The 135,746-nt window shown below is 52.1% G+C and overlaps 9 protein-coding genes and 1 non-coding gene across 14 annotated transcripts in view; 6 read left to right on the top strand and 4 right to left on the bottom strand.

Moving 5' to 3' along the window:
* Positions 1–12,013, top strand: part of VPS51 (VPS51 subunit of GARP complex) — a 13,265-nt gene extending 1,252 nt beyond the window's left edge. For both annotated transcript variants that reach the window (XM_047775323.1, XM_047775324.1), the window contains exons 3-10: positions 8,053–8,199; positions 8,280–8,499; positions 8,581–9,298; positions 9,688–9,903; positions 10,090–10,308; positions 10,766–10,887; positions 10,975–11,062; positions 11,631–12,013. In XM_047775323.1, the coding sequence (XP_047631279.1) occupies positions 8,053–8,199; positions 8,280–8,499; positions 8,581–9,298; positions 9,688–9,903; positions 10,090–10,308; positions 10,766–10,887; positions 10,975–11,062; positions 11,631–11,891 (1,991 nt within the window). In that variant the 3' untranslated portion in view covers positions 11,892–12,013. The remainder of the gene's footprint in view (positions 1–8,052; positions 8,200–8,279; positions 8,500–8,580; positions 9,299–9,687; positions 9,904–10,089; positions 10,309–10,765; positions 10,888–10,974; positions 11,063–11,630) is intronic.
* Positions 12,014–12,145: 132 nt separating this feature from the next.
* On the top strand, positions 12,146–16,893 carry TM7SF2 (transmembrane 7 superfamily member 2). The gene is made up of 10 exons (XM_047775325.1): positions 12,146–12,362; positions 12,784–12,980; positions 13,088–13,142; positions 13,549–13,743; positions 13,823–13,926; positions 15,340–15,459; positions 15,553–15,721; positions 15,924–16,004; positions 16,089–16,211; positions 16,495–16,893. Exons 1-10 carry the CDS (start codon positions 12,311–12,313, stop codon positions 16,653–16,655), a joined length of 1,257 nt encoding a protein of 418 aa, XP_047631281.1. The 5' UTR covers positions 12,146–12,310; the 3' UTR covers positions 16,656–16,893.
* A 130-nt stretch (positions 16,894–17,023) lies between these two features.
* Positions 17,024–18,396, bottom strand: ZNHIT2 (zinc finger HIT-type containing 2). The gene has a single exon (XM_047775326.1). It carries the CDS (start codon positions 18,270–18,272, stop codon positions 17,073–17,075), a length of 1,200 nt encoding a protein of 399 aa, XP_047631282.1. The 5' UTR covers positions 18,273–18,396; the 3' UTR covers positions 17,024–17,072.
* A 2,470-nt stretch (positions 18,397–20,866) lies between these two features.
* FAU (FAU ubiquitin like and ribosomal protein S30 fusion) lies at positions 20,867–22,690 on the bottom strand. Its single transcript, XM_047775322.1, has 5 exons — positions 22,428–22,690; positions 22,072–22,154; positions 21,841–21,985; positions 21,200–21,255; positions 20,867–21,040 (listed from the first exon to the last, which is right to left on the bottom strand). The coding sequence occupies exons 2-5, from the start codon at positions 22,144–22,146 to the stop codon at positions 20,915–20,917; spliced, it is 402 nt and encodes a 133-aa protein (XP_047631278.1). The 5' UTR covers positions 22,147–22,154; positions 22,428–22,690; the 3' UTR covers positions 20,867–20,914.
* MRPL49 (mitochondrial ribosomal protein L49) lies at positions 22,684–27,152 on the top strand. Its single transcript, XM_047775320.1, has 4 exons — positions 22,684–22,775; positions 23,915–24,065; positions 25,571–25,695; positions 25,811–27,152. Exons 1-4 carry the CDS (start codon positions 22,698–22,700, stop codon positions 25,955–25,957), a joined length of 501 nt encoding a protein of 166 aa, XP_047631276.1. The 5' UTR covers positions 22,684–22,697; the 3' UTR covers positions 25,958–27,152.
* Positions 27,062–34,224, bottom strand: SYVN1 (synoviolin 1). The gene is made up of 16 exons (XM_047775319.1): positions 34,131–34,224; positions 33,146–33,294; positions 32,819–32,911; positions 32,578–32,730; positions 32,404–32,452; positions 31,884–31,987; positions 31,104–31,230; positions 30,908–31,007; positions 30,755–30,820; positions 30,542–30,658; positions 30,285–30,448; positions 29,871–29,999; positions 29,625–29,777; positions 29,366–29,552; positions 28,383–28,534; positions 27,062–28,296 (listed from the first exon to the last, which is right to left on the bottom strand). The coding sequence occupies exons 2-16, from the start codon at positions 33,275–33,277 to the stop codon at positions 28,190–28,192; spliced, it is 1,833 nt and encodes a 610-aa protein (XP_047631275.1). The 5' UTR covers positions 33,278–33,294; positions 34,131–34,224; the 3' UTR covers positions 27,062–28,189.
* Positions 34,225–42,605: 8,381 nt separating this feature from the next.
* LOC125126568 (U6 spliceosomal RNA) lies at positions 42,606–42,707 on the bottom strand. The gene has a single exon (XR_007134677.1). It is a non-coding gene; the product is annotated as a U6 spliceosomal RNA (small nuclear RNA).
* A 20,428-nt stretch (positions 42,708–63,135) lies between these two features.
* Positions 63,136–65,397, top strand: SPDYC (speedy/RINGO cell cycle regulator family member C). 2 transcript variants are annotated; one of them, XM_047774096.1, is made up of 6 exons: positions 63,160–63,307; positions 63,523–63,581; positions 64,231–64,316; positions 64,411–64,582; positions 64,666–65,008; positions 65,177–65,397. In XM_047774096.1, exons 1-6 carry the CDS (start codon positions 63,160–63,162, stop codon positions 65,209–65,211), a joined length of 843 nt encoding a protein of 280 aa, XP_047630052.1. In that variant the 3' UTR covers positions 65,212–65,397. The 2 variants fall into 2 exon arrangements, with proteins under 2 accessions (XP_047630054.1, XP_047630052.1); XM_047774098.1 differs by having other exon boundaries at positions 63,136–63,307; positions 64,666–65,397.
* A 7,257-nt stretch (positions 65,398–72,654) lies between these two features.
* Positions 72,655–99,168, top strand: CAPN1 (calpain 1). 3 transcript variants are annotated; one of them, XM_047775318.1, is made up of 22 exons: positions 72,655–72,788; positions 74,109–74,376; positions 74,521–74,590; positions 74,858–74,976; positions 76,429–76,562; positions 76,649–76,817; positions 77,597–77,680; positions 78,017–78,102; positions 78,460–78,534; positions 78,665–78,825; positions 91,895–92,073; positions 92,922–92,933; positions 93,947–94,155; positions 94,248–94,287; positions 94,878–94,943; positions 95,029–95,086; positions 96,169–96,233; positions 96,622–96,690; positions 96,941–97,019; positions 97,598–97,714; positions 98,040–98,098; positions 98,412–99,168. In XM_047775318.1, exons 2-22 carry the CDS (start codon positions 74,110–74,112, stop codon positions 98,436–98,438), a joined length of 2,145 nt encoding a protein of 714 aa, XP_047631274.1. In that variant the 5' UTR covers positions 72,655–72,788; position 74,109; the 3' UTR covers positions 98,439–99,168. The 3 variants fall into 3 exon arrangements, with proteins under 3 accessions (XP_047631274.1, XP_047631273.1, XP_047631272.1); XM_047775317.1 differs by lacking the exon at positions 72,655–72,788 and adding an exon at positions 73,033–73,176; XM_047775316.1 differs by lacking the exon at positions 72,655–72,788 and adding an exon at positions 73,263–73,405.
* Positions 99,169–100,933: 1,765 nt separating this feature from the next.
* Positions 100,934–127,459, top strand: LOC125123924 (solute carrier family 22 member 20). Its single transcript, XM_047774095.1, has 10 exons — positions 100,934–101,379; positions 101,473–101,576; positions 103,465–103,619; positions 107,034–107,202; positions 108,162–108,285; positions 109,684–109,799; positions 118,447–118,661; positions 121,412–121,520; positions 121,686–121,889; positions 126,923–127,459. The coding sequence occupies exons 1-10, from the start codon at positions 101,005–101,007 to the stop codon at positions 127,017–127,019; spliced, it is 1,668 nt and encodes a 555-aa protein (XP_047630051.1). The 5' UTR covers positions 100,934–101,004; the 3' UTR covers positions 127,020–127,459.
* Positions 127,460–135,746: the final 8,287 nt, after the last annotated feature.

Genomic DNA, 135,746 nt, shown 5'->3' with positions numbered 1-135,746 from the left:
TCTTTCTCTCTCACTTTTTTTTCCCCTTTTCTTCCTTTTTCTCTCTATTTCATTCCTTCCTTGCCCTTTCCCTCTTTCCCCTTGCTTTCTCTTTTTTCAATGAAGCGAAGAGACAGAAAGTGTATGACAGTAACACACAAAGATCATGTAAAGGGGTTTTGCCCCTTCTTCCCCCTTTATTCTCTACTCAAGACAGTGCTAGACAATGTTCAGCTGTCATCCACACCAGCTTCTGTCCTGTGTTGATGAAACGCACTCTTCAGTTCTCTGTAATAATTTTGGACCCGCATGTCCTTGGTCCTGGGATCTGCTTGCAGTTTATAGGAATGTTCCAGGAACCTCTGGCACTCGTTCTAACAATTCTTATTCTGCTACTGTCACAGTAGTGGGTGTAGTAACACATAATCGCTGTTCTTTGATCTGATTTGAAGCAGGTTCAATGAGCAGGTGCCCCTCTATATGTTAATACCAGCATCAAACAGCAAGAAATCATGATTTCTATGCTGAGAAATTTCTCCCAGGAATTCTGAATAAGTGAACGCACAAATAAAAGTAGTAGTAAGTGCTATGAGCAAATGTAGAGCAAGAGGAAAAGATAATGTGTCGGGGGGGGGGGTCTGTCTTTAGATAGGGTAAGTATGAGAAGGCCCCTCTGAGGTGGTGACGTTTGAGCAAGGCTTTGATGAGGAGGAGCCAGCCATGAGGAGGAGGATTTGGGGGAGGAAACAGCAGGGGTAAAAGTTCTCAAGAGAGAGCATGTCTGGTGTATCGAGAGTGCAGCAGGGAGTTGAGGGAGGAGGCGGGTGGTGGTGACTGGGGTGGAGGGGCCGGCTTCTGGAGGGACTTGGAGGTGGGGGTGAGGATCCTGCTCTTTTTTTTTTGTCTTTTTTTTTTGTTGTTGTTGTTGTTGCTATTTCTTGGGCCGCTCCCGTGGCATATGGAGGTTCCCAGGCTAGGGGTTGAATCGGAGCTGTAGCCACCGGCCTACACCAGAGCCACAGCAACGCAGGATCCGAGCCGAGTCTGCAACCTACACCACTGCTCACAGCAACGCCGGATCCTTAACCCACTGAGCAAGGGCAGGGACCGAACCCGCAACCTCATGGTTCCTAGTCAGATTCGTTAACCACTGCGCCACGATGGGAACTCCAGGATCCTGCTCTTTACTCTGAGTGAGATCATCACTGAGGGAGGATGAAACGCCTCGTGAACTTCCAAGCCTTTTTATGATCATCATCTTGGGAGCCTTCTGGTACCTTAGCTTCTGTCTTTTGCCTTAGCTCTGCTCTTTTTTTTCCAGGGAGGTCTTTTTTTTTTTTTAGGGCTGCACCCATGGCATATGGAGGTTCCCAGGCTAGGGGTTGAATGGGAGCTGTAGCCGCTGACCTACACCATAGCCACAGCAACGCCGGATCCGAGGCGCATCTGAGGCCTACACCACAGCTCACGGCAACACCAGATCCTTAACCCACTGAGTGAGGCCAAGGATCAAACCTGTGTCCTCATGGATACTAATCAGATTCATTTCCGCTGAGCCACTTTGAGAACTCCCCTTTGCTCCGCTCTTACTCAGTTTTTAACTGCCTGGCACTGTCCGTGCTAGGTGCATTAATTCATTGTGAACTGACAACACAGTCATCATTTATCCAAAAAAAAAAAAAATACAAGCAACTCCAGCCAGTAGCCCCAAAGAGTAGTGTAGATGTTTCATCTTATGTGACTTTATTTTTTAGTAACCTTCCTCTCTGTGGATTCTGAGAGAGGTGAATGGTCTTGTCCCATAGCCTGTGTTGCTAACATAAAATGTTCATTTTGTGATTCATGGTCTATCTCTTCATGTAACTTTAAAAAAAACCAAACACCTTTTATTCGCCCCGGAGGCATTAGCTTTGAGAGTTCTTCTTGTGCATTTTTTTCCTTTGATTTTCTCTGCTATTTTTTTCTTTGGAACTTTTGTATCTGTTCCTCTTTATTTTCCTTGTCATTGTCATTGATGCTTTTCTCCTCACTTTGTCCTTCCTGCTGTTTCCCCAAGTTGGGTTGCTACCCCAATCCCGCTCAGAGAACATTCCCCCAGTCCAGGAGCTCACACAGGCCAAGTGTGGGTGTGCAAAAGCTCATAAGTGACTGTTCTTAGCTATTGCCAGATTCTTTGCCACACACAAAAATGACCTGTTTTTGCACAGCCATCAGCAAATAGGAAAGTAACTCTTTCCATATTCCCTGGCTGATACTAAGTTACCAAAATTTTCAATCTTTGGCAGTCTGAGAGGTAAAAAGTAGTATCTGCATAGTTTGTTTGTTTCTTTTTTTTTTTTTTGGTCTTTTTTTGTCTCTTTAGGGCCACACCCATGGCATACATAGGTTCCCAAGCCAGGGATCCAATTGGAGCTGCAGCCATCGGCCTACACCACAGACACAGCAACGCCAGATCCAAGCCTTGTCTGTGACCTACACCAAAGCTCATGGCAATGCCAGATCCTTAAGCCACTGAGCAAAGCCAGGGATCAAACTCATGTCCTCATGGATGCTAGTCAGGTTCACTAACTGCTGAGCCGTGACAGGATCTCTGTATCTGTGTAGTTTTAATTGAATTTCTCTTGTGAGTGAGATTGAACATTTTTTGTATGCTGAAGAGCTGTTTCAAGAGTTCCTTGGTGACCCGGTGGGTTAAGGATCCAGTGTTGTCACTGCCGTGGCTTGGGTTGCTGCTGTGGTGGAGGTTCCCTAGTCCAGGAGCTTCCGCATGCCACGGGTGTGGCCAAAAAAGAACTGGTTGATAATCCTTGTCTGCGACATCCTTTTCTTTTTTCTTTCTTTCTTTTTTTTTGTCTTTTTAGGGCCGCACTCGCGGCATATGGAGGTTCCCAGGCTAGGGGTCTAGTCGGAGCTGTAGCTGTTGGCCCATTCCACAGCCACAGCAATGCCAGATCTGAGCCATGTCTGCGACCTATACCACAGCTCACAGCAACACTGGATCCTTAACCCACTGAGAAAGGCCAGGAATTGAACCTGCAGCCTCATGGTTCCTAGTCAGATTTGTTTCCACTGCGCCATGACGGGAACTCTTGCGACATCCTTTTCATGTCTGTTCATGTACTTTTCCCATTTTTCTATAGAGCTGTTCTTTTTCATAATTATTTATGAGTTCTTCACATACTAAGGAGAGTACCCCTGTATGTTAGGACTTGCAATTCATAAGTTTGTTTTGATTTAGCTCATGGTGGTTTTTGTTGTTCAAACAAATTTATTAATCTCTTCTTTGATAGCTTCTGAGTTTGCGATGTTTCTTTTTTTTATTTTATTATTTTATTTTTTTTTGTCTTTTGTAGGGCCATACCCACAGCATATGGAGGTTCCCAGGCTAGGGGTCTAATTGGAGCCGTAGCCGCCGGCCTACGCCAGAGCCACAGCAATGCAGGATCCAAGCCAACTCTGCAACCTACACCACAGCTCACAACAACGCCAGATCCTTAGCCCACTGAGCAAGGCCAGGCATCAAACCCGCAACTTCATGGTTCCTAGTCGGATTCACTAATCACTGAGCCATGACGGGAACTCTGCGATGTTTCTAAGCAAGACCTTTTCCATCCCTAATGTTAATTTAAAATTCTCCCCAGGAGTTCCCGTCGTGGTGCAGTGGTTAACGAATCCGACTGGGAACCATGAGGTTGCAGGTTTGATGCCTGGCCTTGCTCAGTGGGTTAAGGATCCGGCGCTGCCATGAGCTGTGGTGTAGGTTGCAGACGTGGCTTGGATCCCATGTTGCTGTGGCTCTGGCGTAGGCCGGCAGCTACAGCTCCAATTCGACCTCTAGCTTGGGAACCTCCATATGCCGAGGGAGCAGCCCAGTAAAAAGCAAAAAGACCAAAAAAAAAAAAAAGAGAGAAAAAAAGAAAAAAATTCTCCCCGATTTTCTTCAGGTACTTTTGTGATCTCCTTTTGTTTTATTTTTTTGGCTGCACGTGTGGCATGTAGATGTTCCCAGGCCAGGGCCTGAACCTGCACCACAGCGGCAGCCTGGGCCACAGCAGTGACAATGCTGGATCCTTAACCTGCTGAGGCATCAGGGAACTCCTGTGATTGCATTTTAAAATCGCATTTAAACTTTGATCCGTCTGCTTTGTATATGTTATAAAGTATGAGGTCTGCTTTCAACTGTATTTTTATTTCAAATGGCTTTCTAGTTGTCCCAGCACTATTGAATAATTCATCTTTTCCCCAATGACTTGAAATGTTACTTGATTTTAATGGGAATGCTTCTAGCATTGCCTCAGTAAATAAAATGCTGGTGTCCAGAGGTTAGGGAAATACTCAGTTGTTCATATTTTATTGAGAGTTTTTTTTAAAATGAGGAATAGATGTTGAATTGTCTTTCTTCTATTAATGTGGTGAATTATTATCAAGGTCCTTTAATATTGAACCATCCTTGCATTTCTGAAATAAAAACCGCTTGGACATATTTGTCAATTATTCTTTTAATACATCACTGGATTCTGTTTGCTTATTTATCTGTGTATCTCCATGTAGTTATTTAATTAATGTATCTGTGCACCTCAGTTCATAAGATATGAATGTATCATTTTCATTTTTGAGCTATTTTTGTCATGTTTTCATGTTACTGTTATGTTTCTTCCACAAAGTTAATGTGAAAGGTTTTCCAGTTTTCTCTGCTTGCATACTGCTTACACAGAGCTTTGGAATGAGCTGTCCTTCAGAGCCATGGCAGTGTGCCATGACAACCACTGGCCTGGCACCTTTATGAAGGAGAACAAAATTTTCCTTTGACAGCATTCTCAATTCTGTTTGTGTTTTCTTGTTCTTCTGGAATCTATTTAGGTAAATTCTATTTTTGTGGCTGATTATCTACTTGATCTAGGTTTTCAATTTATTTTCTTTTTCTTTCTTTCTTCCTTCCTTTTTTTTTTTTTTTTTCCCACCCCTCAGTATATGGAAGTTCCCAGGCCAGGGATGGAATCTGATCTGCAGCTGCAACTTATGCCACAGCTGCAGCAGTGGTGGCTCCTTAACTCACTGTGCCACAGTGGGAACTCTGCTTTTCAATTTCTTTACATGGAATTGAGCTAAGTTGTATCCTGTTGAGTTTTTTATTTCTATATACTTGTGATTATTTCTTCCCTTATTTCTTATTTTGTGTGTTTTCCCCCATTTAAAAATTAGGGTAGGGAGTTCTCTGATGACCTAGCAGGTTGAGGCTCCTGTGTTCTCACCACTGTAGTTCTGGTTGCTGCTGTGCGGTGTAAGTTCAGTCCCTGGCCCAGGAATTCCCACATACTGCCTGTGTGGCAAAAAAGAAAAAAAAAATACAAAAAAACCCAAGAGAGAACCCAAAATAAACATTGCAATTCTCATTAAAAAAAAAAAAAAAAATTAGGGTAGTGTTCCCATCATCACTTGCAGTGTTCCCATCATCACGCAGTGGAAACAAATTTGACTAGTATCTATGAGGACTTGGGTTTGATCCCTGGCCTTGCTCAGTGGGTTAAGGATCTGGCATTGCCATGAGCTGTGGTTTAGGTCGAAGACGTGGCTAGGATCTGGCATTGCTGTGGCTGTGGCATAGGCCAGAGGCTACAGTTCCCGATCGACCCCTATCCTGGGAACCTCCATATGCTGCAGGTACAGCCCTAAAAAACAAAAAGCAAAAACAAACAAACAAACAAAAGGACACACACATACACACTGGCACCAACCTACACCACAGCTCAGAGCAATGCTGGATCCTTAACCCACTGAGTGAGGCCAGGGATTGAAGCAGCAACCTCATGGTTCCTAGTCAGGTTCATTTCCACTACGCCGCGATGGGAACTCCCATTCTTTGCTTTCTTTTGATTTTTTTTGTAGTGCTTTTTCTGAGTTATTGATTTGAATGTTTAATTTATTACTACTATAAGAATTTAAGACTGATTTCCTCCGAACATTATTTTAGTAATATCCTATAGATTCTTACAGTGTTTTCATTGTTGTTATCTTTACAATATACTGAAATTTCAGGGGTTTTTTTTTCCTTTTCGCTTTCTAGGGCTGCACCTGCAACACATGGAAGTTCCCAAGCTAGGGTTTGAATCGGCTGTAGCTACCAGCCTACACCACAGCCACAGCAACATGGGACCTGAGCCACGTCTGCGACCTACACAGCTCAGGGTTTTTTGTGTATGTGTGTGTGTGTGTGTGTGTTTGGTTATCCCAGGCTCATGGAGTTCCCATGCCAGGGATCAGATCCAAACTGCAGTTTCGACCTATGCCACAGCTGCAGCAATGCCCAGGATCAAGCCTGTGTCCCCACACTCGAGAGATGTTGCTGATCCTGTTGCACCACAGTAACTCGGAAATTTCAGTTTTGATTTCCTTTCTGATCCAATAGTTGGTAAGAATGAGGGTTTTCTCTAAATAATGGGATCTCTTTATTTCCTAGGTTTGGGAATCTCCAGGTTCATTGCCTTGTGATCAGAGAATGCTTTTGGACCGTTTCAGTTTCTTTTCTTTTTTTCTTTCTTTCTTCTTTTTTTTTTTTTTTTTGTCTTTTTGGCTTTTGTAGGGCCGCTCCCGTGGCATATGGATGTTCCCAGGCTAGGGGTCTAATCGGAGCTGTAGCTGCCGACCACAGCCACAGCCACAGCCACGCAGGATCTGAGCCGCATATGCGATCTACACCACAGCTCACAGCAACGCCGGATCCTTAACCCGCTGAGCAAGGCCAGGGATCGAACCCGCCTGGCCTTGCTCATGGTTCCTAGTCGGATTCGTTAACCACTGAGCCACGACGGGAACGCCTCAGTTTCTTTCCTTCCATAAATTTATTGAGATTTCCTCTGTGACCTGATACACAGTAAGGTTTGGGTGATTTTAGGGAATCCCGAGAAGACTAAATCAGGTAGGTCTGCCATATTCATTATGTGATTTAGGTCTTCTGTAGCTTCATTTCGTTTTCGTCCGTTTGCTCTGTCATGGGTCGGTAGGAGTGGGTTAGTCTCCTACCGTAGGTATGTTTCTGCTTTGTCCTCATGACTCTCCTTATTGATGGTGAGTTCAGGGGAGGCGTGAGGGAAAGCAGTTGGGAAATGTTAGTAGTAGTTGGACAAGAGATGACGGTGGCTTGGCAAGAAAATGCTGGCGGTAGACCTTACACAGGCTGCTGGACGGAACAGAGGGGTAAAGGGGAGATGAGAGTCAAAGATGACTCCTCAGAAATGGCCACGAGCCAAAATGGGAAAAATCACCAGAGGAGCAGGTTTGGGGAAAGTCAAGAGTGTTTGTTTTTTGCTTTTTAGGGCCGCAGCCACAGCATACAGAGGTTCCCAGGCTAGGGGTCGAATGGGAGCTACAGCTGCCGGCCTACACCACAGCTCACGGCAATGCCAGATCCTTAAACTCTGAGTGAGGCCAGGGATCAAACCCGCAACCCCATGGTTCCTAGTTGGATTTGTTTCTGCTGCACCACAACGGGAACTCATCAGCTATAATTTTTTAGAAAGTATTAACAAAAAAATAAAATAGAAGCGTTAGGGGGCCAGGCCCTGAGGCTCCTGAGTTGGAAGGAAGAACAGCCTCGTGAGGCAGGTTTCTGTCAGGACAAAAGGGAAAAGACCCTTCGGATTAGGTCACCATGTTCCAGAAGGCAGAGTGAAAGGGGTTGGGGGGGGATGGGATAGAGATAAGGGTGGACAAGTATTTATTGTCTGCCCCCTGTCAAGCAGGGTTCTGGGCATGGAGAATGCCACTGGGAAGGAGCAGACAGGTCCCTGCCAAGTGCTCTCTGCCCTCCTTTGGATCTGGGCTTCCTGGGCCGTCTCCCCCTGCCCTGGGGCTAGGGGCACACAGAGTGTGCGGTGACACTCACCCCCATTTGTAGTAACCAAGCCCCACCTCAGCCCTTTCGAAGCTCCGACTCATCACTGTGACCCTGGAGGAGGAGCCCAGGCGCATTTAGGAAGGGGGCGAGTGCGAGAGAAGGCATTTGGACCTTGTCTCAAGCTGAGGGTTCCGCCTGCGACCCTGGTCATCTGCCTTTCCCTCTCCCGCGCCTCCTAGACACCATCCGGAAGATGAAGAACGATTTCCGGAAGATGGAGGACGAGATGGACCGGCTGGCCACCAACATGGCAGTGATCACGGACTTCAGCGCGCGCATCAGTGCCACGCTGCAGGACCGCCACGAGCGCATCACCAAGCTGGCAGGTGGGCCGCGCCCCAGAACTGGTACTAAATGGACCATCCTCTGGGCCTTGGGGCTTACACCACCTCCCCCTGCCCCCCAGGGGTCCACGCGCTGCTCCGGAAGCTGCAGTTCCTCTTCGAGCTGCCCTCACGCCTCACCAAGTGCGTCGAGCTGGGCGCCTACGGGCAGGCGGTGCGCTACCAGGGCCGCGCGCGGGCCGTGCTGCAGCAGTACCAGCACCTGCCCTCGTTCCGCGCCATCCAGGACGACTGCCAGGTCATCACGGCTCGCCTGGCCCAGCAGCTCCGGCAGCGCTTCAGGTGCGGGCTCTGGGCCATTCATGCCACCCCCGCCCCCCGAAATCTGTCTTCCCGCCCTTCACCTCCATCTCCCTCCCGCAGGGAGGGCGGCTCCGGCGCCCCGGAGCAGGCGGAGTGCGTGGAGCTGCTGCTGGCCCTGGGCGAGCCCGCGGAGGAGCTGTGCGAGGAGTTCCTGGCGCACGCCCGCGGGCGGCTGGAGGAGGAGCTGAGCGCCCTGGAGGCGGAGCTGGGGCCCTCCCCTCCGGCCCCCGACGTGTTAGAGTTCACTGACCGTGGCGGCAGCGGCTTCGTGGGTGGCCTCTGCCAGGTGGCTGCGGCCTACCAGGAGCTGTTTGCGGCCCAGGGCCCAGCGGGTGCCGAGAAGCTGGCAGCCTTTGCCCGGGAGCTGGGCAGCCGCTACTTTGCTCTGGTGGAGCGGCGGCTGGCGCAGGAGCAGGGTGGCAGCGATAACTCCCTGCTGGTGCGGGCGCTGGATCGCTTTCACCGGCGTTTGCGGGCACCCGGGGCCCTGCTGGCCGCTGCAGGGCTGGCGGAGGCCGCCACAGAGATCGTGGAGCGAGTGGCGCGCGAACGCCTGGGCCACCACCTGCAGAGCCTGCAGGCTGCCTTCCTGGGCTGCCTGACCGATGTGCGGCAGGCGCTGGCCGCGCCTCGAATTGCTGGGAAGGAAGGCCCCGGCCTGGCTGAGTTGCTGGCCAATGTGGCCACCTCCATCCTGAGCCACATAAAGGCTTCGCTGGCCTCCGTGCACCTCTTCACTGCCAAGGAGGTGTCCTTCTCCAACAAGCCCTACTTCCGGGTACGGCTTTTCCCTAGGCGTTCTTTTTTTGTTTTTTCCTTTTCTGGACATGCCCTTGTTCATCCTGCATGTGGGTTGGCAGCTCCCAGGGCACACACTCCTTGGCCCAGGAAGTCCAGATGTGGTTTCAGGCTGTCTTGAGGAAGTCTGGCACCGCCTGGAGGGGTGAGGAAGGCTCTGAGGGCATCTGCAAGCAGGGTCCCCAGTGCTGGCTTTGCCCCCCTTCACTCCCTCCGAGCAGGGAGCCTCTCCGGGGTACCCGAATTCAGGGTGGGTCTCCCCCTTGGAGAGAGGCCAGGGCATTGAGAGCCCCAGGCGAAGGCCACTCACTAGCAGCCCCTGCCTGCAGGAGGGGACCTGCTGTGTATCTGGGCCCCTCCTCCTCACAGGGCGAGTTCTGCAGCCAGGGCGTCCGGGAGGGCCTCATCGTGGGCTTCATCCGCTCCATGTGCCAGACGGCTCAGAGCTTCTGTGACAGCCCCGGGGAGAAGGGGGGTGCCACGCCACCTGCCCTGCTCCTGCTGCTCTCCCGCCTCTGTCTGGACTACGAGACAGCCACCATCTCCTACATCCTCACCCTCACTGATGAACAGTTCCTGGTGCAGGTGAACTAGCTCATCGCAGGGAGGGGGGTGGTGCTGCGAGGAACGCAGGCGACAGGACAGTGCCCTCATGGTCAGGGCTGCCGATTCCCAACTCAGCCTCCCCCCCTGCCCAGTTCCTGGTGGACAGTGGCCCCTGAGCTGCCCCCAGTACCCACTGCTGGTCTGTCCTCTGCATCCCTGGCTCAGGACCAGTCTCCAGTGACACCTGTGAGCACACTGTGTGCAGAGGCCAGGGAGACGGCGCGGCGGCTGCTGACCCACTACGTGAAGGTGCAGGGCCTGGTCATATCACAGATGCTGCGCAAGAGTGTGGAGACGCGGGACTGGCTCAGTAGCCTGGAGCCTCGGAACGTGCGTGCTGTCATGAAGCGGGTGGTGGAGGACACGACAGCTATCGACGTGCAGGTGCTGCCCTGGGCTGGCCAGGGGAGCCCTAATGTGGGCTGGGGCTGCTAGGAGAACAGCCCTCTGAGGATGGAGACAGGAGCGGCCAGGCTGTGCCTGCATCTGTGGCCTCCTTCCTCCTCAGCCTTGGTGGCATCATCACCCCCATTTCACCCAGGAGGAAGCTGAGGCCAGAGTCACCCAGGAAATCAGGGCAGGGTTGACACTGAAGAGTGGGCCTCAGTTACTAACTCCTATGTCCCACCTTTGCCCTACTCCACTGATTCTGTAAATAGTGACTGGGTACCAGCTAGGTGCAGGCCTTGACTACTATGTGGCTTTTTTTTTTTTTTTGTAACAAATGTGATTCTTGTAACAAGTGAGAGTGTAACTTGGGATATCCTCTTGCCCAGGGCACCTGGTGGGCCGGATGTTGCCCATGCCCTGGCCTCCTTGCAGTTCCTCTTTCTGCCACCAGGTGGGGCTCCTGTATGAGGAGGGTGTTCGCAAGGCCCAGAGCAGTGACTCCAGCAAGAGGACCTTCTCGGTTTATAGCAGCTCTCGACAGCAGGGACGCTATGCACCCAGCTATACACCCAGGTCTGGCTGGTCAGGATAGTTCCGGGGGTGGACAAAGCAGGACTGGGGTGCAGGGTCGGCTCTGATTACTTTTCTCCCTCCATCCAGTGCCCCAATGGACACCAACCTCTTGAGCAACATCCAGAAGCTGTTCTCTGAACGTATTGACGTGTTCAGCCCTGTGGAGTTCAATAAGGTCCGAAGTCCCCAGTGGCCTTGCCTTCCCGGGGTCCCTTGGGAGGTTTGGCTGAAGCCCAGGGAGTCCTAGGACACTGTCCCCCCCAGGCTCTGTTTCTGAGAGATGTTTCTAGGAATGAGTGGTCCGTCATCCAGAGCCCCACCATCAGCATCTGATAGCCCTCTCCCTGACCTTGCTGTGCCTTCCGCCCGCATCTGGGTGATGGTCGAGCATACCTCCTTGGCCCTTGCCCTTGTCCCCACCGTAGTCCTGGGTCCTCTTCGGGGAGGGCCATGGTCTCTGCCCCAACCCGGCCCATGCAGGGACCTGGTGTTCTCCCTTTACGTAAGCCTTCCTGCTCCCCGTGTCAGTGCTGACCCCCGTCTCTGCCTGGACTTCTGCCCCCCCTCCACCTCCAGCCAGGTCCGCTCCCCTCCACGTGATGGTGCCAATGTTTACTGTGCCTCCCTCTTGCCTGGGTCCTGTGGACTGTCTCCCTGGCCCCTGCCCAGAAAGTGGGTCCCTTCCTCTGATCCAGCAGCCCTCCCCCAAACCTGCTGTTGTGCATCTGTGTCCCTGCCTGCAGGTGTCAGTGCTGACCGGCATCATCAAGATCAGCCTGAAGACGCTGCTGGAATGTGTGCGGCTGCGCACCTTTGGGCGCTTCGGGCTGCAGCAGGTGCAGGTGGACTGCCACTTCCTGCAGCTCTACCTGTGGCGCTTTGTGGCCGATGAGGAGCTTGTGCACCTGCTGCTGGATGAAGTGGTGGCCTCAGCTGCCTTGCGCTGCCCAGACCCAGTGCCCATGGAACCCAGTGTCGTTGAGGTCATCTGTGAGCGAGGCTAGGCCTGGTGGTGGCCATACGCCCACTTGCGAGGTCGCCCCACACGCATTCCCTGGCCTCCCGCCCCAGCGGCTCTTCCCCTCAGGCCTCAAGACCTGCCTAATAAAGACGTGTTGTCTCCGCCTCCGCCCTGTCTTTGGCTGGGGTTGGGGTGGAGCTGTGAGCCGGAGACTACGGAGCCGGCTGTGGAGGCACTCGCGTCGTTCTCGCCCCCGAGAGCTGATTGGCTGGCTTGCTGGGCCCAGGATGGGCCGGGGGCGGGTCCACTTAAAGACGTCGGGACAAAAGCGGCCGCTGTCCGAGCTCAGGGCTCAGACAGGTGCAAGCCCAGCTGGGCTGGGTCTCTGCGCCACCGAGCCCATCTCCTGGGGGATGGGGTGGGCCGTGTTTCCTTGACAGACCTTCCGGCGGAGCGGAGACCATGGCCCCTCCTCAGGGCCCCCGGGCCCCGCTGGAATTCGGAGGACCCCTGGGTAATAGGCGGGGGGGGGGGGGGGGGGGACTTGGGGCCAGAGGCTTAGCGAGGAAGAAGAGGGTGAAGGGGCAGAATCAGAGGACGAAAGGTTTTGCGGGTTATTAAGGAAGCAAAGGGATCGCGGGGGGTTGCGGGGGAGTGTCTGGAGAGGGGGCCGAGGAGGAACCAGTTCTGGGGGCTGCAGAGCAGGGCATCTGTGGAGCAGAGGACTGGACAGAGTAGGGGGAGCAGGAGCAGAGCCTTTGAGGGGATCTGGGGACAGAGACCAAGATGTAAGTCAAAGAAGGGGGCTAAGAACTGAGAATGTGACATGGAAGACAGCGGTGGGAATGCTGAGGGGCCCTGGATACGACTGCGCGCCTGTGGGGTCGGGGAGAGTTGGCGAGTGGGCGCCGGACGCGATCGCCCCCCTTCCCTAGGTGCTGCGGCGCTGATGCTGCTGCTCCCCGCCACCATGTTCCACCTGCTACTGGCAGCCCGTTCGGGCCCGGCGCATCTCCTGGGCCCACCCCCCTACCTGCCCGGACTCGAGATGCTGTGGAGCCCGTGGGCGCTGTTGTTGTGTCTCGCCTGGCTAGGCCTGCAGGCGGCGCTCTACCTCTTGCCGGCGCGCAAGGTGTGGACTCGGTTCGCGGACGCGCGGGGGAGGCGGACAGGCGGGGGGAAGGGCTGGGCAAGAACGAAAGGCCCCTCAACCCTCATCAGAACCTTTTGTGCGTGCAGGTGGCCGAGGGGCAGGAATTGAAGGACAAGAGACGACTGCTCTACCCCATTAACGGTGCCTGGGGGCTGGGGCCTTGCGCCCAAGAGTTGCGCGGGTGGGGGGGTTGTGGAGGTGGAGCCCCAGGCTTAGAGGGAAGGCCCATGGAGATGAGCCCGCGACTTTCCGCTCAGGACAGACATAGGGGAGTTCACCGGCCGTCTCCACACCCCTCGTTCCTTCACTCCTACTACAGCATTGGTTGCAACTCTGTGCACCAGAGAAGTGGTCGGGGTGACCCTCCAAAAGCCAAGGTGTCAGCCTAATGGCTTAGGGCAAGGTTTGCGACCTCCCTGGGCTTTAGGCTGTGTGTGTGTGTGTGTGTGTTTGTGTGTGTGTGTGTGTGTGTGTGTGTGTGTGTGTGTACTGGGCTGGGGCAGAGGTGGAGGGCCGCAATCCCCAGGACTCACTGTGTGTGGTTCAGGCTTCCAGGCCCTGGTGCTGACAGCTCTATTGGTGGGCCTGGGGGTGTTAGCCAGGCTGCCCCTGGGCGCGCTCCCAGAAATGCTCCTGCCCTTGGCATTTTCCGCCACCCTCATCGCCTTCGTCGGCAGCCTCCTTCTCTATCTGAAGGCTCTGGTAGCTCCTGCGTCCGCCCTGGCACCTGGCGGGAACTCAGGTGAGAGGAGGCCCAGTAGCGTGTAGATGGAAGCAGATGGGGGTGTTTGGCTGCAGCTTCACCCTCCATTATTCTCCAGGCAACCCCGTTTACGACTTTTTCCTGGGACGGGAGCTCAACCCACGCATCTGTTCCTTTGACTTCAAATATTTCTGCGAACTGCGGCCTGGCCTCATCGGCTGGGTATGCCGGGCATGGCTAAGTGGGCCTCCAGCCAGGAGGTGGGGCGGGGGCATGGGTGAGCAGTGCCTGGGCAGGGCAGGGCTAATTTTGTGCAGACATAAAATCATTATTCATTCATTCATTTCACAAATATGTGTTGAGTCCACCATGTGCCCTAAACACTGCTCTAGGTACTGGGAGACAAAAGGAAAAATAAGTTACCATAAAGGAAGACAAATCTCTGTCTTCATGAAGTCTACACTCTAGTGGGAAAGTCAGACACAAAGTAAGTCACATATATACCCCATGTCATGGGATGCTAAGTGTTACGGAGAGGGGGGAGGGAGTTAGGAGAGCAGGTGCAACTTTAAATCAAGCGGTCAAGTGCAAAAGCTATTTCAAGATGAGAGAATGATCCTGGTCCCACGGGTCAAAGTGAAGCAGAACTTCGAATTGATCCCTGGGTTTAGCAACCTATCACTGGTGGCCCTGATGACAGGCCAGCTGTGGTTTTTGGGTATAACTACCCGTACTGAAGGGTCTCTTGGGCAAGGTCCCTGTCACCCTGGAAGTACCCCATCCAGGGGCAGGGGGAGTGCGGAGGGCCCACCACGGACCAGGATCCTGGCCTCCCAGTCTGTTTCTTCAGGTGTGAAATGGGATAAAGTAAGGCCCTCCTCCCAAGGCTCTGGTGAGGATTAGAAGCAGTAGCCTTAATGATGGCGCCAAGCCCTGTGCTACCAGAGTGGGGCTGCTCAGTAAGGCTGGCTGCCAGCTAATCATTAGGGAGCACTTACCGTGTGCCAAACACACTGTGCCTAGCATTTCGCACATGTCAGTGAGTCCTCGGCCCCATGAGGTGGGTCCATGACTATCTCCACTTTCCACGTGCAAGTGGGGAAAGTAGACTCTAGCAGAGGGTAAGAGCAACTTATCCAGGTGGCAAAGCTGAGATTCAAAACCAGGGCTATGTTTTTTTTTCTTTTTTCTTTTTAGGGCCTCACCAACAGCATATGGAGGTTCCCAGGTGAGGGGTTGAATCAGAGCGACAGTGGCCCGCCTACACCACAGCCACAGCAACGCCAGTGAGCGAAGCCAGGAGTTAACCCAGTGAGCGAAGCCAGGAGTTGAAACCGCATCCTCATGGATACTAGTTGGATTCGTTTCCACTGCGCCGCAACAGGAAGTCCAGCCACGGCTACTTTAACTCTCAAGCCTGAAGTGTCCAGTTGCTCCATACGCTGCTCTCCCAAAGGGAACACGGCAGGACAAGGCTAGAGAAAACGGGCGGGGAGTGCAGCAGGACGGGGACCATTGCAGGCTCTCTGTCCCTGGATTCAGAGAGAAGGGGCCAGCTGCCCCACCCAGGTGCTGCCACTCTGCGGACACGGGCCGGGGCCAGACTGCCCTGCCTGACCGTCCGCCTCACCCCAGGTCCTCATCAACCTGGCCTTGCTGATGCAGGAGGCGGAACTTCGCGGGAGTCCCTCACTGGCCATGGGGCTGGTCAATGGCTTCCAGCTACTATACGTGGGAGATGCCCTTTGGCACGAGGTGAGGCTGGACTGGGCGGCGGGTGCGGGGGGGAGGGCGGGGCGCCGGAGGCCCTCGTGGCTCTGAGTGTGTGTCTGGGTCCTGTCCCTGCAGGAGGCAGTCCTCACCACCATGGACATCATCCACGATGGGTTTGGCTTCATGCTGGCCTTCGGGGACCTCGCCTGGGTCCCTTTCACCTACAGCCTGCAGGCGCAGTTCCTGCTGCACCACCCACAGCCCCTGGGGTTGCCCGGGGCCTCGGTCATCTGCCTCATCAACGGTCAGTCAGGAAAGGGCAGCACCCTCCCTCCTCCTTTCACTCATTCACTATTTACTCAGCACCCACTAGGCAGGGGCGAAGCCTCGTGAACGTCTTTAAAGCCAAGGGTGGGGTCCCGAGGCTTCAGGCAGAGTCTGGGCTGTGGGTAGATGGCCGGGGTCAGACAGAAGGTCCCTGACCGCCTGCTCACGCTTTCCCCCAGCTGTTGGATACTACATTTTCCGTGGAGCCAATTCTCAGAAAAACACCTTCCGAAAGAATCCTTCTGATCCCAGAGTGGCCGGTGAGCTGGGTTTCTGGGGTGCCGCGAGGTGGGGCAGCTGGACTTCCAGAGGGGTCCCCCATCCCACCACCTGTCTTTTTTCAGACCTTGAGACCATCCCTACAGCCACAGGGCGACAGCTGCTGGTGTCCGGATGGTGGGGTATGGTCCGCCATCCCAACTACCTTGGAGACCTCATCATGGCTCTGGCCTGGTCCTTGCCCTGCGGTGAGTGGCTTGGGTGGACCCCCGGCAAGGGCTGCAGGCATGTGTGGGGCAGAGGCAGAGGGGTACCACAGGATGCCCAAGCGGGGTGTGGAATGGAGGGAGTAGTTGGGGCTGGGGATGGACTTGGCGTGGCAGACCTCAGTGACAGCCTAGCGCCATCAGCCACCCCCGCAGCCCTTGGACCTGTCACCACTGAGCCCTGATGCCCCTGTGAGCCATGAACTGTGGAAACCTTTGTGATCTGGGGGGCTGGCTGAGTGGTCAGAGACCCCTCTCCCCCCAGGGGTGTCCCACCTGTTGCCCTACTTCTACCTCCTCTACTTCACTGCGCTGCTGGTGCACCGGGAGGCCCGCGATGAGCAGCAGTGTCTACAGAAGTATGGCTTGGCCTGGCACGAATACTGTCGGCGGGTGCCCTACCGAATCATGCCCTATGTCTACTGAAGTAGCTCCACGCACCCCAGGTCGGGCATATGCAGGCAGGCCCATCTGCCAGCACACCCAGCACCAGGGGCCTGGACATGCCTGGGACTTCAGGGCCGGCACCCTACCCCACCCTGAGCTCCAACAGGCAGCGGTGAACAGCCTCAGACAGGGGGTTGGAGCAAGGGCGATGAAGCCCATGCTCAAAAACGGAGTGGAGGGGCTGCTCTTCCCCCTTGGATAAACATCTGGAACCCTTGGTGGTGCTTCTCTTCCTTTCTGGGGCCAGGCTGTTTAAGAAATAGCTGGGTCAGCCCTGATCTGGGAGAAGCTGAGAGGTAGTCTGGGGGTGGCTGGGACAACAGCTGTCACTCAGAAATGGGCACCTGTGACAGGGCAGACCAGTCGCAGTTTTATTAATGACAGAGCGTCTCCAGTTCAGCCCGGGAGCTCCTCAATGAGAGTCCTGGGGGCAGGTGGCAAGGGGCCTCCCCAAAGCTGCTCCAGCTCCCCAGTGAGGGCTGCCACCTCCTCGGCTGCGACAGTGTGGGCTCGGTGCGCCCTGGCACAGTCTAGAGCCAACGGTGTGAGGGCCACTTCATTTTCGTTCGCCCAAGCCAGCAGGAACTGGCACTTCTTTCGGGCCCGGTAGAGGCGATCTCGCTCTTCGGTGGCCACGGCTTGTTTCCGGGCCCGGCCCAGGGTCTGAGCCAGGTCCCCCAGGGCTGCCAGCGTGTAGCCTTTCTGGTTGGCCGGGCCCTCACCCAGCAAGATGCGGGCGGCTTCTCGCATGGCACCCCGTGTGCCCAGGGGCCCGGGCGGATGCTCGCCTGCTTCCAGCACATGGGCTGCGGCCTGCAGGGCTTCCTCGGCAGAGGTGAAGACTTGCTGGGCGCCCAGGGCTCCAGAAACGCCGAGCAGCGTGGCACAGAAGTCGGAGAGCAGCGCCTCGTCGCCGCCGTGATACAGGGCCAGAGTGTGTGCGTAGGCGAACAGCACATTGGGCAGCTGGAAGCGCACGAGCGGCGACGCGCGGCCCCTGCTCAGGCTGGCCAGTGTGGGGATCCGGGTGGGCACGGCGGGCGCGCAGACCCCGGGGGCGTCTCCGAGAGTCGGCCCAGCGGCCGCGGGCTCATCCTTGACGGGTTCCGGCGGCGACCCCGCGGGGGCAGGCTCCAGCTCATCGGCGTCACGGCCCGGAGCATCACCCAGTTCCTCCAGAAGCCTCGGCCCGGCCCCACGACCCCACCACCATGGCCGCCACGGGGGCAGCAGCCGCCCGGCCTCGCCCCGGCTCAGCAGCCGCTCGAAAGCCGCCTTCTCGGCCGGGGCCAGCCGCTCCCAGAGTCCTGAGAGGCCGCCGGGCGCCGGGCCAGGCCTGAGGCCTGCGTCCTCGGGCTCATCCTCGGTCTCGCGTTGCTGACGCAGCCGGCGCAGGGCGCTGGCCAGGCGGCTGGGTGAGGCGCTGCGGCCGCGCAGCTCTCCCAGCACCTGGTCACGGTAGAAGTCTTCAGCGCAGGTGCCATGCGCCCGGTAGCAGCGCAGCGAGCAGTAGGGCACATTACAGCGAGGGCAGGTGTAGCGCGCTGGCTGGGCCTCCCCGGCCGGGCAGATACCACAGGGCCCGGCCGGCTCCATGGCAACTGGCGCCTCAGGCCACCCGGGAACGCACAGGATCGGAAACTTCCGGCGCTTCTCGGTTACTTCCGCCTCTCCGCGGGGCCGACGGAGCAGCAGAGTCGGAGCCCTGAGGACTCTCGGCAGTTTCCGCCCGCACTCGGCAGTCAAGCCCCACCCCTCTCTCGAGTAGCGCTAGGGGAGGAGCGAGAGCTGCGAGCTCCGTCCACGCCTCCCGCGGAGCCCCACCCTGCGCGCTGGGAAAGGTAGTGCGTCCCGCAGAGCGCTCTGGTGGTGCCAGCTCGCCCCCTAGTGGTTGCCTTTTTTTGCACGATAAAGCGCTGTGGCGAAACCCAATCGATCTTTGCTGAGCACCTATTATATGCCAAGCCCATTGGAGATGAGACGTCTCTGCGCTGGACACAAAGCGGAGTGGAAGGAAGGCCGAAGTGGGGTACCTAGTCTAGACTGGGAGTGAGTGTTGGGGACATTTCCCCCTCCTTTTTTTGTCTTTTTTTTTTTAAGGGTCGCATCTGCCTGGGCTAGGGGTCTAATCAGAGCTGTAGCTGCTGGTCTGTGCCAGAGCCGCAGCAATGCCAGATCTGAGCCGCTTCTGCCACCTACACCACAGCTCACGGCAATGTTGGATCCTTAACCCACTGAGCAAGGCCAGGGATCAAACCCACAACCTCATGGTTCCTAGTCAGATTCGCTTCTGCTGTGCCACAATGGGAACTCCATTTAAATTTTTAAAAAATTATTTCCCTGATGCAATTTTTTTTTCTACTGTACAGCATGGTGACCCAGTTACACATACATGTATACATTTTATTTTCTCACATTATCATGCACATTTCGCCTTTTAAGAAAGCAACATTAACAAATATCTGAGCTCCTGCTTAACTTTGCCCTCCACGCTAGGCACCGGTGACACACTGAGGAGCAAAAAGGCAGAGGAGAGTTCCCACTGTGGTGCAGTAGGTTAAGAATTTGACTGCAGGGAGTTCCTGTTGTGGCTCAGTGGGTTAAGAGCTCAACTAGTACCTATGAGGATGCTGGTTAGATCGCTGGCCTCACTCAGTGGGTTAATGATGCGGCATTGCCGTGTGCTAAGCTGCAGCGTAAGTCCCATAGGCTTGGCTCTGGCGTCGCTCTGGCTGTGATGTAGGCCAGCAGCTGCAGCTCCGATTCAACCCCTAGCCCAGGTAGGAACCTCCAAATGTTCATATGCTGCAGGTGAGGCCCTAAAATGAAAAAGAGAAAGAAAGGAGGGGGAGAGAGAGAGAAAGGAAGAAAGGAAATCCGACTGCAGCAGCACTGGGGTGCGACCATATACAAAAGGGTACCTGTCCTAATAGAGCTTAGTTTGTGGTAGTGGTGTGGGGGAGTGACTGACCCACAAACTGTGCCTCGATCCATGGCACCCCTGAAAGTAAGCTCTAGTTCTGTGGTCCTTCACTTCACTCACACCCAGTCCTGCCTCTGGGCTGCCTTTGAAATGCCTTGTCTTTATCTCAACATGGCCCATCTATTTGCCTACCAAGTTCTGGATGGATTTGATGAGTCTGCTCATTTTTTGCACCCTTTCCACCACTGGTGGCCTAAGCTACTTATTCCTCAACTGGATGGCATCAGCTTAACTGGCTTCCTAATTTTCTTACCTGCCAGCCCTCCAGAAAAGTCAGCCAAAGAAAATACTAGACAAGTCAGATCACATGAGGCCCTTGTTAAAACCCTTACCTGCACTTGGTAACCTTACATTGCACTTGGGACTCCAACCCAAACTTTTCTCCATGTCTGACAAGACCCTGCAGACCTGAACACACCTTTGCACACAGTTCTCTTGGTTGAACTCTCACCATCTCACTTCTTGATGGGCTCCTGTCTCAGGTCTCACATAGCCCATCCTCAGACCTCCTGAAAGATAGGGTATAGCTCTCCGCCCTCACACTCCCTTTCATTACAGCACCCTGCCTACTTTTCTTTGAAACTGTAACACTTTTAAGTATTTAGTTCCCTTGTTTTCCCCACAACATGCTAAACCCCTAGAAGGCATGGGGGCCAGTATCTTTCCAGAACGATCACTACAAAAGACACAAATAGCCAACATGTTTGTGTTTTCTACGTGGCAGGCAGATTCGGATTTAAGCACTTGACACAATTTAATCTTCACAGCAACTCTCAAGAGATGATGGCAGAGATTAAATAGTTCATGCCAGTAAATAAATGCAACAAGTATCCAAACTCAAGACAGTTCAAGTCTAGAGCCTAAAGTCTTCACCGGATAACATGCCGTATTCCAAGAACCGGCAGACTCTGAATGGTATGCATGCATTGCTAGGAGGGAACCTAAATCGACCCCAGAGAACACCACTTCTACAAACACTGATATAATCAAACTGATTAGGTTAGCAAAACCAGCCAGTCAGAACAAACAAAATCACTAGGACCAACTGGTTTACCAGCCTTCCACCGCCACCCCCCCCCACACCCCCCCAAGTTGCTGACTCTATTCCACTGCTAAGAAACCAAAAGGTGACCTGTTTTTCACAACACCAGCCCTAGAAACCACATCTCTCCCTGAGGCCTGCACAAATGAAGATGAAACAATGAGATGATTGGACTAAGTGGCTTTATTAGTGAAAGCCAGGATTACAAAGGACTTAAGAGTTGGCATTGGGTCCCTTCTTCTTGCCAAAGGTGGGCACGACATTGACAAAGCGCCGGTTGTATTGCATACGTCTCTTGGCCCGGCCGGTCTTCTTCTTCTTTTTCTCTTGTTTGGCCACCTGGGAAAAGGGAGATTTGATCAGCCCTGGGTTGCCTCTTCCACCTTCCCTCAGGTTCACTGCCAGCCAGGAAGAGAGCAAACATGGCAAGAGCCAAAGATTTTGGCTTAGCTGTGTCAGGGGAAAAAAAGTCCAAACACCACCAATACTCTCACTCACCTTGGGAGTCTGACCTCTGACTTTCCCAGCACGGGCCAGGGAACCATGAACTTTACCTGTGGTAAGAGGAGGACAGCAGTTAGAACAAGAAGGCCCCACCCAGCAGAATCCTTTCTCCCTCAACTCAAGCTTTAAAGGTAAGATAGGCCCAACAGGGAAATAAAACAAAGTCGTAGAGATCTGAACTCTGACCAAGAATATCTAGTCTAGTACATCCTGGGGTTTCACTTCAGGATTTTCCAGCTCCTGACTTACACCACAGCTCTTGGCAACTTGGGATCCTTAATCCACTGAGCAAGACCAGGGGGTGGAACCCGCATCCTCATGGATACTAGTTGGGTTTGTAACCTGCTTAGCCACAAAGGGAACTCCGGCTCCTGACTTTAAACAAGACCTAAAGAGCACCTTGGTGATCTGCTCTAACCTCCTGATTTTCCTGAGGAAACTGAGACATAGACAAGGATCTATTTAGAAAGTGACTGAAATAGAACTACCGTCTAGAGAAGTTTCCCACAGACCTCTCAAGAGTTCCTCTTGAGGGAGGGAAACATGAAGAACCACCCTGGATTGAGGACCCTGAACTCCACACCCTACACCCATGAACTTACAAGCAGTTCAAGGTACAGTGCTCCCTAACTCACCTCCAAGCATACGGCCGGCTACTTCCAGAGTGCTCAGGGCCTCCACCCCACACTGGCCGAGGATGGCATCATCCTCCAGGGGCGTGCCTGCCAAGAGCAGGACTTGATCTTCTGGAGCGATGCCCTCCAACGACGCTACATGAGCCTAAATGGAAAAACAAGACTCATTAACGTTCCCGCGGAGGGCAAAGACGAACACAAAAGACCCCAGGAAACACTACGACGCCTCACCTTGATCTGGGCGACCGTCTCCTGGCCGGTCACCTCGAGAGTATGTAGCTCCTGGGCGCGGACAAAGAGCTGCATGTTGGCGACTGAAAAAAAAAAAAAAAAGGGGGTTGCCTGTAAGAGAATAAATACTCTGGGACAGAAGGGATCAGGTAATGGGGGATGGGCCGGGGGCGACTGCGCCGGGAAGCAGCTGGTCTCGGGGTCTCACGTGGGTAAGGCCGGACCTGCCAGGGGGGTCCGATGGGGATCGGCCAGGCCCCCAGACCAGCCCTCTTCCTCTTTTTTCCCCGTTCCTTCTAACCTCGCAGCCAAGCCCCAAATAAGACCTCCGGATCCATCCAAGGCCAAAATCTTACCTGAAGCGCGGACACCCCGGCCGCTACCGCGAAGATGGAGTCGAGAAAGAGGAAGGAGCGAGGGCGCGCACGTCCTCTCCGCCTGCTGCGTGCTACGTCACTACTGAGCGACCGCCAAACTCTCTGATTTTTGTACCGCCCAGAGCGGTCCTGGCTCCGCCTCCTTACGCTTTGCGCAGGCGTTCTCTCGGTCCTGGGCGGAGCGATCATAAAGGGGCTGGATCAGGCGGGTTGCGCGCGCAGAAAGCTAGTGTACCGGGGCTGTTCGAGATGGCGGCGACTGTGCTCTGTGGTGTACTTCGTACCTGGAGAACTGGCGTCCCGCTGGGCTGCGGGCTACGGCGGCTGGTGAGAGCGCTGAGCCTGGTGCTGGAAGCAGAGGGCTGGTTGTGAGGCTGTTATCCCTTGCTCGTCCCTTCTTGGGGGTCGCTTTTCTGGAGCTCAGATACTAGACTGAGAGGGAAGGGGGCAGGGCCTGAAGTGGGCTCCGAATTGTGGGGCTTAAGATACTGAAATATGATTGGAGGACAGCCTGAGTTAGAACTAGGTGCTGGGCATCGATTCTCGCTGATTTTATGTACACACACACACACACACTTAGACGAAATATTTTTTTTGGCCGCGAGACATGTGGAATTTCCCGGGGCAGGGTTCGAACCTGCCAGAGCAGCGACCTCAGCCCCCGCAGACAGCAGTGACAACGCCGGATCCTTAACCGCTGCCCCGCAAAAGAATTCCGCTGCCTGATTTTTTGAAGGGGACACCTTTGTAGACGTTGGAGGTTGGCCCCAGATCTTGGCGGCACCTCTGGGAACCTAAGACTCACAATATATAGGACTGAACATCTTTCTTCTGATTCTTTTTGTGACCCTGGGACCTATCAGGAGTTCTGGGTATCTGCTGGGAGAAGTATGGGAGGATAGGAATGTGACCTCAGGTAGATTGTTTGCTAATGTCTTGATATTTCTTGGATATAAAAAGAAGATAATAAAATACCTAACGTATCAAATTATAAGAATTGAGTGAGGAATTTCTGTCGTGGCTCAGCAGTTAATGAATCCGATTAGCATTCATTAGGATGCGGGTTTGATCCCTGGCCTCGCTCAGTGGGTTAAGGATCGGGGGTTGCCACGAGCTGTGGTGTAGGTTGGGTGTTGCTGTGGTTGTGGCGTAGGCAGGCAGTATAGCTCCAATTCGACCCCTAGCTTGGGAATCTCCACATGTCAAGGTGCGGCCCTAAAAAAAAGATTAAAAAAAAAAAAAAATTCTAAGAGAGGTGGGCCTGAGTTCCTGAACTTCTTTTTAAGTCCCCTCAGTATCCTGCACCTGGGACTGAAGTCTGGTGCTTTCCTGCCTCAGCCTTTTCTTTAAGCCTTTCTCTCTGCTTGTAATGTTTCCTTTTCCTGCTTGACGAAAGGTCTGCCTGTTGGGGGCTGGGTGGTGGGTGGGCTGATGGGGAGATGGTCGTTTGTTTGTTTTTGCCTCAGAGCCAGACCCAGGGGACCCCTGAGTACCCCAGCTTCGTGGAGTCTGTGGATGAATACCATTTCGTGGAGCGCCTCTTACCCCCTGCCAGCATCCCAAAGCCCCCAAAGCACGAACATTATCCCACTCCTAGTGGCTGGCAGCCCCCCAGAGGTGAGCGGGGTGCTGGGGATGGTGTGAAGGCTGCAGGAAAACATCCCCTCCGTAGGGGTCTCTGCCCTGGCTGAGGTTCTGGATTCCCGGTGGATTCAGGACTGGCAACCCCGAGCTAGCATCTGTCTGTGTTCAGGGAAGGGCCCCGAATGGAGCACTGTTTTACTAGTACCGCCCACACACACGATTGGGGTGGGTCTTGCCCTGTGGGAAAAGTGAAGCATAGAGAGAAGACCCAAGAACTTGGACCCCTACCCCCATCCCTGGCCATAAGTGAGAACACAGCTTGGGAGTTGGGCAGTTCTGGATCCACGGATTCGCAGTTCTGGCCAGGGTTTTTTGTTTGTTTTCCATTTTAGAGCTGCACCCGAGGCATATGGAAGTTCCTGGGCTAGGGGTTGAGTCAGAGCTGCAGCTGACAGCTTATGCCACAGCCACAGCAGTGCCAGATCCGAGCCACATCTGTGACCTACACCACAGCTTGCAGCAGTGCTGGATTTTTTTTTTTTTTTTTGTCTTTTTGCTATTTCTTGGGCCGCTCCCGCGGCATATGGAGGTTCCCAGGCTAGGGGTCCAATCAGAGCTGTAGCCACTGGCCTACACCAGAGCCACAGTAATGTGGGATCCGAGCTGCATCTGCAACCTACACCACCGCTCATGGCAACGCCGGATCGTTAACCCACTGAGCAAGGTCAGGGACCGAACCTGCAACCTCATGGTTCCTAGTCGGATTCGTTAACCACTGCGCCGCGACGGGAACTCCAGTGCTGGATCTTTAATGCACTGAGCGAGGCCAGAGATCGAACCCACTCCTTCATGGATGCTAGTTGGGTTCTTAACCCAACTAGTGAACAGCAGGAACTCCCTATTGCCAGTATTTTTGAGTAAGTCACTTAGCTTCTCCCAACTTCAGTTTCAGCAAAATAGAGATAATCTGCTCAGCACATAAAATGCATTGTGCAGAGCCCAGCCCGTGGTAGGTTTTCATTGCTTAGAAATACCCATCCCTGGAGTTCACTGGTGGTTCATCAGGTTAAGGATCCTGCATTGTCACTGCTATGGTTCAGGTCCCTGCCATGGTGTGGGTTTGATCCCGGGCCTAGGAATTTCCACATGCTGTGGATGTGGCCAGACCCCTGTTCCAACCTTCCCTCCACAAAAAACCCCAATAAATACCCATCCTTTTGTGCTAGAGCTTGATTTTAGCCTCCCTGTTTTAGTGGAGGAGAGCAAGGATTGGCTCCAGAGGACCTAAAGAGGCATAGCCCTGACTTCATTTCTTCTTGAGTGCCTGGTGCCAGGCCCTATGCTGGGCCTTGAGGTACCAAGAACAGGCTGGTCCTGGCCCTAAGCTTAGGGCAAGTGCAAGTCTCCTGATCTTAAGTCTGGAGGTGGCTTTGCTGTTGGGTTCACTGACCCTCTGCCTACTCTGGGGAGAAAGGCCTTGGTGGAGGGGCCACGAGGTCTAGGAGCTTTTGCCTCATCACCGCCCCTCCCTGCCGCAGACCCTGCGCCCAGCCTGCCCTACTTCGTGCGGCGCTCGAGGATGCACAACATCCCCGTCTACAGGGACGTCACACACGGCAACCGTCAGATGACTGTGATCCGCAAGGTGGAGGGAGACATTTGGGTGAGTGGGCGAGTGGCTCGGGGCGATTCTGACCCTTTGGGGGCCGAAGGGATGAGAGCCTGCAAGAGGGTCAGGTCTCCTGACCAGGCCCGATGTGTTATTATTTCCCCCCCAGGCCCTGCAGAAGGATGTGGAAGATTTTCTGAGCCCGCTGCTGGGGAAGACACCTGTCACCCAGGTCAATGAGGTGACAGGTACCCTTCGGGTCAAGGGCTACTTTGACCAGCAGCTCAAAGCCTGGCTTCTGGAGAAGGGCTTCTGAAGCCCGGCTGAGCAGCGTGCATGACAGTGTCCCCCTCAGACTGGAGTCTTGGGGTCTCAGGAGGAGGGAGGTGACCATGGGAGCAACTGGGACAGCAGGTAGAGACCAGGGTGGAGGGCTTCGAGTGGGACTTGCTTGTATGAAGGAAGAAATGGGACCGTGTGCTGGCGGAGGGCCCTCTAGAGACCCACCAGCAACAGTCAAGCTGGCGGGGGTGTTAATTGCTCCCCCCCCCCCCCACACACACACTTTGGCCTGTTCCTGCTCTCCCTTCATGGGAGCTCCTTGGACTCAGCCATTCAACTTTCAGAGGTAACTGGCTACCCCTCTGGTGGAAGCAACAGCCCAACCCAGTTTGCAGGAGACGGCAGCACAGGCCAGACCCACCGGGCATGTTCCTTCTTGGGCTCTCACACCGTCACTGCCGCACAAATCCTGAGCCCGCTTGGTAGGGGCCACAGAACACAAGATGACTCAGACGTGGGTCCTGAAGGTCTTCAGTTCCAAGTGCAGCACATCAGCCCCTGGGCTCACTCCTTCCACCCCGCAGAGGTAGGAGGGCCGCCAGCACGACTCTTCCAGACTGGAGTTGGGCCTGACTGGGTTCCCAGCTCCAGCAAGCCAAGGGATGAGCCCTAGCTGGCCTGCCCACAAGGGGGTGCTTAAGAGCTCCCGGCGGCCCAGCAAAGGGCCATCCTTCCCAGGGTGCTGACCTGGTATCAGGGCTGGACAGCTGGTTTGCGGGCAGGAAGATGCTGTCCTTTGGCCTCTGCCATCTCATCCCACCCCAGCCTAGGAACCTCGTACTTGGGAGTCACAAGGACCAGAAGCCCGAATTCCCACCCGAGCTCAGTATCAAACTGGCTGTGGCAGGTTTCGAAGCCTGGCTTCCCCTACGTGCTCTGACCTAAGGACCAGGCACTTCACCTTTCTGGGGCTTTCTTCGTGTGTAAAACGGATATATTTTCCTAATATGTTAATATTCGACAGTGTGCCCAAGGACAGTGTTGACTTTAAACCCTCATTCCTGGAGGTTCCAGGTTACTGATCTACCCCTGAGTAAAAGGAGCCCGCACATGGATCCCATGGCATCAGTTCCACCAGTCATTAATGCAAGTTTTTATTTGGCTGTATATACAATTTAAGCTATTAAAATTTGTACAATATTTACAAATTAAATAATCATCTGAAACTGTCTCCAGCAACTCTTGTAACACAAAACCAAGGGGGAAAAGACAGGGGCAGGCAAGGCCTTGGCTCCTGTGGTCCCTACCTGGCCCAGAGCCTTTTCTCAACTGGAAAGACCAGGAGCTTGGCACTCCTGCGACCTTTTCCTGGGGTCAAGCATTCAAACTCAAAGACAAAATTTAAGCCAAAAGACAGTAGCAAGGAAGTAATACCAGTTCTTCTAAACTCAAGAAAAATTCTTAACTAAGTTAAGAAGTGGCCTTCCGCTGGTTCTGGGGCTTGCAGTGGTTCAGAAGCGCGCACGCACACACACGAGCCCTCAGCCTGGAGTGAGGCTGCAGTGGCTGCTGGGTGAGACCAGGGACAGTCTCCCCTTAGACAAACTGCAGGGAGAAAAGGGCCTGGGGGGGAGGGGCAGAGCAGGGCCCCTCAGTGCTGCCCACCTGCTCCTCCACCCCAGACACTCCTTTCCCTGAGTTATGTGGTTGCCAGTAAGACATGGAAATGCCACAGGGCACAAGGGGCACAGCCACCACCACAAAAGGCTTCTGGGGAGTCTAGGGTAAGAAAAGGACATGGGTACCAGTCTCGGTGGGCGGGCCGTGGAGCAGGTTCCTGGCCCACCTCCAGCCCTTGAGTCCACACTTGGGAACGGGAGCTAATACTGTTGGGTGCTGCAGCGTGACTCCACACACAAGGGGGGCTCGGAGGGACTGCCCCTTCTCCCAGAAAGGGGTCGGGTGGGGTCAGAGGGCTTCTCCAGGCAGCACCTTGCTGCCTTCACGGCCTCAGCAGAACACGGCACAGCTGAAGGGTTGGAGAGGAAGGCTGGAATGACCCAGATCCCCATGGCTGCCCGGGACTGTACGGGCTGGAGAAAGCCCTTGGCCCCTTTCCACTTGGTCTAGGGTGCCACCTCCTCTGCCTCAGAACTGGGGGTCACTACTCCCTGGTGCAGAAAGAGGGAGCTGGCACTTGGTGGCAGGATGTGTTCCAGCAGAGGGCTGCTCAAGAGTGGGGACAGGGGCCAGGACTGGGGCAGTGTCAGTGGGCAACCGGGGACTCCAACTTCTGTAGGCGACGGCGGCGGAGCTCCGCTGCATCAGGCTCCCCATCCTCGGGCAGCTCCTCGGTGCCCGATGACTCAGGAGCTGGGGACAGACCGATCCAGAGGTGGCATCCAGAGAAGTCCCCTAGGCCCACCACCCCACCCCCGCCTCAGGCTGACAGCAACTACCTGGAGGCTTTTCAGGTTCCAGGGCTGGTGGGGAGGCTTCTGGGGATGGGGTGGTGGCCTCAAAGCTGGGGATGCTGGCAGAGGAAGCAGCAGCGACAGCTGTAGGGGCAGTCTCCTCAGTCGGGTTGGCTGAGGTGGCAGGCCGGGGGGGCCTAGGAAGAGAAGGGACAAGAGGAGGGCCTTGGCATCCTGGCCTGTGGACAGGCTCTGCCCTTGGTGAGCCCTGCATGGTGCAGTCCAGCACCACTGGGCCTCTGCAGCCCAGAGACCAGCAGACAGTCAAATACACAGTGTATGAACTGCAGTCATTCCTCACCACAGACTGACTATAAAGCATGTGCAGGCGGGGACTGCTGGCCTTGTTCATCGCTACACTGCAGAATCCCTCCCCCTGCCCCCGGAGCTGCTGGGCACCTTATAGGCTACCAACCAAGACAGTCCACTGATCCAACACAGAGCACACAAGTCTCAGTCTCCAGCTCCCCTCCAAGCCTGTGCTGTCGCTGCTGGGTGCCAGGCACTTCACACACGTCACTAGTAAATAGGAATTAGAACTTCTCTATTTAAATAAGGTGATGAAGGTCACAGCAAGTGAGTGATGGGACCAGGACTTGAACTCAGGCTGGCTCCAAGTGACTTTATTTGCTATCTCAGATCAGGGGCAGTGATTCCCAAAGTGTCACCCTGTGTCAAGAGGGTACAGGTGATAAATAAGTACTGATAATTTCGAGTAATTTGACTTTAGAAAAACATAAAGGAACAAGATTCAAGGTCGGCTCTTCCCTCTCTAGGTCCAGATAGGCCTTCTGCAATAGGATAGACAAGCACCAAGAACCTGACACCCTGCTGTGCCCGCAGGTAGGATACCTGAATCAACAGGTGTCACAGGGTGGCAGAAGAGAAAAAGGCCAAGAACCACTGCTGGGGGCCTTCTCTTGGCAGCCCCACACCCCCCTGCCCACACGGGTCCCCTGTAGACGTACCCCAGGGAGGCGAGCACGGTGAGGTACTGGTTGATCTGCAGCATGGCAGCGTCCAGCAGCGTGTGGATGTTGCGCAGGCTCTGTAGCCGGGCCTCCAGGTGCTGCCGCTCATGGCCTTCCAGAGCCCGCAGTTCCTCCGGGGTCAGCCCAGCAAAGCCAGCAGGAGGCACAGGCATTGGGGGGAAGGCTGGAGGGAGACAGAGGCTCAGCCCGGGCTGCCTGGGCCTGACGCCCTCCCGCCTCCCCAGACAACCCTTACCGAAGGGTGGAGGCAGCGGCATGCCCATCCAGGGAGGAGGGAAGGGGAAGCCCGAGGCGGGGCCGGCTTCGGGGGCGGAGGCAGAGCCAGGCGCCGGGGCGGAGGCAGGAGAAGCAGCTGTGGTTGTGGCTGCTCCACTGGGCCGAGAAAGGGCTGCTCACGGGCGACAACAGGAAGTTTGTGAATGTCGAGGGGTCTCTCCTTCCCTTCCTCCCCCTTGGCTGCCGCAGAACCCCAAAGGCTCACCTGCGCTGGTGGAAGGAGGGGCCGCAGCCTCCCCTGAGCTGGGGGGAGGTGGAACAGGAGGAAAGGGGCCCATGGGGGGCCAGAGCGGGAACATGCCTGGAGGAAAGGGAGGCAGGAGGCCCTGGGGGACTGCAGAGAGAGAAGGGGCGGTGGTGAGAAAAGGTCCAAACAAAGCTCCCAATCGCAAGCAAGGGACTGGTGGGTGGGCTCTGGCCGCTGCTCCCACAGGCTCTGAGCTCAGCGCTGGTAACATGTGACCGCAGTCAGCCCCGTCTCTTCCTGTGATCCCCCTGCCCCCACCCTGACTGAGCTTCAAGAGGGCAGAGACTCGACTCCCCCCAGTATCTCCCCTACCCAACCCAAGGCAAGGACTCAAGAGTGTGTTGGATGGCCAAATAAGGGGGGGCCACTCACAGTTGGGGGGCTGGGGTAAGAGTGGTGGAGGGTGGGGGGCAGGTGGTGGCCCCTGATCCGCAGGTTCAGGGGGTGGTGGTGACTGGTTCGGCAGTGATGCCCGAAGGACATCCATGCGGCAGGTAGGGCAGGTCTGCTGCCGCTGGAACCAGGAGCGCAGGCAGCTGGGGGAAGACCAGGCAATGGTTAGCAGATCCCTGGGGGCGTGCCTTCCAGAGCCTCTGCCCGATGTGCAGGCTCCTCAGGGCATCTCCCACCTGGTGTGGAAAATGTGGTTGCAGGGCAGTCTCTTGGCACCCGTCACCATCTCTTCTCTGCAAATGATGCAGACATTGTCCATGGCCTGGAGTTCCTCTGGGGTGGCATCTGGATACCTGGTTAGGATAGGCCAGGGACACGTCGAGACCAGAGCTGCAGGCCACGGCCTCTAGGGCACAGCTTGGGAGAGTCGCTAGGACTGGCCCACTTACAGTGTGTTCATGTTGCGGATGGCTCGGCGAGACATGATGGCGTCGGTCACAGCTTTCTTGAACTGCCTACAAGGACAGTTTCAGTAGAAGTGGCGGGGGGGGGGTCAGTAGGAGTAGCAGGGGGTGGGGGGCGCAGGGCAGGGCAAGACTCACCTCATGGCCAGGTACATAGGCCGGATGGCAAAGAGAGGGAAAGTGTGCACCTTGATCATGATGGTCATGAAAGCCATGTACAGCAGAACCTTGATGAAGCCTGGGGGGCAGGGAGTGCAGAGCAGCGGGTCACAGGACGTGGCAGGCGGGCCCCGGGACGCCAGGCCAGGTCAGGGGAGGCCCAGGCTCGTCTCACCTGTGAACAGCTCCGTGTAGAGCATGTACACAGCCTTGTTGTCCCAGGGGTTCTCGCTCTGCAGGTCCACGGAGTGCAGCACGTACTTGACGAAGATGGTCAGCACCATGGTCATCAGGATGGCGTACTGGGGCGGGCGGAGAGGGGACGTGAGGCTGCCGCCCCCGCTCCAGCCACGCTCCGCTGTCCCCAGGCCTGCACGCAGCAGAGCACAGCGCTGCAAGCACGGGCCTGGACACAGTCAGCGCCCGCCTAGCTCCTCCACTAAGACGGTGCGCAACTCGCTAGAGCCCTCGGAACCTCAGTGTGCCTGTCTGTAAAGGACAGAATTAACTGCTCCCTTGTCACAGCAAGCCTTTGCTCGGTGAAAGAGACGCAGGGGCTCAGCACAGAGCCCAGCATACAGGAGGCACTCAGTAAGCATGAGCGGTGTTGCCACCGAACATACACTTCCTCTGCAGGGGACAGGCCGCCCCGGTTGTCCATCAGGCTAATTCCTTCTGTCCCTCAACAGCCAGCTCCTCTGGCATCAACTTCCCGGAAGCCTTCCCTGAGCACCAGGTCAGGGCTCCTCCTCCACACGGGGCTCTTGCTATGGCTTCCCCACTCTCCTCGGAGCAAGTGTGGAGCGGGCAGGGGCTGGGACTGACGGATAGCCGCTCCTTGGTGGCCCACGCGGGCTGGCCACAGAGCAGATGCTCATAAGGGTCTGTTGAGTTACTCAAGGCACACGCAGGGCCACCTTGGGCTTGTCCTCCCAACCTCCCAAGCCAGTTTTACCTCAAAGCCAAACACCAGCTGCACAGAGGCCCCACGGGTCAGGATGCTGTGATAGGCATGGCTGACGAAGAGGAAGTCCAGGATACCCAGGAGGAACATAAGGGCTGTAGGGACCCCCCAAATGGGAGGTTGGTGGGGTCAGCCCAGGGCCCGACAGCCACTTCCTGCTCTAAGGCAGCTCCCACCCTCAAGCCCACCACGGCCTCAGCCATCTAGTCAGGTGAGCACACTCTGCTGAACCCAGCCCCCTGGGAACTCCGGTTCTGCCCAAAGGTGGCCCAAGCTGCAGGTGAGGAGGCAAAGAGCTAAGGGCCCAGGCAGTTGAAAAGCCCCGGAGTGGAACAGGGCAGAGATGATGCAAATTAACTTCCTAAATTATCTTTCCTGTACAGCTGCGGCCGAGGGGCAGCCTGTGCTCTACGGTACAGGTCCACGGTCACTGACTTTTCCTGTTCCAGTCCTTCATGTTGCCTCTTCTCCCTCCAGCTCCCTCCTCTCCTCTCCCGTGGATCTCACTCACAGATAATGCGGCAGTGGAAGAGCCAGGAGATGTTGGGGCTGCGCTCCATCTGAAGCAGAGCAGAGAAAGGGGCCTGTCAGGGAGGCTGGAGCTCACCCTGCATCCCCAACCCAGCGCCCACTCCACAAGCCTGCCCCCCAGCCGCTCCAGAAAATCTCCCCTGACCCAACTCACAAAGTCCACACGGTCCTCAGCCAGCCAGTGAAAACACTTGAGGAAGAGGAGGAGAGTGAAGAGGGCAACAAAGCGGGGGCTGAAGTCATCCCGAAAAACAGTGAAGGCCAGACACGTCTCAGTGACGGCATACCAGGAACGTTCCAGAAGGTGCTAGGGGTTGGCAACGAGTGATGTGGAGCTCAGACATTCTGCCTGCCCAGCTCCCTGCCCCTCACCTTTGGGGCCAGGAACACCTTACCTCCATCTCTGCTGCCCTCAGCTGTCCAAAGAACACCTTGCCCATCACCTTGCCCAAGAGGAAGACAAGGACGAAGGCCTGGATGTACAGGACCTAGGAGTGAGGAGGAGAGGCTATGGTTTGAGCCGGCTTTCTGCTCCGCGCTGCTTGGGGCTCACCATTCAGGAACCTCTCCACACCCCCATCACTAATTTATTCAAAGCTCCCCCTGCCTGTGGGCTCCCTCGATTTTTCTCCTACTTACCTGAGCTCGAGCCCCACCCCTGGCTCAAGATGACTCCTCCTTCCCGCCCAGAGAGTTCCTCCCTCCTTGAGCCCTGAACTCACGGCCATGCTGGGGCTGGACTTGGTCAAGTACACCACAGTGGGGTAGAACTGGTGCTTGAGGTAGTAGGCGTGAGCCACCACGGCCCCGGTCAGCGCCAGGCTGGCCGCCATCATCACGGCGGTGCGGAACATTGCCCTGGCCTGGGGACCTGCGTGGGAGAGGAAAGGTAAGGTCACAGCTGTGTGATGCCACCCCGCGCAAGCCTAGCCCAGCGCCTGAGACGCAGTGTCAACACACCGGAGAAAGAAAAGCTTTGTTCCCCCATCATCGCATCGAGAAGAGCCCATGCTCCCCCATTCCACAAGTGGCAAGACTGAGCCTCAAAGGGGTTAAGCGACCACACTGACGCAAGGCCTGGAGCCCGGGTCAGTCTTGTTTCAAAGCTAGGACTCTTTCCACGCTGCCTGCCAAACCGCCGCCTCTAGGGAAGAATGAGGAAAGGCAGCAGCGTCGGAGGAGGGAACTGCTCCCACTGACCCTAAAGTGACGGTGATGGGGTGGGATGCAAACGCAGAAATCTCCAGAAGCGGGAATGGGCGGCCTGGACTGGGAGAGGCCAAGGCGCTGGGGGGCGCCGCCGGGTAGGCGACAGCGTCGGTGACAGCTCTGCCAGGGTGGGCAGCTCCAACGCGCGCCCGGCGGGAGCGGGCGGGGTACGTCAGCCTGGAACCCTGGCGCCCCCCAACCCCCTGGGGAAGTGTCAACTCGGGGCACCGGAGAAACGGCCGACCGCCAGGATGCAGGGGCGGGACGGAGAGGGACCCGGGTCGACCCCGCGGCCGCGCACCTGTAAGCGCCAGGAGCTGCGAGTGTCGCAGGCGGGGCCCAGCCTCTGCGAGCGCGGCCGCGCGGGCAACTATCTCCAGCTGACAGGCCGAAAGCGGGCGGCGGGGCTGAGGGGGCGCGCCGACCCCGGGGACCTCAAGGGGAAAGGTCCAGGCTCCTACTCCCACCACAACCCGGGTCCGACCCCCGCCCACTCACCAGGAGCCCAGCGCCGCGAGCCCGCTCAGTCCCCGCGACTGCGGAGGCGGCTCCGGTTAACAACACTCCCCACCCCCTGCGAGCCGGAACTTCGGGGGTGAGACACCTCACTTCCGGCGGGGCGGGGCGGGGCGGGGCGTGGACCGTACCAAGTGCCCCGGTCCCTTGTGCGCCCTGCTCATTCTCCCTGGTGCCACGAGCAGTAGTCCCTCCACCCTTCTGGCGTTCGTGCCCACTGTTCGAGTGAAAGATGCGAGAGGTGGTCTGAGCGGAATTAAGGCAACTTGGAGAGGATTAGAGTCTCCCTATTAGTCACAGATGGTATCGTCTTGGCTGCTGAGTGGACTCAAGCTAGCGGCGGACTCCGGCTCTCAAAGCGGCTGGAAGGCGGGCCCCCCCCCGCCACTCCTCCGCGCGTTGTGCGGGCCGTACCATTTGGAGGGGGGATTATGCAAGGGACAGACATACAGGCCTAAGAGAAATAAGATGTCTTAGATACTCATTCCAGGGGGAGTCACAACAAGTTGATAAATTAGATGCTTTCTAAGAGAAATGGGTTCAGGAAAAACGACTTGTATCCTCCTTGATCTCCCCCAGTTGTGTGGGAGAGAGTTGGGTCTCCGTGGCTGCTATAGATTGGTCGAAATGGAGTTACGCGGACCAATAAGAAGAAGAAAGGAAATCGGTTAACCTATGGGAAGAGAAAAGCAGGTGAGCGGTTGCTAGGGGCGGAAGGTAGCGTTGCCTGGGGTTAGGTCTTACTCCTGGGAACAGAGAGTAGCGAAGGCGCAGTCGGTGGGTAGGGGTTCAGGGTCTGCCAGATGGAGACGGTTGCTGCGCCACGAAAGGGAAACGTTCTTGGGACCGAAGCGAAAACATCTTTAATTCTGGCTAATTTTGGGATGGGAATGTTCTTTGCAAAGGGATTGACTTCCATGCGGCGTGCTTTGCGATCCTTTCAATCCTGGCCGGTAGCCACAGCTTCCCCAGACTTGGGCTGTACTCATAGTCTGTGTCTTCTTCAGCCAACCCAGTCGGCTCGTTGACAGAATGGAGCTAATGCACCGCCCACTTTGTGCCTGGAGTTTTCCTCCGTCGTCTCATTTAATCATCAATCATAAGTTTATGAACTAGGTGGTGCTGTCCTCATTTTATACGTGAGACAACTGAGGTTCAGAGATTTAAGAAGTACCAGGATTGGCAACGGGTCTGTCTGATTCTAAATTCCCTAACTGGGAGTTGCCGCAGTAGCTCAGGGGAAACGAATCTGACTAGTATCCAGGAGGACGGAGGTTGGATCCCTGACCTCGATCAGTGGGTTAAAGATCATCTGGCGTTGCCCGTGAGCTGGGGTGTAGGTCACAGACGCCGCTGTGGCGCAGGCGCAGGCCGGCAGCTACAGCGCCAACTGGACCCCTAGCCTGGGAACCTCCATATGCTGAAGAAGCAGCCTTAAAAAAAAAAAAAAAAAAATCCAGAGCTGTTGGATTCTGCTGCTACTATCACCTGTTGACCTGAACTGGCCTGACCAGTTTAGCTTGTAACCTGCCACTGAGTTTGGCTACCCCATATAGCCATCTGTGACTTTCTAGTGACTACATCTAGGGGCCAACTTTCAGTTTTTGCCTGTCTCAACCTCTCCCCCCCTCTTAAAAGTCTTCTCCCTGAGCTTCTGTTCCCTCCAGCATGCTTCTGCTTTCCCTTCCTTTTATTGAAATGTTGTCCACACTGACCCCTTCTTTCTCTCTTCCCTTCATGGTCCTCTCTGGTCTTTTTGTTTTAGCGCGCGCACACACACACACACACACACACACACACCCTGGTTGCTGCTGACTCCCATGTCGGGTCTTTGGCTGGGATCTTGCCTACTTTTAAACAATTCAATGTCCCTAGTCCTCCACACCAGTCCCAGCTCCAGAAACCTGGGCATCACATTCACCTCTCTCTCCATCTGTCACAAGTGTAATTCAGTCGGTTTATTCAGTTGTCTACAAATGTGTATCTTGTGCTGCCTGTTCTAGTAACTTTGGATGTCAGTGAACAAAACAAAGACCTTTGCTTTTGTGAGGTTTCCCCCGGTAGATGTGACGATAAACAGTTCCCATAAGTGCATTATTACCTAATAATGAAAGTTATATGGTGCAGTAGGGGGAAACTAGAGAAGAACAAAGGGGACCAAGAATGTGGTGGGGTCCTTGAAGCAGGTGTCAGTGAAACCGCCAGCATTAATGGGCTGAACCTAGCCAGAACCCAGATTGGAACTTGAACCACATGCCAGGACTCGAACCCAGCCAAAACCCAGATTGGGACTTAAACCCACAATTTTATTTTTATTTTTATTTTGTCTTTTTTTGGTCTTTTCTAGGGCTACACCCACGGCATATGGAAGTTGTCAGGCTAGGGGGTCTAACTGGAGCTGTAGCCGCCGGCCTACACCAGAGCCACAGCAACACGGGATCTGAGCCGCGTCTGCGACCTACACCACAGCTCATGGCAACACTGGATCCTTAATCCACTGAGCAAGACCCGCAACCTCATGGTTCCTAGTCGGATTCTTTTCTGCTGCGCCACGATGGGAACTCCCTAAACCTACAGTTTTAAATTAGTATCATTCACCCAGTGCCTGGACTTACTGAGGTTCAGGATCTTTATGCCTCTGGGTAGAAGGAATTCAGCGAGAGACAAAGTGATAGGCAAGAAATAGATTTATTGAGATAGGATGCTTGTGAGAGATGCAAGCTGGCAGGCAAGAAGGCTCAGCCCTGGGGATTAGGTGAGCTACAGTTTTATCATCCAGGGGGAGTGGGAGTGGGAAAAGACCGCCTCTTGGCTCCTCCCTGTTATCCCATAAGGGAGTATTTGACCCTATAAGGTCAGGCTAGGACTGTCCTGGTGCTTATTCAAATCAGCAGAAGGGCAGTCCTCAAACTCCTGCCCTAGGTCTCAACCTGAGTGCAGGCCTCACCCCATCCCCACCCAATGACCTGAGCCATATCTCAAGCCTCCACTAGTCAAGCAAGCCTGCCCTGTTCTGATGGCTTTCTTGAGCAGTTACTAACTTCCAATGATCTCCCCAAATCCCCTAGGTTTCCCTCTCTATCTCTGATCCCTTATTGGGACTTAGGCAACTACCTGTGCCTATTCCATCCCGATCAGCAGCCGCAGTGAGAAAATGACCTTTGACCGAAGAAGTGAAAGAGGTGTCAGTGAAACCACCAAGTGGGATGTCTGGGTAAAGAGTTGCAGCTAAGGAAGTGTGGACTGGTGCTGGTTTGTTAGAGGAGGTGAGTGTGGCTGGACTAGAAATAGCAAAGAGAGTAGCGTGTGTGTGGAGGCGGCAGGGCCAGATGGTGTTGGCCATTATAGGACTTTAACTTTTCCTCTGAATGATATGAGGAGCCATTGGATGGTGTTGAGTAGAGATGTCACAAGTTCTGTTGAGGTCTAAAAGGGTCCCTCCAGCTCCTGTGTTATAAGATGTAGTGGGATGGGGGGCAAGGGTTGGAGCAGGGAGATCAGCTAGGCGAGTCAAGCAGTAGGGTAGGCAAGATGCGAAGTCCTATTGTGTCTATCTCCTGAGTGTCTCTAGAATTCATTATTTCTCTTCCATCTTCATCTCCTGGTCCTAGTTCAGACCATCAGTATCTCATGCCTAGGCAACTGCAACAGTCACTCAACCGGCCCCCTTTCCTATACTCTCCTCCCTATTTATTGTCCACACGTTGGCAAGAAAGCTACTCTGAAACTCAATTCATATTTTGTCTCCCTTTCCTAAATTCTGCCCTTCAGGCATATGTCCTGCCCCTGGGGGCCCAAAATGTACCATACATACCATGTCCCAAGTATGACCTTTTTTTTTTTTTTTTTTTCTGTCTTTTATCCATGGAGAATGAAAGACCTATACAAAAATAAGGGTCATACTTGGAGTTCCCGTCGTGGCGCAGTGGTTAACGAATCTGACTAGGAACCATGAGATTGCCGGTTCGATCCCTGGCCTCGCTCAGTGGGTTAAGGATCCGGCGTTGCCGTGAGCTGTGGTGTAGGTTGCAGATGCGGCTCGGATCCCGCGTTGCTGTGGCTCTGGCGTAGGCCGGCAGCTACAGCTCCGATTCGACCCCTAGCCTGGGAACCTCCATATGCCGTGGAAGCAGCCCAAGAAAAGTTAAAAATACAAAAAAAAAAGAAAAAAGAATTTCCAAGAAAACAGGAGTTCCCATTGTGGCGCAGCAGAAACTAATTTGACTAGAAACCATGAGGTTTCGGGTTTGATCCCTGGGCTTGCTCAGTGGGTCAAGGATCTGGTGTTGCCATGAGCTGTGGTGTAGGTCGCAGACCCGGCTTGGATCCCACGTTGTTATAGCTGTGGTGTAGGTCAGCAGATGTAGCTCCAGTTGGACCCCTAGCCTGGGAACCTCCATATGCCATGGGTGTGGCCCTAAAAAGCAAAACAAAAAGCAAAACAACACAAAAAACATTCCAAGAAAACAAAAAATATATTAAAACTGACCCCAAATGAAATAGAAAATATGAATGGACCAATGAATATTTCTAAGATGACTGAGTTCTCTCCATCCCTCTTCCAGGGACAATTATTTATCCTTGTGGACAATAACTGGATTCCTACTTGACACCATACACAAAGATCAGTTCTAAGGAAAACTGATTCACTTAAATGTTGATAAGCAAAAAAAAAAAAAATTTTCAGCTGTGCCCATGGCATGTGGAAGTTCCCAGGCCAGGGATCAAACCTGAGTCACAGCAGCTACCCAAGCTGCTGCAATGACGTCACCAGGTCCTTAATCTGCTGAGCCAAAGAGAAACTCTGTTTTTGATTTGTTTTTGTCTTTTTGCCTTTTCTGGGGCCACTCCTGCGGCATATGGAGGTTCCCAGGCTAGGGGTTGAATCGGAGCTGCAGCTGCCGGCCTACGCCAGAGCCACAGCAACGCAGGATCCGAGCCGCATTTGCAACCTACACCACAGCTCACGGCAACGCCGGATCCTTAACCCACTGAGCGAGGCCAGGGATCGAACCTGCAATCTCATGGTTCCTAGTCGAATTTGTTAACCACTGAGCCACGACGGGAACTCCAACCACAAGAGAACTCTAAAAAGCAAAAATTTTAAACTGTCAGAGGAAAATATAGGGAAATAAGGGGTAGGCAAGTATTTATTTCTTTAAAAATTTTTTTTGGCTGTGCCCATGGCATGCAAAATTTCCTGGGCCGGGGATCAAACCCAAACCACAGCAGTACCTGAGCCACAGTAGTGACAATGCCAGATCCTTAATCTGATGAGCCGGCCACCAGGCAATTCTATGTTTTCATTTTATCCTTACAACAAGGCCAATACCATTATTTTACAGATGAGAAGACTGAGCCTCAGCGAGGTTGAAGCATTTGGCCAAAGTCCCTTAGAATCTAAGTGTCGGACCCAGGGTTTGAATCTATCAGATTCTAATAGCACTCACTTTGACCACCATGGCTCTTAACCACAGGCTTAAAAAGTCAAACTTGGGGAGTTCCCGCCATGGCTCAGTGGAAACGAATCTGATTAGCATCCATGAGGACGTAGGTTCGATATCTGGCCTCACTCAGTGGGTTAAGGATCTGGCATTGCCATGAACTGTAGTGAAATTTGCAGACGCAGCTCGAATCTGGAGTTGCAATGGCTGTGGTGTAGGCCAGCAGCTCCAGCTCCCATTGGACCCCTAGCTGGGAACCTCCATATGCCGTGGGTACAGCCCTAAAAAGACAAAAAAAAAAAAAGAAAAAATCAAGCTTGGGAGTTCTTACTGTGGCCAACTGGGAATGCTGGGACAGGTTTGATCCCTGGCTGGGCACAGTGGGTTAAGGATCTGGTGTTGTTGCAGCTGCTACTTAAGTTGCAACTGTTGCTTGGATCTGATCTCTGGCCTGAGAATTCCATATACGGTGGGGTAGCCAAAAGAAAAAAGTCAAGTTTGGAATCCCCTCGAGGTTCAGTGGGTTAAGGATCTGACATTGTCACTTCTGTGGCTCTGGTTACAGCTGTGGCTCAAGTTCGATCCATGGCCCAGGAGCTTCTACCTGCCATGGGTGCAGCCAAAAAAAAAGTCAAGCTCTATGTAACTGCATGGGAAGTTGTCCATGCTGTTATTATGGGAAGAAAAAAAAAAAAAAAGATTGTAAAATGGTTGTAGAATAAGATTCCAATAAGAGCATGAGGTATGAAAACATTTGGGAGGAATATTCACCAACTGTATTACTGGTTTTGTGGATGGAAGGGGATGGAGATACATTTAGGTGTCTGTTTCTGGGTTATGTTATAAATTTCTGTAAGGTTGGATTTTCCACCAAGAAATGGGAGTCCTTTCATAAACAGAAAAAGAAATAAAAATTCAAGGGAATTCCTGTCGTGGCTCAGCAGGCTAAGAACTCAACTAGTATCCATGAGGATGTGGGTTGGATCCCGGCCTTGCTCAGTGGGTTAAGGATCTGGTGTTTCCATAAGCTTCGAGGTAGGTTGCAGATGCATCTTGGATCCTGCATTGCTGTGGCTGTGGAGTAGGCCAGCAGTTGCAGCTCTGATTCGACTCCTAGCCTAAGAACTTCCATATGCCACAGGAGCAGCACTAAAGAAAAAAAAAAAAAATTTTAAGGCTATCACACAGCCAGTGGTGCTGAGCTCTGACCTCATGCCAGGCATGTTTCTAATCCTCAAAACAGTCCGATGATCCAGGTACCACTCTCATACCTGTGTTATAGATGGGAAAACTGAGGCACAGAAAAATTGAATGACTTACCCAAGGTTTGCACAGCTATTACGGAAAGACAAAGTCAGGATTTAAACCAGGCAGCGTGGCCCCGCAGCCCCACTCTCATTCTCTGTCCTTTGCAACATGCCCATTTTCTCAATCCCTGTGACAACTTGCCATTTTATTTAATTTTTTGGTCCCACCCATGGCATGCGGAAGTTCCTCGGTCAGGACCAAAGCCATAGCAGTGACCTGAGCTACAGCAGCAGAATCCTTAGCCTGCTGAGCCAGGCAGCTCCAGCTCTGGCCATTTTGTTGATGAGAAAGCCAAGGCTCAGAGAGGCTAAGGAACTGAGCCTAAGACACCTGGAGCGCGGCTGAGCTGGGCCCCTGGCTGGTTCCCTGACACACCACAGTCCTTCTACTGAGCCTCCGGATCCCGCTGTCTGGTGTCAAATTCCCAGGGCCTGTGATGAGTTCCATCCCCAGTCTAAGCAGTGTTTGGGGGGGGGGCGGGGTGCTGAGTGGTTCCCAAGAGTCTCTGGGCAAAGCCGGGGAACAGCCACCACTAGGCTAGACGGCCTGGGAATCCCTGGAGGGCAGAGCAGGGTCAGCAGCCCAAGGCTCTGCCCGCTGCGGGGGACAGGCATCCAGGTGTGAGGCCACGTCAGGACTCAACTCAGGCCACCGTGCACTTCAATGAAAGGAGCATAGAATACGGGGGACGGGTTCTGGGCCAGCACTTGTCACCCAAGTCTAGTACAGACCAAGAAGCGGGTAACTTGGGCAATCAGCTGGCACCTGGCCCATCAACACACTTTTATGGGACCTGTTAGGTGGTAGGCACAGGGTCAGGTGGTCAGTTGTGAGCAAAAGGACATCTTCCCTTCGTGAGCCTTCTTCCCCCCGGGGCAAGAAATCTGGGGCACACGCCTTTCCCACCTCTCGTGGATTCAGTCATTTATTCATCCAGCAAGTATTCATCAGGCCTGGTTCTAAAGCACAGAGAATGTACTCGTGAACAAAATCAATGAACCTCCCTGCCCGTGTGGAGCAGCCCGTCCATAAAAGACAACAAATAAGCAAGAAAATACAGAGGGAAGTGATGACTTTGGGAAACCAAAAGGGGAGGGGAGGCGACGCCGATGAGGAGGAGCCAGAGTGTTTGCATGAAGGAGAGACCATTCTATCAGAGCACGAGGTGTGTACCGATGTGGATTCAGGAAGATCCAGGAGCAGAAAGAGGGAAAGAGTGCTGGGGGTGAGGACTGGGGGGAAGTCGTGATCAGTTGTCTCAGGAAGAGGGAAGAGGAACTTTGTAGAGAGCTGCTGCAGCAGGAGGGCCAGGAAGCATGAGTGGCCAAAGAATTTTGTGGCCTGTGGCCCTGAGATCAAAGTCAAACAACCCTCTGGTTATCTAATTTGCTTTCTCCTCTGGTGCAGGGAACCCAGTAGGTAGGGGGATGGGTTCAGCTGGGGGTTGGAGGCTCCCGGGTGTGGTCATTTTAGAATATGTTCATTCATTCCTTTTTATTTTTTATTTTTTTTCTGCAGCCCTGGCATGTAGAAGTTCCCAGGCCAGGAACTGAACCCATACCCCACTGGCAGCTTTCACTACAGCTGAAGCAACACTGGATCCTTAACCAGTTGCACCTCAAGAAACTTCCAGAATGTGTCCATACATTCTTTTTTTTTTTTTTACATTTTTATAATTAAAGTATAGTTGATTTACAATGTTGTGCCAATTTCTAAAAGGATCATGAATTTGCATGTCGTGTTTGTGCAGGGACCATGAGAATCTCTATTGTTCCAATTTTAGTATGTGTGCTGCCGAAACAAGCACTGTCCATACATTTTTGATACTTCTCTTTTCAACAGGTGGAATCTAATTCCCCTCCCCGCGAGTGTAAGCCAGACTCAGTGATTTGCTTGTAATGAATAGAGTAAAATAAAATTGATGGGGAGGTCCCATCGTGGCTCAGTGGTTAACAAATCCGACTAGGAACATGAGGTTTCGGGTTCCATCCCTGGCCTTGCTCAGCAGGTTAAGGCTCTGTCATTGCTGTGAGCTGTGGTGTAGGTTGCAGATGCGGCTCAGATTCGACCCCTAGCCTGGGAACCTCCATATGCCGCAGGAGCGGCCCAAGAAATGGTAAAAAGACAAAAAAATTAAATTAAATTAAAAAAATGTAAGCCATCAAGTTTTGGAGTAATTTTTACACAACAACAGTTAACACACCAGGTGTCTTGGATACAGTCTGGGCTTCCACCTGGTTATTTGAGAACCCAGGCTCCTTCTACCCTGTGGTCCTGCCATCCCCTAGGGGCCCTTGGAGTTCCCTGGAAATCTGCACTTGGCTGGAAGTCGGGGATATAGAAAGTGAGGCAGGTTGAAAGAGAGGGAGGTTTTCAAAGGTCACACCTGGTAAAGAATAATAAAAAGTAATGATGGAGTTCCCGTCATGGCTCAGCGGAAACAAATCTGACATTCATGAGGATGCAGGTTCGATCTCTGGCCTCGCTCAGTGGGTTAAGTAAGGATCCGGCATTGCCGTGAGCTGTGGTGTAGGTCACAGATGGGGCTCGGATCTGTTGCTGCTATGGCTGTGGTGTAGTCTGGTATCTACAGCTCTGGGAACCTCCATACACTGTGGGTGTGGCCCTAAAAAGACAAAAAAAAAAAAAAAAGAGAGAGAGAGAGAGAGAGATGGAAACGGAGTTCCCGTTGTGGCTCAGAAGGTTAAGAATCTGGAGTTCCTGTTGTGGCTCAGCCATTAATGAACCCAACTAGCATCTCTGAGGACTTGGGTTCGATCCCTGGCCTCACTCAGTGGGTTAAGGATCTGGTGTTGCCATGAGCTGTGGTGTAGGTCACAGATGGGGTTCGGATCCCGTGTTGCTGTGTCTGTGGTGTAGGCCAGCAACTACAGCTCCGACTGGTCCCCCAGCCTGGGAACTTTCACATGCCTCAGATCCGGCCCTAAAAAGACAAAAAAATTAAAATAAAAATAAAAATTAAAGAAGGTTAAGAATATGATTAGTATCCATGACGCTGTGGATTCAGTCCCTGGCCTCACTCAGTAAGTTAAGGATCCGGTGTTGCCACAAGCTATGGGGTAGGTTGAGGATGCGGCTTGGATCTGGCGTTGCTGTGGCTGTGGCGTAGGCCAGCCGCTGCAGCTCTGATTCGACCCCTAGCCTGGGAACCTCCATATGGCTGTAAGAGTGGCCGTTAAAAAAAAAAAAAAAATGATGGACCCAAAAGATGATTAGAAGGCATGAGGGGAGCAGGGAATAATGATCAGTGGGTAAACCCCTGGCCTGAATGTGAGTGTATTTTAGTCTTTTTTTTGCCATTTCTTGGGCCCCTCCCGCGGCATATGGAGGTTCCCAGGCTAGGGGTCCAATCGGAGCTGTAGCCGCTGGCCTACGCCACAGCCCCAGCAACGCTGGATCTGAGCCGCATCTGCAACCTACACCACAGCTCATGGCAATCCTTAATCCACTGAGCAAGGCCAGGGATGGAACCCGCAACCTCATGGTTCCTAGTCGGATTCATTAACCACTGAGCCACGACAGGAACTCCAGTGAGTGTATTTTAGGAAACAGAGTCCCAGGGTGCCTGGTGATTGAGGAGAGAGGCTGAGAAGGACTGAAATGACTCTGATGGGGTGGGGAGAGCCAGATCTTGCAGGGCCTGGTCAACAGCCTCTTGAGGATGTTAGGGTTTATGCTAGGGTCGTGGGGAGACTTTGCAGGGTCTAAGCAGGAGGTAGCTGAGCAGATGTGCATGGAGGGTGGACCTGGAGGAGGAAGGAGAGCTTCAACTGGAGCAGGAAGCATGGTTGGGAAGCTGATGCAGCTGCTCAGGGAGAGAGAAAGAGAGTCCACTCTGGGCTGGGTGGGGTGGATGGAGACACTGAAGGGATGAAGGGCCAGGAGGCAGTATTTAATTAAGTGTGGGGGGAAGTGGGGTGTCGGGATGGAGGGAAGCCAACAGAAAGGGCCCCAGAGCCCCAGCCTTTATGTGGAAGATAGAATTATTCTCAAGGACGGGGGTTTACAGGCAGCATGTTGAATTCGCTCTGTAAAATAATGAAATACTTGATATGAACCAAATAACTAATGTCAAATCTGCATAAAGCAATGGTGCGAAACAATAAATACCCACTTGAGCAACAGAATTTTCACATACCATGGGCACAGACTGTAAACAAACAAAAACTACACTCAGAGAACTATCACACTTCCCTCATCCCTTTTCTGCAATCCCATTTCTAGAGTCTTTCTACCCCCTTCCCACTTATTCCATGTAGGCAACAAATGTCATTAGTTCTGGTTTCTCTTTCCTATATTTATTTTTGCACAAATGAACAGATGTACATATATTTTCTCATAATTTCTCCCTTCGTGTATAAAGGATAGCACACTATATACTCTTTAAAATTACTTTCTGGCAGTTCATACAGATCGTCTTCATTCTTTTTTACAGCTGCATAATACTCCATTGTTTGGATATACCAAATGTATTCATCCAACTTCTATGTGTATTATAGTATGTAAAAGTTGTCTCGATTATTTACAATTACAAACAATTCTTCAATAAATAATCTTGTGCATATGCATTTTCATAATGTTGGAGATGTACTTGTAGGGTGAATCCTAGAAGTGGTGTTGCTTGACCAAAAGGTAAGTACATATACAGCTTTGGTAGACATTGCCAAATTTCCCCACGGAAGGCTTGAACCAGTCTGCATTTCCATTGGCAACATATGAGAAAGTCTGTTTCCCCATAGTGTCACTGAGAGAGTATATTAACGTATTATTCAATTTTTGCCAACCTGATAGGTGAGAAATCATATTTCAGTGCAGTTTAGGTCAATACGGTGGTGAGGGTTTGATCCCTGGCCTGGCAACTTCCACATGCCACCAGTGCAGCCAAAAGAAAAAAAAAAGTAAGTTAATCCAAAAAATTTTTCATATATTTGAAGGAGATTTTAATGTCTTTTTTTCTGTGACTTTTCTGTTCATGTCTTTTTTCCAGTTTTTAAACTATGGATTTGGTCCTTTAGGAGTTTCCATTATGGCTCAGCGGTAACGAACCTGATTAGGATCCATGAGGATGGGGTTCGATCCTTGGCCTCGCTCAGTGGGTTAAGGATCCAGTGTTGCAGTGAGCTGTGGTATAGGTTGAAGATGCGGCTTGGATCCTGCATTGCTGTGGCTGTAGTGTAGGCTGGCAGCAACATCTCTGATTCAACCCCTAGCCGGGGAATGTCCAATGCCGTAGGGCCATAAAAAAGACAAAAAAAGAAAAAAAAAGGACTTATACTGAGAATTTTTTCTCCTTGTTTATTTATTTAGAGGCTGTAGGGAGCTTTTATTTTCTATTTTACATACAATGTTTCTATAGCTGGACTGTTTCTTGGTGATCAAATATTATACTGGATAATTTCACTTACAAGTAAAAGGCTCTTCTAAAGGCTTTAAAACAAAGGACATTTATTATTTCGTATAAGAAGAAGTTCAGGCAGGTGGAGAACTCTTCTGATAATTAAGGTCCTTGATATCATCAAAGGCCTAGCATTTTGTTATTTTTCTTCTCTGACATTCTCTAGTGTTTCTGCCTTTTTTGGGGGGGGGCGCTGCCCACAGCATATGGAAAACTTCCCAGGCCTGGGATCAAACCCAGCTGAATCCTTAGGTGCTAGGCCACCACGGAACTCCTAGTGTTTCTGCTTTTAGTAAGATACTGGCATTAGGGCTAAGATATATATAAGACTAATATATGCATGTCGCATATTATATATAATAATGTATTCTATATTAATGATATAATAAATAATATTATACTGTACATTATGGACTATATTTTATACATATTTGTATATGTACATGTGTGTATATATATATGCTATATACATCAATCCCTATTTTCTTTAATATTTTTATAAAGAGAGGGTGTTGAATTTTGTAGGTCTTTTTCAGCATCTATGAAGATAACCATACAGATTTTTTTCCTTAAGTCTATTATTATGGTCTGTGATATAAATGGATTTCTTAACATTGAACTGGTCTTGGACTTCTGATATAAATTCTACTTGGTCATGGTGGATTGTTTCTTACTGTGGTATTGGATTATGTTGGCTAATATTTTATTTTATTTCATTTTATTTTATTTTATGTTTTGTCTTTTTGCCTTTTCTAGGGCCGCTCCTGCGGCATATGGAGGTTCCCAGGATAGGGGTCTAATCGGAGCTGTAGCTGCTGGTCTACACCATAGCAACAGTAATTCGGGATCCCAGCTGCGTCTGCAACCTATACCACAGCTCATGGCAATGCTGGATCCTTAACCCACTGAGCAAGGCCAGGGATCGAACCTGCAACCTCATGGTTCCTAGTCAGATTCATTAACCACTGCACCGCAACAGGAACTCTAATAGAGCATTGGTCTTTAAAGATATGGGAAACTTCCCCTGTGAAAACATCCAGGCCCAGTGCTTTTTTGTGAGGGAGTTTTTTGGGGGGTTTTTTTTTTGTGTGTGTGTCTTTTTAGGGCCCCACCCGAGGCACATGGAGGCTCTCAGGCTAGATAGCGGTTGAATTCGAGCTACAGCTGCTGGCTTGCACCACAGCCACAGCAACACCAGATCTGAGCCTTGTCTGCAACCTACACAAGAGCTCATGGCAATGCCAGATTCCCCGAGCCACTGAGCGAGGCCAGGGATTGAACCTGCTTCCTCATGGATACCAGTCAGATTCGTTTCCATTGTGCCACAATGGGAACTCCTTGCGAGGGAGTTTTTTATTAATGTTCTCTATTTCTTCTATGGATATTGGTTGGGCTAAGATTTTTAACTCTGATGGGATAAATTTTACTAATCTCTACTTCCTTAGAAATTATTATTTTATTCCAGGCTTTCAAATTTACTTGCAAAGTAACCTCATAACTTTTCTGTTCTTTAAAAAAAACTGTATTTTAGGAGTTCCTGTCATGGCTCAGAGGAAACGAATCTGACTAGCATCCATGAGGATGCAGTTCAATCCCTGGCCTCGCTCAGTGGGTTAAGGATCCGGTGTTGCTGTGGCCATGGTAAAGGCCGGCAGCTACAGCTTTGATTTGACCCCTAGCCTGGAAACCCCCATGTGCTGTGGGTGTGGCCCTAAAAAAAATTATTTTTAAAAATTATGGTAAAATTGGAGTTCCCATTGTGGCTCAGTGGTAAAAACCTGACCAGTATCCATAACGATACAGGTTTGATGCCTGGCCCTGCTCAGTAGGTTAAAGATCTGGCTTTGGGCTTTGCCGTGAGCTGCAGTGTAGGTGGAAGAAATGGCTCGGATCTGGTGCTGCCATGGCTGTGGCGTAGGCCGGTGGCTGCAGCACCAATTTGACCCCTAGCCTGGAAACTTCCATATGTCACACATAGGTACAGCCCTAAAAAGAAAAAAAAAAAGTATGGTAAAATATATACAAGTGTTACCATTTTAACTTTTTTTTCCCCCTTTTGGCCAGCTCAGGGCTGGGATCAGAGCCAAGCCATAGCTGTGATCTTGGCAGCAGCTGTGGCTATGAGAGAACCTTAACCCACTGTGCTGGGATTGAACCTACATCCCAGGGCTCCAGAGACGCTGCTAATCTCATTGTGTCACAATGTGAACTCCTAGAATTTTAACCATTTTTAAAAGGTATAATCCAGTGCATTAGGTAGGTTCACCCTGTTCATCCTTCCTCATCCATCCATAAAATGTTTTTCCTCTTGCAAAATTGAAACTCTGGGCCTTCCCACTGTGGTGTAGTGGATTAGTGATCCAGCTTCTCTCTGTGGATGCACTAGTTTGATCCCCGGCCCGGCATAGTGGGCTAAGGATCTGGCATCGCTGCAGCTGCAGCTCTGGCTTGGGTTCACTCCTTGGCCCAGGAACTTCCATATGACTCAAACAACAACAAAACAACAACAAAATAAAAATAAAAACCTGAAACTCTGTACCCATTAAACAATAACTCCCGGGAGTTCCCGTCGTGGCGCAGTGGTTAACGAATCCGACTAGGAACCATGAGGTTGCGGGTTCGGTCCCTGCGCTTGCTCCGTGGGTTAACGATCCGGCGTTGCCGTGAGCTGTGGTGTAGGTTGCAGACACGGCTCGGATCCCGAGTTGCTGTGGCTCTGGCGTAGGCCGGCGGCTACGGCTCCGATTCAACCCCTAGCCTGGGAACTTCCATATGCCGAGGGAGCGGCCCAAGAAATAGCAAAAAGACCAAAAAAAAAAAAAAACCAACCAACCAACAAACAAACAAACAAACAAACAAAAATAACTCCCAGAGTTCCTGTCGTGGCTCACTGGTTAACAAATCCGACTAGGAACCATGAGATTGCGGGTTCGATCCCTGGCCTTGCTCAGTGGGTTAAGGATCTGGCGTTGCCTTAAGCTGTGGTGGAGGTTGCAGACGTGGCTCAGATCCCGCGTTGCTGTGGCTCTGGCGTAGGCTGGTGGCTACAGCTCCCATTCGACCCCTAGCCTGGGAACCTCCATATGCCGCGGCAGCGGCCCTAAAAAAGGCAAAAATACAAAAAAACCCCAATAACTCCCAATTTACCCATTTTCTCAGCCCCCTGCAACTGCCATTCCACTTTCTGTCTTTGTAAATTTGACTACTTCATGTACCTTTTTTTTTTTTTTTTGCATTTTAGGGCTGCACTCATGCCATATGGAGGTTCCCAGGCTAGGGGTCCAATTGGAGCTACAGCTGCTGGCCTACACCACAACCACAGCAATGCCAGATCCAAGGCACGTCTTTGACCTACACCACAGCTCATGGCAACGCTGGATCCTTAACCCACTGAGCGAGACCAGGGGTTGAACCTGCAACCTCATGGTTCCTAGTCGGATTGTTTCTGATGCGCCACAGCAGGAGCTCCAACTACTTCATATACTTGTTAAAAAGTCTTTATTGAGAAATCATTCATATACCATATAATTGACTCCTGTAAAGGGCACAATTGAATGGTTTTTAGTATATTCACAAAGTTGTGCGACCCTCGCCACAATCCAATTTCAGGACGTTTCCATGGTGCCAAAAAGAAGTCTACTGGCAGCCACTCCCCATTGGCTGCTCCACCAGCCCCATTGCCACCATGGGTCTTCTCTCAGTCTCTGCAGCTTTGCGTGTTCTAGACATTTCACATGAATAAAAGAAATTCATGTGAAATGTCTTCTTTCATTTAGAATAATGTTGTCATTCATGCATGCTATAACACGTACCAGTATGTTCTTTCTTTTTATGACTAATATCCCATTGCATGACTAATACACATTTTGTTTAAGCTGCTTATTAGTTAATGGATATTCAGATTGCTTCCTCCTTTTGGCTCTTAAAAATCACACGGCTATAAACAATGCATACAAGTTTTTGTGTGAACACTTATCTTCAATTCTCTTGGATACCTAGGGGTGGAATTACGGGATTATAGGATAATTCTATAATTACCTTTTTTGAAGAACCCCCAAACTCTTTTCTGGAGCAGCTGCACCATTGCGCCTTCTCACCAGCCGCGTGCAAGGATTCCAATTTCTCCACATCCTTGCCAACACCTGTTATTATCTGTCTTTTTTATTACAGCCACCCTAGTGGGTCTGAAGTAGTGCCTCTTGGCTTTTTTTTTTTTAAGGTGCATTTCCTTCATGACTAATGATTTTGAGCACCTTTTCATGTGCTTTTGGCTATTTGTGTGTTCTGTTTGGAGAAATGTCTATTTAGATCTTTTGCCCATTTAAAAAATAGGGCTATTGGAGTTCCCGTCGTGGCTCAGTGGTTAACAAATCTAACTAGGAACCATAAGGTTGAGGGTTTAGTCTCCGGCCTCGCTCAGTGGGTTAAGGATCCGGTGTTGCCGTGAGCTGTGGTGTAGGCTGGGGGGGCTGCAGCTCCGATTAGACCCCTAGCCTGGGAAGCTCCATATGCCGCAGGTGTGGCCCTAGAAAAGACAATAAATAAATAAATAAATAATAAAATAAACAATAGGGCTATGGTTGCCAGAGTCTTTTAAATATTACATGTACAAGTTCCGAATCAGATACATGTTTTGCAAATATTTTCTCCCATTCTGTGTTTTTTTTTAACTGTGTAGTCTACTTTGCAGCACCAATCTTTTTTTTTTTTTTTTTTGGCTTTTTACGGCCACGCCAGTGGCATGTGGAGGTTCCCAGGCTAGGGGTCCAATCAGAACTATAGCTACTGGCCTACGCCACAGCCACTGCAACATCAGATCCAAACCGCATCTGCGACCTAAACCACAGCTCATGGCAACGCTGTATCCTTGACCCACTGAGCATGGCCAGGGATTGAACCTGTGTTCTCATGCATGCTAGTTAGATTTGTTAACCACCGAGCCACTACAGGAACTCCGCACAAAGCTTTTGGTTTTTTTTTTAAATGGCTTATTTTATTTTATTTTTGTCTTTTGTCTCTTTAGGGCCGCACCACAGCATAGGGAGGTTCCCAGGCTAGGGGTCTAATTGGAGCTACAGTGGCCAGCCTACACCACAGCTCACAGCAATGCCAGATCCTTAACCCACTGAGCGAGGCCAGGGATCGAACCTGCACCCTCATGGATGCAGATTCATTCACCACTGAGCCAACACGGGAACTCTGCACAAAGCCTTTAATTTTTATGTAGTCCAATTTTTTTTTTTTCTTTTTCAGCTGTGCCCACATCATACGGAAGTTCCCAGGCCAGGGACTGAATTCAAGTCACAGCTTTGACCTGCACTACAGCTGCAGCAATGCTGGATCCTTAACGCACTGTGCTGGACTGGGAATTGAACACACACAGCCTCAGAGACAACACCAGATCCTTAAACTGCTGCACTACAGAGGGAATTCCTATGCAGTCTAATTTATTCATTTTTTTCTTTTGCACTTTTGGTGTCATATTTAACAAACTACTGCCTAACCCAAGGTAGTAAAGATTTACACCCATGTTTTCTTTTTTCTTTCTTTCTTCTTTGTTTTTTGTTTTTGTTTTTGTTTGTTTGTTAGGGCCAACCTGTGGCACGTGGAAGTTTCCAGGCTAGGGGTCAAATTGGAGCTGCAGCTGCCAGCCTATGCCCTTGCCACAGCAATGCAGGATCCAAAACACATCTGCAGCTTTTGGCAATCTAGATGGATCCTTAACCCACTGAATGAGGCTGGGGATCAACCTGCATTTTCATAGAGAGTACACTGGATTCTTTTTTTTTTTTTTTGTCTTTTTGCTATTTCTTGGGCCGCTCCCGAAGCATATGGAGGTTCCCAGGCTAGGGCTCCAATCGGAGCTGCAGCTGCTGGCCTATGCCAGAGCCACAGCAACGCGGGATCCGAGCCGCGTCTGCAACCTACACCACAGCTCACGGCAACGCCGGATCCTTCACCCACTGAGCAAGGGCAGGGATCGAACCCGCAACCTCATGGTTCCTAGTCGGATTCGTTAACCACTGTGCCACCACAGGAACTCCTACATTGGATTCTTAACCCACTGAGCCGCAATGAGAACTCCTGTGTTTCTTGCTTTGTTTTGTTTTGTTTTTTGCTTTTCAGGGTCGTACCTGCGGCATATGGAGGTTCCCAGGCTAGGGGTCGAATCAGAGCTACAGCTGCCAGCCTATGCCACAACCACAGCAACGTAGGATCTAAGCCAAGTCTGTAACCTACACTACATCTCATGGCAACGCCAGAGCCTTAACCTACTGAGCAAGGCCAGGGATCGAACCTGCAACCTCATGGTTCCGAGTCGGATTCGTTTTCCACTGTGCCACAATGGGAACTCCCTACATGTTTTTTTTGAAAAAGGAATTAGACGAAATGTGTTTAACAAGTTTCCTTTTTTTTTTTTTCCAGTTGCAATATAGTTGAGGCGTTCTCACTGTGGCTCAGCAGGTTAAGGACCCGGCGTTGTCTCTGTAAGGATATGGGTTTGTCCCTGGCCTTGCCCAGTGGGTTATGGATCCAGCATTACTACCAGCTGTAGTGTAGGTCGCAGGTGCAGCTCCAATTCGACCCTTGGCCTGAGAACTTCCGCATGCCACAGGTGTGGCCATCAAAAGCAAAAGGGAGTTCCCGTGGTGGCTCAGCAACAATGAACCCGCCTAGTATCCATGAGGATTCGGGTTCAATTCCTGGCCTTGATCAGTGGTTTAAGAATCTGGCCTTGCCATGAGCTGTGGTGTAGGTCGCAGACGTGGCTCGGATCCTGTGTTGCTGTGGCTGTGGTGTAGGCCGGCAGCTACAGCTCTGATTCAACCCCTAGCCTGGGAACTTCCATATGCTGAGGGTGTGGCCCTAAAAAGACAAAAACAAACAAATAAATAAATAAAGTTTTAAAAGACAAAAAGAAAAAAGAACTACAGTGGATGTACAATGTGTCAGGTGCACAGCACTGGAATAGACACGTATTCTTTTTCAAAAAGTTTCTTTCTTATTCACATTCCATGGCCTAAGCAGGATTAGGGCCTGGGAGGGGTTGTGAGGGACCCCAGTAATGTGCTCTTTCTTCATCTGGCTTCTGGCTCCATCGCTGTGTTCTGAAAATTCATCAAGACACTCATTTCTTTTTTTTTTTTTTTTTTTGGTCTTTTTAGGGCTGTAGCTGTGGCATATGGAGGTTCCCAGGCTAGGGATTGAATCAGAGCTGTAGCCGCTGACCTACACCATGGCCACAGCAACACTAGAGCCAAGCCATATCTGCAACCTACACCACAGCTCAGGACAATGCCGAATCCTTAACCCACTGAGCGAGGCCAAGGATTGAACCTGTGTCCTCATGGATACTAGTCGGATTCGTTTCCCCTGCACCACGACGGGAATTCCAAGCCACTCATTTCAGATCTGTGCACTTTACTGTATGGCTGCTGTGCTGCAATAAAAAGAAACAATGACTCTCAGTTTTATTTTTTGTTTTTGTCTTTTTGGCTGTGTCCGAAGCATACGGAAGTTCCCGTGCCAGGGATCGAACCAGCACCACAACCTGTGCCACAGCAGCAACAATGCCAGATCCTAAACCTGCTGTGCTACAAGGGAACTCCAACTCCTACCTTTTTGGTTTGATTTTTTTTCCCCTTAACTCTTGGTATGTGGATGGGGAAACTGAGGAAGGAGCAGGTTTACGGGGGCAGATAACGAGGGCCCCGGAGAAGACAAGTGGAGATGTCAAAGAGGCACTTGGAGGTACAGGTGTGTACTTGAAAGAGCATCACGACCGGGAGAACCTCTGGAGCCTCCGGCGGGCTTTAGAGCGATTGGAATACATGAGGCAGGTCAGGGAGCATGCGCAGAGGGGAGGGGCCCAGAACCAAGCAGGAAGGGCGGCTGCCCTCTGCCTCCGGATCTCCGGCAGCCCCCTGGCCACGCCCGCCCAGGGCTCATCTCCATCTTCTCCATCTCCTGTCCCCTGCCCTCCTTGCCACCCCCAGGCCTCTCTGCCTTAGCGTGGCCTCCTATACATCTGGCCAAAAGCAACGTGGAAGCCCCAAGTCTCTGGCTCCTCCTCCAGTGGCCTGCCCTTGGCTGCCTCTCCTTCTCTCTGAGTTTTGTCTACTCTGAAGCTTCTTGAGGCTTGGGGGGGGGGTGGTGGTGGGAGAATCCTGCCTTGGAAATCCATCCCATGGACTTCCCTAGAGACTTATCAGGTTAATGATCTGGTGTTGTCACTGCTGTGGCTTGGGTTTGATCACTGGCCCAGGAACTTTTGGATGCCACAGGTACAGCAAAAAAAAAAAAAAAAAATCCTTCCCACAATTCATACCCCCCCAAATGATAAGGAGTTCCCACTGCGGCTCAGTGGTAATGAACCCAACTAGTATCCATGAGGGTTTGCATTTGATTCCTGGCCTGGATCAGTGGTGAAGGATCTGGCATTGCTATGAGCTGTGGTGTAGGTTGCAGATGGAGCTCAGATCCTGTGTTGCTGTGGTTGTGGTGTAAGCCAGCAGCTGCAGCTTCACTTCAACCCCTAGCCTGGGAACTTCCATATGCTGTAGGTCAGGCCTTAAAAAGAAAAAAGAAAAAAAAATTGCACATCATCAAGATGAAACTTGCTCTGTGGACAATAATGTTAAGAAAATGAGGAGTTCCCATCGTGGCGCAGTGGCTAACGAATCCGACTAGGAACCATGAGGTTGCGGGTTCGGTCCCTGCCCTTGCTCAGTGGGTTAACGATCCAGTGTTGCCGTGAGCTGTGGTGTAGGTTGCAGACGCGGCTCGGATCCCGTGTTGCTGTGGCTCTGGCGTAGGCCGGTGGCTACAGCTCCGATTCAACCCCTGGCCTGGGAACCTCCATATGCCCCGGGAGCGGCCCAAGAAATAGCAACAACAACAACAACAACAAAAAAGACAAAAGACAAAAAAAAAGAAAAAGAAAAAAAGAAAAAAGATGAGCTATAATATGAGAGACAATACATGCAAACCATATATGTGACAAAGGCTTATATCTAGACTCTACAGATGCGCCCCAACTTACAACAGTTCAACTTAAGCTTTTTTTTTTTTTTTTTTTTTTTTGGCTACACCCTTAGCATGTGGACATTTCTGGGCCAGTTATCAAACCCATGCCACTGTAGTGACCCGAGCCACTGCAGTGACAACATTCAGTCCTTAACCTACTTTGCCACACGGGAACTCCCAAACTTAAGATTTTTTGAATTTACAATCGTGTGAGAGCGATACACATTCAGCAGAAACTGTACTTTGAATTTATAATTTTGATTTTTTCCCAGGTTAGTCATATGCCGTATGATGCTCTTGTGACGTTGCAGCCGCGAGCTACATGAACCTGAGAGTAAACACCCCTAACGCACGCACATTCTCTACCCAGACAGCCCTTCTGTTTTTCACTTTCAGGAGAATATTTAATAAATACGAGATATTCAACACTTTATTATAAAGTAGGTTTGTTTATTTATTTACTTATTTAGTCTTTTTAGGGCCAAACCTGTGGCTTACGGAGGCTCTCAGGTTAAGGGTGGAATTGGAGCTGTAGCTGCTAGCCTACACCACAGCCACAGCAATGCCAGATCCTTAACCCACTGAGCAAGGCCAGGGATCGAACCTGCGTCCTCATGGATGCTCGTCAGATTCATCTCCCCTGAGCCATGATGGGAATTCCATTAAAATAGGTTTTGAATTAGACTATTTTGCCCAGCTGTAGGCCCATGTAAGTATTCTGAGCACACTGAAGGGAGCCTAGGCTAAGCTGTGATTCGATAGGTTAGGTGTGTTAAATGCATTTTCCAACTTAAAATCTTTTCAACTTACAATGGGTTTTTGGGGACATAACCACATCATAAGTCAAGGAAGATCTGCATGAAGACTCCCTCAACTCAAGAGTAAAGGAACAAACAATCCAGAGTCCCCATTGTGGCTCCATGATAACAAACCTGACTAGTATCCCTGAGGATGCGAGTTCGATTCCCAGCCCACTTAGTAGGTTAAGGATCCAGTGTTGCTGTGAGCTGCGGTGTAGGTTGCAGATACAGCTTGGATCTGGCATTGCTGTGGCTGTGGTGTAGGCCGACAGTTGCAGTTATATATGCTGCAGGTGTGGCCCTAAAAAGATTTTTAAAAAAGGGAATTCTTTTTGTGGCTCAGTGGTTAACAACCCTGACTAGGATCCATGAGGATGTGGGTTCGATCCCTGGCATCGCTCAATGGGTTAAGGATCTGGCGTTACCATGAGCTGTGGTGTAGGTCGCAGACTCGGCTTGGATCCCGAGTTGCTGTGACTGTGGCTGTTACAGCTCTGATTCTACCCCACAGCAAGGCCCTAAAAAAAAAATAAATAAATAAATAAATAAAAAAGAAAACAATCCAATTAAGAAACCAACAACAGGCTTGACAGACACTTCACCAGAGAAGATGCATGGATGGAAAATGTCCAAGAGTCCTGGGGCTGCCACATAGCAAAGCACCCCAACTGGGGGCTTAACACTATGGAAAGTTGTGGTTTTCCTTCACAGACAGTTTTGGAGGCCAGAAGTCCAAAATCAAGGCGTCAGCCTGAAGCCATGCTTTCTTTCTCAGCTTACTGTGGGTCCAGTGTTCCTTGGGGTTCTTTGTTTTGTCTTTCGTCTTTTTTTTCAGGGCAGCACCCGCGGCATATGGAGGTTCCCAGGCTAGGGGTCTGATAGGAGCTATAGCTGCCAGCCTACACCACAGCCACAGCAACGCTGGATCCTTAACCCACTGAGCGAGGCCAGGGATCGAACCCGAACCCTCATGGTTTCTTGTTGGATTCGTTTCCGCTGCACCACGACGGGAACTCCCCTTGGGGTTCTCTGGCTTGCAGCTGCATCCATCCAGTCTCTGGCTGCATCTTGGCTTTCCTCACCCGGTGTTCTCTCTGTATGTTTTTTTGTTTGTTTTTGGTCTTTTTGCCTTTTCTAGGGCTGCTCCTGCGGCATATGGAGGTTCCCAGGCTAGGGGTCGAATCGGAACTGCAGCTGGTGGCCTACGCCAGAGCCACAGCAACTCGGGATCCGAGCTGCATCTGTGACCTACACCACAGCTCACGGCAATGCCACATCCTTAACCCACTGAGCAAGGCCAGGGATCGAACCCACAACCTCATGGTTCCTAGTCAGATTCGTTAACCACCAAGCCAAAACGGGAACTCCCAGGCAGGTGTTCTCTCTGTGTGCACCTGTCTCAGTGTCTCCTTTCTTCTTCTAAGGACACCGGTCATGTTGAATTAGGACTCACCCTAACAGAGTACGGAGTATGACCTCATCTTAACCTGATTATACTTGCAAAGATCCAATTTCCAAATAGCATCACATTCACAGGTGGGGGGGGGCACAGGGAGTGAGTGACGTCAACATATCTTTCTGGGGGAAACAATTTTGCAGTCTCATAAAGTTTTACATACATTTACCACATGGCCTCTTCTAGGCATTTACCCTAGAGAAATAAATACATGTCTGTGTAAAAACCTGTAGGCACATGTTCGCAGCAGCTTTATTTGTAATAGCCCATACAGGAAACAACCCATTCCATATGATGGAATATTACCTGGTAATAAAAATACTTGGCCATGGAGTTCCCGTTGTGGCACAGTGGTTAACGAATCCGACTAGGAACCATGAGATTTCGGGTTTGATGCCTGGCCTTGCTCAGTGGGTGAAGGATCCGGCGTTGCCGTGAGCTGTGGTGTAGGTTGCAGACGTGGCTCGGATCCCGCGTTGCTGTGGCTCTGGTGTAGGCTGGCAGCTACAGCTCCGATTCCACCCCTAGCCTGGGAACCTCCATATGCCGCGGAAGTGGCCCTAGAAAAGGCAAAAAGACAAAACAAACAAACAAACAAACTTGGTCGTAAAAAGTAATAAACTACTGGGAGTTCCCGCTGTGGCACAGCGGAAACAAATCTGACTAGTAACCATGAGGTTTCGGGTTCGATCCCTGGTCTTGCTCAGCGGGTTAAGGATCTGGTGTTGCCGTGAGCTGTGGTGTAGTTCGAAGACGTGGCTCAGATTTGACCCCTAGCCTGGGAACCTCCATACGCTGTGGGTGTGGCCTTAAAAAGAAGAAAAAAAATGAGTACTTGTAAAAAGTGATGAAATCTGAGAAAGTTCTGTAGTTTTGTTGTGCCAACGTCAACTCCCAGGTTCTAACTGTTCTCTGGTTGTGTAAGGTGTTACCAGTGGGGGAAGCTAGGCGGAAGGGACCCAGACATTTTCCTTACTTTTTAAGCAACATCAGTGCATCTAAATACTTTGAAAATAAAAAGGTTTTTAAAATGTCCTCAGGAGTTCTGCTGTGGTGCCGTGGGTTAAGGATCCACTGCTGCAGCAGCCACATAGGTTACAACTGTGGCTCGGATCCGTTCCTGGCCTGGGAACTCCAGATGCCAGGAGGCAGCCAAAAAAAAAAACCATGTGGCGTGTCAGATGCCCAAGGCTGGCACTGAAAAAAAGGAGCCGGAAGCCCACGCAGGGTTAAGGCAATTCACGCGTTCACAGGCTTTTCTGTACCCCCTGCCTGGTCTCTAGCCTTAGGTCTCATGGGAAGAGATCGGAAACACCGCTGGTCTAGGGGTTCAGTCCCAGTTTCACTGTCAGGCTCTGGCCCGAAACAGGGCTGGACCAGACTGCCTGTGCACCAGCGTGGGCCCTGGGTCGGGCAGCTGGATGGAAACGGGGCTCTCCACTCCCTAGCGGTGCAGCCGGCAGGAAGCTGCTTCACCTCTCAGACATCAATCCAAACTCTGTGTTTGACTTGTCGTTTCCACTCGTAGAGGGAGGCTACTCATCACACCACTTCTCTGGGTGGTTGTGGGGAGCATGCAAGCGGATTTGATGGGCACCTCTTTAGGAACAGGTTTAGGGGCCTTGCTGCCGCAGCTGCTGGTCCCCAGCTTCCTCTCTGGGGAACAAGAGGGAAACCACACGCTCACAACAGGGTGGCCTGATGGAGACACATGGTCAGAGAAGGCCAGCGAGGGAGGGGACATGGCCACAGAGAGACCACGAAACCCCAAGAGACTCAGAGACACAGAGAAAGGAAAGACTCAGATGAGAGAGGCCCAGAGACTGGGAGCATGAGGGACACGGAAGAGGAGGGGCAACCCTCGGGAGTGAATACCCACACCGGCAGCGGCCAGGGTCAAAGCCCAAGGCTGGGAGCAAAGCAGAGATGGGTTCTGGATGTCCAGCCTGGGAAGAGCAACTGTGTGTAGAAGAAGCCTCCATCTGGAGCCTGGGAGCCTGGGAGCCTGGGCTCCACACCTGGTCTTGTGCTCACCACCCACTCTGCCCAGCCCACGCTACCTTCGTCTTTCATTTAAATGCCAAGGGGCTGGGCCCTGAGGCTCAATTTCCCATCTGCAAAATGGGGAGTTCCTGTCGCGGCTCAGCAGAAATGAATCTGACCGGCATCCATGAGGATGCAGGTTTGATCCCTGGCCTTGCTCAGTGGGTTAAGGATCCAGCATTGCCATGAGCTGTGGTGTAGGTCGCAGACATGGCTCGGATCTGGCGTTGCTATGTCTGTGGCATAAGCCAGTGGCTGCAGCTCCAATTTGACCCCTAGCCTGGGAACCTCCACATCTCGCAGGTGTGACCCTAAAAAAAAAAAAAAGGGCCACATGCACCTTGTGTTGGTCATGTGGGCTGAGACCACATCTGCTGTCACAGGGTCCCAAGATATTTGTACACCCGTGTTCACAGAAGCATGATTCACAACAGCCAAGACACGGAAACAACCTAACTATCCACTGATGGATGAATGGATAAGAAAAATACAAACATAGATACAATACATAAATACACAGAACGTATTTTATGTAGATACATAACATAAATAGATAGGCTGGAATATTATTCAGCCTTAAAAAGGACAGAAATTCTGACACATGCCACAGCATCGAGGAACCCTGAGGACATTATGCTAAGTGAAATAAGCCAGGCACAAAAAGACAAACACTGTGTGATCCATTTACATAAGGGAGTTAGAGTTGTCAAATTCATAGAGATAGAAAGGAGAATGGCAATTGCCAGGGACTGGGGGAGAAGCTATTGTTTAGTGAGTACTTAAAAATATTGCTGTTTGGGAGTTCCCGTCCTGGCTCAGTGGTTAACAAACTCGACTAGCATCCATGAGGACTCGGGTTCTATCCCTGGCCTTGCTCAGTGGGTTAAGGATCCGGCATTGTCATGAGCTGTGGTGTAGGCTGGTGGCTACATCTCTGTTGGACCCCAACCCCGGGAACCTCCATATGCCATGGGCATGGCCCGAAAAAGACAAAAGAGAGAAAAACAAACAAACAAAAATATTGCTGAGGTCCGGAAACTTTTGCATTCCACGCGTACAGCCAAAAACATAAAATAAATGTTCACTCTGTACATTTTATGTTATGTGTATTTTATCACCCTAAAAAAAGTGGGGGGGTCACCGTTTACTTGTGGAAAAGTAGTACAGCTGCAGACTGTCCTCTATAACTGTAAAGAGCAACTGAGCCAGTGAATATTAAAAGGCTTAAGATAGGAGACAAAAAAACAAAAACAAAAACAAAAAAGGAGTTCCCATCGTGGCGCAGTAGAAACAAATCCAACTAGGAACCATGAGGTTGTGGGTTCGATCCCTGGCCTTGCTCAGTGGGTTGAGGATCTGGCGATTCCATGAGCTGTGGTGTAGGTTGCAGGTGTGGCTCGGATCTGGCGTTGTTGTGGCTCTGGCGTGGGCTGGAGGCTAGAGCTCCGATTGGACCCCTAGCCTGGGAACCTCCATATGCCGCGGGTGTGGCCCTAAAAAGGACAAAAAAGACAAAAATAAAAATAAAAGGCTTATGGGGAGTTCCCATCATGCTGGTGGAAATGGAAAGACTCTCTGCCCTCATCTTGACTGCTCCGGCCCCTCAGCTTCACCTGGGTGCCAACCGCAGGGACAGGGACTGTGGCAGGATCTTGGGCGTCACTCATCTCATGAGTCGGGCGGGGGGCGGGGGGAGGTGGGGGGAGGCAGAGTGACCTGTAGAGAAAGCACCCCAGGACGTAGCACCTACCCTATTGCCCCTCACCCGTCAAGAGCATCAGTGTGGCTGGCCTGACAGATGGCCTCCAGAAAGTGGAGGGACGGGCACAGAGGACTGGGGACTAGGAACCGACTAGGAACCATGAGGTTGTGGGTTTGATCCCTGGCCTTGCTCAGTGGGTGAAGGATCCCGTATTGCCGTGATCTGTGGTGTAGGTTGCAGACGTGGCTCGGATCCCGCGTTGCTGTGGCTCTGGTGTAGGCTGGCAGCTTCAGCTCCGATTAGACCCCTAGCCTGGGAACCCCCATATGCCGTGGGAAGCGGCCCAAGATATGGCAAAAGGACAAAAGAAAAGAAAAGAAAAGAAAAAGGCTTATGATAGGGCTGGGCCGGCGGGGTGGAGGGGGTGGAAAGCTGGGGGAGGGGGGGGTTGGGGTGGTCCTTGGGCATCCCAGCCAGGACCAGAAGCAGATTTCCTTCCCCACCTGGAGCCACTGGCAGGGCTCCCCAAACACCTAAGGACCTTGGAGAGCAGATGCGGCCCCTAGGAGTCCTTATGCAGACAATTTTCACTTTGGCTCCCAGGTTTGGGCATTCCTGGATCTGAAAGAGACACCACCAGCGACCCTTCCTCAGCAAGACACAATCACTGAATTGTAACTTATTCATCAGCCACTGCCTACAGCCCTGGGTCGGTCCTCCTTCCCTGCCCGCACCTTGGCTCTGAATTTGTAAAGAGAAGAGAGGGGCCCCTGCCTCCTTTCGGGCCTTGGGGTCCAGCTGGCCTGCCTTCACCCCTCTTGTAGGTGATGAGACTATGGAGAAGCTTTTACCTTGCGGAGCTGCAGCTGCGAAGCAAGCGGTGGAGACTGGATTTACTCCTAGTAGAGGTGGGTGGTGACGGCGAGAAGCCCCACCCTTTCCCAAGAAGGCGCCTGATTGGTGGAGGGCTCCGGGGGCGGGGCAGCTCTAGGGCTATATAAATACACTCGCTGGGTTGGAACGCAACGCTGTAGGTAACTCCTGAGCTCAGGTAAGGCAGACTGGGCTGCTTGTGGGAACTTAGATGGAGCGCCCCCCACCCCGGTTGACCAAGGGGTGGAGGAGGGGACCGTCCTCTGAGTTCCATAGTTGGCATCTCTTTCTTCGTAGCTCAAAATGTTTGCCGTAGCCCTACCTCAACTTGCCCTCAACGCCAGTATTTGCTTAATAATGTTCCTCTCTCAAGGCCTCAATTTTCCCTCTGCGAAGTCAGAGGTTGGTGGTTCTTTGGCGGCTGAGGCTTTGGAGCCGGGGAGAGGGCGCCTCCTTGTGAGTTGGGAGGCAAAAGAAGCTGTTACTCCTTGGCTTTGGGGCTCAGACAGGCTCCGCCTTGAAGTGGCCCTAAGACCTCCATGCTTCAGCTTCTGTGTTTGCAAAATGAGTCTACCTGCCAGGATGAAATAAGATAATGTCATTAAAGCATTTAACACAGCTCCAGGCACTTAGGCCGGGCTTGTTGCTGCTGCTGTTACTCTCTGGGCTGGTCTGGGGTACCAGGAAGTGGGGGGGACAGACTGCTGCAGCCTCCAGGAATTCTGCTTTTCTGACCTCCCCCATCTCACTTCCCTTCTGCTCTGAGCCCCCAGTCCTCTGTGCCCGTCCCTCCACTTTCTGGAGGCCATCTGTCAGGCCAGCCACACTGATGCTCTTGACGGGTGAGGGGCAATAGGGTAGGTGCTACGTCCTGGGGTGCTTTCTCTACAGGTCACTCTGCCTCCCCCCACCTCCCCCTGCCCCCCCCGCCCGACTCATGAGATGAGTGACGCCCAAGATCCTGCCACAGTCCCTGTCCCTGCGGTTGGCACCCAGGTGAAGCTGAGGGGCCGGAGCAGTCAAGATGAGGGCAGAGAGTCTTTCCATTTCCACCAGCACCAGGAACTCCAGGCCTTCCTCAGCCTTCTGGGTGAGTCCACTTGGGGGCCAGTGGCGAAGGGGTGGTGGGGACCGAGGGTGAACAGTCTCTGTCCCTTCCCTTCTCAGCCGTGACCTGGTTTGGCAGGTGGAGGGATGGTGTCAGGTCAGAAAGTGGAGGCTTGGGCTTTGCCACTTCTGACGCCACTCTTGTCCTGTTGGGGGTGGATGGCAACTCCCAGCCACGTTCCTCTTCTCTACCCCCAGAGCACAGTTACCTCCAGGATTTCCTCTCCAAAGATCCCTGTTTCCAGATTTCAGATAAGGTGAGAGGCCACAGGGCGGGTAGAGGCCAGGCTTCCTTGGGGGAAGCTGGAATTAGTGGGGCTTGAGTGCTGCTAATTCATTGGATCCCCTGGTCTGGAGGGGGAGCGCCTCCCTTTTAAACCCTTGTCTTTACAGGCTCCTTCCCACCATTTAACCTGGATTTTCTCTCCACTGCCCTCCCCCAGAACTCCCTTGGGTGCAGACAGGCCTGGCACACCCCCACCCCCAGGGCCTAACTCTAACTCTTCCCATTTCCTTCTTTCTTTCTTTCTTTTTGAACTTCTCTTCTATAGTTTTGCCAGTTTTCCAATTGAGCTTCAAACTGATCCCAACCTATGTGCCCAGCAGAAAATTATTACCCTTTTATGTTGTTTTTGTTTTTGTCTTTTCCAGGGCCGCACCCGAGGCATATGGAGGTTCCCAGGCTAGGGGTAATTGGAGCTACAGCTGCCAGCCTACATCACAGCCACAGCAACTCCAGATCCAAGCTGCGTCTGCGACCTACACCACAGCTTACGACAACGCCGGATCCTTAACCCACTGAGCAAGGCCAGGGATCGAACCCGCAACCTCATGGTTCCTAGTCGGATTGGTTAACCACTGAGCCACAAAGGAAACTCCTAACTCTCCCCATTTCTGCATCTGCAGTATCTCCTGGCCATGGTGCTGGTCTACTTCCGACGTGCCAACCTGAAGCTCAGCGAGTACACCCTCAGCAATCTGTTCCTGGCACTGTGAGTGGCCCGGGCACCAGGTGGGGTCGTTCACCCAGAATTTGTAGGGTGGGGCAGAACAGATGCTTACGGCCTCTGTTCACACTGTGGCCAGGTACCTTGCAAATGACATGGAAGAAGACCTGGAGGACCCCAAATGCGTGATTTTTCCCTGGGCCCTGGGCCGAGATTGGCATCATCGAGTGTCATACTTCCTGCAGCAAAGGACCAAGCTGTGGGCACGTATGGGCTTCAGGGCCTTTGTGAGCCGCCAGAGCTGTGAGGAGGTGAGGCCCTGCCAGCATCCTGGGGTGGGGCAAAGAGGCTGGACCTTCCCCCTCCCATTTACTATCCATTCTTCTCATGCCAGGTCATGACCAAGGAGCCAACCCACTGGGCCTGGACTCGGGAGCGGCGCCCCCACCACGGCAGGGCTCAAAGGAGCTACCCGAAGGCCCAGATCCCCCTCCCCCGGGGCCCAGGCCTCTCACCACCCCACTGTCCCCTCTGTGGCATGCCTCCTCAATGCAGCCACTGCTGCCACCAGTCCCGCCCCTTGCCTATCTCATCCAAATGCCCTTCCCCAAACCCTGGGCAGCGCCGCCCTCCCTTCCAAGCTAGCGTCTCAGTGGCTGAAGACCAATGGGGCGGGGGCTTCCTCATTGTCCTGCCCACCCAGCTGCGACTGGAGCCAGGCACCTACACCCTCCGCAGTGAGCTGGGGCTGGGAGCTGGGGGGGCAGGTGTGGGGCCCAACAGAATGGGAAGGAGGGACGTGGGGCCCGGGGTCCAGCAGGCCTGGGCACGTGACCCAGCTCTGCCACCTCCTAGCATGTGAGCTTGGCAAGCGTCCTCTGAGCCTCTGCCCTTCTCCCCCCCAGTCCTCTCAAAGCCGCTGCTGTGCCCTCGGCGCTGACACTCCAAGGGTGAAGAACAGCCTGCTGACCTGATGTTCTACTGGCCGTGGCCCCACGCCCCGGCCTCCTCCAGTCTTCTTGGCCTCAGGCTGGCAGGACTGCCCATGCTCCGCGGCCCTCTCCTCTCAACCTGCCACCTGTACCCACTGTGACCTGGCTCCTCTAATAAACTCATGTCCACAGGACACCAGCTGTGCTTAGGCTCAGGCCCTGGTCTGGGTCCTCAGCCCAGGGTGGGCATAGGGAGTTATGGGGAGAGGGGGTCTACCAGGTTCAGCTACCCGTGGTTGAGACCCATGAACACAGGCCCTGTGAGAGCTCTTCCCCTCCCACTGGTGACCAGTCATTCTGAGCCTCCATCTCCCTCTTTAATACCCATGTGGATGCTGGATCCACACAGTGTAGATGGGACAAAATGAGATGAGGTATACGCAGAAGAGGGCCTGGAGCCTGCTGGACCAATAAACCTCACAAGGAGAATGGCTCCACAGTCAGTCTAGAAAAGCCTGCAGGGCCAGGTCTACTTAGGAAGAACCTTAGTGCTTGCTCTAATATGATGTGATTATTATAATACCAAGGCCCCCCCGCTGCCCAAGTAAGTAGTTCATTAACCAGGGAGCAGGAAGACCTCCAGAAGAGCTGGCATTTGCATTGGGCCTTGAACAAGATCAAGAGTGCCCATGCTGGGGTGGCAGAGATGAGGCACAGGATTCTTGAAAGGCAGTCTGGAGTGGTGATTAAAACTTAGTCTCTGGTTGGAGTTCCCATCGTGGCTCAGCGGAAACAAATCTGACTAGCATCCATGAGGACACGGGTTCGTTCCCTGGCCTCCCTCAGTGAGTTAAGGATCTGGTGTTGCCGTGAGCTGTGGCTCGGATCCTGAGTTGATGTGGCTGTGGCGTAGGCCGGTGGCTACAGCTCAGACTCGACCCCTAGTCTGGGGACCTCCATGTGTGGCCCTAAAAAGACAGGAAAAAAAAAAAAAAAGACTTAGTCTCTGGTGCCAGACAGCCGATATTCAAAATCCAGGTTTCTGTGAGACTTTTAGCTGTTACTTAATCTCCTCTACGGGATGGCCTTATCTGTCCAATGGGGATTACACTAAAAGGGAGGTCGGAGGTTTGAATGAGCTAATCCTTGAGCTAATCCTTGGAGGGTGTAGAACTACTAACTCAGGAATAGAGCTCAGATGTGGGTGTTACCGGTAGTAGAGGAAAGGCTGCCCAGAGAAAGGCTAGAAGGGCGGTTTGTATGGGGAGCGGCCACAACTGAAGACGAGAGGTCGAAAGAGTCAGGTAGCCTAGGCGTCTGGACAGTGATTCCCCTGCCTGCTCCCAAGAACCACGGAAGTAAAGCCTAGAGATTGCACACCTTATAGGCCAAGGCAAGGACTGTAAAGTGTTTTTAATAGTTTTTTCAAAATAGGTGATATATTCACGTGTATATTGTGAATTTTGTACGAGGAGTCCCCTCCTACTCCTGACTCCCGGCCACCCGGTTCCCCTCCCTAGAAGCAACGCAAGTACTAACTTATGTCCTTCCAGAAAGAGAATCTAAACCGACATAACTGAATGTGTAGCAATAAAAAAGACATATACATATACCTATATATATTTGGTCTTTGTCCCTGGTTCCGGGCACGGAGTTCCCAAAACCCTTGGAATTTCCGGAGGTCTAGGAGTGTCTTCTGTTATTCATAATGAGTGCCTCGGGATCTCAGAGTTTATGCTAATGAGGCCACTCAGGGTGGGGGCTGTCACCAGGAAAACTGATCCAGGAGGTGGGAACTTTAAGCTTCCCCACTTCCTCCAGGAGGGGTGGGGCAGGGATCTTTGGAGTTTTAGAGGGCGATTTTGGGGAGCTCTGCGCCCCTCCCCCCAGGCCCTGCCCCAAGAATCTCTTCCATTTGGTTGCTCCTGAGTTGTAGCCTTTACAATAAAATGGAAACAGTAGGTAAAGAGCTTTCCTGTGTTCTGAAGTCTAATACTGAATTGTCAAGCCTGAGAAGGGGGTGGAGGGCACCTCCAAATTTGTACTTGGGTCAGACAAGAGTGTGGGTCACCTGGGCATTTTTTTTTTTTCTTTTCTGGCTGCCCCATGGCATACGGAATGCCCAGGCTAAGGGTGGAACTGGAGCTGTAGCCATTGGCCTACACCACAGCCACAGCAATGCCAGATCCCTAACCCACTTGAGCAAGGCCAGGAATCAAACCCAAGTCCTCATGGATCCTAGTCGGGTTCGTTCACCGCTGAGCCACGACGGAACTCCTAAAATGCACATTTTTGTTTTGACACGTATACCCCTGTAAAACCATTATCATGATTAAGATAATGAACAAATCCATCACCCCCAAAAGTCTCCTCAAGCCCCTTTGACATCCCTCCCCTCCCTCCCACCTGCCAGCCCACCCCAGGCAATCACTGATTTGCTTTCTGACACTAAATTGCTGTCCTTTTCCTAGATGTCCATAGAGATGGAATTAAAAGAATGTACTTCTGTCTGGCTTTTTACACTCAAAATAATTATTCTGCGCTCCATCTGCAATTTTCCTTCTTATTGCTGAGAAGTATTCTATCACGCATGTGCGCACGCACGCACATGAGCACACCCCATAATTTGCTTATCAATTCACAATTTGTTAACGAACATTTGATTGTTTCTAGTTTTGGTTGTTACAATGAAAACTGCTATGAATCCGTGTACACGGGTCTTTGTGTGGATATATGCTTTTATTTCCCTTGAGTAAATGCCTAAAAGTGAAACAGCTGGGTCATATGATAGGTGTATATTTACTTTTCTATTTTTAAGATAGACTTTTTTTTCCCCCTGTCTTTTTAGGGCTGCACCTGCAGCATATGGAGGTTCCCAAGCTAGGGGTCGAATCGGAACTGCAGCTGGTGGCCTACGCCACAGCCACAGCCACTTGGGTTCTGAGCCCTGTCTGCGACCTGCACCACAGCTCACGGCAACGCGGGATCCTTCACCCACTGAGCAAGGCCAGGGATAGAACCCGCAACCTCGTGGTTCCTAGTCCGATTCATTAACCACTGAGCCACAATGGGAACTCCCAAGATAGACTGTTTTTTAGGGCAGTTTTAGGTTTACAAAGAAATTGCAAAGAGAGGGTAGAGACTTCTCGTATCCTGTCTGCCGGCACACACTTTTTTCGCGACATCTTGCATTAGTGTAGTATATTTGTTACCACTGATGAACCAATATTGATACATTATTACTAACTAAAGCCCATGGTTTATATTAGGATTCACTCTCAGCCTTGTGCATTCTATGGGTTCTGACAAATACATAATTATCATATATCCACGATTATAGTGTCACACAGAATAACTTCACTGCCCTAAAAAGGCTCTTTGCTCCCTTCCTCCGCCTTTCCTGAAAACTTGGCCATCACTGACCTTTTTACTATTTTCAGTTTTACCTTTTCCAGAACATCATAGAGCTGGAATCATACAATATATGGTATTCTCATACTGGCTTCTTTTTGCATTTAAGTTTCTGACATCATTCTGTAGCTTGACAGTTTGTTTCTATTTATTGCTGAATATATGTTTAACTTTTTAAAATTTTTTTTATTTTTTATTTTTGTCTCGTCTTTCTAGAGCCACACCTGTGGCATATATATGGAGGTTCCCAGGCTAGGGGTCCAATCGGAGCTGTAGCCACCGGCCTACGCCACAGCCACAGCAAAGCCAGATCCAAGCCGCATCTGCGACCTACACCACAGCTCACGGCAACACTGGATCCATGACCCACTGGGAGAGGCCAGGGATTGAACCTGTGTCCTCGTGGATACTAGTCGGGTTCGTTAACCACTGAGCCATGACAAGAACTCCTATGTTTAAGTTTTAAAGAAACCTACCAAGGAGTTCCCCTCAGGCTCAGCAGTAATGGACCCGAGTGGTATCCATAAGGACTCGGGTTTGATCCCTGGCCTCGCTTAGTGGGTTAAGTATCCAGCGTTGCCATGAGCTATGGTGTAGGCTGTAGACACGGCTTGGATCCCACGTTGCTGTGGCTGTGGTGTAGGCTGGCAGCTGCAGCTCTGATTCAACCTCTGGCCTGGGAACCTCCATATGTTGTGGGTGCGGTGCTAAAAAGAAAGAAAAAAAAGTACTAAAGAAAACTGCCAAACTATTTAACAGTTTGGTGGTATTCAGAATTCCCACCAGCAGCCTATGAGAGTTCTAGCTCCTCTACATCCTTGTTCAGTCTTTTTAATTTTAGCTATTTTGGTTTATAGTGGTGGTCCTTGTACTTACTTTAACTTGCATTTCCCCGGTGAATAATGTACTGAGCATTTTTTTCACGTGCTCATTTGCCATCCATATATCTTCTTGGGAAATGTCTATTCAAAGCTTTCACCCATTTTTATGGGATTTTTTTAAATTGTGAAACTTCTTTACATATTCTTTTTTTTTTCTTTTTACAGCCCCATCTGCAGCATATGGAAGTTACCAGGCTAGGGGTTGCTTTGGAGCTGCAGCTGCCAGCCTACGCCACAGGCACAGCAATGCTGGATCTGAGCTGCATCAGTGACATACACTGCAGTCTGTGGCAATGGTGGATCTTTAACCCACTGAGCAAGGCCAGGGATCAAAATATGCATCCTCATGGATACTATAGTGGGTTCCTAATCCACTGAGCCACAACAGGAACTCCTATATAGTCTAAATATAGTTCTTCATCAGATATACTTTTTGCAATTACTTCCTCCTAGTCTATGGCTTTTCTTTTTATTTTCATAATAGTAACTTTTGTGTGTGTGTGTGTGTGTGTGTGTCTTTTCGCTATTTCTTGGGCCACTCCCGCGGCATATGGAGGTTCCCAGGCTAGGGGTCAAATCCGAGCTGTAGCCACCGGCCTACGCCAGAGCCACAGCAACATGGGATCCGAGCCGCGTCTGCAACCTACACTACAGCTCACGGCAACACCGGATCCTTAACCCACTGAGCAAGGGCAGGGACCGAACCCGCAACCTCATGGTTCCTAGTCAGATTCGTTAACCACTGCGCCACGACGGTAACTCCCATAATAGTAACTTTTGAAAAACTAAGGGGTTTTGTTTTTGTTTTTGTTTTGGCCAAGCCTGAAGCATGCAGAAATTCAGGGCTAGGAATCAAACTTGAGCCACAGCAGCGACAATGCTGCATCCTTAGCCAGCTGGGCCACCAGAGAACTCGAAGAACTAAGTATTTTGATAAAGTTCAATTTGATTTTTTTTCTTATTGTTTGGGCTTCTTGTGTCATATTTTAAGAAATCTTTGCCAAACCCAAGATGGATAAGATTTTTCTTATGCTTTTTTCTAGATATCTTCTGGTTCTTGGGTTTATATTAGGGGAGTTCCCACTGTGGTGCAGTGGGTAAGATCCGGTGTTGTCTCTGTGATGGCGCAGGGTTAAGGATCCTGCATGGCTGCAGCTGTGGCACAGGTCACAGCTATGGCTTGGATTCGGCCCCTGGCCAGGGAACTTCCATATGCCATGGGTGCAGCCAAAAATAATAATAATAATAATAACAACAACAACAACAACAATAATGTTTACAGTTTAAGTTAAACTTTAATATGATGTATCCTAAATAGTTATCAAATCCAGGTACTTTTCTCTTGCACCTACCCCCTCACTAGTGTGAGCCACCTCCTCAGACATCCTTCTCCTTCATTTGTACAAATCTGAGCAGGCTTCTACTCAAGTAGAACAAAATCCAAACTCCCATGTGCTCCCCCCCAAGCCCTGCCACAACTCTTGTCTCCCTCCTTCTCTCTGCTCAAGCAACACTAAAAATATTTCCATTCTTCCATAAGCCAAGGCAATCAGTTCCCCTAGTGCTCCAGTTACGGGCCTTCATACCAATTCTTTCCAGTTGATCATGGGTATAAGAGCTGCATCAATGTCTGCCTCCTTCAGAGGGAGCCAAGGCCATGGGTCTTTACCATCTTATGCCCAGGTGAGCACGGAGCCCTGAACATACAGGAGGTGGTCAATGCTCATTTGGTGAATGAGTGAACACACAGCCAGCAAGAGTGACAGTCTTATGAAAGTAATTCTGAGGACCGGCACACAGGTTGAGCCAGAGTGCTTTGAGGGGGTGGGCAGCCTTTACTTCCTGTCTGGAGCACCTGTCCTCTCCCAGGCCCCTGCTCCCTGTGATCCAGTCACAAGGAACACTTGCAGTTCTCCTTATTGGCCTATGTTCCCTCTGCCCCTGGACCTTTGCACATGCTGTTCTTTCAGTGAGGAACATCCTTTCCAGCACCTCACTGCCTAGGTAACTCACTGCCTAGGTAACTCCTATGTTTCCTTCACGATTCACCTTCCTTAATCCCCAAAGCTGAACCAGGAGAGCAGCCTCCTCTGGCAGGAGCTGGTCTGTGTTAGTCATGGATCTCTGCTATGCAAAGACCTGTCAGAAGGGTTTAGTCAAGACCAGACACATAAATGCCAAGTGGTGAAGAGCAGAGAGCCCAGGGTTCCAGCCCTGACTTACCAGTTGAAGGAGCTCAGCAAGTCACACCTTCTTAAGGCCTCAGTTTTCCTCATCTGTAAACTGGGAATAAGAATGGAGTCAGATGGGGAGTTCCCATTGTCGCTCAGTGGTTAACGAATCCGACTAGGAACCATGAGGTTGGCCTTGCTCAGTGGGTTAAGGATCCAGCGTTGCCGTGAGCTGTGGTGTAGATTGCAGAAGCAGCTCGGATCCCGCGTTGCTATGGCTCTGGCAGAGGCCAGTAGCTACAGCTCCGATTAGACCCCTAGCCTGGAAACCTCCATATGCCACGGGAGCGGCCCTAGAAAAGCCAAAAAGCCAAAAAGAAAAAAAAGAATGGAGTCAGATCAGATCAGTGGCTCTTAACCGTCTTGGGGTCACGGCCCTAAAATCCTACAAAAGCTATGCAATGTGTCCCCAACAAAATGCTTGTGTGTACATCATATTAAAACTGCGACCTGCTGGGCTGGGTCAGGCAAAAGCCCTGAGCAGGGGACCACCGCAGTCTACCTCCCTCTCACTTCTGGGCTCCCCAACTTGATGCATCTGGGGAGGGAGGGTCTCTTCGGGTCCTGGGTGGGCCTGCCGTCCCGCTCACAGCCTCTGCCATCCCCTCCTGGGTAAGGCGACACATGGGCGCTCCCAGGTAGGCGGGCGAGGAAGGGTCTGGGGAAGAAGACAGGGATGCCTGCCTCTTGCAGTTTCAGGGTTCAAGAAGCCTCAGAGTGCGCGAGAAAGATGGGCTCCCACACTTGCTCATTTCATCCCATTCGCTGCGCGAACCGGGAGACTTAAGGCCAAGAGCGGCAGAGACTCACCCAAGGTCACTCGGCCAGCCCGAGCCTGGGGGACCGGTTCCCCACGCCCCGCCCGGTCGCCGGGAACCACTAAGGCAAGGCGGCGGCGCCCCGAGCCTGCGCCCCAGGGCGCGGGGGCGGGGAGCGGGCCCTGCCCCGGAGCCAGGCTGCGGCGAAGGCCGGCCGGGGTGGGGCTGCCGTTTGCGGAGCGTCCGGTAGGGGTCCGCTCGCCGCCAGCCCGGCCCCTCCGCCCCGCAGCTGCCGCAGCCCGAGGTAATCTCGGCACCGCGTTAGAGGCGGGCGGGGCGGCGGCCGCGCCACGGAGGAGGGGCGCCGGGAGGACCGACCCTGGGCTGCGGGGGCGGTGCCGCGGGCCGGGACGCCCGGGCGTGCCCTTCGGGGGCGCCGCGTGGGGTGGGGCCGCCCCGCCCTGCAACTCGAGCCGCGGCCCCCGGTTAAAAATACCCCCTGTCCCGTCCTTCCCCCCCCCTCCCGCCCCCGCGGTGCCCTGACGTCCGCGCCCCTGCGCGACTCAGCCCGACAGGCGCTGGCCCCTCCCCTGGGACAACGCTGCCTTTTACTAATTTGTCCTCTACGCGGAGTTGGCCCCGCGCCTGCAGAGGGAGAGGCGGGGAGCCCCTGAGTGAGAGAGATAGAGAAGGTGCCCCAGAGATAAGGGCGAGCAGAGAGGAAGCTGGGTTGGAGCCCGGGAGGAGGAGGAGGAGGAAGAAGGGAGGGAGGGAGGGAGGGAGGGAGAAGGGCGGAGGGGCCGCGGCGGGAGGAGGGCGGGGAGGAGCGCTCTTCCTGGTTGGGCCCTGTCCTGAGCTGCCGCCCGGGAAGCCGGCTGCAGGGACCGCAGCGACACCCCCCCCCAAACACTCCTCCCCCAGGTAAGGAGCTGGGTGGCCGCGCCGGCCCCGGCCACTGCGCCCAGGCTGAGGGGCTGCCTCCACCCCCGGGCCCTCTGAGTGCCTGGGACCGGGGCGGGGGCTCGGGAAGCCGCAGGGCTCCAGCGCCCGCCCCAGCCTGCGTTCCTCACTGTCTCCAGGGGCTGGGCCGGGGGAGGGCCAGAGGGGAAAGGACTAAGGGCCAGGCGCCCCATCCTGCAACCTGTCTCAGGAACCGGGGGGCGGGGGACCCTGCCTGCCAGGAGTTCTCAGCCCTCCAGCCCCTCCAGTGCATAGGTGCTTGACTGGTTTGAGAAGGGGGTGGTTACAGGCTGGCAGACAAAGAGGCCTTCCCTGGGGTCTCCCACCTTCCTGGTTCCCTGTGTTATTTGTTATCTCGGGCTCCGCCCTTCCCCACCTGCCCGGCTGACCACAGGACTGCAGGCCCAGGGCAATGGCCCTCAGGGAAAAGAGGTGGTGGCCCTGGGTGGGGATAGGGAGATGGTAGCTAGCATGCCTGGGGGATGGGAAGCCCTCTCTCCTGGGTCCTGGGAGCACAGGGAGGTGGCAGAGAGCCTGATGCTGCGGGGGAAACCGCAGTTTGGGGAGGAAGGATGGCAGGGGCTGCAGAACAGCATCGGCAGACAGGAGCCCCAGTTCTAGTCTGGGGAGGCGTGGGTTCTGAGCAGGCCCATCTGTCCCACAGGATGGCTGAGGAGGTCATCACTCCGGTGTACTGCACTGGGGTGTCTGCACAAGTGCAAAAGCTGCGGGCCAAGGAGCTGGGCCTGGGCCGCCATGAAAATGCCATCAAGTACCTGGGCCAGGATTATGAGCAGCTCCGGGCTCACTGCCTGCAGAGTGGGACCCTCTTCCGTGATGAGGCTTTCCCTCCAGTGCCGCAGAGCCTGGGCTTCAAGGAACTGGGCCCCAACTCCTCCAAAACCTATGGCGTCAAGTGGAAGCGTCCCACGGTGAGAGGGACCACCCTAAGTGGGACTCGGTTTACTCTTGTCCTGGGTGAGGAGTGGGAATAGGACTTCAGGTCCCTGGTAGGGAGTGGGGTTCCAGTTTCTAGGAGGGGCCGGCCCAGAGACAGGACTCTGGGTCTCTTGCAGGAGCTGTTCTCAAACCCCCAGTTCATCGTGGATGGAGCCACCCGCACAGACATCTGCCAGGGAGCACTGGGTAGGCCCTAGGGGGTTCTGCGTGGTTTTTCCATAGTAGCTCCCCATACCCTATCCTTCCTGCTCTGTCTCAGTCCCTCCCTCCTGCATGCCCAGGCAGGCTCTGGCTATTAGTGCTGGGGCTGGTTTGTCTAGATTCCTGGGTCTTTTCTGTAAGTTTAGGGGCACCCTGCCCAGGGAACCCCAGGTTCTCCCCAGCATGGCGCTCATGTGCATCCCTGGGTGAAGACAGGTGGGGCAGGCCTGACGTGGGTCTTTCCCATCCCAGGGGACTGCTGGCTCCTGGCTGCCATCGCCTCCCTTACCCTCAATGACACCCTCCTGCACCGAGTAGTTCCACACGGCCAAAGCTTCCAGAATGGCTATGCTGGCATCTTCCATTTCCAGGTGAGGAGCCCCACACGCGCCTTGGGCAAAGGAGTGAGGGAGAGAGGGGTACAGGCGCTGGAGGAGGTGGGGACCAGGGACCCATCGCCGTCTGAAGTTAGGGTGGCTCCAGGCCACACCTTACAGTGCTGGTCCTCCTTCTCGAAAGTATTTGACCTCTTGATTCCATCTCGGAGCTGCCATGTGTGAAACGATTGGGCGGGTATTTCATTTCAGCTGGCATTTTTCCTGGGTGGTTGTGCCTATCAGAGGGAAAAAGTGCCTGGAAGAGTAGAAAGATCTCTGTGTTATGGCCTGTGGGACAAATCCTTTTCCATCTCAGGGCCTCAGTTTCCCTATCTGAGAAATAGAAAGTATTCTGCTGGGGAAAACCGACCTCAGTTTTCCAGAACCTTAGCCTCAGTCTCCCCCCCCCTCCCCCCGCATCCTCCTGCACTTTGGCAGACTCCAGCCTCTAGGAGAGCCCTGCTGAGAAGAGACTCTGGAATAAGCCTATTTAAACCAGCTTTTCCTGACGTTGTTTATAACAGCCTATTTTTCACAGCACACTAATGAATTCTCAATAGGCCGGTTTGGGGAGAGCCACACCCCCAGAGGGGCCCGGGTGTCCTCTCCTTACCCCCTAGTCAGGGAGCCCTACTTTATCCTACCGGCCTTGGCGCTGATGGCTTGGCTTGGGCGACCCGCGGTGCGGTGTGATCTGCTTTGGCCAAGTGCAGCATCTGCCAGCGCGGGTGCGCAGGGGCGTGGCCTCGCCACCCTTTCTCCACCCTCTCCTCTCATTCCTCCAATCCGCTCCTCCCAGGCCTCTGATTGGCCCGTTCACTCCTCCCACTGCTGGTCCTGAGGGGTCCCCCTCGCCTACCCCTGCCCCATTGTTCTGCACCCTTCTCCCCCACCCCCTCAACGCCTTAGCCCTTAGTCACTTTTGGCGCCTCCTCCCTTCCTGGGAAGCTTGCCCCTCAAGGCATCCTTGAAGCAAACACGTGGTTTCAGGAATCCTGTCTACCTTGCGGGTGACTGATCTGGATGCCACTCTGTATACACGTGTCCCTGCCCCCACCTTATTTGCATGGGTACACCCCCCACCCCCAACCCCTCGGCCTAGAATGGGTGGGGAAAGGTGGGGGTCCGCGTCTAAAAGCGGTTCCGGTTCCAGGAGAACCAAGGCCCAAGGGCTTTCCAACCTCTCCGTACCTGAAGAGGCACCTTAGTCTGTTTCAAAAATATCAGCACTGCTGTCCTAAAAGCTTTGCTTTCATAATCTTCTTTCCCATGAGGAAGCCATTGCTGTTCCCTTTTATGGACAAGGAGACTCAGGCTTCAAGAGGGTAACTTGCAGAGATCCTGTATCTAGGATACATGACTTAGAAGCAGGAATCCAGTAAGTGGCAGAGCTGAAGCTTTGGGGATCTCAAAGCAGGTCCTCCCTGTGTCCCCCTCTCCCCACAGCTGTGGCAGTTTGGGGAGTGGGTGGACGTGGTGGTGGATGACATGCTGCCCACCAAAGACGGGAAGCTGGTGTTCGTGCACTCTGCCCAAGGCAACGAGTTCTGGAGCGCCCTGCTCGAGAAGGCTTATGCCAAGTGAGTAGGGGTCCAGGGACAGCCCCAGGCCACTCCGGAGTTTGGGGTCCCTCTTGGTTCAGAGCGCTGACCGGGGCTGCCCACAGGGTGAATGGCAGCTACGAGGCCCTGTCCGGGGGCAGCACCTCCGAGGGCTTTGAGGACTTCACGGGCGGGGTCACCGAGTGGTACGAGCTGCGGAAGGCACCCAGCGACCTCTACAGCATCATCCTCAAGGCGCTGGAGCGAGGCTCCCTGCTGGGCTGCTCCATTGACGTGAGTGCGCCCCGTCCTGGGACCCGCGTCTCCTCTTGGGGTGCTGCCCTCTCCCTTCTGAGCCCCACCTCACCCCTGCCCAGGCTTGGCTCCAGACTCCGTCCTTCAGCTGGCACCAGTCCCGGATCCTCTCCCAGTCCCATCCCCTCACCCCCATCCCCAGGACCTCAGACCTCAGCTGGTTTTCCCAACCTCAGCTCCTCGTTCTGGTCGTCGGAAGCCATGACATCAGACCTCAAGTCGTCACAGCCTCAGACCTCAGCTCTGCCCTCCCAGCTCCCCTGGCTGCTGCTGGCCTCTTCCCGGACTCACTCCCTTCACTCCCTCAGTCGCTCTTCTCAGCTCCTCCTCAGGCCTCCCTCACCCTTGATCTCAGGCTCCACCCCCACCCTCACGGCATCCTCCCTGCTGAGCGCCCCCCTTCCCCAGTCCTACCTGATTCCTGCTTGTTCTCGCACCTCTTCTCCGCCTGACTGTCCCTCCACGCAAGGACCTCCTCCTTGAGCGGCACGGAGCTCTGCTCGGCTGTATGTGTGTGCATGCGTGTTCACACGGGATCTGGCCACCTCTGGTCAAGAGCAGTATCTGTAGGATGCCCAGGCCCCTCTCCAGTAGTAGCATTGGTTGTGTGTGGGGGTGATAACTAAATGGGGTCGGGGTTCCTGCCTACCGCTCCCAACAGCTGTCGTGTGTGCAAGGGGAATCCTAGACCCTGCCTGCTCGGGGCTCATCTCCTGACTGGGGGTGGGGACACGGATGACAGAGCATGTGTCCTGCAGATCTCCAGCATTCTGGACATGGAGGCCGTCACCTTCAAGAAGCTAGTGAAGGGCCACGCCTACTCCGTGACTGGGGCCAAGCAGGTACCCCCCACAGGGCGGCCTTCCCTGCAGGTGGTTCCTGCCTCCTCGCTCTCTGACCTGTGTGGGTGGGGCTGGCTGGTCGCTTGACCTCCCTGCAGTCACCTTTCTTGGTGACTCTCATCCAGAGATGTTAATCTTGTCCCGCCCTGACTTCCTGTAGTTTGTACGCACAGCTGCCTCTCTCAGCAGTTTATTCCCAGACAGGGCTTCTCAGCTGTGCTTCCCGTGCTGGGTGCTGGGTGCTGGATGCTGAGCCGGCTCGGAGAGGGTGAGGTGGTGGGAAGGGATGTGAAGTGCGTGCCGGAAGCAGGTGCTGATGGGGCCTCTGGGGAACAGGTGAACTACCAGGGCCAGATGGTGAACCTGATCCGGATGCGGAACCCCTGGGGCGAGGTGGAGTGGACGGGAGCCTGGAGTGATGGGTGAGGGACCACGGACACTGGCCCGGGAGGCTTGAGAGGCTGTTCCGTGCTGCTGGCATATCTGCTCAGGACTCTGCCAGCCCAGGGTGGGCTCAGGATGAGCACAGGGGCCCATCTGCGTGGGACTGGGTTTGGGCACTGCCCTGGCGAAGCTCAGGCTGTGCGGACCTCCATGCCCAGCCTGTGAGCATCCTCGGGGCATCTGACCTGGCCCTCAGAAGACACCCCTGGGGCTGGGATCTCTGGACTTGGCCTTGCAAAGGCCTCCCGACTCGGGCTAAGGGAGGACAGGCCCCAGGGACAGAGGCCAGGCAGGTCAGTGGCCGCCAGCCTCTGGCAGTGCTCTTTTCCCTGCAGCTCCTCGGAGTGGAACGGCGTGGACCCTTACCAGCGGGATCAGCTCCGGGTCCGGATGGAGGATGGGGAGTTCTGGTGAGCAGCCGCCTCTGTCTGGCCCCTCTCGGGACCAGCGGCCCAGCTCCACTCCCCACAAACCCCGCCGCACGGTGTTCTCAGTGCCCTGGCGGGACACCATGGCTCACCTGTCACCTCGACCCCCCAGGATGTCCTTCCGAGACTTCTTGCGTGAGTTCACCCGCCTGGAGATCTGCAACCTGACGCCCGACGCGCTCAAGAGCCAGAGGGTCCGCAACTGGAACACCACCCTCTACGAGGGCACCTGGCGGCGGGGGAGCACCGCGGGGGGCTGCCGCAACTACCCAGGTGACCTGGTCTGGAGGGCGCTCGGGGGTGGCATGTATGTGATGGTGTCTGGGCGCTGCTGTTTCCCGAGAAGGCACGAGTTCCCTCTGAGCCTCACGTTCCTCGATCGTAGGGTAATTGCACTGCACTCAAGAATCTGCTTTGAGGCGGAAACGTTGAATGTCTGAACGTCCTTGTAAATTCTTTTTTTTTTTTCCTTTTGCTTTGTCGGGCCGCACTCGTGGCATATGGAAGTTCACAGGCTAGGGGTTGAATCAGAGCAGCAGCTGCCGGCTTAGGCCACAGCCACAGCTACATGGGATCCGAGCCGTGTCTCTGAGCTACATCATAGCTCACAGCAGCACCGAATCCCTGACTGAGCGAGGCCAGGGATTGAACCCACATCCTCATGGATACTAGTCGGATTCACTTCCACTGTGTCACAGCGGGAACTCCCTGTTCTTGTAAATTCTAAAGAGTCTCCCAGGGCCTGAGCCCAGGGTGCTGACGAGGGGCAGTGACTCTGTTGATGTCCAGCCACCTTCCTGTCACTCCTCACTCCCACACCTTCCTCCTGGCCCACTGTCTTCCTCCCCGAGCCTTCTGTTGCCTTTCCCTGGGCTTCCAGATCCATGGGGAGCCTTCCTCTCCCACCGTGCTCTCTTCTTAGCAGCTTAGAGTCTGCCTCCTTACCAGGCCAGAGTCACCATTTAGCCTCATCCCTTCAAACGCCTGCGTTTCCTGTCTCCTCTTAACCTGACACAACCATAGTTAAACCCTCTCCACCAGCTCCAGCACCACTGACTGTGCCTGGAGAGACATCACACAACTGGGGCAGCGTTTTCCCTGTAATGTCACAGCCCCCAAACCTCCCAAGTGCACTTTGCATGGTCCCAGCAACTCTGCCACTAGGTAGTAATGTCCCACTCCCTCCTCAAGCCTCTATCCGCTGTCACTCTCTTCTCATTTCACAGGACACTCCCTCCTGTGCCCACCTCCACAGGACCTGTGCCCTTCTTTACTGCCTTCCCGCCTGCGACAGTGGCAGAGTGGTCCCTGCTCGTGGGGACCCCCACCTCTGCTCCAGAGCCCATTCTCCCTCAGTCTGAAAGCCCTTTGCTCCTTCAGCTGTCACCTCTCACTCCATGTCATGATGGAGAATTGCTTGTCTTAAAGCAGAGCAAGCCCTTGCTCAGGGGGTTAAGGATCTGGCGTTGCCGTGAGCTGTGGTGTAGGTTGCAGACGTGGCTCGGATCCTGCGTGGCTGTGGCTGTGGCTGTGGCTGTGGCTGTGGCCGTGGCCAGCAGCTATAGCTCTGATTTGACCCCTAGCCTGGGATCCTCCATATGCCACGGGTGTGGCTCTAAAAAGCAAAAACAACAAAAAAAACAAGCAACCGAAAAAACAAATCACCCCTCTCTAGACCCTGCTTCCCCATCCATTTCTTTGCTCCCCTTCAAAGCGAAATCTCTCAGGGTTGCCCCACCGCCTTTCCCTTGCTCGCTTCCACCTCAGGGTTTAACCCACTCCAGTCCGGCTTCCAGCCCCACCACGCCACTGCAGCTGCTGCTTTGCCGGCTTTGGCTTTGCCAAATCCACCTCTGTTCTGCTCCAACAGTCCCCAGCCTGACTCACAGCCCTGTTTTAAAGTGTTCTCCTCCCACCTAGGGATCTAATTGCAGCTTCTGCTCAGATGACCACTGTTCCTCGTACCATTTATTGAAAGTCTGAGTCTTTTCCCTGCGGTGCTGGCTCCAGGGACTAGTTCCCCCATCTGGGCAGGTCTGTCTCTGGACCTGCCGATCTTTCCCCTTCGTCTGTCCCTCTACCAGTTGTGCATTGATGTAGTCGCTGTAGGTGTGTAAGTTCTGCCGTCGGACAGAATATAGTTCTTCTTCCAGGGCCTCTTAGCTATTCTCATTCTTTGTTTCTCCATGCACATTTTACGATCAGTTTACCAAGTCCTGCAAAAAGCCTTTTTGAGATTTTAATTTGGAACTTCATCGAATCTTTAGACCACTTCGGGGAGAATGGACGTCTTCTCCGTTTTGAGTCTTCTTATCCGAGAATATGATAGATTTCTTTCTATATTTTGGCATGGGTCATGGTTGCAGCTGGGATTCGATCCCTGGCCAGGGAGTTTCCATATGCTGCAGGTGCAGCCAAAAAAGAAAAAACAATAAATTAAAAAATAAAATGACATCTCCGGAGTAGTTGCTGATACTGTAGCATGCAGTTGACCTTTTAAGTTTATTCTGTATCCAGCAAACTTGTTAAACTGTAGGTAATTTTACTCATTTATCTATAAATTCTTTTTTTTTTTTTTGGCTTTTATTTTTTTAGGGCCACACCCGCAGCACATGGAGGTTCCCATGCTAGGGGTCTGATTGGAGCTATAGCTGCCGGCCACAGCCATAGCCACGCCAGATCCGAGCCGCGTCTGTGACCTACACCACAGCTCCGGGCAACACCGGATCCTTAACCCACTGAGTGCAGCGAGGGATCGAACCCACACCCTCATGGTTCCTAGTTGGATTCGTTAACCATTGCGCCACGATGGGAACTCCTATCTATAAATTCTTTTTGGTTTTCTCACTGACCATATAGCATCTGCAAATAATGATGAATTTGTTTCTTTTCCAATTCTTACAACTTTTGTTCTCGTTTTGTTTAATGTGCTGGCCAGGCCTGTGGAGTGCCGACAAGTACTGGCTATGTCCTGGTCCCACCCTGCTCTTGAAGAAGTTTTTTTTTTTTTTTTTTGCTATTTCTTTGGGCCGCTTCTGTGGCATATGGCGGTTCCCAGGCTAGGGGTCGAATCGGAGCTGTAGCCGCCGGCCTACGCCAGAGCCACAGCAACGCGGGATCCGAGTCGCGTCTGCAACCTACACCACAGCTCACGGCAACGCCGGATTGTTAACCCACTAAACAAGGGCAGGGACCGAACCCGCAACCTCATGGTTCCTAGTCGGATTCGTTAACCACTGCGCCACGACGGGAACTCCATGAAGAAGTTTTTACTACTAAATGTTAACTATGTCTCATCACTAAGAACTTTTCTGCTCTAGGTTTTTGTTTTTGTTTGTTGTATGCACCTTTTATCAGGTGAATGAAATTTAACAGTATTAAATGCCTTCAATTGTACTTATTACAATTAGCTTTTTTCTTTTATCTGTTAAAACAGTAAGTTACATCTATCGTTTTGCTGTCTTCTGTTCTTGAGATGAAAACAGCAGTCATGGGACTTAACTTTGTTTTATACAGGAGTTTTATATGCATGTTCATGAGTGAGTTTGCCTGTAATTTTCCTTTCTCAGTCATGTCTGGTTTTGGTATCCGTGCTATATTTGGCTGGTAAACCGAATTTTGGGACATGTTCTCTCTTTTTCTGTTTTCTAGAAGAATTTGCAGAAGGTAGGAATGATTTTTCTTTTCTTTTTGACAGATGGCTGCATTTTTTTTTTTGTCTTTTCTTTTTTTAGGGCCGCACCTGCGGCACATGGAGGTTCCCAGGCTAGGGATCTAATCAGAGCTGTAGCTGCTGGCCTACACCACAGCCGCAGCAATGCCAGATCCGAACCGAGTCTGCAACCTATACCACAGCCCTCGGCAACGCCGGATCCTTAACCCGCAACCTCATGGTTCCTAGTCAAATTCATTTCCACTGCGCCGTGACGGGAACTCCCGGGAGCTTCTATATGCCAAGGGATGATTTTTCTTGAATGTTTGGTGGAACTGGCCTGTAAAGCTGTCAGGCCTGCTCTTTTATTTGTGTGAAGATTAACTTCTGATGCTGAGCATCTTTAGTGGTGATAGGATTATTCAGATCTTCTGTTTCCTCTTGAGACCAGTTTGATAAGTTTTATTTTTTAAGAGTTTATTCTTTGCATCTCTTTTCACAATCATTAGCATGAACGTATCCTCAACATACTGTATCTCATTTGTAATGATAATATTTCTTTTATTCACAGCGTCACTTATTTGCACTGTCTCTTTTGTCTTTATTAATCCGTGAAGGGGTTTGTCAATATTAGTCTTGATTTTACATTTATACTTTTCTTCGGTTTTTTAAGTTTTATTGCAGTATAGTTGAGTTACAGTGCTGTGATTTCTGCTCTACAACAGAGTGCTTCTGTTATACCTGTACGCGTATCCATCCATTTTCAGATTCTTCTCCCATATAGATTACCACAGAGTATTGGGTAGGGTTTCCTGTGCTTACAGTAGGTCTCTGTTGGCCAGTCATTCTGTATGCCACTCTGTGCATATGCCAGTCCCAACTTCCCAGTCCATCCCTTCCTGGCACCTGTCCTCGTTGGTAAGCATAAGTTTGTTTTCAAAATCTGTGAGTCTGTTTCTCTTCCTCAAATAAGTTCTTGCTTTTAGATTATTAGTCTTTAAAAAGGAATGATTTTTTTACTTTACTCATCCTTTGTATGGTATTTTTTTCTATATATATATAATTTTTTTTTGTCTTTTGTTGTTGTTATTGTTGTTGTTGTTGTTGCTATTTCTTGGGCCGCTCCCGCAGCATATGGAGGTTCCCAGGCTAGGGGTTGAATCGGAGCTGTAGCCACCGGCCTACGCCAGAGCCACAGCAACGCGGGATCCGAGCCGCGTCTGCAACCTACACCACAGCTCACGGCAACGCCAGATCGTTAACCCACTGAGCAAGGGCAGGGACCGAACCCACAACCTCATGGTTCCTAGTCGGATTCGTTAACTACTGCGCCACGACGGGAACTCCTCTATATTGTTAATCTTTGCTTTCCTATTTATTATGTTTCCTCTGTTTTCTTTGAATATATCTTTTTTTTTAAATTTTAATGTTAATTCTTTTGTCTTTTGTCTTTTTAGGGCTACACCTGTGGCGTGTGGAGGTTCCTAGGCTAAGGGGTCAAATCGGAGCTGCAGCTGCCAGCCTACCCCACAGCCACAGCAACACGGGATCCGAGCCGTGTCTGAGACCTACAGCTCATAGCAACGCCGGATTCCCAATCCACAGAGCAAGGCCAGGGATCAAACCTGCATCTTCATGGATCCTAGTGGATTCATTTCCACTGTGCCACAGGGGAACTCCCTGGCAGTTTGTATCTTTTGACCACTATCATCTAATTTCCTCTCCCCACACCCTTCATCTCTGATAACCACACATCTGATCTTTTCCTATAAGGTTTTTTTTGCTTGTTGGTTTGTCTTTGAAGTATAATTGCCCGACAACACTGTGTTGGTTTCCTGGTACAGAATAGTGACTTGATATTTCTATACATTTCAAAATGATCACCCTGATAAGTCTTGTTTTCATCTGTCAAACATAGATGATATCAAAGATCCTACCAAATCGCTGACTGTATTCCCACATTGTACACTTCAGAGCTGTGATTCGCTCATTTTGAAACTAAAAGTTTGTACCTCTTCATGTCTCTGACCTATTTCTCCCCTCCTCTCATCCTCGTCCCTTCTGGCCACCACCTGCTAGTTCTCTGTATCTCTGACTCTGTTTCTGTTTGGTTACGTTTGTTCATTTGTTCTGTTTTTTAGGTTTCCCATATAGATGAAGTCGTATAGTATTTGCCTTTCTCTGACTTATTCCACTTCGCATAATAGTAGCCTCTGGGTCCATCCAAGTAGTCATAAATGGCAAGATTTCACCTGACTTTTATGGCTGAGTAATGTTTCCTTGTGTGTGTGTGTGTGTGTGTTCGTGTGTGTGTGTGTTATCGCACATCTTCTTTACCCGTTCATCCAATGATGGGCACGTGGGTTGCTTCCGTGTCTTGGCTATCGTAAATAATGCTGTTGTGAACATAGGGCTGAAACTGTTTTTTCAAAGTACTGTTTTCATTTTCTTTGGAAAAATACGCAGGAGTGGAATTTCTGCATGTGACGGTAGTTCTGTTTTTAATTTTTTGAGGAATCTCCAAACCGTTTTCCACAGTGGCTGCACCAGTTCACATGCCCACCAACAGTGCACAAGCCTTGCCTTTTCGCTTCATTCTCGCCAGCACGTCCATTGTCTTTCTGATAAGAGCTGTCCTGACAGGTGTGAAATGCTATCTCATTGTGTGTGTTTTTTTAAACAACTGAGTATCAATTTATTAAAAGTGGGACTTAAGCATCTGCGATGGTGACTTCAGCCTCGACTCCTGGTTCAGTTCTGATGGACGGAATCTGCTTAACAGCCTCAGAAGGACTGTGTAGGTCCGTGCGTCGCTTGTGGATCCTTGTCTGAAAACGACCCCAAGTCTTGGACCCTTCACCACAAGGCGTTCTCCTTGGCGTTATTCTCAGAGTCTTGGCAGGCATCTGAGCCCGTCCTTTTATTATTTTGAGATTCTTTTCCTTTGTGCCTCTGATCAGATCGGCACACACCTGCTCCCAAGACTTCACGTTGCGGCTGGCGAGGGTGATTCTAACCTGGTGAATCGCAACCTCTGGCTACACGGGGAGTCTTTGCCGTGTCTTTAGAGGCCGTGGCTGTGGCGGGGCTTCCTGACCGACTTTGTTCCTGGGAGAGAGTGAACCGTGGTGAGGCAGGAGCAGGGGCAGGAGGGGATGGCCCGGGGGCTCTGCAATAGTATAGAGCGCTTTTTTTTTTTTTTAAGCGAATTCTTTTCCAATCTTTATTAGCAGAGTCAACAAGCCCCTAAATTGGCCTTTGCAACCCTGGACAAGTCACTGAAACCATCTGAGGCCATGATTCTTCTCACCTATGAGGTCGTCATGGTTCTTTCTGTCTTTGATATTCTGCAGTCTCCTAGATTTTGGGTGCTGGTAAATGTTTTTATCTATCTCTGGTTAACATAACTTGGTCACAGGAACTCTACTCTCTCTTTATTTTTTTTCTTTTGTCTTTAAATTCAGTGGATTTTATATTTTATAGTTGTACAACCATCGTCACAACTTAATTTTACAACATTTCCATCCCAAGCCCCAGCCCCTCCCAACCTGTCTCCCTGGGTAACCATCAGTTTTTCAAAGTCTGAGAGTCAGTTTCTATTCTGCAAAGAAGTTCCCTGTGTCCTTTTTTAAGATTCCACGTATAAATGATAGTATGTGGTATTTGTGTCTCCCTGTCTGACTAACTTCACTTAGAATGATAATTTCTAGGTCCATTCATGTTGCTGCAGATGCCATTATTTCAGTCCTTTTTGTGGCTGAGTAATATTCCCTTGTGTGTATGTACCGTATCTTCTTTATCCACTCCTCTGTTGATGGACATTTAAGTCGCTTCCGTGTCCTGGCTATTGCACATAGTGCTGCAGTGAACACTCGATGTGTGTATCTTTTCGAGTCATGGTTTCCTCTGGGGAGATGCCCAGGAGTGGGATTGCTGGATCATATGATAATTCTATTTTTAGTGTTTTGAGGCGTCTCCATATTGTTTTCCATAGTGGTGGCACCAGTTTACATTCCCACCAACAGTGTACGAGGGTTCCTTTTTCTCCACACCCTTTCCAGCATTTACTGTTGTAGATTTTTTGATGATGGCCATTCTGGCTGGTGTAAGGTGGTATTTCATACTAGTTTTTATTTGCATTTCTCTAGTAATTAGTGACGTTGAACATCTTTTCATGTGTTTTTGGCCATCTGCATGTCTTCTTTGGAGAATTGTCTGTTTAGATCTTCTGCGTGCTTTTTTGATGGGGTTGGTTGTTTTGTTTTTGTTTTTTTTTTTTGGTATTGAGCTGCAGGTATTTGTATATTTTGGAGATAAATCCCTTGTCAGTCGCTTCCCTTGCAGATATTTTCTCCCATTCTGTGGATTGTCTTTTCGTTTTGTTTAGGGTTTCCTTTCCTGTGCAAAAACTTTTAAGTTAAATTAGACCCCTTTTGTTTATTTTTGTTTTTATTGTTACTACTCTAGCAGGTGGATCTGAGAAGATATTGCCATGGTTTATGTCAGAGAGTGTTCGGCCTCTGTTTTCCTCTAAGAGTTTTATAGTATCCAGTCTTATATTTAGGTCTTTAATCCATTTCGATTTTATTTTTGTGTATGGTCTTAGGGAGTGTTCTAATTTCATTCTTTGACATGTAGCTGTGCGATTTTCCAGCACCACTTATTGAAGCAATTGTCTTTTCTCAACTTGTCATAGATTAGTTGACTGCAGATGTGTGGGTTTAATTCTGGGCTTTCTATGCTGTTCCACGGATCTATATTTCTGGTTTTGTGCCAGTACCATACTGTTCTAATGACTGTAGCTTTCAAGTATAGTCTGAGGTCAGGAAGCCTGATTCCTCCAGCTTCATTTTTCTTTCTCAGGATGGCTTTGGCTATTCTGGGTCTTTTGTGCTTCCAAAGAAACTTAAAAATACTTTGTTCGAGTTCTGTGAAAAATGTTCTTGGTGATTTGATGGCATTGCACTGAGTCTGTAGATTGCCTTGGGTAGTATAGTCATTTTGACAATATTGATTCTTCCAAATCCAAGAGCATGGTATATATTTCCATCTGTTTGTGTCATCTTTGATTTCTTTCATCAGCATCTTAAGTTTTCAGTGTACAGTCTTTCATCTCTTTTTCTTTTCCTTTTTTTTTAAGGCCACACCCATGGCATATGGAGGTTCCCAGGCTAGGGGTCGAATTAGAGCTACAGATGCTGGCCTACACCACAGCCACAGCAATGCTGGATCTGAGCTGCATCTGTGACCTACACCACAGCTCACAGCAACGCCGGATCCTTAACCCACTGAGTGAGGCCAGGGATCCAACCCGCAATCTCATGGTTCCTAGTCAGATTGGTTTCCAGTGTGCCATGGTGGGAACACTCTCTTTTGTTTCTTTAGGGAGGTTTTTTCTGAGGTACTTTATTTTTTTTGATGTGATGATAAATGGAATTGTTTTCCTAACTTCTCTTTCTGATCTTTCATTATTAATATATAGAAATGCAGTCAATTTCTGTATATTAATTGTGTATCCTGCAACGTTGCCAAATTCATTGATGAGCTCTAACAGTTTTCTGGTAGCGTCTTTGGGATTTTCTCAGTACAGTATCATGTCATCTGCAAACAGTGATGGTTTTACTTCTTCCTGTCTAATTTGGATTCCTTTCATTTCTTTTTCTTCTCTGACTGCTGTGGCTAGGACTTCCAAAACCTCATTGAATACTAGTGGTAAGAGCAGACATCCTTGTCTTATTCCTAATCTTAGCAGGAATTCTTTCAGATTTTCACCATTGAAAATTATGTTATTGGTGAGTTTTATATATGACCTTTATTATGTTGAGTTAAGTTCCCTCTATGCCCACTTTCTGGAGGGTTTTTTAATCAGAAATGGGTGTTGGATTTTGTCAAAAGCTTTTTCTGCATCTATTGAGAGGATCATGTGGTTTTTATTCTTCAGTTTGTTAATGTGTATCACACTGATTGAAATGTGGATGTTGAAGAATCCTTGCATCCCTGGGATAAATCCCACTTGATCATGGTGTACGATCCTTGTAAGGTATTGCTGGGTTTGGTTTGTTAGTATTTTGTTGGGGATTTTTGCATATATGTTCATCAGTGATATTGGCCTCCAATTTTCTTTCTTTTTTTTGTCTTTTTGCCATTTCTTGGGCCACTCCCATGGCATATGGGGGTTCCCAGGCTAGGGGTCTATTTTTATTTTTTTGTCTTTTTGCTATTTCTTGGGCCACTCCTGCAGCATATGGAGGTTCCCGGGCTAGGGGTCAAATCGGAGCTGTAGCTGCTGCCTACGCCAGAGCCACAGCAACAGGGGATCCAAGCCGAGTCTGCAACCTACACCACAGCTCATGGCAATGCAGGATCCTTAAGCCACTGAGCAAGGGCAGGGACCGAACCTGCAACCTCATGGTTCCTAGTCGGATTCATTAACCACTGCGCCACGACGGGAACTCCAGGCTAGGGGGTCTAATCGGAGCTGTAGCCACCAGCCTGCGCCAGAGCCACAGCAACGCGGGATCCGAGCTGCATCTGCGACCTACACCACAGCTCACGGCAATGCAGGATCTTTAACCCACTGAGCAAGGGCAGGGATCGAACCCGCAACCTCATGGTTCCTAGTCAGATTCGTTAACCACTGCGCCACGATGGGAACTCCTACACAGTTTTGATATGTAATGTTTTTAAGAACTGTGACATAAGAGTTCCTGTCATGCCACAGCAGAAACAAATCCGACTAGTATCCATGAGAATGCAGGTTCGATCCCTGGCCTCACTCAGTAGGTCAGGATCTGGCATTGCTATGAGCTGTGGTGTAGGTCACAGACATGTCTCAGATCCCATGTTGCTGTGGCTGTGGTATAGGCTAGCAGCTGTAGCTCTAATTCGACCACTAGCCTGGGAAGCTCCATATGCCGCAGGTGGTCCCTAAAGAGCAAAAAAAAAAAAAAAAAAACCTAATATAATTCACCCACTAAAAAACTCACACTTTTGGAGTTCCTAGGTGGTGTAGTGGGTTGAGACCCAGCATTGTCACTGCAGTGGCTTGCATTGCTGCTGTGACTTGGGTTTGATCCCTGGCCCTGGATCTTCCGCATGCTGTGGACATGTTCAAAAAAAGAATTCACGTTTTTATCGTGTTCAATTCATTGATTTTTTAGTATGTCCTCAGTGTTGGGCGATCATCACTGTTACCTAACTCCTGAACATTTTCACTGCCCCCAAGAGAAACCCTTTATCCATTACTCCCTGCCCGCCTCGGTCCCCAGCCCCTGGCAACCACTAGTCCAATTTTGTCGCTATAGATTTGCCTATTCTGGACATTTCATATAAATGGAATCATACAGTGTGCGGCCTTTCGTGCTTGGCTTTTTATCCTTAGCATCTGTTTTCAGTCCATGATAATGGATTTACCACATTTTGCTTATTCATGCTTCCAGTTTGGGGCTGTTATGACTAATGCTACTCTGAACATCTATGTCCCTGTGTTTGCATAAGCATATGTTCTCTTGGATCTGTGAGTAGGAGTGAAATTTTTAGGTTGTCTGGTAACTCTGTGTTTAACTTTTTGAGGAACTGCAAACTGTTTTCCGAAGTCCCAGCACTGTTTTACTGTCCCCCTAGCCATGTTAGAGAGTTCCAGTTTCTTCGCATTCATGTTAACACCTGTTAGTGTCCAGTTTGGTTTTTTTTTTAATTGCCATCCTATTGGGTTTGTAACTGGTATCTCACTGAGATTTTGATTTGCACTTCCCTAATGACTAATGATGTTGAGTGTATTTTTAGGTATTTATTGGCCATTTGTGTATATTCTTGGAGTGTCTGTTCAAATAGTTTGCCCGTTTTTAGATACAGTTGTCTTTTGGTATGTTCTTTACATATTTCTTTATATATTCTGGATACAAGTCTTATGAGAAAGATGATTTGCATATATTTTCTCCTATTTTGTGGGTTGTCTTTTTGCTTTCTTTTTTGTCTTTTTGCCTTTTCTAGGGCTGCTCTCACAGCATATGGAGGTTCCCAGGCTAGGGGTCGAATCGGAGCCGTAGCCACTGGCCTACATCACAGCCACAGCTACACGGGATCCGAGCCACGTCTGCAACCTACACCACAGCTCACGGCAACGCCGGATCCTTAACCCACTAAGCAAGGCCAGGGATCGAACCTGCAACCTCATGGTTCCTAGTCGGATTCGTTAACCACTGAGCCACGACGGGAACTCCATCTTTTTGTTTTCTTGATAGTGTCCTTTGAAGCACAGAAGTTCTTAATTTCGATGGTGGCCAGTTTTCTGTTTTCTCTTTTGTTGCTCATGCTTTTGGTGTCGTATCTAAGCATCCATTGCCCATCCTTGGAGTGCCTGTTGTGGGTCTCCAGGGTAAGGACCTGACATAGCATCCCTGAGGATGCAGGTTCCATCCCTGGCCTTGCTCAGTGGGTTAAGGATCTGGCGTTGCCAAAAGCTGCACCCAGGCCACAGATGAAGTTTGGATCCTGCGTTGCTGTGGCTCTGGTGTAGGCCAACAGCTGCAGCTCCGATTTGACCCCCTAGCCTGGGGACCTCCATATGCCGTGGGCGCAGCCCTAAAAAGGAAAAAAATTTTAAAAAGTTTTGCATATTCTGTCTAGCTATTGTTTGTTTTAGTCAAGAGGGTTGTTCTGCAGCTAAATCACTAAACTGCCAGATCTGCAAGTCCCTCTCAGGCCTCCTCTCAGACCCTGTGCTCCCTCTCCCCGCCTCAGCCATTGTCCACACAGCAGCCCCCTTCTAAAACCTCAATCCAGGAGTTCCTGTTGTGGCTCATGGGTTAATGAACCTGACTAGCATCCGTGAGGACACACGGGTTCAATCCATTACTGTGCCACAGCTCCAATTCCACCCCAGCCTGGGAACTGCCATATGCCGAGGGTGCAGCCCTAAAAAAAAAAAAAAAAAAGACAGAAAATAAATAAATAAATATAACCTTAATCCAGTCACATCCCTCCCCCGTGCAATCCTGATAGGGGCTCCTTTTGCTCTTTGATTCAACCCACACTTCGTGCCACTTCCCTGGTCGCCCGTGCTCACTGGAGCCCCATGTGTGGGTATTCTCTCCTGCTCCTGCTTCCCAGGGATTTCCCCTTCAGGTCTCAGCTCAAATGTCATCTCCTCAAAAATGCTTTTCCTGCCCCACTCCAGCTTGCTTTCTTTGTAATTGTTTTTTTTTTTCTGTCTTTTTAGGGCCACACCTGTGGCATATGGCGGTTCCCAAGCTAGTGGTCGAATTGGAGCTACAGCTGCGGGCCTACGCCAGAGCCACAGCCACACAGGATTGGAGCCTCATCTGCGACCTACACCACAGCTCACGGCAATATTGGATCCTTAACCCACTGAGCGAGGCCAGGGATCAAACCTGCGTCCTCATGGATGCTAGTCAGATATATTTCCGCTGCACCACAGCGGACACTCCTCGTTGGGATTGTTGATTCACCTGACTTGCTCAGATTCTGCCTCCCCTTGTGGCATGTGAGCTCATGAGGGCAGGGACCATGTGTGTCCCCACTCCTTATCTGTGACTTGGCACACAGTGGACTCTTACTAATAGTTGTTGAATGAATGAATGAATGAATGAATAGACACATGGGGGAGGGAAGATTTGGTCGGGGGCTGCCTGGCCACTCCTCTGATCCCTGCTTCCCCACCTTCTGCAGCCACCTTCTGGGTGAACCCCCAGTTCAAGATCCGGCTGGAGGAGACGGATGACCCAGAGGACGACTACGGGGGCCGTGAGTCAGGCTGCAGCTTCGTGCTCGCCCTCATGCAGAAACACCGCCGCCGGGAGCGCCGATTCGGCCGGGACATGGAGACCATTGGCTTTGCCGTCTATGAGGTGAGCCGCTGGATGGATCCAGCCAACACTGCCGAGAAAGCCCACCTCTTCGCCCACCACAAGCGAGCTCCGCCAGGGGGCGCCAGAGAACGTGGCAGCACCTGCCCATCCTGAGCTCCTGAGGTGGGCAGCCCTGTCCCAGGGCTTGCGGAGGCACCTGCTGAGGCCCTCTGCCAAGATTGGGGCAGCCAGGGTCCTAAAATGCATCCGATGAGGCGGCTGGAGGGGAAGGAAGATGCTTGGCTGGAAGAAGGGAAGATTCTGGGATTCTTCCTATCCTTAGAGGCCGAAAGGGTACCCTTGGTCAGTGGGAGGCAGCTTCTGGCAGACAGACTTTGGCTGAGCTTTAGGAAGAAGTGGGCAAGTGGTCTGCCCTGGAGGAGTGGTGAGCTCCCTGTCTTGGAAGTATGTAAGCAGAGGCTGGCCATGGACAGCCCTCCTTCACGGGCTATGTCCCAGACAGAAACTTCTTGACCTCCCTGGGGATAAAGGATGGCCACGGCCTTGGCCCAGGCCCTGAGGCCCTGGCAGCAGATGTCCCTGGGCTGGAGGATGTGGCAGGTGGCTGCCCGGGGGACTCTCCGAAGTCCAGCTCTGATTGAGAGCTGAGGTACGGGACATTCCAGGGACAAAGAGGACCCTTCGTGGGCCTCTCTTCTGGGGTCCTGGACTTTTCTCTAGCATGAAAACAGGTCTGGGTCAACCCTGGCCCCACGACCAGGACCCTGTCACCTGGTCCCCTTATCCCGTGACTCTCATCCTGAGAACTCAGAGGCCCTGCCCAGCACACACCCTGCCCCCTGCCCTGGGCAAAGCAAACATCTAACTTTCCTCGTCTCTCCTGACAGGTCCCTCCGGAGGTAGGTGTGCCGTCTGACTCACCTGGATTTACACACCCTTGAACACACCTGGCCCGATGGTGCTCAGAGCGGGCAGGACTGCGGCAAGTCCACACATAGAGCGCTGAGAAGTCACTTTGTTTTATGGCTCACAAAGTGCCCCCATGCCCCTGCCCACTGTTCAGTGGGCAGAGCAAAGATTGTCCTCCTGGGGGTCAGAGCAGGTAGTAGGTAAGGGAGCTGGATTTGAACCCTGGTACTCAGAGACCTGCCCACCACACACCCGCAAGGCTCTTCCTGTCTCAGTGTTTCTGCTGAGTAAGTGCCGGCTGAGGAGCGTGGCGGTGGATGGGCTGAATCTTCTGGACCCTTGAGCAAGTTGCTTAGGAGCTCAGCCTCAGTGTCTATAAAATGGGCTGTCATGAGCACTAAATGAGGCGCTCCACGTCATGGGCCCTGCAGTGCCTGGCACAGGGAGGCTCCAGCTCTGAATAATGCGTTATCTCATGGGGTCCATTCACCTCCACTGTGTGCAGTAGGCAGGGCTGTTACCCCCATTTTTTTTTTGTCTTTTTGCCATTTCTTGGGCCGCTCCTGTGACACATGGAGGTTCCCAGGCTAGGGGTCGAATCAGAGGTGCAGCCACCGGCATACGCCAGAGCCACAGCAACGCGGGATCCGAGCCACGTCTGCAACCTACACCACAGCTCACGGCAACGCCAGATCGTCAACCCACTGAGCAAGGGCAGGGATCGAACCCGCAACCTCATGGTTCCCAGTCGGACTCGTTAACCACTGCGCCATGACGGGAACTCCTGTTACCCCCATTTTACAGATGAGGAAACTGAAGAAACTGAAGCAGGGTGACTTGTCAGGGTCAGGCAGCTCGCGGGGGGCTGAGCTGTGAGCCAGCTCTGCAGCCCCTTGGTCAGAACTTGGAACCTGGGGTCTGGGTCTGGGTCTGGGGGCAGCTCCTCAGGGTGGGCTACTGAGCAGGCAGCTGCAGCCCCCATTCCCTCCTCCCCTCCGGCCAGCTGGTGGGCCAGCCGGTGCACCTGAAGCGGGACTTCTTCCTGGCCAACGCCTCTCGGGCCCGGTCCGAGCAGTTCATCAACCTGCGGGAGGTCAGCACCCGCTTCCGCCTGCCGCCCGGCGAGTACGTGGTGGTGCCCTCCACCTTCGAGCCCAACAAGGAGGGCGACTTTGTGCTGCGTTTCTTCTCAGAGAAGAAAGCCGGGACCCAGTGAGTAGAGGCCCCAACCCACTCCCCCTCGCCTCCCCGTGCCCCTCCTGCTCCCCAGCTGACCAGCCCCTCTGTCTCCCCACCCTCTGCAGAGAGCTGGACGACCAGGTCCAGGCCATTCTCCCCGACGAGGTACGTGCCCTGCCCCCAGCAGCCACCCTCCTCCTCTCCCTCACCCTGGGCGGGTGATGGGGACCCGGGTGTCCTGTCCCCTGATCTCTGGCTGGCAGGGCACAGTCCCTCCTGGCAGGAGCCAGAGGAATAATACTAATCTCGCATTGGCCCAGCACTTAACAGTTTGCAAAGGACTTTGTGATAATAACAGCCCAGGGTCCCTGGGTTCTGGCTCTCTGCCAGGTCTGTGCGGAGCCCTTTACCTGGGTCACCTGGTTCCTTCATAACAACCCCGTCAGGGTGTCGTCCCCCATCTCCCCACCCAGTGGGAAACGCAAGTTCAGAGAGGTTAGGGAACTTGCCCAAGGTCACACAGCAGGGATCCAAAGCCTTGCCCTTTATCACTGGGCTGAACCTCACCCTCCACATGCAGGCCGCATGGACAGGGAAGAGAGGGGCTGGGTTCCCACTTTACAGATGAGCAGAGTGAGGCTCAGGGAGGTGAAGGCCACGTCGCTGATGAGCGCTCCCAGCCCTGCCTCCAGCTGCAGCCCGTACCGGGCCGGGCTGGGGGCGCCCCTGACCTGCTCTCCCGCCTCTCCGTCCAGCAAGTGCTCTCGGAAGAGGAGATTGACGAGAACTTCAAAGCGCTCTTCAGGCAGCTGGCAGGGGAGGTAGGCGGGGCGTGGGGGCCAGGGGCTCGGGGCACCGCGGGGCAGCCCTTCCCCAGGGCGGGCGCCATCCTCCCTCTCCCCGCAGGACATGGAGATCAGCGTCAGGGAGCTGCGTACCATCCTCAACAGGATCATCAGCAAACGTGAGCGTCGCGAGGGCTGCGCTCCATCCCGGCCTGCCCGCCAGCCGCCCCCGCTTCCTCCAAGGCCCAGGATCTAGGCGCCCGCTCCTACACTGAGCTGACCCCCAGCCCCTTGGTCCTCGTGGGTGGGGCACCCTCCACTGCCTTTCAGAGCCCGGCTCACCCTCCTCCCTCCCAAACTCCTCAGGCCGTCTTTCTGCTTTTTAGGGCTGCACCCGCAGCACATGGAGGTTCCCAGGCTAGGGGTGGAATTGGAGCCATAGCCGCCGGCCTACACCAGAGTCACAGCAACGCGGGATCCGAGCCGCGTCTGTGACCTACACCACCACTGGTGGCAACACCAGATCCTTAACCCACTGAGCGAGGCCAGGGCTTGAACCTGCGTCCTCATGGATGCTAGTCTGATTCATTAACCGCTGCGCCACGACGGGAACTCCTCCTCATGCTGTCTTGCTAGACTCCGTTCTCTCTGCCTGAGTGCGGAGCCCTGATGTGATTAGCTAAAACACTTTCAAATCTTTTTTTTTTCTTTCTGGCCACCCCGCAGCATTTGGAGTTTCTGGGCCAGGGATCAGATCCAAGCCACAGGTGCCACCTAAGCTGCACCTGCAGCAGTGCCGGATCCTTAACCCTCCATGCTCGGCCGGGTATCGAACCTATATCCCAGCACTCCCAAGACGCCACTGATGCCATTGCGCCACAGTGGGAACTCCTAGACTTTTTTGTGATGATAAAAACAATCTGGATGTGCTGCTATGGCACAATGGGTTAATGACCCATTGTTGTCTCTGAGGAGGTGCAGGTTCAATCCCCAGTCCAGTGGACTAAATCGAGCATTGCCACAGCTGTGTCATAGGTTGCAGTTGTGGCTCGGGTTCAGTCCCTGGCCTGGGAACTTGCATATGCCATGGGTGTGGCCGAAAAAGAGAAAGAAAAAAAAAATCCTACATGCATCCTCTGCTAGATTTTACACACCAGGGGACAGGAATGGTGCCTCCCTGACGCCTGCCCCGCCCTGGCGCCCAGACGGCAGGCCTGGGGAGCTGGCTGGGTTGAGGTGTTGGAACTGGTTTTGCTTGCAGACAAAGACCTGCGGACCAAGGGCTTCAGCCTGGAGTCCTGCCGCAGCATGGTCAACCTCATGGACGTATCCTCCCTTCGCTCTACCTCCTGCGTGGTTGGCTTGGGAAGCGTGCGGGGTGACGCATCAGGGGCAGCAGAGAGAAAGGGACAACCATAAATGGACCTGTTCCTTCCCGGCGTCTTCCCATTGCTTGGGTTGGGGAAACGGAGGCCCAGGCCTGTGTCAAGTGAGAGGTGGAGCAGGTGACCCCCAAGGCTGGTGCTCTGTTTGCGCCCGTCCCAGCCCCACCCTGATTCTGGCCTGGCCACTGGCCACAGCTGGCCGGACGCGGGCTCTGGTGGCATCTCCCCTCCCCTGTCTGGTCCTGCTCTCTGTGGCCGGCCTCTCGCGGGTGCCTGCTCTCCCCACCGTGCCTGGTTTAAGCTGTGGAGTTCCCTTAACGGCCCCGCAGCGTGATGGCAACGGGAAGCTGGGCCTGGTGGAGTTCAACATTCTGTGGAACCGCATCCGGAATTACCTGGTAGGTGGTCCCTCCTGGCGGCGCCCTCGCCTCCTCTGTGGCCTCAGTCTCAGCACACAGCCTGGCTCGGGCTCCCAGGCCGACTGGGTGGGATCAGGCCTTTGCCCTGGGCCCACCTCTCTGAGCCCCACCCCATCCCAGTGGCTGACCCCCTGCGGGCCTCTGCCCTCCACCCTCATGGAGCATCCGTCCACCCTGGGTGCTCACCGGCCCCCCACCCTCTGTCCCCCCCACCCCCTGCCGCCCCCAGTCCATCTTCCGGAAGTTCGACTTGGACAAGTCAGGCAGCATGAGCGCCTACGAGATGCGGATGGCCATCGAGTCTGCAGGTGAGGCCTGAGGCCGTGGCGCCCCGTGCAGGAGGCCCCAGGCTGTTCCCCTGACAACCGCTGAGGGCAATGGCCCCATCCCTGGCCTTTGTCCTTGGGGAGTGGCTGCAATGCGCTAACAGCCTTTTCTCATAGTTACTAAGCCAAGAGTTCCTCAGCATTTCCTTTTGCCCTCACTGCCGCCTGATGAGGATAGAGTCTGGGATTAGCCCATCGAGCACAGAGAGGACAGCTCAGAGAGTGGGAGTGACTGGCCTGAAGACACACAGCCAGGGAGGAGCGGAGCCTCCAGTGAGGGTGGTACAGGGCTCCCAGGCCAGGCAGCACGAGGCCAGGGCATTCAGGACAAAGGAAACTGGACTCGTGGGCCCTGATGGCCAGCTCCTGACTCCCTGGGGCAGTTGAAGGTCTTCCTCTGGTCCGGCGCTTGCCCGTCCAGCGCCTCCCAGCTCCCAGCCCTGCCCGGGAGGTCGTCATTCCCCTGAGCCTTGGAGCTCACCCGGCCGGGCCCCAGTCCCCTGCTCTGTCCCCTCTGGCCTGGTGCACCGCCCTGGCCCTCACCGGCTCTCCCGGGCCAGGCTTCAAGCTCAACAAGAAGCTGTTTGAGCTCATCATCACCCGCTACTCGGAGCCCGACCTGGCCGTGGACTTCGACAACTTCGTGTGCTGCCTGGTGCGGCTGGAGACCATGTTCCGTGAGTGTCCCCGTCAGCGTCCCCTCCAGCCCCGTGCCTGTCTCGTCCCCCTGGAGCATGTGGGAACCACAGGCCCGCCCTGCGGCGCGCACCAGAGGGGCCGGGGTCTCTGCTTGGGGGTCCAGGCGGGCTGAGTGTCTGAGACAGGGAGTTGGGGAGGGCCCTTTGGAGGGGGGCTCTCAGGCAGCAGGAAGAGCTGCCCCCACCCCCCGCCCCCGGCTGTGAGGGTGCTGCGAGAGCTTGGGGTGCCGAGGGGAGGGGCTGGAGGAGGCAGGAGGTGCTATCCCGCTGCATTCTCAGTCCCATCGTCGTTTTCCGAACACAGGATTTTTCAAGACTCTGGACACAGATCTGGATGGAGTTGTGACCTTTGACTTGTTTAAGGTGGGCTTGTCCTCTGGCTGCTTGGGGAGGGTGGGTGCTCAGAGGCAAAGGAGTTTTCTTAACCTCCCTGGGCCAGAGCCTGCGGCCACCTAAGTCCTTCAAGGGATGTCTGGGTTCTGGGAAGCGGGGCAGGAGGGAGGGCTGGGCTCCCGGGGAGAGGAGGTGAGAGAGTGCACCCCCAACCCGCAGGAGACTGCCTCTCCTTCCTGCCCTCAGAGGGGCGAGGAGACGGCGGCTCCCGAGCCTTGGCTCTGAGAGGCAGGACGTGGGCTGCCCCGGGCTGACCCCTCTCTCCGCCCTCTCTGGCCTGCAGTGGTTGCAGCTGACCATGTTTGCATGAGGTGGGGCTCGGGCCCCTTGCTGTGCTCCTCTGCCCTCGTCTGCCAAGCTATGCCTTCCCGCCAGGCCACACCAGCTGCAAGTGCCTTCCTGGGAGCAGGAGGCAGCCTCGTCCTCCTGTCCCCTCACCTCCCACCGCCATGGTTCATTCGCTCTGGGCAGAGCTGTGTGGCCCTCCCTGCCTCCACTGGCCACGGGCTCAGATGGACTCCCCCCGCCCGTCTGGCTGCCACACCAGGAAGGCAGCTTTTGCTTGTTCCTGCCTAGGATGGGGCTTCTGGGGCTTCGGGAAGACTGACAGCCCCAGGCCTCTGACATCCTGATGTGTCCTCACCCCTCCTCCACCTCCAGGGGCCACCCATCCAGCCCCCGCCCGCGGCCTCACCTGCAGACTTTACACGATAACCACTAGCTCTGCACAGTCTGCGGTCTAGACGTGCAGAGCCCCTCCCTGGGGGCCGGGAACGCCTGTTCCTTCCTGTGCAAAAGCCGATGCCCCTCTCTGCCCCCCAGCCCTGTCCCCACCTGCCGACCAGGGGTGGCCTGGCCTGGGAGGTGGCCAGGCTTCCTGGCCCCCCCCTTCCTTTTTTATATTGGTGATTTTAAAGGGGACTCTGTGGGGACTGATTATCAGTTGTGGGGGTGCCAGAGGCACCCGGACGTGGCGGGGTTGCGGGGGCGTCTCATGTTTCCATGCAGAGAAGCCCCAAATAATAAAGGAAAAGGCCCCACCTTTGTCTCTGGAGTGTGTTTCTGCCTAAACCTAGGACCCAGGAGGGCACAGCAAGCCTTGCCCTGCAGATGCTGCCCTGCCCCGCCCTCCTCCCCTTCTTCACTGACTGGAGGCTCAAACCCCAGCTGGAGTCCTAGGCATCTGGGAGTTGGTGGGATGGGACCCCACTGCAGGGACAGGGCCGCCCTGCTGAGGTCCCACACACCCCAGTCCTCTAAGCCTCGGAGGCCTGACCCCCTTCCTTCCCTGTGAGGCGATGGCTGAAACCCAAACCCCTACTTAACTCAAACCTGACCCCCAGGCAGCTCCCCAGGGCACAGAGCCTCCTTTAAGTCTTCTGGGGTGGGGAGGGGAGTTGCCCCTGTGACCCAGGCACCTGCAGCTTATGTAAGCTGCTCCAGGCCCTTGGGGTCCCAGCTGTTCTTACCAGAGATAAGAGTAGGTTGGTGGGGGTAGAGGTGGGAGGGGACAGTGCGGGGAGGGGTGAGCCACAACCTGGGGCAGCATCTGAGGGCAAAGGCTGTTGGAGCCCAGGTGAGGGCCGCCCTTGACAGCTAGAAGCGCAGAGGCTCAGGCAGTCCTGAGCCTGCCTTCTGTCTCTGGGAGTCCCTGGGCCAGGTCCTGCTGGCCCTCAGCAGCCTCCTCAGTAAGGGGAGTGGCCCCTCGCTTCCGGGGGAGCCTGGGCTAGTTTGTGAGAGGGACTGGGGGATGGGGGTGGCAGAGAAGGGGGCAGGTGCACGGGGCCCCACCTGCCCAGTTCTCTGTACTGGGTTATCTGATGTGAGGGCAGGAACACTGTGGGTCTGGATGAGCAGACACCCCGACCCCCCACAGGCCCCCAGCCTGAGTGCAGGTAGTGGTAGTTGCCCTATTTGGGCCTTTTTTTTTTTTTTTTGGAATTTAGTGATTTTTATTTTTTCCATCATAGCTGGTTTACTGTGTTCTGTCCTTTTTCTACTGTCCAGCAAGGTGACCCAGTCACACATACACGTATACATTCTTTTTTTCTCACATTATGCTCCATCCTAAGTGACTAGATATAATTCCCAGAGCTATATATTTGGGCCTTTTTCTTTTTGGTCTTCTGAGGGCCGCACCCACAGCATATGGAGGTTCCCAGGCTAGGGGTCGGAGCTGTAGCTGCCGGCCTCCACCACAGCCACAGCAACTCGGGATCTGAGCCGCGTCTGCAACCTGCACCACAGCTCACGGCAACGCCGGATCCTTAACCCACTGAGCAAGGCCAGGGATCGAACCCGCAATCTCATGGTTCCTAGTTGGATTCATTTTCCGCTGCACCATGGCGGGAACTCCTGTTTGGTCCTTTTTAAAGGACTTTTTCGCAAGTGTCTCCTGTGCGGCCCCCAACTTCCCTGGAAGTGGGGGAGAGGCAAGGAGCTATAATTGCTGGTCCCCCGCCACAGGTGACCAAGTATTTAAGACTCTGGCCTCGGTGGAGCCCAGTGACAGGCAAGCTGCAGGTGGCCTCTTGGAGCTCTTCACTGTGGCCTCCAGAGAAGCCGGGAGGATGAGATGGCACTGGGGTCCCCGCCGAGAGGGCCATGGGCAGGGGGCTTCGGGGTGGCCCTCTGGGACCCCTGGGAGGTGAGAGTGAGAGAAGGCAGGAGAAAGCGCCTGGCAGGAGGGGACGCCCTGCAGGCATGGGGACGCCCGAGGACACCTGCGAGGTGTAACCGGACCCCTCTGAGTTGTCGGACTCAGACACGGGGCGTCTGCGGTCCTAACCCCGGCCTGATCCTCCACCTCCCAGGGCCCCGTCCCAGCCCCTTTACATAAGGCCCTGCAGGCTGAGCCTCTGGTCAGGTCCGTGGCCATGGCCTTCACAGACCTGCTGGACGCCCTGGGTGGCGTGGGTCGCTTCCAGCTTGTCTACACTGCCCTGCTGCTGTTGCCCTGCTGCCTGCTGGCCTGCCACAACTTCCTACAGAACTTCACGGCCGCCGTGCCCCGCCACCACTGCCAAAGTCCCACCAACCACACGGTGGCCACCGACAATGGCTCAGGGGCCTGGCTGAGGGCCACGGTACCCCTGGACCGGCTTGGGGCCCCCGAGCCGTGCCGGCGCTTCACGGAGCCTCAGTGGGCACTTCTGAGCCCCAACGCCTCTGTCCACGGGGCGGCCACGGAGGGCTGCCGGGACGGCTGGGTCTACGACCGCAGCATTTTCCCATCCACCATTGTGACGGAGGTGAGAGGGGGCCGGGGTGTTGGGGTGGTCTGGGGGTGGGGGTGGGTGCTGCCGCCAGAGGTCAAGACTGGAGCATCCTTCCCACCCCTGCAGTGGGATCTGGTGTGCGAGGCCCGCACCCTCCGCGACCTGGCTCAGTCCATCTACATGACCGGGGTGCTGGTGGGCGCTGCTGTGTTTGGCAGCCTTGCGGACAGGTGAGCCTTCGGGGATGAGGGTCCCCGTCTCCTGAGATTCTTAATTTTTCTTTATTAAAGTGTATCCATGTATCTTAAAACAGATAATACATATAATACGTTCACAGGGTTCAAAATTCCAGAAGGGAGTCCCCAATGTGGCACAGTGGGTTACGAACCCGACTTGTATCCACAAGAATGCAGGTTTGATCCCTAGCTTCATTCATTGGGTTAAGGATCTGGTGTTGCCGCAAGCTGTGGTGAAGGTCACAGCCACGGCTCCGATCTGGCGTTGCCTTTGGCTGTGGCCTAGGCCAGCAGATGCAGCTCTGATTCGACCCCTAGCCTGGGAACCTCCATATGCAGCAGGTGCAGCGCTAAAAAAGCAAAAAAAAAAAAAAAAAAAATCCGGAAGGTACAAGAAAATGTGCAGGAAGCGTTCCCCGTCTCTCACTCCAGTAATTTCTGGAAGCAGCCTGGTTTCTATGTATCTTACAGAGAGACTTTATGATTTTATACAATCCAAGCAAATGTGTGTATATGCTCTGCCCCGCCTTTGTTATACAAATGCTGGCATATTTGTATAAAATGACTGGTACACATGATTCTGTACCTGTCACTTGCCCACATCCATGCTGCATCCCACTGTGGATGAGCCACAGCTCCCAGGCCCATGAGGATGGCGAGATGCGGGGGGAACGCATCTCACACCAGGCCTGGGAGTCGGCTCCCTGGCCCCCTCGACCCTCCGTTGTCTTTTCCCTTTCTTCCCTTCTCTCTCCCCTCCCCGCAGCCCCTCCTCTCACTGTTCAGGTTCTGGGGGTCCCTCTCGGACGGCAGACCCACATCCTATCACAGCCCCGGTCACCCCATGTTATGACACATCCAGCCTTTCTGTGTAGGAGCCTGTATCTTATCCACAGTGTCTGGTTTGTCACCAGCCTCCAGCTCAGGCCTGACACTTAGAGGTGGTCAGTGGACATCAGTGTAACAGAAGGAAGGGAGGGCTGAGTATATCGCGGGGTGTGGGGACAGGACGTGCTGCCCGCCTGGCCAAGCTGGGGCTCCGGCTCTGGACATCTAGTCACAAATGGCTCAGTGCTCCGGCCCTGCTTTCCTGGCCCCGGACCCCTCTGAGGTGTAACAGCCCCCGCCCCACTCTCGCCTCCCCAACATGACCAATTCAATGAAGACTTGACCCTGGGGTCCTGCTCAATCCATCTGGGCCCCCCACCCCCACCGAGGGCTCCCCCCTGTGAGTTCTGGTTTGAGGCCTCCTTCCCACCAGAAACTGGCTCAGGGCCCGTCCTTCTCATGAGGCACTGCACCTGCCTCAGGGCCTTTGCAGAATCTCTGCTTTTCCCCAAGCCTAGGACTTTAGGGTCTTGGGAGGGCACCAGAAACACTCCTTGAGTGAAGGAATGCAGGATAAGGAGTTCCTGTTGTGGCTCAGGGGTAATGAACCCGACTAGTATTCATAAGGACACGGGTTCAATCCCTGGCCTCGCTCAGTGGGTTAAGGATCCATCATTGCCATGAGCTGTGGTGTAGGTGGTAGATGTGGCTTGGATCTGGCATTGCTGTAGTTGTGGTATAGGCCGGGAGCTGCAGCTCTGATTCGACTCCTAGCCTGGGAACTTCCATACACTGCAGGTGCAGCCCTAAAAAGAACAAAATTAAAAAGAAAGCAGGAAGAAACACATCTCTTCATCCTCACACTTCCTCCACTCCATGCTTCTGGCTTCCTGGTTCTGCCAGTGCCTGGGTCTCAGCCAGTGCGCTTCTATTACAGAAGAGCAGCTTTCAAACGTGGGGAGGGGGTAGCTTCCTCCCATCCTCCCTCCACGACCCCCTGGGGGATGCTGCTGCCACCCCAGGACCCTAACCCTGTGCCCATGGCTGGGCTCAGGCTGGGCCGCAAGGCCCCCCTGGTCTGGTCCTACCTGCAGCTGGCAGTTTCGGGGGCGGCCACGGCGTACTTCGGCTCCTTCGGTGCCTACTGCGTCTTCCGGTTCCTGATGGGCATGACCTTCTCAGGCATCATCCTAAACTCCCTCTCTCTGGGTGAGTCCGGCCAAAGAGCGCCTTGGCAGGGAGGGGGCTCTCGGAAGGGGGGAGGGCAGCCTCATCGCGATAGGTCTTTCCTGCTTCACTGTGTTGGGATTCTCAGCCAATGACCTCAACTCAGAGCCTCCTACCAGGGTTCTCGGGTGACCGGGGTCCTCGGCAGTGGCCCTGCCAGCAGTGACCCGTGGACCCTGGGTTGTGATTTGCCCATCTGCAAGCTGAGAGGGCGGGGTTCGTCGCCTGTGTATAACTCAGCAATAACCACTTATAAGGACCTACTGTGTGCCAGGCTCAGTGCGGGACCCAGTATGGGAACACAGAGGCGAGGTGAGACTCAGTTGTCCTCAGGGTGGTAACCAGGCCTGAGAGGATGTGGCTCCAATAGGGGCGAGGTCTCCCGGGGATGCAAAGGTGGTGAGTCCTTCGTGCCACGGTGGAGACCTGGGCTTCTGGGTGCCAGGGGGAATGTCCCCACCCCCACAGTGACAGGGTCAGTCGTCACCCCAGGCTGGTTCCAGGCAGCTCCCAGATGGCTCTGGCAGAGAGTACCATGGGCCGGGGAAGCCCACCCTGGACTCAGGAGCGCCACCTGTCTGTGTGCCCCTCTAATTGTGTGCTTTGAGGCTGAGGTCTCCTCTAGGCTTCAGGGCGGATCTGAGGGATCAGATTCTGCTGCCAAAGACAAGGTGGATCTTTCACCCCAGGGTGGGGGGAGCCTTGGGCTCAGAGAATTGGAATATGCACCAGGCCGCACTTGGACGCCTCCTTCCCCATGTCAGGACATCGAGGGGGCTCATGGCCCACCCACCTCATTCTTTGGGGTGGGCATCTGGCCACAGCTTGTGGAATCTGAAGGCAGGAATGTCCATCCAAGGTCCATCTCCTGCTGAAATCACCTCTATAACACACACCCATACACACACACACACACACACACACATCGTACACACACACTCACCTATACATACACACACCCGTACACATACACACGTACACACACACCCACCTGTACACACACATACCCGTACACACACACAAGCCCACACACACACACACACACACACACACACACACACTACTAGGTGCAGGAGGCACAGCAGGAAGCAAAGCAGATCCCGCTCCATGAAGTCTGTATTCTTTTGTGAGAAGACAGACAAACCACACAAACAAGCGAGCTGTGGAGGGTATCGGAAGTGATAAGAGCTGCAGAGGAAAAGTAAAGGCCAGAAAGGGAATGAGAAAGGCCCCGGGAAGTGGGAGCCGGGGAGAGTCTGCAGTGTTGTGGGCTCAGGAACAGGCCTGGCTGAGAAGAGGTCACTTTGAGCTGAAGCTGGAGGAGGGTGGTGGTGGGGGGTGTCTAATGGGCCCAAGTGCAAGGAGGTCCTTGTCGCTGGAGCAAAGCTGGGCTGGGTGACACGCAGGTCAAAACAACAGGGGGCAGACCCTTGGGCCTGGTGGGCATTAAAGATATTGGCTTTGGGAGTTCCCGTTCGTGGCTCAATAGGTTACGAACTGAACTAGTATCCACGAGGATTCGGGTTCGATCCCTGGCCCCGCTCAGTGGGTTAAGGATCTGGCTTTGCTGTGAGCTGCCGTGTAGGTTGCAGACGCAGCTGCTCACTGGAAAGAAGCACCTTCTTCCGTTAAACTGGTTTGCTTCGTAAGCATGTGCTCCGCTTTATTTAACCAGTGCTCCGTGGACAGACATTTAGATTATTTCCAAGTTTTGCCATTTGCAAAAAAATCATGTCGTTAAGAGCCATCATATTCCCTTTTCTACCAGCTGTTCACATCCTTTGCCCATTTTTCTTTTGGTTTATTGGTTATTTTGCTACCAATTTTTTTTTTTTTTTTTTTGCCTTTTAGGGCCATACCCAAGGCATATGGAGGCTCCTAGGCTAGGGGTCTAATCGGAGCTACAGCTGCCGGCCTACACCACAGCCATAGCAACTCCAGATCTGAGCTGCATCAGCAAATCACACCACAGCTCATGGCAACTCTGGATCCTTAACCCACTGGGCAAGCCCAGGGATGGAACCCAAAACCTCATGGTTCCTCATTGGATTCAATTCTGCTGAGCCACTATGGGAACTCCATTTTGCTACCAATTTTTAAGAATTCTTCCAGGGAGTTCCCGTTGTGGCGCAGTGGTTAACGAATCCGCCTATGAACCATGAGGTTGTGGGTTCCATCCCTGGCACCACTCAGTGGGTTAAGGATCAGGCATTGCCGTGAGCTGTGATACAGGTCGGAGACGCGGCTTGGATCCCGCATTGCTGTGGCTGTGGCTGTGGCATAGGCCGGCGGCTACAGCTCCAATTAGATCCCAGGCCTGGGAACCTCCACATGCCGCCAATGCAGCCCTAGAAAAAGGCAGAAAATAAAAAAAATTTTTTAATTAAAAAAAAAGAATTCTTCCAATATTAAGGAAATTCACCTTTATTATTTGAGTTGCAATTTTTTCTTTGTCTTTTTTTTTGCTGATGTTATGACTCTGCATATGGTAGGGTTTTTAATGCAAACACTTCTTATTTTTATGAAGTCAAGATTGCTGGTCTTTTCCTTGTATTGCTTCTGTGTTTGTGCCATTCTTGGAAAAGCTTTTCTTCACTCTGTGATTGAAAAAAGAAAAATCTACAATGAGTCTTTCTTTTTTTTCTTTCTCTGGCCGTACCCACGGCATGCAGAATTTCCCGGGCCAAGGATCAAACCTACACCACAGCAGTGACAACACTGGATCATTAACAGACCACCAGAGAACTCCTTACCAATTTCTTCTAATACTGTGGTTTTAATTTTTAAATTTTTTTTATTTTTATTTTTTGGCCACACCCTCGGCATATGGAAGTTCCCAGGCCAGGGATCAAACCCGCGCCTCAGCAGCAACCCGAGCCACTGCAGAGACAACAACGTATCCTCAACCCTCTGCGCCAAGGCAGGAACTCCTCATTTTTAAATTTATTTGTTTATTTTTTTGTCTTTTTAGGGCCACCTCTGTGGCATATGAAAGTTCCCAGGCTGGGGGTCAAATTGGACCTGAAGCTGCTGATCTACGGCACAGCCACAGCAACGCCAGATAGGAGCCAAAATCTGTGACCTACACTGCCGCTTTCGGCAACACCAGATCCTTAGCCCACTGAGTGAGTCCAGGGATTGAACCTGCATCCTCATGAATACTAGTCGGGTTCTGAACCCGCTGAGCCACAACGGGAACTCCTACTGTGGTTTTCAGATTTAGTTTTTTGGTCCGCCAGGAGTTTACCTGAGTGTAAGGGCTGAGGTCAGGATGCCTTTGCACTGGGGTCTCTAGAAGGATTTCCAGGGGCCACAGCATCATTATAAAGGGACAAGGTGAATTCATTAGCCGTGTGTGCGAGGAGTCTCACCAAGCCTGTTGTGCTTTCTCCGCAGTCGTGGAGTGGATGCCCACACGGGGCCGGACCGTGGCGGGGGTCTTGCTGGGGTACGCCTTCACCTTGGGTCAGCTCATCCTGGCCGGAGTGGCGTACCTGATCCGCCCCTGGCGATGGCTGCAGTTTGCCGTCTCTGCTCCTTTCCTCATCTTTTTCCTCTACTCTTGGTGTGTCCTGCGCAGAGTGGGGTCGGGGAGGGCACGCCTGTGCTGCCTCCTAGGGGAGGCTCAGGGTGCACAGTGACTGGGGCTTGCTGGATGTGGTGGGGACACAAAGGGGGTTGTGCTCACGGGGGGCCCGGGCTCACGAGGACAAAGCATGGCTGTGGGGAAGCTCCTTGCATTAGTGGGACCTCCAGAACCTACCTAGGGCTCTGCCTCCATCAGCTCCTTTGCAGCTCACAAAACCCTGGAATCAGAGTTCCCCGGTGGATCAGTGGGTTGAAGATCCAGCATTGTGACTGCTTTGGTGTGGGTTTGACCCCTGGACTGGTAAAATCCACATGCGAGAGTACAGCCCCTCAACCCCCCCCAAATCCAGAGCATATCATAGGAGGGGAGCTGGGAGACTGCCCAGAAAGGGTCCATGACTTACTCAAGGCCACACACAGGAGTGAGAACCAGGTTCAAAACCAGATCTCTGGAGGAGTTCCCATTGTGGTTCAGTGAGGTAACAACTGGACTAGCGTCCATGAGGACGCGGTTCGATCCCTGGCCTTTCTCAGTGGGTTAAGGATCTGGCTGTGAGCTGTGGTGTAGGTTGCAGACGCTGCTCAGATCCCACATTGCTGTAGCTGTGGTGTAGGCCAGCAGCTGTAGCTCCGATTCGACCCCTAGCCTGGGAACCTCCATATGCTGCAGACCCTAAAAAGACAACACAAAAAACAAAAACAGATCTGTGGAAATCCGAAGTCCTATGTCGTCTCTAAGGACCCTCCAGAGATCCCCTAACTGATGTGTGGCATGGAAGGGAAGCCGCGTATCCCCCAGTCTTTGTGGTTCTACCACCAGCAGGAGGGTTCACCTTTCCTAGAGTCTGAATGATGAGCGCAGGTCTACTTGGGTTTGGGGGGCGACATGAGCTCTGCCCAGCCCTGGGTCACTCCTCATCCTTCTCTTGGTCCCAGGTGGCTACCAGAGTCATCCCGGTGGCTCCTCCTTCACGGGAAGTCCCAGCTGGCTCTGCAGAACCTGCGGAAGGTGGCTGCAATGAATGGGAGACAGGAGGAAGGGGAAAGGCTGACCGAGGAGGTAGGCGGGTCCAGTGGACGGAAGGGGAGGAGTGGTTTCCAGTCTTGTCTTAGGATTTGGTGGCTTCCTGGGACTCACCCACCATCCAGGCAAACAGGCTGAGAATAAACAGAGCAAGAAGAATCCCAGTGCAGCAAAGATGCTTATCCACTGAACGTGTGATCTGGGGTAAATAATTTAACCACTTGGTTCATCAGTCTATCAGTCTGTGCAATGGGGAGATAACCCATTCACATTCAGCCCAAATTTAAATAAGGTAATAAAATAAAACTCAGGAGTTCCTGCTGTGGTGCCGTGGAAATGAATCTGACGAGGAACCATGACGTTGCGGGCTCGACCCCTGACCTTGCTCAGTGGGTTAAGGATCCTGCATTGCCCTCAGCTGTGGTGTCGGGCACAGATGAGGCTCAGATCTGGCGTGGCTGTGGCTGTGGCGTAGGCCGGTGGCTACAGCTCTGATTTGACCCCTAGCCGGGGAACCTCCATATACCTCGGGTGTGGACCTAAGAAGCAAAAAAAAAAAAAAAAAATCATTCAAAGACACTATCAAAGAATCAATTAAAAAAGGCTCCTTTATTATAAATACCACTTATAGTAAGGTAGTTGCCACCTGTTTTGCTAAGGGCTTTAAGAACACAATCTCGGGAGTTCCCGTTGTGGCGCAGTGGTTAACGAATCCGACTAGGAACCATGAGGTTGCGGGTTCGGTCCCTGCCCTTGCTCAGTGGGTTGACGATCCGGCATTGCCGTGAGCTGTGGTGTAGGTTGCAGACGCGGCTCGGATCCCGCGTTGCTGTGGCTCTGGCGTAGGCCAGTGGCTACAGCTCCGATTCGACCCCTAGCCTGGGAACCTCCATATGCCGCGGGAGCGGCCCAAGAAATAGCAACAACAACAACAACAACAAAAAGACAAAAGACAAAAAAAAAAAAAAAGAACACAATCTCATTTAGTGCCTCACTTTTACGCATAAGGAAACTGAGGTCTGGGTTATCAAGTTACCCAACACTGTGGGTCCAGAAGGGGACAGACAGGGAAACAGTAACTCAGGTAGTTTGCCTAAGAACGCGCAGCAGGAAGTGGCAGAGCCAGTTGGAACCGGTGCTCTTAACCCCTTGTGCAGCCGGTCTTGCAATGCCAGGAGGGGAAGCACGGGTGCTTATTTCAGCCGAATCAGTGGGCAGCCCAGGAGCCTTGGGACGCACATTGGAGCCTCCGCTTCATCTCAAAGCCCTGGAGACGGCCTAGCGAGTGGCTTCAATCCTAGGATGGGGAGGAGCCTGGTCAAGCATCCGGCCAGGGACTTGGACCTTGGCCCTGCTCTCCACAATGAAGGAATACCCTGCAGGGAATGGGATCCCAGACCCCGCCCTTCTGCTGATCAAACTTTCCTTGCCCAGGTGGTGAGCGCCTACATCCAGAGTGAGTTTGCCAGTGTTCGCACCTCCAGCTCGGTCCTGGACCTCTTCCGAACCCCGGCCATCCGTAAGGTCACATGCTGTCTCATGGTGGTGTGGTAGGTGATTGGTTCATGCCCATGACTTTGACTTGAGGCAAGGACACACCTTTGTCCCCACTGACAAACTCCTTTTTTAAAAAAAAAAAAAAATCATAGGCGGTCCCGTCGTGGCACAGTGGTTAGCGAATCCGACTAGGAACCATGAGCTTGCAGGTTCAATCCTCGGCCTTTCTCAGTGAATTAAGCCTCCGTCGTTGCCATGAGCTGCGGTGTAGGTCACAGACGTGGCTCAGATCCCGTGTTGCTGAGGCCCTGGCATAGGCTGGTAGCTACAGCTCGGATTCGACCCCTAGACTGGGAACCTCCGTGTGCAGCAGGAAGTGGCCCTAGAAAAAGACAAAAAAAAAAAGAAAGAAAATTATGGTCGATTTGCCATGTTGTGCCAGTTTCTGCTGTATAGCCGAGTGACCCAGACATACAAATACATAAGTTCTTTATTATCTTCCATCATATTTTATCTCAACAGACTGGATATAGTCCCTTGTGCTAAACAGTAGGATCTCATTGCTCATCCACTCTAAATGTAATAGTTTGCACCTACTAACCCCCAACTCCCAGTCCATCCTCCTCCCTCCGCCCTCCCCCGTGGCAACCAAAGGTCTGTTCTCTATGTCTGTGAGTGTTTCTGTTTTGTAGATAGATTCATTTGTGCCATATTTTATTTATTTTGTCTTTTGAGGGCCGCGCCCATGGCATATGGAGGTTCCCGAGCCAGGGGTCAAATCGGAGCCGCAGTTGCCAGCCTACGCCACAGCCAGAGCAACGTGGGATCTGAGCCGCGGCTGCGACCTACACCACAGCTCACAGCTATGCCGGATCCTTAACCCACTGAGCAAGGCCAGGGATCCAACCCGAATCCTCATGGATACTAGTCAGGTTGGTTACCAATGAGCCACAATGGGAAAGCCGTGAATTGCAGTTTTGTCCAGATATATGCCCGGGAGTGGGATTGCTGGATCATATGGTAGTTCTCTATTCAGTTTTCTGAGGAACTGCCCCGCTCTTTTTCACAGTGGTTGAACCAATACACATTCCCACCAACCCCACTGACAAACTCGTATACCTACTGCAATGAGCTGAAGGGCCTTGTGAATTTTGTGTGTGTGTGTCTTTTTAGGGCTGCACCCACGGCATATGGGGGTTCCCAGGCTAGGGGTAGAATCAGAGCTATAGCTGCCGGGCTACACCACAGCCACAGCAACACCAGATCCAAGCTTCATCTGTGACCTACACCCAAGCTCATGGCAACACCGGACCCTTAACCTACTGAGCAAGGCCAGGGATTGAACCTGCATCCTCATGGATGTTAGTTAGATTCATTTCTGCTGAGGCACAACAGGACTCTGGGCCTTGTGAATTTAGTCCCATTCCCCGCCCTTTCTCCAGTGCTTTCTGAGCATCCAGGGTCCTCTGGTCCCCTGCTGGGTGCTGAGGTATGGTCATGCATGAGACATCCATGCTGATTGGGGGACCCCACATCTGGGAAGTAGGTCTCATCTGGGTGGGGACACCTTTGGAATCACTGAGGCATCATTTCTAAAATGCACCTTGTCCCATCCTGCTATGCCCTGGGTGCTCTCCAAGGGATTCTGGGAAGCGTTTCACTTTGGAAAAACACTTGTGTGTCCAGAAGAGGGCAGAGAGGGAAACGGTAATTCCATGAGGTATGAAAGGGTCCCAGTAGCCTTTCTTCCAGCCAGCTGGGGCTGCCGAGGGCATCGCTGGGAGACAGCATTTAGGTGGTTTTTAAGATTGTTATTAGAATTTGCCAGATGAGCAGGAAGGAATTCCTAACTGCATAAAGGTGGGAAATGGATAAAAATACAAAGGCAACCCTTACCTCTTAGCGTAGATTGGAAGCTGGCATACCCTAAAGTAAGAGGCTGATTTAAAAAAATAAAGAGGAGTTCCCGTCGTGGCGCAGTGGTTAACGAATCCAACTAGGAACCATGAGGTTGCGGGTTCTATCCCTGCCCTTGCTCAGTGGGTTAAGGATGGGCTTTGCCATGAGCTACGGTGTAGGTTGCAGACGTGGTTCAGATCCTGAGTTGCTGTGGCTGTGGTGTAGGCTGGCAGCCTCAGCTCCAATTTGACCCCTAGCCTGAGAACCTCCATATGCCACAGGTGCAGCCCTAAAAAGACAAAAGACAAAAAAAAAAAAAAAAAGACGAGGAGTTCCCGCTGTGGCTTGGTGGATTAAGGAGCTAATGTTGTCTCTATGAGGATATGGGTTTGATCCCTGGCCTCGCTCAGAGGGTTAAGGATCCAGTGTTGCTGCAAGCTGCAGCATAGATTGCAGATGCAGCTCAGATCCTGTGTTGCTATGGCTGTGGCATAAGCCTTCAATCCTTAGCCTGGGGACTTCCGCATGCTGCAGGTACAGCCATAAAAAGGAAAAAAAAGCAACCATTTAAATTTCACCTGACCGGATGTGATGGACATTTAAATAATAGGGTTGATATTTATGAAGTAAGAAATGCAAGCTATGAGTTCCCATCATGGCTCAGTGGAAAGGAATCTGACTAGCACCCATGAAGAGGCAGGTTCAATCCCTGGCCTTGCTCGGTGGGTTAAGGATCCGGTGTTGCCATGAGCTGTGGTGTAGGTCGCGGATGCGGCTCAGATCTGGTATTGCTGTGGCTGTGGCGTAGGCCAGCAGCTGCAGCTCCAATTAGACCTCTAGCCTGTGAACCACCATATGCTGCTAGCGTGGCCCTAAAAAGACAAAAAAGGAAAGAAAGAGAGAGAGAGAGAAAGAAAGAAAGAGAGGAAGGGAGGAAGGAAGAAGGAAATGCAGGCTATGAAGGACCTGCTCTCTGGAGCAGACCTGGCACTGTCTTCAGTGGTAACCAGCTGGGCTCAGGTAGACCAGATGTCCCAGGTGACCGAGCGCCAGTCAACCAGCCTCTTGTACTTCAGTTTCCTCCTTAGGCACCTGCTCCTAGGGTCCTTGTGAGGATTAAAAACTAAGACATGTAAGCCCACACCTGGCCCTGGGAAAGCTCTCAGGTAACGAGTCACCTCTGATTTGAGTTGGGGTTGTGTCCCCTGTGCCCTGGGGTGTAGGATTGTCCCCTGGACTGCCCCAACAATGTGGCCTGCAGGGTGGTTCTGCTCCTAGGCAGCCTGGGAGCTCCTCAGAACCCAAGTCCAGGGAAGGGACAGCTTTCATTGGCCAGTGAGCCCCTTTGGTCATTGTCCCCTTTCTCCTGAGAAGAAACAAATCATGCATTCAGATTTCCAGGATTGAAAGTCCCCTCTTAGATCCTTCTGGAAAGAGTAAGCTAGGGCCCCTTTTTAGCAGCATAGTGATGGATCGGGGTGGTGGTCTTACCAGCAGCGGGGGAGAGTTAGCGGCGGAGCCCATCCCTGGGCGTTTCGGTTCCCACACTGGGACCTACCAACAGCATCCAGAAAATTATGCTCCCAGCCCCACAGGGGTCTCTGGGATAAGGTAGGGGCATATATTCCTGGAGGTCAAAAAGGGCTCCTGGGAGACAGAGGAAGTGGCAAACTTTCACAAACTACAAGTGACTCCTATTAAATGCCTTCCATAAACTTTTTTTTTTTTTTTTACTGGCTTTTTTCTTAAACTACAAAACAATGTGTATTCATGATGAATTTTTTTCAAGCCATTCAGAAACATATAGGCAGTGTAGTGTATTGGTTAAGAGGCAGGAATTTCCTGGATTTTTTTTAGGGCAGTACCTTTAGCATATGGAAGTTCCCAGGCTAGGGGTCAAATCAGGGCTACAGCTGCCAGCCTACACCACAGCCACAGCTACGAGGGATCTGAGCTGCATCTACAACCTACCCCACAGCTTATGGCAACGTCGGATCCTTAACCCACGGAGTGAGGCCAGGGATTGAACCCGCAACCTCATGGTTCCTTGTCGGGTTTGTTAACCACTGCACCAATGTGGGAACTCCAGCTTTTCTATGAAGATAAGTTTATTCCAAAATGATAGGAAAAAAATAATAGGAATTTCCTGGTGGCTCAGCTGGTAAAGGATCCAGCATTATCACTGCTGTGGTTTGGGTTGCTGCTGTGGTGTGGGTTTGATCCCTGGCCCAGGAACTTCCTCCTGCCATGGGTACAGCCAGAATAATAAAAACAATAACAACAATAATATCCAACAACAACAGCAAAAAACTCTGTCTCGTGATAAGTGATAAGAGCACTAGGAGGCAAGTGGGAATTTTGCCTTTGTTTTCAGAGCCTCATCTTCCTGCTGATGGACAGTACACATGGCCTGGACAGGACTTTTCTGTGTTTTATCTCCAATGATGCAGGACATAGTGGTCCCAGGAGCCATGAGGAGAAATGTATCATTTTGGATTAACGGGAACTATACCGGTTTAACATAACTAAGTACGGGTGGGGCTTTCTCTTCCTGAGCTTGGAAGGTCATTCTCACCTAGAGATGAAACTAGGGCAGAGTTCCCATCGTGGCTCGGTGGTAACAAACCCAGCTAGCGTCCATGAGAATTCGGGTTCAATCCCTGGCCTCGTTTAATGGGTTAAGGATCTGGCGTTGCCATGAGCTGTGCAGCTCAGATTTGGCGTTGCTGTGGCTGTGGTGTGGGCCAGTGGCTGCAGCTCCGATTCAACCCCAGCCTGGGAACATCCAGCCCTAAAAAGACAAAAAGACAAAAAAAAAAGGAAAGAAACTAGGGCACACAAGAAAAAGGGACCTTTTTGGCTTGAGAAAGAAAGGAATAATAGGGAGTTCCCATTGTGCCACATTGGAAACGAATCCGACTAGTATCCATGAGGGTGCGGGTTTAATCCCTGGCCTCGCTCAGTGGGTTAAGGATCTGGCCTTGCCATGAGCCGTGCTGTAGGTCGCAGACGCAGCAGCTCGGATCCCGCATTGCTGTGGCTGTGGCATAGGCCGGCGGCTGTAGCTCTGATTCAATTCCTAGCCTAGGAACTTCCATAGGCCAAGGGTTTGGCCCTAAAAAAGGCAAAAAAAAAAAAAAAAGACAGCGAATAATAAGCTGCTAGACAAACAGGTGCGTCCGTGCTCCCATCGTGAAATAACAGAAGCTTTTCTGACACTCGAAGGGGCAGGGATGTGGCTTTGCTCGGGTTCCTTGGCAGAGGAGGGGAGGTGGGGGCTAGAAAGTGAGATCCGAGGTCTTCCTGGGTGAGCTCCGCGTCCTCGTCTGAGCCCTCCTCCGCTGCCCTCTCAGTCCGGGTCTTCGCATTGTTGGGGAAGAAGAGCAGAGGCTCGGGAGGCTTTCGAAGGAAGGGAGTCAGTGTTCACTCAGGAGACGTCGAGGCAGGGAAATATTCACTACAACTGTGTTTTCAACGATGTGACATTCTTCCGTGATGGAGCCAGAGACACAGGTTCCCTTCGCTGACCGCCACTCTCCGCACCAGACTGGAAGCCTCGAGAGGGCAGGGGCCGTGTGCCCAGGACACGATAGAACAAATTAAAGAACAAATGACTTGTGAAGGAAAGAAAGGCAGGGCACCTACACTCGAGAGAAGAAAGAAAGGGAATGAGGAGTTCCTGTTGTGGCGCAGTGGCTGACGAACCCAACTGGCAACCGTGGGGGTTCGATCCCTGACCTCGCTCAGTGGGTTAAGGATCCGGCCTTGCCATGAGCTGTGGTGTAGGTTGCAGATGTGGCTTGGATCTCGTGTTGCTGTGGCTGTGGTGTAGGCAGGCAGTGTAGCTCCGATTGGACTCCTAGCCTGGGAACCTCCATATGCTGTGGGTGCGGCCCTAAAAAGACAAAAGACAGAAAAAAAAAAAAAAGAAAGAAAGAAAGAAAGAAAGGGAATGAGACAGAGGGAGAGGAGAGCGGTGAGGGAGCCTAGTCAGCGCAGCCAAAACAGAGGAAGCACAGAAGAGGAAGGTCAGTGGGGAACGAGAGCAGGAGAGAAGAACATCAAGAGACAGTCTAGGAGTTCCCGTCGTGGTGCAGTGGTTAACGAATCCGACTAGGAACCACGAGGTTGCGGGTTCGATCCCTGGCCTTGCTCAGTGGGTGAAGGATCTGGCGTTGCCGTGAGCTGTGGTGTCGGTGGCAGACGTGGCTCGGATCCCGCATTGCTCCGACTGTGGCGGAGGCCGGCGGCTACAGCTCGGATTTGACCCCTAGCCTGGGAACCTCCATGTGCAGTGGGAGCGGCCCTAGAAAAGGCAAAAAGACAAAAAAAAAAAAAAAAAGGAGAGAGAGAGAGACAGTCTATGCGATGACCATGATGTCCAGGAGGGGTCAGGACCCGAAGAACAGATCTGGTCCTTCCAAGGTCTAATGATCGCAAGTGTTAGCAACTCCAGTCGAAACAAAGCCCACATCACGTTGCCTCCCCTGCAGCCTGAAGGACCAGCAGGTGTTTTACCTGAGTTTGTTCAGAATAATATGTTGGGCCCTTGCCTCTCCCCTCCACCTGCGAGGAGCCGAGGGGGTGCAACCAGACCCAGACCTCCTCAGGCCTGCCTAGGGCGAGGACCACTCCCTCTTCTCCAGCCTCGGCTTCTCTCCATCTCCGCGGACTGACACGGCTGGGGATGGCTGAGGGGGAGGATGGCAGGACTTGGTCCGTCAGCGGTTTGGGGGCAGACGCTGGGCCCTGCTGGGAGAGCCCATGGCCACGTTCTCCTCCTCGCCCTCCCCATAGGTCCCTGGGTCCGCCCAGCACATGCTAAAGAGAAACAAGACTGCGGGGGAGTTCATGGGAGCCCATCCCAAGCCCCTTCCTCCGGGGCATTTGCTTGGTTTGGTTTTGCTTGTGTAACGCGTGGTAAAAGACACGTGAGATAAACTTTAGCATCTTAACCACTGGTAACTGGGCAGTTCAGAAGTGTTAAGTTGTTAAGCGTTTTCGCATTGCTGTGCAACCATCACCACAACCCTTTTCATCTTGCAAAACTGAGACTCTGTACCCACAAAGCACTATCTCCCCATCCCCGCCTCCCCCAGCCTCTGGCAACCACCCTTGTATTTTCTGCGTCTGTGAACTTGACTGCTCTGGGGACTTCCCATAAATCAAACCATGCAGTATTTCTCTTTTGGTGACAGGCTTCTTTCACTTAATGTAATGTCCTCAAGCTTCATCCATGTGACAGTGGGCAGGAATTTCTTTCTTTGTAATCACATGTATAACAGGTTGTCACATGGAACATGTTTATCCGTCATTGGCCGATGGACATTTGGGTTGCTTCCACTTATTGGCTGTTGCGAATGACGCTGCTCTCAACTTGGAGGAGCAAATACCTCTTTGAGATGCTGTCTCAGGGATCTTTTAATTTCTGTGGGGGGAGTTCCCACTGTGGCTCAGCAGAAACAAATCTGACTAGCATCCATGAGGATGCAGGTTCGATCCCTGGCCTCGCTCAGTGGGTTAAGGATCCGGCATTGCCTTGAGCTGTGGCATAGGTTGCAGACGAGGCTCGGATCTGGCATTGCTGTGGCTGTGATGTAGGCCAGTGGCTGCAGCTCCAATTCAACCCCTCACCTGGGGACCTTCATATACTGCAGGCGTGACCCTAAAAAAATAAAATAAAATAGAATAAAATAAAATAAATACATTTGTGAAGATCCCAAGTGTGGGAACTCCAGGCCTTTGCAGTCAGTTTGACCATAAACTCTCTTGGCAGAAGCAGCTATTTTCTTTCTTTCTTTTCTCTTTCTTTCTTTTTTCTTTCTTTCTTTGTCCTTCCTTCCTTTCCTTCCCCCCTCCCTCCTTCCTTCCCCTCTTTATACCTTTTGGGGTGGACGGGCTGCAGGCGCAGCATATGGAAGTTCCCAGGCTAGGGGTGGAATTGGAGCTGCAGCTTCAGCCACAGCCACAGAAATGCCAGATCCAAGCTGTGTCTGAGACCTACACTACAGCCCACAAAGTTGGATCCTTAATCCACTAGTGGGGCCAGGGATCGAACCCACATCCTCGTGGATACTAGTTGGGTTCATTTCCATTGAGCCACAATGGGAACTCCAGAAGCAGCTACTTTCAGGTGCAGATTTCTCAGTGACCTTTGGGAGACACAGTGAGGGTTCTATGTTCTATGGGGGACTTTTTTTTTTTTTCTTTTTAGGGCCACACCCGAGTCATATGGAAGTTCCCAGGCCAGAGTAGAATCAGAGCTGCAGCCGCTAGCCTGCACCACAGCCACAGCAATGCTGGATCCGAGCCACATCTGTGACCTCTGCTGCAGCTGGCAGCAACACCGGAGCTTTAACCCACTGAGCAAGGCCAGGGATCAAACCCACCTCCTCATGGATACTAGTCAGATTCTTAACAGGCTAAGCTACAGCAGAAACTCCCTGGAGGAGCCTCTTGGAAGGTTCTCATTTACTTCCTCCAACTCTTGATATGATGCCCAGATCAGCCACGTAAGGCTGGAGGTGCAGCGGTTAGAGCGGTGCTGACCAGGAAAGAAACGCCCACTCGGAGCCCAGGGACTCAGGGGAGCAGGTGGTTGGAAAGGGATGTGGGTGGAAGGTCCCAGGCTCCAGGGCCAACGTTAGAGCCTTTGGAGACCAAGAGGGGGTATCCTGCAAAGTCAGGGGGGTGTAACTCCCTGAGAGAGGAGTCTGGCGTCATCTATCCTTGGGCGCCCTCCCCTGGGTCCAGAACGGTGAGCCCCGGGATGAAGCTGGACCGTTCTGCTGCCTCTCCCAGGTTCTCCAACTCCCTGGCTTACTACGGGCTGGCCATGGACCTGCAGAAATTTGGGCTCAGCGTGTACCTGGTGCAGGTCCTGTTCGGGATGATAGACGTCCCAGCCATGCTGGTGGCCACCACCACCATGATTCACGTGGGCCGCCGGGCCACCGTGGCCTCCTTCCTCATCCTGGCCGGGCTTATGGTGATCGGGAACATGTTTGTCCCAGAAGGTGAGCCATCCGCTTCTGCCATGACGTTCCGGGAGCTTCCGGGGTGTGGGGGCTGGTGGCAACAAGCACAACAATGAAACAAAGCTCAGGGATGTGCTTCTGGATGTGGAAAGAAAATGACAATCCACTAGTAGAGTTTTTATTAAGCATTTAGGACCCAGTAACAGGGTCAAGATGGAGCATCTATAAAGGACATGAGTCTTGGAGTTCCCTTCGTGGCTCAGCAGTTAACGAATCCGACTAGGATCAATGAGGACGCAGGTTCGATCCCTGGCATTGTTCAGTGGGGTAAGGATCCGGCTTTTCTGTGAGCTATGGTGTAGGTCACAGACATGGCTCGGATCCTGCGTTGCTGTGGCTCTGGCGTAGGCTGGTGGCTACAGCTCCAATTCGACCCCTCGCCTGGGAATTTCCATATGCTGTGGGTGTGGCCCTAAAAAGCAAAAAAAAAAGACTTTGGTCTTTGGCCTCAAAACATTAAGTGTCTTGCCAGGGAAATTAGGCTGACCCAGGAGAGGCAGAGGGCTGGCTGGCATGTGTCCACCTGGAGCCTGGCCAGGCAGCATCTTCAGCACCGAGGAGTTAGGGTCTGGACCTGACCCGGCTGGCCCTGGAACAGTGGTTTGTAAAGCTGGCTGTAATCAGTACCGCCTGGAGACCTTTGACCATCCCCAGCAACCGTGGGCTCTGGGCCAGTGCAATCAGTCTCAAAGAGCGGGACCCAAACCTCAGTATTTAAAAAATTGTCCAGGAGTTCCCGTTGTGGCTCCTTGGGTTAAGAACCTGACAGTTTGAGGAGTTCCCATCGTGGCGCAGTGGTTAACGAATCTGATTAGGAACCATGAAGTTGTGGGTTCGATCCTTGGCCTTGCTCAGTGGGTTAAGGATCTGGCATTGCCGTGAGCTGAGGTGTAGGTTGCAGACACAGCTCGGATCCCACGTTGTTGTGGCTCTGGCGTAGGCCAACGGCTACAGCTCGGATTAGACCCCTAGCCTGGGAACCTCCATATGCCGTGGGAGCAGCCCTAGAAAAGGCAAAAGGACAAAAAAAAAAAAAAAAAAGAACCTGACAGTTTGAGGTTTGATCCCTGGCCTCGCAGAGTGGGTTAAGGATCGGGCATTGTCACAGGCCATAGTATAGATGGCAGAGGCAACACAGATCCAGAGTTGCCATGGCTGCGGCACAGGCCAGCAGCTGCAGCTTCAATTCTACCCATAGCCTGGGAACTTCAATGTGCCATGGGTGCAGCCCTAAGAAGAAAAAAATAATAATAAAATTTAAAAAAATTTTAAATTGTCCAGTGATTACAGCCAGAAGCCAGGATGGTACACCAGAGCTCTGAGCATGTGCTAAGCCGAGGGCCCAGCTGTGACCCCAGTTCTGCCACCACAGCCTTGGGCAGGTTGTCTGATTTCTCTGTGCTTCAGTTCCTCCTCTGCAAAATAGATAGATTATTATATTGGTATTCGGATATATTTTCTTCCAATCTTTTTTCCTATTTGTAGGTTTTATACTTGACATAATTGAGATATATATATATATATATACAATATAAATAAGATTATCTGTATATTTGTACAGATATTCATATACATAAAGCATATCCTTTTTCACTACATGTGGTAACATAAATCTACTTATCCATGTTAGTATAAATATTTCATGATACTAATTTTTTATTACTACTGAATATCTCACCTGATTGGTGTTTTTCAACTCTAGCTGCACATTAGACTCTCCTGGGGACCTTTACAAAAATACCTAAATTTGAGTCTGACCCTAAGAGGGTCTTTTTGTTTTTTTGGGTTTTTTTTTGTCTTTTTAGGGCCGCACCCATGGCATATGGAGGTTCCCAGGCTAGGGGGTAAATTGGAGCCATGAGCCGCTGGCCTACACCACAGCCACAGCAAAGTGGGATCTGAGCCTCGTCTGCAAGCTGCACCACAGCTCACCACAAGCCGGATCCTTAACCCCCTGAGTGAGGCCAGGGATCGAACCTGCATCCTCATGGATGCTTGTCAGATTCACTTCTGCTGAGCCACAGCGGAACTGCCGAGGCTTTGATATAATGGAGATGGGGCAGGACCCAGGTGTAGGTGTTTTATAAAATCCACCCCCACCCAACTCCAGGGTGCAGCCACAGCTGCCACCAAGTCCAGAGGATGTGCCATAATTTCTCCGACCACTGCCCCGACGTTGGGCGTGGGCATTGAATGTTTGCTGTTGATAGCCAGCAGCACAGTGAGAGCAGCACACTTCCAACGCCACTGAGCACTTTACACTCACGGCTTATCGTCAACCTTACGACGAGCCCATGAAACAGGTGCCGGCCTTTTTCCCCTTTTAGTGATGAGGCTAGGGAGGCTCAGCCAGCTTAAGTCACAGTGACCGGCGTCACCCAGCTGGGTCAGACCTGAGATGTGAACCCAGGCCTGACTCCACACCTTGTCCCGGCTGCTGGCCGGCCTTGGGGACAAATGGAAATAAGAGAGAAAGGAGGCAGAGGTCAGAGAAGGGCAGTGTGGGGCTTCTGGGTCCCAGCCGGCGAAGTCCCATCCTCCTCCAGGCTCCGTATCCCCCTCCCCCAGCACTGCCCCCCTCCCTCTTCAGGCTTTGAGGCGCACCCTCTGCCTCTCTCCCCCACCCGACTCCTCTTGAGTCCTTCCCATCCCCTCCTGCCCCCCTCTGCCTCTCTGCTCCCCTTTTGGGCTCTGGGCTCCCCTCCAGCGCTGCCTCCCCCTCTCCCCAGATATGCAGATGCTGAGAACAGCCCAGGCGGCACTGGGCAAAGGCTGCCTGGCCAGCTCCTTCATCTGCGTGTACCTGTTCACAGGAGAGCTGTACCCCACGGAGATCAGGTGGGTGCGTGGGGGGAGGCCCTGGCTCCAGGTTGATGCCTGCCAGGCTTGCTGAAGCAGGACCCTCTCTCTGCCCTGCTCTGCCCCTGCCACCCAGGACCTGGCACTCCCTGCTTTCTGGGGGTCCCGGCCACCGCCGCTGACCAAGCCACTTTCCTCCAACAGGCAGATGGGGATGGGCTTCGCCTCAGTCAATGCCCGACTCGGGGGCCTGGCGGCGCCCCTGGTTACCATGCTGGGGGAGTTCAGTGCTGTCCTGCCACCCATGGGCTTTGGGGCCACCTCGATCCTGGCCGGGCTGGCCGTCTGCTCTCTGGCTGAGACGCGCAACCTGCCCCTGCTGGAGACCATCGAGGCGATGGAGAGGAGGTAAGGGGCGTCTGGGCACCGTGGCCATGGGTGGGAGTTGGGGGCAAACAGGCTGCAGGCTGAGTGTCCTCCAGCTGCTGCTAAAACACTGTGGGCCAGTGACAGCCCCTCCTGAGACACCAGCGTCCTGCCCGCCTCCATCTCTGAGGCTCGGCTTGCCGCAGCGAATGAAGAAACAAAAATAAGAATAAACTGTGTAACAGGAAAAGCAGAACTATGCATTGAATCGAAACCTGGCAGAGAAGTGGGGTGATGGTTTGGGGGGGGCGCAGTTTGAAGCAAAGACAGGCCCGTGTGGGTTGCCTGGTGGGCAGGGGCTTTGCCCCCAGCATCCTAGCAACAGAAAGGGAGACCTTGTTAATGATTTTTTCCAAAGAGGACTAGGAATACCAGTTCCTCGGAGAAAGTAAACCTTTTCTGTGGACCTAGGACTGGAAGACTTTTCCTTCATGGGTCTCCTCGGGGAGGTCCCTGTGCAAGGAGACAGAAGTGTCTTTGACAATGATTCTAAAATAAGCACCAGGGGGACCTGATAAGGCTTTTCAAAGCATTTTTCAGCAACGTGGGCTCAGTGAAGACCCTTCATCTTGGTGGGGTGGGGGCAGGGGGTTGGGGGAGAGCTGAACCCATCTGTCCCCAGAGGCCTGTGTGGGTGGGCTGTGCTTGCGTCTCTTAAAAACAATCCCCATGGGAGTTCCCACTGTGGCACAAACGGGATGGGCAGCATCTTAGGAGCGCTGGGACGAAACTTCCATCCCCGACCCAGCACCGTGGTTTAAGGATCCAGCGTTGCTACAACTGCGGCTCAGATCTGATCCCTGGCCTGGGAATTCCATGTGCCATGGGGTGGCCAAACAATTAAAATGAAGCAAAGATTCCCATCAGCCTCTTGTGTCTAACGTGAGTGAGGGACAGAGGCTGGACTCAGCTCAAGGGTATGTTCCTTTGACGAGTCCGGTTCATGGTCCCTCCAAAATGTATTTTGAATCTGCCCACTCTCTTCACCCTCATGGCACCATCTCCTCCCAGCCACCATCCTCTCTTGGCCGGACAATTACAGAAGCCTCAGACCATCTCCTCTTTATTCACCATGGGTGGGAAAGGCTTGTCGTGGAGGGAGAATCAGGCCATTCCTCTCATCAGAACCTTTCCTTGGCTCTCTTGTGCATTGAGGATAAAAAAAGAAATCTTACAGAACCCTCAGGGTCTGTCCCTGCACGCCTGCCCCTGATCAGCCTGGCCACCACCGAGGCTGTTCCCTCTGTCTGGGATGCTTTTCCCTTTGTTCTTAACCTGCACTCATCCCACAGGACAGATGTAGGTCCAGGTGCTCTGGGGCTGGAAAAGTATGTGTCAATGACTCAATCCAGAGCCTGTTCGCAATTGCTCTGAGATGTTGCCCGAGGGCCCCAAATACATTTTTTAAAAAATTGGAGACGTGTCTTCCCCAAATACGACAGAGAGAACCACTGTAGTGGTTTGGCCTGGGCATTTTTAAAATCAGATTTTGCTTACCCTGGCTATAGAAAAATCCAAGTAATGCCAGATGAAATTCTAGTTTAGGGGTAACATCGTTTCCTTTGACCTTGTCAGGAACGATTACAAAACTACAGCATGTTGTAACTGGATATGAACCAATTGAATTTTGGAGACCGTTTACTGAAAGTAATTTTTGTTGTAGAAGTAGTTGACAGCAAGCCATTCTTACAACAATTTGCAGCTGTTTGGGTCTGTTCTAGCTGGTGCTGTAAGGAGTCCCTTCCTCTCAAGGGTGAGGAAGAGCTCACACAAGCTGAAAAACAGGAAGCTCGCTTAAGCTCATCAAAGTGGTTGCATATTTTGTATTGCTTTTATAGCTTATTTTTTATTTTTATTTTTTATTTTTATTTATTTATTTATTTTTTTGCTATTTCTTTGGGCCGCTTCTGCGGCATATGGAGGTTCCCAGGCTAGGGGTCGAATCGGAGCTGCAGCCACCGGCCTACGCCAGAGCCACAGCAACTCGGGATCTGAGCCGTGTCTGCAACCTACACCCCAGCTCACGGCAACGCTGGATCCTTAACCCACTGAGCAAGGGCAGGGACCGAACCCGCAACCTCATGGTTCCTAGTCGGATTCGTTAACCACTGCGCCACGACGGGAACTCCCATATTGCTTATTTTTTAAATTGTGTGTGTGTGTGATTTGGAACAATCTCAACCTTAACAGAAGTTCTGGTGCTGGACAAAACTTTTTTTTGCTGCAAATATGGAGAAATATGTTGATATCTCTTTCAGATATATTCGTGTGAGAGTTCCCGTTGTGGCTCAGTGGGTTAAGAACCTGACTAGTATCCATGAGGATGCAGGTTTGATCCCTGGCCTCGCTCGGTGGGTTAATGATCCGAGGCGTTGCCATGAGCTGCGTGGAGGTTCCAGATGAGGCCTGGATCCCAAGTTGCTGTGGCAGCTGTAGCTTTGATTCGACCCCTAGCCTGGGAACCTCCATATGCAGTAGGTGCAGCCCTAAAAAGAAAAAATGCAAATACATTCATACGTATTTTCTCCAAACAAGGGTATTTTCCTACCTAAGCACAACATAACCATCATAGTCAGAAAGTTAATGTTGCTATATGACTACCATTTCATCCTCAGACCTCATTCAAGGCTCGGCAGTCTTCCCCAACAATGTCCTACAGAGCAAGAGGATCGGGTTTAGAATCTCACGTGGCATTTAATTGTCGCATCACTTTCAGGCTGGGGGAGGGCCTCTGCACTTTGACTTTCATGACTCCAACCGCTACACATGGATTTATGACTGGAAGAACTAATAAGACTTCACAATAAGCACAATAAGCCTGAAATAAGCGCGTTCATTTACGGCTTTCAAAAGACAAAGGACACGATGCAGGCAAACATCCGAAAGGCCCAGGGCACCCAGGTGCTCCTCCCAGGGTCCTCGCAGTTCCCAGGATGCGACTCACCCCTGCGTCACAAAGCCAGCAGGATGAACATGAGGCATCTCGATCTCAGAGAAGCCAAGCACAGGTTACAGAGCAGGTAACAGACCAGGTTCTGTAACCTGGTAAACCAGAGGCAGACCATGAACCTATCCTTTTCAATAAACTATGTAAACATTATTGGTAGGGGCTGCCTCCAAGGGGAGGTTCAGACTTGACCAGGGCAACCGCACATTGTGAATTACCTGCTTGTGTATTTCACCCTCATCTTGGTTGATGGTGGGTGTCATTTCTCCGAGTCTCCTGGTTCATTTTAGTAGAGAATGGTATTTAGGAGCCAAGATCTAGGAGCGAGGTGCTCATTGTTATGTGGGTTGTTCTGCTTTCAAAGCTGCTCAGGGGTCAGAGGTTCTTCTTGACCATTCTTGTCCACCTGAACATGAGATGGAAACAACTGAATGTGTGTTGGTTTGTTGGAAAAAAGGGTGACGTTGGGGAAGAGGAGGCAGGGGGCGGCTTCTCTCCATGAGACAGTCAATTGGAGTTTCAGGTATTTGAACAATAAGAATTCAGAACTCCTCAGTCCATCTCATGTTTCTCAATTTCTAATCTCATCAAATAATTATGAGCGTCAGTCACAGGCCTGGGATGTTAAAGATTAAGAAAGAAAGAAAAAAAAAAATGCCCGTTTCCAAGGTTCAAGTTACCCAACCCCAAGATGGCGGCAGGCCAAGAGGGATTAGCTGTAACACAACCGTAACACGGTTCCCGAAGTACAGATAAACTGGACTTCCTCCAGACTTACTTCACAGGCCAACAAAAGTCCATTTGTACATCATTTATTTCTATGTAAATTCCCAGATCCTTCATTCATCACAAGACCAGATACTGTTTCTTCAAAAAGGTCTGAATGCCTGTTATGGTCCTGAGGTCAGCCACTGCAACCCAGCTGGCTTTATGCCATACTTGGTTGGAGCAACACAGCAAAGGAGAAGTTGACTAACCCTGTTCAAGAAAATCCTTTTATGTAAGAACAGAACTTTCACAAAGGAGGAAATGCCAATAGGAAGTAAACAGAGGAAAAGTACCCACCTCGGTCATACTCAAAGAAATGCAGTGAAAACCAGGAGGTGTCCTGTTTTAAATATCCACTGAGGGGAGTTCCCTGGTGGCTCAGTGGGTTAAGGATCTGGCATTGTCAGTGCTGTGGCTCAGGTTGGATCCCTGGCCTGGGAACTTCTGCATGTTGTGGGTGTGGTCGAAAAAAATAATCCACTGAGGAGAATTTTTCAAACATAATAACAGTCACTGCAGGAGCTAGCTATGTGGGTAGCAGGGAGGAAATTCCTGCAACCTTTCTGGAAGATTCTTTGGTATTTCAGATCATGACTTGGAAAACTTTTCACATTCTTCTAAGCAACAATGGCATTTCCAGGACTCTACCCTAAAAAAGTAAGCTGAGTGGAAATTAATCCAACTAGCATCCATGAGGACTCGGGTTCAATCCCTGGTCTTGCTCAGTGGGTCAAGGATCTGTGAGCTGTGGTGTAGGCTGGCAGCTACAGCTCCAGTTCGACCCCAGCCTGGGAACCTCCATATGCTCCAAGTGCGGCCCTAAAAAGACAAAAAAAAAAAAAAAAAGCTGAAATCTGAACCAAGTTTATTTACAGGGATATTCATCACCATGCTTAAGGTACCAGAAAAAAAATGTAAAGTCTCCAAATAGGCAACAAAGTAAATAAATTAGGACACACTGTACATTGTGCTTTAGTTAAAAGTAAAGTTGATGATGGCGCAGTGCTAGGGATCGAATCGGAGCCATAGCCACCAGCCTACACCAGAGCCACAGCAACTCGGGATCTGAGCCGTATCTGCAACCTACACCACAGCTCACGGCAACGCCAGATCCTTAACCCACTGAGCAAGGGCAGGGATCGAACCCGCAACCTCATGGTTCCTAGTCAGATTCATTAGCCACTGCGCCACAATGGGACCTCCCCAAACACACTCTTGATGACCACGCTCACACACCTGCCCTCGCCGCCTCCTGCCCCTTTTCATGCCATTTTCCCATTTGCCTTTTTCATTTCAACAGAGTCAAAGGGGGCCTTTCCGGGAAAGATGCAGAAGAGAAGGGTGAAGAAATTTCTCTTCAGCAGCTGGGGGTTTCTCCCCTCAGAGAAACCATCTAAGCTGCCAACAGCCTGGCACTTGCCCGCACCACCTCTCCCGGTGTCCAGCTTCTCCTGACGCTGATGGGGGCAGGACGGGCCGAGGACCGCTGTGGTTCTGCAAACCTGGGAGAGGGAGCCGCCCACACCAGGGCTGGGGCTGCTGGAGAGGACCGGCCAGCGGCAGCCAGCGGGCTTTACGGCTCCCGGGGACCGAAGGAAGCGCTGTCTTCTTTTCCCATCCCCGAATCTTCTCCTTCACACCTCTCTGTTCATTCCTGTCCACGTGAAAATGCTGTGTCTTTGCAGGGTTAGTGTGCCATTTCCACCCCCTGGTTGTCCCTGGAACAGCCCCCGCCTGCTTGGCTCCAGGAACGTCCAGAACTCATTGTGCTCATGCGATTGATATTAACTCCTTCCTGCCTCATGTGATTAAAGCTTTTCCTGGTGTGTGACTTACATCCTCCACGGACACGTGTCTCCAGGGCAGTGGGCCTCTCGGGTGGTACATGCTCAATAGGCAGTTGATGAGAAAATGATGAAGCCAGACTCAGAGCAATGGATAGAGACCTCCGCCCATCCCTGGCAGCCCTAGGGATTCCACTTCACAGAAATGGGATGTGGTTCAGTTTCTCAGAAGCCGTGCGGGGGGACCAGTCCCTGGTGTAGCAGAGCATCCCTCTGAGCCCTGATCCATTTCCAGCCCAGATGGTGGACATGCGCCTGCATCCCTGACCCTGATGTGCATCAGAACTCAGATTAGATTCGGGAGGGGCAGCTTTGGGCAAGTTTCCTTATCTCATCCGTTCCTCCTAGAGTTGCCAGAAACTTAATTAGTTTGTCGCTCAGCCCCCTACAGCCCAAGGAAAGGCACAATCTAGGAAGGAAGTAGGACTATCACTCTTTGGGCAGGAACCACTGCATCTGCCACGTTGCCAAGGTCAGTCTTTCAGCAGGTTGGCCTTGGAACAGAGCTTGAATGAGCCTCTCCAAAACGCTGTCCCAAGGCCTTGGCATTGATGCATCAAATCCTCAATCCCTCCCAAGAATTCAGCCCTCGCATTCAGCTACACGCTACATGATCTGTTGTATTCAAGTTATTCTTAATCCACAGCCCCCAGCGGATCAGTATACTTGAAAGGTGGAGGGGCTGTCGTGCCCGGTCATACTTTAAGATTCACCTTGGCAGAGTTCCCATCGTGGCACAGCGGAAATGAATCCGACTAGGAATGATGAGGTTGGGGGTTCGATCCCTGGCCTCGCTCAGTGGGTTAACAATCTGGCATGGCTATGGTGTAGGCAGGCAGCTGTAGCTCCAATTAGACCCCTAGCCTGGGAACCTCCATATGCCACAGGTGTGGTCCTAAAAAGAAAAAAAAAGGGGGGGGGTAGTTCCTGTCATGGCTCAGTAGTTAATGAATCCGACTAGGAACCACGAGGTTGCAGGTTCAATCCCTGGCCTCGCTCAGTAGGCTAAGGATCCAGTGTTGCCATGAGCTGTGGTGTAGGTCGAAGATGCAGCTCGGATCCCGCATTGCTGTGGCTGTGGTGTAAGCCGGCGGCTACAGTTCGAATTAGACCCCTAGCCTGGGAACCTCTATATGCTGTGGGTGTGGCCCTAGAAAAGACAGAACAACAACAACAAAAAAATTACCATGGGGAGTTCCCCAGTGGCTCAACAGTTTGAGGATCCAGTGTTGTCATTGCTGTGGCTCAGATGCTGCTGTGGTGCCAGTTGGATCCCTGGCCCCAGAACCTCCACATGCCCCGGACACAGCCAAAAAATAAAGAGATTTACCTTGGGAGTCACCTCTTCCAGGGAGCACTCCCTGATCTCCCCTGCCTGCCTCTGGGCTCCCAGGATGCCCTCTACCCATCCTCCCCACTATGATGTAATGGTCAATTTACATGCTGATCTCACTCCAGTGGCTCCTTAAACAGAGGGGTAGGTCATATCTTTCCTTGGTACGGTGGCCTGCGCATAGTAGGTGCTCAGTTATTGGTCTGCGCATAGTAGGTGCACAGTTTATGTGCCTGGAATGAATGAAATAATCATGAGGATTAAAAAAAAAAATGACCTGTCACTACTGAGCCCTGAGGGAGGACGCAAAAAAACTAAACCAAAGATCCAGGGAGAAGAACAAGATTTTGCATGTGTTTTAAAAACAGGTAGGAGTTCCCATCTGTCGTGGCTCAGCGGAAAGAAATCTGACTAGCACCCATGAAGAGGCAGGTTCGATCCTTGGCCTCCATCGGTGGGTTAAGGATCTGGTGTTGCCGTGAGCTGTGCTGTAGGTCACAGACTTGGCTCAGATCTGATGTGGCTGTGGCTGTGGCGTAGGCCAGCAGTTGTAGCTCTGATTGCACCCCTTGCCTGGGAACTTCTATATGCCACAGGTGTGGCCCTAAAGTAAATAAATAAATAAATAAATAAATAAATAAATAAATAAATAAATAAATAAAAATAAAAGCAAGTAAATATTTTATCTTTTGCAAGTGTTTATATAAAATCAAGTTCAAAAAGCTGGTTATAAGGCCTCGCACGAATAGTCAGATCAAAACACCTCACATGTCTTCACCTCTGCTCATTTTACCCATTCATTTCAGCTCACATGGAAATTCTGAAGGCTGAATTTGGGACCATGGAAGCAAAGGAAATATAAAACCTTTTTTTTTTTTTTTTTTTGTCTGCGCCCATGGCATATAGGAATTTCTGGGCCAGGGGTGAAATCTGGGCCATAGCAGTAACCTGAGCCACAGCAGTGACAATGCTGGATTCTTAAACTGCTAGGCCACCAGAGAGCTCCCTAAAAGTTGATACTTTTAAAAAGTAGTACTTCAAAATTCCCTGGTGGCCCAGTGGGTTAAGGATCCAGCATTGTCACTGATGTGGTGTGGGTTCAATCCCTGGCCCAGGAACTTCTGCATGCCACAGGCACAGCCAATAAATAAGTGAATAAATAAAGTACCATTTGCAGAAGTACTCCCAATGCTCATTTGAAAACCAGTGTGCCCTGCAAACAATCTGCAGACGGGTGACCAGACTAAGTGGGTGGCTCCAGTTCTCAAAAGAAAGAACCATTGGGGGTGAAATATCCAAAGTAGTAAATAAATACTTTGAACCAAGTGACGTATTTTTCAGATACACTGAGATTTGAGTGCTAAAGATGTGACTCCAGTGGTAGGAAGGAATAACCTCTCTCACAGCCCAGAGGCTCTCCTGTGCGCGCATCTGGCCCTCGACCAAACTACATCACTGATGCCAAGACAGGAATCCTAAAACGTCCCCACTGTAAGAGTGCCTATTTTCAGATTTTTTTAAAATTTTATGGCCACACCCATGGCATATGGAAGTTCTCAGGTCAGGGATTGAATCCAAGCTGCAGCTGTGACCTACACCATAGCTGCCTGGCAACCCACAGCCACCGCCATCAGATTCTTACGTGATTTGGGGAAAGTGACTAATTGTCAGTTTCCTCCTCTGCAAATGGGTGCGGGGGGGAGAGACCTATCAAAGAAAGTTATTTCAAGGATTAAATGACACAGAGTTCCCATCACTTCTGCTCGGGGGAGAACGAATCTGACTAGCGTGGATGAGGACACAGGTTCAATCCCTGGGCTCGCTCAGTGGGTTAAGGATCCAGTGTTGCCATGAGCTGTGGTGTAGGTTGCAGACGTGGCTCGAATCCCGAGTTGCTGAGGCTGTGGCTTAGGCCAGTGGCTATAGCAGCAACTCGACCCCTAACCTGGGAACCTCCATATGCCACTGGTACATCCCTAAAAAAAAAAAAAAAAAAAAGGATTAAATGACATTATACATGCAAATCACCCTGCCTGGTACCTATAAAGAGTTCAGTTAATACCTCTCCTGGCTAAAAGTCACATGGCCAGTAAGTGGCAGAGTTGTGAGTTGAACCCAAGTCTGCATTTCTATAAAACAATTCTTTTCCCATTATTCCAAGTTCTCATGTGTCCCAGGGCTGTCACTTACTAAGCGTGTACACTCGAGCAAGACCTTTAACCTCTTGCAGCTTGTCTTACCTCACCTGTAAAATGGGAATAAGAACGCTATAGGCATAGAGTTCTCGTCGTGGCACAGTGGTTAACGAACGAATCTGACTAGGAACCATGAGGTTGCGGGTTCGATCCCTGGCCTTGCTCAGTGGGTTAAGGATCCGGCGTTGCCGTGAGCTGTGGTGTACGTTGCAGATGCAGCTCAGATCCTGAGTTGCTGTGGCTGTGGCTGTGGTGTAGGCTGGCAGCTGTAGCTCCGATTAGACCCCTAGCCTGGGAACCTCCATGTGCTGCAGGAGCGGCCCAAGAAATGACAAAAAAAAAGAAAAAGAAAAAAAAAAGGACATGACATGATCAGAGACAGAGAAGTAAGAGAATGTGAGGCATCCTGGGAGATGCAAGACAGAATCTTGTGGCTGGATGACCACAAAGCAAAGGTACCACCCCCCATCCCTGCAGGTGGGAAACCCATTCCTTGTACTTCAAAAGAGGCTAAGTTCCTGCTGTGGTGCAGCAGAAAATGAATTTGACTAGTATCCATGAGGATTCTGGTTTGATCCTTGGCCTTGCTCAGTGGGTTAAGGATCTGGTGTTGCCCTGAGCTATGGTGTAGGTCACAGGCAAGTCTCGGATCCCGTGTTGCTGTGGCTGTGGCCATGGCCAGCAGTTGTAGCTCTGATTCGACCCCTAGCCTGCAAACTTCCATATGCCACACGTGAGGCCCTAAAAAACAATTAAAAAAATTTTTTTTAAGTGAATGATTAAAAACAGGAGTTGTCGCTGCTGTCGCTATGTCAGTGCTGGTTCGATCCCTAGCCCAGTGAAGCAGGTTAAAAGGATCCAGCATTGCTGCAGCTGAGGACTGGATCCTTGGCCTAGGAATTTCCATATGTGGCAAGTACAGCCATAATTTTTTTTTTAATTAAAAAAAATTAAAAACGAAACAAAAAGCTGAAGGCCAAATTAGCTTTATTTTGTTTTGTTTTTTAATTGGTAGCTTTATGTGATTTTTTTTTTTTTTGCCTCACCCGTGGCATTCAGAAATTCCCGGGTCAGAGATCAAACCTACACCACAGCACTGACAATGCTGAATCCTTAACCAGGCCGCCAGGGAGCTCCTCATTGTGGTTTTGATTTTCATTTCCTTAATGACTCATTTGTTAAGCATCTGTTGCAAGCCTTTGGTTAATTCTGGTTAATTTTCAGAGTTCTGAGAAAGTTGATTTCAGTAACTTTGCAAGTGTGCACATTGTTTTCATGGGGCAGAAGATTTGGGAGGCCCTCACTCCACCGTAAGGACCACTGTCCTTGCTGACTCCTGGTGGGTGACATCCACGATGTGACCACTCTCATCATGTTACAGGATTGTTTCTACAACAGAGCCAAAAAGCACAGTTGGAGGAAGTTCCCTTGTGGTTCATGGGGTTGAGGATCTGGCAGTGCCCCAGCTGTGGCTGAGGCCGAAATTTCAACTTGGGTTCGATTCCTGGCCCGTGAACTTCCACATGTAACAGGTACAGACAAAAATAAAATAAAATAATAAAAAATAAAAGCACAGTTGGAAAGAGTTAAATCTTTTTTTTTTTTTTTGCCTTTTCTAGGGCCGCTTCCGAGGCATGTGGAGGTTCCCAGGCTAGGGGTCGAATCGGAGCTATAGCCGCCAGCCTATACCACAGCCACAGCAACAAGGGATCCGAGCCACATCTGCAACCTACACCACAGCTCACGGCAATGCCAGATCCTTAACCCACTGAGCAACACCAAGGATCAATCCCGCAACCTCATGGTTCCTAGTCAGATTCGTTAACCACGATTCACGACGGGAACTCCAGAAAGAGGTAAATCATCTTTAAATCTCATAGATTTTACAATCTTACATAGGTTGATGAAAATTAATCAGTCGATCTCAGAAAGAATTGGAAGATTTTACTCAAGCCAAATTTGAGGATTATACCCCAGGAAGAGCATCTCAGAAAACTCAGAGAACTATTCAGCCAGTAGAAATCGAGGCACCATGATATAAGTTTTTTGAGACAGAGGGTTGTACATGAAATGACATATTATTGACAATTCACACAATCCAGATCTAAGCGTCATCCTGATGGGTCACTTGACCCCTCACAAGATAAAAAAGGAGGAGTTCCTGTTATGGCGCAGCGGAAACGAATTCGACTAGGAACCATGAGGTTGCAGGTTCAATCCCCGGCCTCGCTCAGTGGGTTAAGGATCCGGTGTTGCTGTGAGCTGTGGTGTAGGTCGCAGATGTGGCTCAGATCTGGCATTGCTGTGGCTGTGGCATAGGCTGGTGGCTACAGCTCCGATTAGACCCCTGGCCTGGGAACTTCCATGTGCTGCGGGTGTGGCCCTAAAAAGACAAAAGACCAAAAAAAAAATAAAAGATAAAAAGGGATGTTATGTTTGTTTTTGTTTTCTGTCTTTTTGCCTTTTCTATGGCTGCACCCTCGGCATATGGAGGTTCCCAGGCTAGGGGTCTAATCGCAGCTGTAGCCACTGGCCTTCGCCAGAGCCACAGTAATGCAGGATCCGAGCCACATCTGCTGTGACCTACACCACCGCTCATGGCAACGCCGGATCCTTAGCCCACTGAGCGAGGCCAGGGATCGAACATGCAGCCTCATCGTTCCTAGTCAGATTCATTAACCACTGCGCCACGACAGGAACTCCAGGAATGTTATGTTGAAGGAGTCGTTTTATGGATATTAGGAGAATGTTGCTCTTTATGGTTGAGCAGGTGTGCCTGCCAATGGCTGAGCTCTGGGCGATGCAGAATACAGATATACAATGTGCAGTGGGGAGAAGGGAGACCAAAGGGCAGAAGAGAATTCTTATGTTTTTTATTTTTGTTTTGAGGCTGCACCTGCAGCACATGGAATTTCTCCGGGCCAGGGATCGAACTCACGCTGAAGTTGCAACCTACTCCACAGCTGCAGTTAACACTGGATTCTTAACCCAATGCACCACAAAGGAATGTCCAAGAATTTTTTGGTTTAAATTTTTCTTGTCTTGCCATAAATATGAATTTTATGTCACACATCATCGCTAATGTTCCATATCCTGTCTCCGTGTCAATGCAAGCTTCTGAAGGCAGCAACTGTGGAATGCTTTGCAGCCTTCCTTTTGGTTCCCACTGTCCTGTGCCCGTCTAAAACATTTCATAAAACCATTTTTTGCCATGATTTGGGTCTTTATAAATATTTTAAAGTAGTCTGGGGTTACAGTGCTCTGAATCTAGGCTCCAGCTTGAGTCTTCACTGTCCAATTCCATTGCTATTGGCCACCTGTGGCCAATGAGATCGAATCTGAAATTAATTAAAATTAAATAAAATTTAAAATTTAGTTTCTTGGTGGAGTTCCCTTCATGGTTCAGTGGCTAATGGACCCAACTAGGAACCATGAGGTGGCGGGATCGATCCCTCCGTGAGTTAAGGATCTGGTGTTGCTGTGGCTGTGGTGTAGGCTGGCAGAGGCAGCTTGGATTCAACCCCTAGCCTGGGAACTTCCACATGCCACCAGTGTGGCCCTAAAATGAAAATAAAATAAAAATTAGTTTCTTGGTTTCACCAGCCACAGTCCAAGGGCCCAGTAGCCACATGTGGCTAAAGCTACTAGACCAGGCAGCACAGATCCAGAAATTCACCATCATCCTGTTCTAGATACTTCCTTTCCCGCTGGCTCCACACACTCGATCACCAGAGTTGGGATGTCGAGTCCAGTTGTGGAAGGGGCACCGAGTGTAAAGAATCCTTCACTGGCAAGGAGGCCCCTCTCCTAAGGAGTCCTGATTACTATTCATGATAAGGAAATGTATAAAGAATATGAGTTTCCTGGTGATTTCCAGCTACTTCTAGACAAAAGTTTTCAGCACAGTTCTGTGCAAGAGAGGGTGACTGTGCAAAATACAAAACAAAACAACAACAACAAAAACCTACCCTTAAATAATACTACCATTGTTATCTCTTTAGGGCAGACTTTCACCAGCTCCAGGCCCCAGCACCACATCTTGCTTTAGGAAGCACGCACCCAAGGGCAACCCAAGGTCAGTCCTCATGTAATCCTAGCCACAACCCAGCCCTACCTGGAGAAAGAACCCAGCCAAGTTTTTTGGTTCCTGGCCAGGGCTGCTTTGGGCACACCTCTCCCCCCTCCCAGGCCAGCCTCAGGTCTCAAAAGGACTTGGTGAGGGTTATAAGATAGACGCACCAAGCAGAAATGAAGTCACTGAGTAGCACAAGTCAGGAGAAGGGCAGCCAACATATGTGGTCCTGGCCCAGAGCTAGCTTGAAGGAAAGGCAGGCTCTGAACACACCAACTTCACGAGTGTGCAGCCTTGCAGCTGCTCGGGACCCCATGCCCAAAAGGGCACCACATTCTGGTAAATGCTCTACTGTCGCCACCTTGAAATTCTTAATCAGGAGTTCCTGGTGTGGCTCAGAGGGTTACAAACCCAACTAGTATCCATGAGGCTGCAGGTTCAATCCCTGGCCTCACTCAGTGGGTTTAGGATCCCACGTTGCCATGAGCTGCGGTGTAGGTCACAGACACAGCTCAGATCCCGAGTTGCTGTGGCTGTGGCTGGCAGCTTCAACTCCAACCCTAGCCTGGGAACTTCCGTATGTTGAGGGTGTGGCCCTAAAAAGCAGAAGGAAGGAAGGAAAAAGAAAAGAAATTCTTAATTATTTTTGACCTAGGAGCCCTGCATTTTCATTTTGCGCT

The sequence above is a fragment of the Phacochoerus africanus genome, chromosome 4 (assembly GCF_016906955.1).
Source record: "Phacochoerus africanus isolate WHEZ1 chromosome 4, ROS_Pafr_v1, whole genome shotgun sequence".
Lineage (NCBI taxonomy): Eukaryota > Metazoa > Chordata > Mammalia > Artiodactyla > Suidae > Phacochoerus > Phacochoerus africanus.
Note: the sequence above shows the minus strand (reverse complement) of the source record. Positions and strands in the feature narration are given on the sequence as shown.

Bases quoted from the DNA above. Each gene is read 5' to 3' on its own strand.
- LOC125123924 (XM_047774095.1), top strand. From the start codon at position 101,005: ATGGCCTTCACAGACCTGCTGGACGCCCTGGGTGGCGTGGGTCGCTTC. The intron at 101,577-103,464 runs GTGAGCCTTCGG...GGCTGGGCTCAG, and splicing joins TTTGGCAGCCTTGCGGACAG to GCTGGGCCGCAAGGCCCCCC. The intron at 103,620-107,033 runs GTGAGTCCGGCC...CTTTCTCCGCAG, and splicing joins CCTAAACTCCCTCTCTCTGG to TCGTGGAGTGGATGCCCACA.
- SPDYC (XM_047774098.1), top strand. From the start codon at position 63,160: ATGAGTGACGCCCAAGATCCTGCCACAGTCCCTGTCCCTGCGGTTGGC. The intron at 63,582-64,230 runs GTGAGAGGCCAC...CTGCATCTGCAG, and splicing joins GTTTCCAGATTTCAGATAAG to TATCTCCTGGCCATGGTGCT. The intron at 64,317-64,410 runs GTGAGTGGCCCG...CACTGTGGCCAG, and splicing joins AGCAATCTGTTCCTGGCACT to GTACCTTGCAAATGACATGG.
- SYVN1 (XM_047775319.1), bottom strand. From the start codon at position 33,277: ATGTTCCGCACCGCCGTGATGATGGCGGCCAGCCTGGCGCTGACCGGG. The intron at 32,912-33,145 runs GTGAGTTCAGGG...CCTCACTCCTAG, and splicing joins AGTCCAGCCCCAGCATGGCC to GTCCTGTACATCCAGGCCTT. The intron at 30,821-30,907 runs GTGAGTCTTGCC...CTGTCCTTGTAG, and splicing joins CCTATGTACCTGGCCATGAG to GCAGTTCAAGAAAGCTGTGA.
- FAU (XM_047775322.1), bottom strand. From the start codon at position 22,146: ATGCAGCTCTTTGTCCGCGCCCAGGAGCTACATACTCTCGAGGTGACC. The intron at 21,986-22,071 runs GTGAGGCGTCGT...TTTTCCATTTAG, and splicing joins AGACGGTCGCCCAGATCAAG to GCTCATGTAGCGTCGTTGGA. The intron at 21,041-21,199 runs GTGAGTGAGAGT...CCCTTTTCCCAG, and splicing joins TCAGAGGTCAGACTCCCAAG to GTGGCCAAACAAGAGAAAAA.
- CAPN1 (XM_047775318.1), top strand. From the start codon at position 74,110: ATGGCTGAGGAGGTCATCACTCCGGTGTACTGCACTGGGGTGTCTGCA. The intron at 78,535-78,664 runs GTGAGCAGCCGC...TCGACCCCCCAG, and splicing joins ATGGAGGATGGGGAGTTCTG to GATGTCCTTCCGAGACTTCT. The intron at 95,087-96,168 runs GTGAGCGTCGCG...TTTTGCTTGCAG, and splicing joins CAACAGGATCATCAGCAAAC to ACAAAGACCTGCGGACCAAG.
- ZNHIT2 (XM_047775326.1), bottom strand. From the start codon at position 18,272: ATGGAGCCGGCCGGGCCCTGTGGTATCTGCCCGGCCGGGGAGGCCCAG.
- MRPL49 (XM_047775320.1), top strand. From the start codon at position 22,698: ATGGCGGCGACTGTGCTCTGTGGTGTACTTCGTACCTGGAGAACTGGC. The intron at 24,066-25,570 runs GTGAGCGGGGTG...TCCCTGCCGCAG, and splicing joins TGGCTGGCAGCCCCCCAGAG to ACCCTGCGCCCAGCCTGCCC. The intron at 25,696-25,810 runs GTGAGTGGGCGA...TTTCCCCCCCAG, and splicing joins AGGTGGAGGGAGACATTTGG to GCCCTGCAGAAGGATGTGGA.
- TM7SF2 (XM_047775325.1), top strand. From the start codon at position 12,311: ATGGCCCCTCCTCAGGGCCCCCGGGCCCCGCTGGAATTCGGAGGACCC. The intron at 13,143-13,548 runs GTGCCTGGGGGC...TGTGTGGTTCAG, and splicing joins ACTGCTCTACCCCATTAACG to GCTTCCAGGCCCTGGTGCTG. The intron at 15,460-15,552 runs GTGAGGCTGGAC...CTGTCCCTGCAG, and splicing joins GAGATGCCCTTTGGCACGAG to GAGGCAGTCCTCACCACCAT.